At 44.4% G+C, this 144,179-nt stretch overlaps 1 protein-coding gene across 3 annotated transcripts; it reads right to left on the bottom strand.

Moving 5' to 3' along the window:
• Positions 1 to 59,399: 59,399 nt before the first annotated feature.
• On the bottom strand, positions 59,400 to 129,781 carry LAYN (layilin). Of its 3 annotated transcripts, XM_088481421.1 has the most exons (8): positions 129,355 to 129,781; positions 102,578 to 102,598; positions 97,959 to 98,256; positions 91,322 to 91,479; positions 71,118 to 71,162; positions 63,956 to 64,030; positions 63,325 to 63,421; positions 59,400 to 60,810 (listed from the first exon to the last, which is right to left on the bottom strand). In XM_088481421.1, exons 1-8 carry the CDS (start codon positions 129,428 to 129,430, stop codon positions 60,447 to 60,449), a joined length of 1,134 nt encoding a protein of 377 aa, XP_088337547.1. In that variant the 5' UTR covers positions 129,431 to 129,781; the 3' UTR covers positions 59,400 to 60,446. The 3 variants fall into 3 exon arrangements, with proteins under 3 accessions (XP_088337547.1, XP_088337548.1, XP_088337549.1); XM_088481422.1 differs by lacking the exon at positions 102,578 to 102,598; XM_088481423.1 differs by lacking the exons at positions 102,578 to 102,598; positions 129,355 to 129,781 and adding an exon at positions 100,232 to 100,415.
• Positions 129,782 to 144,179: the final 14,398 nt, after the last annotated feature.

Raw genomic sequence — 144,179 nt, 5'->3', positions numbered from 1 at the left:
GTCACTGCATATGATACTGTCCTCAAAGCAGCAGCGACAAGCGTGCGTCTGTCTGTTAAAGGGTGGTGACACCCTCAAAGTGTGCTACACAAACAATAAAAATATTGTTCTTTTTTTTTCTGTCTTTGTGAATTGTGTGGGCTGTAGCCGCACTTGCATCCTCAAAGCAGCAGCGACAAGCGTGCGTCTGTCTGTTAAAGGATTACATCGGTGACAGCATCCAAGTAGGCATGTCAGACAGTCCGTACCTGTACTGGCAGGAAAAAGAAGCAATTTGGAGGTCCCTGTACAAACTGGCTCTATTTTACCTGAGTTGCCCCCCCTCCAGTGTGTACTCCGAAAGAGTGTTTAGTGCAGCCGGGAACCTTGTCAGTGAAAGGCGTAGGAGGTTCCTGCCACAAAATGTGGAGAGGATGATGTTCATAAAATGAATTATCAACTCTTCCAGGGAGACCAGCTTCCAGAACGTACAGAGGGACCTGTGGTTGTGGATTCCAGCGGGGACGAATTAATACTCTGGGAGGATGAGGATGTACACAACATTGAAGAGGGTGAGGAATCGGTGGATGAGGAGGATGAGGACGACATCTTGCCTCCGTAGAGCCAGTTTGTGCAGGGACAGATTAATTACCAGCTTGTTTTGTGGGGGCCCAAACGAACCAATCATTTCAGCCACAGTCATGTGGCAGACCCTGGCGCTGAAATGTTTGGTTTGTTAAAGTGTGCATGTCCTGTTTATACAACATAAGGGTGGGTGGGAGGGCCCAAGGACAATTCCATCTTGCACCTCTTTTTTTTCTTTGAATTATGTATAGTTTGGGGCCTAGTTTTTCAAACTGCCATCCTTTCTGCCACTGCAGTGCCACTCCTAGATGGACCACGTGTTTGTGCCGCCCACTCGTATCTCTTAGCATAGTCATCCAGCTACCTCGGTGCAACCTTTTGGACATAAAAACACTATTGTGAGGTGTGAGGTGTTAAGAATAGACTGGAAATGAGTGGAAATTAAGGTTATTGAGGTTAATAATAGCATAGGAGCAGAAAAACCCACAAATTCTGTGATTTTAGCTGTTTTTATGCTTTTTTTAAAAAAAAATACAGATCCAAAACACAAAACCCAGAACCCAAAACACGGAAGGGTGGTTTTGGCAAAACCAATCCAGATCCAAAACACGAAGAAAGATCCAGATCCAAAACCAAAACACAAAACACGAAAAGTGGCCGGTGCACACCCCTAATGTTAACACATACATTTTGTAAAAATTACTGTTTCTCTTTAAAAGGAAACACAGGAATGTATAACAAAACATTATTATGGCCAAAATTATTACACTAAACTGACATGTGAACTGTAATAGTGTAGAGTACATATGCAGAATATTAAGAGTAGGGGTGAGCGGGTTCGGATTTCTGAAATCCGAACCACCCCGAGCCCCCCCGATCCGAGGCCGATCCGAGTCAGGCTCGACTTTTCCCGCCTGACTCGGATCTGAAATCGAGGCAAAACGTCATCATCCCGCCTTCCGAGTCTCGCGGGTTTTGGATCCTATATAAGGTACCCGCGTCGGCGCCATTTTCTCACTCGGCTGTGGACAGTGAAGAGGGAGGGTGGGAGTTAGGGCTGGCTGGGCTGTGTAGTGTAGTGTAGTGTAGTGCAGAGTAGTGTTGTGCTGTGCTGTGCTGCGCTGTGCTGCTGTTGTCCACTACTTCAAAGTCCATAGGGGCTGGCTGTGTTGTGCTGTGCTGCTGTTGTTAATAGGGGCTGTGTCCACTACTTCAAAGTCCATAGGGGCTGGCTGGACTGTGTTGTGCAGTCAGTTCTCCATAGGGGCTGTGTCCACTCCAATGTCCTGTGCAGTGTCCCAGTCCTAAAGGGGTGCTTTAGAGTTGTCCAGGGGGTGCTCTGTCCATCAGGGGTGCTCCCCCCAAGTGCTAAAAAAATAATATTTTTTGTGTGTTTGTGAATTGTGTGCGCAGTAGCCGCACGTGCATCAACAAAGTAGTGCCAAGCGTGCGCCTGTGTCATAAGTAAAGGGCCAGCTGGCTTGACCGTTAAAGGGTGCTGTAACCCCCAAAGTACACTCCAGTCCAAACCCAAAAAAATTTTTTTTGCGTGTTTGTGAATTATATGCGCAGTAGCCGCACGTGCATCAACAAAGTAGTGCCAAGCGTGCGCCTGTGTCATAAGTAAAGGGCCGGCTGGCTTGACTGTTAAAGGGTGCTGTAACCCCCAAAGTACACTCCAGTCCAAACCAAAAAAAAAATAATTTTCTGTGTTTGTGAATTGTGTGCGCAGTAGCCGCACGTGCATCAACAAAGTAGTGCCAAGCGTGCGCCTGTGTCATAAGTAAAGGGTCGGCTGGTTTGATCGTTAAAGGGTGCTGTAACCCCCAAAGTACACTCCAGTCCAAACCAAAAAAAAAATTATTTTCTGTGTTTGTGAATTGTGTGCGCAGTAGCCGCACGTGCATCAACAAAGTAGTGCCAAGCGTGCGCCTGTGTCATAAGTAAAGGGCCGGCTGGCTTGACCGTTAAAAGGTGCTGTAACCCCCAAAGTACACTCCAGTCCAAACCAAAAATAAAATTATTTTCTGTGTTTGTGAATTGTGTGCGCAGTAGCCGCACGTGCATCAACAAAATAGTGCCAAGCGTGCGCCTGTGTCATAAGTAAAGGGCCGGCTGGCTTGACCGTTAAAGGGTGCTGTAACCCCCAAAGTACACTCCAAACCAAAAAAATATATATTTTCTGTGTTTGTGACTTGTGTGCACTGTGGCTGCACGTGCATCAACAAAGGAGCAGCGCCAAGCGTGCGCCTGTGTCCCATAAGTAAAGAGCCGGCTGGCTCATTTCTTAAAGGGTGGTGTAACCCACAAAGTGCAGTACTCTCCAGCAAAAATAAAAAAATATTTTCTGTGTTTGTGTGCGCTTTAGCCGCACGTATATATCAATATAACATAAATGGAGGACCAAACTTTCTCCGATAAAAATAAAATAGGGAAAGATCAAGAACCACTTCCTCCTAGTGCTATTGCTGCTGCTGAGAGTTGTTCATCATCCCAGAGAGGAAGTAGGAACATCACTACTTTTACTAAACAATTGACCCTCCTACAGTCCCTAGCGATGAGGATGAAGTACGACAGCAGTCATCCTGAAGCAAAACGTATAACTGAGGCCTTGACTGCTATGTTGGTGTTAGACGAGCGTCCGCTATCCGCCATTAGTGCAGTGGGATTTAGACAATTGATGGAGGTAGTGTGTCCCCGGTTCCAAATCCCGTTTAGATTCCACCTGCATCCTCAAAGCAGCAGCGACAAGCGTGCGTCTGTCTGTTAAAGGGTGGTGACACCCACAAAGTGTGCTACACAAACAATAAAAATATTCTTCTTTTTTCTGTCTTTGTGAATTGTGTGGGCTGTAGCCGCACTTGCATCCTCAAAGCAGCAGCGACAAGCGTGCGTCTGTCTGTTAAAGGGTGGTGACACCCTCAAAGTGTGCTACACAAACAATAAAAATATTCTTCTTTTTTCTGTCTTTGTGAATTGTGTGGGCTGTAGCCGCACTTGCATCCTCAAAGCAGCAGCGACAAGCGTGCGTCTGTCTGTTAAAGGGTGGTGACACCTTCAAAGTGTGCTACACAAACAATAAAAATATTCTTCTTTTTTCTGTCTTTGTGAATTGTGTGGGCTGTAGCCGCACTTGCATCCTCAAAGCAGCAGCGACAAGCGTGCGTCTGTCTGTTAAAGGGTGGTGACACCCTCAAAGTGTGCTACACAAACAATAAAAATATTCTTCTTTTTTCTGTCTTTGTGAATTGTGTGGGGTGTAGCCGCACTTGCATCCTCAAAGCAGCAGCGACAAGCGTGCGTCTGTCTGTGAAAGGGTGGTGACACCCTCAAAGTGTGCTACACAAACAATAAAAATATTCTTCTTTTTTCTGTCTTTGTGAATTGTGTGGGCTGTAGCCGCACTTGCATCCTCAAAGCAGCAGCGACAAGCGTGCGTCTGTCTGTTAAAGGGTGGTGACACCCTCAAAGTGTGCTACACAAACAATAAAAATATTCTTCTTTTTTCTGTCTTTGTGAATTGTGTGGGCTGTAGCCGCACTTGCATCCTCAAAGCAGCAGCGACAAGCGTGCGTCTGTCTGTTAAAGGGTGGTGACACCCTCAAAGTGTGCTACACAAACAATAAAAATATTCTTCTTTTTTCTGTCTTTGTGAATTGTGTGGGCTGTAGCCGCACTTGCATCCTCAAAGCAGCAGCGACAAGCGTGCGTCTGTCTGTTAAAGGGTGGTGTAACCCTCAAAGTGCTCCAAAAAATAAAAAACTATTTTTTTAATGTGTTTGTGACTTGTGTGCGATGTAGCCGCATGTGCATCAACATAGTAGCAGCGCCAAGTGTGCGCCTGTGTCATAAGTCAAGGGCTGGTTTGGACATCTGGTCCAGACTGAAGGACGTGCCAACAATTCCTGACAAGTCTACTGTCACTGCATGTGATACTGTCCTCAATGCAGCAGCGACAAGCGTGCATCTGTCTGTTAAAGGGTGGTGACACCCTCAAAGTGTGCTACACAAACAATAAAAATATTCTTCTTTTTTCTGTCTTTGTGAATTGTGTGGGCTGTAGCCGCACTTGCATCCTCAAAGCAGCAGCGACAAGCGTGCGTCTGTCTGTTAAAGGGTGGTGTAACCCTCAAAGTGCTCCAAAAAATAAAAAACAATTTTTTTAATGTGTTTGTGACTTGTGTGCGATGTAGCCGCACGTGCATCAACATAGTAGCAGCGCCAAGCGTGCGCCTGTGTCATAAGTCAAGGGCTGGTTTGGACATCTGGTCCGGACTGAAGGACGTGCCAACAATTTCTGACAAGTCTACTGTCACTGCATATGATACTGTCCTCAAAGCAGCAGCGACAAGCGTGCGTCTGTCTGTTAAAGGGTGGTGACACCCTCAAAGTGTGCTACACAAACAATAAAAATATTGTTCTTTTTTTTTCTGTCTTTGTGAATTGTGTGGGCTGTAGCCGCACTTGCATCCTCAAAGCAGCAGCGACAAGCGTGCGTCTGTCTGTTAAAGGATTACATCGGTGACAGCATCCAAGTAGGCATGTCAGACAGTCCGTACCTGTACTGGCAGGAAAAAGAAGCAATTTGGAGGTCCCTGTACAAACTGGCTCTATTTTACCTGAGTTGCCCCCCCTCCAGTGTGTACTCCGAAAGAGTGTTTAGTGCAGCCGGGATCCTTGTCAGCGAAAGGCGTAGGAGGTTGCTGCCACAAAATGTGGAGAAGATGATGTTCATAAAATGAATTATCAACTCTTCCAGGGAGACCAGCCTCCAGAACGTACAGAGGGACCTGTGGTTGTGGATTCCAGCGGGGACGAATTAATACTCTGTGAGGATGAGGATGTACACAACACTGAAGAGGGTGAGGAATCGGTGGATGAGGAGGATGAGGACGACATCTTGCCTCCGTAGAGCCAGTTTGTGCAGGGACAGATTAATTGCCAGCTTGTTTTGTGGGGGCCCAAACGAACCAATCATTTCAGCCACAGTCGTGTGGCAGACCCTGGCGCTGAAATGTTTGGTTTGTTAAAGTGTGCATGTCCTGTTTATACAACATAAGGGTGGGTGGGAGGGCCCAAGGACAATTCCATCTTGCACCTCTTTTTTTTCTTTGAATTATGTATAGTTTGGGGCCTAGTTTTTCAAACTGCCATCCTGTCTGCCACTGCAGTGCCACTCCTAGATGGACCACGTGTTTGTGCCGCCCACTCGTATCTCTTAGCATAGTCATCCAGCTACCTCGGTGCAACCTTTTGGACATAAAAACACTATTGTGAGGTGTGAGGTGTTCAGAATAGACTGGAAATGAGTGGAAATTAAGGTTATTGAGGTTAATAATAGCATAGGAGCAGAAAAACCCACAAATTCTGTGATTTTAGCTGTTTTTATGCTTTTTTAAAAAAAAATACAGATCCAAAACACAAAACCCAGAACCCAAAACACGGAAGGGTTGTTTTGGCAAAACCAATCCAGATCCAAAACACGAAGAAAGATCCAGATCCAAAACCAAAACACAAAACACGAAAAGTGGCCGGTGCACACCCCTAATTAAGAGACTTCTTTATTCAGAGAGTGATGAGAATATAACTTTGTCTGATTTTAAAGGAAATTTGGGATTATAAAATAATCTGAGGGCGAGAGTTGCTATATATATCACTTAGTTGGCAGCCATGTTATGTATGTAATTAAATTTGAAACTGAAATCTATAATGGGGGAGACACTAAAGAATTATTGCTCTTCTTTTAGCAGGCAATAATGCTTATTGGGCCTAATGCAGCACTGCACTGCTGACCGCAGAATCTCAATGGTCGGGAATCTGCGCATGCGCCAGACCCGTAATGCTCATGTGCAGTACAAGTCTGCCATAACGCATGGAGTTCAGCAGCAGACTGTCAGTGATTGACAGTCTGTTGCAGTTTCGGGGTGGGGAGGAGGCGGCGATGGCATTCGTTTCCAACTGGGGGAGTGGAGAGTACATGCTCTCCATCAACTGATGGAGATTTCCTGGCCTCTTTGAGCATCTGCGATCGCCAGCTTGAGTGACCCCATGGTCAATAAACTAGCCGATGGACGCGCAGATAATCCGATGCTGCATCCAAGGGTGCAGCTGGGATCAGTAATGTATGCAGGAAGCGTGACGCCTCCTGATGCATTATCATATTACAGCTACTCTGTCTGAGGCTGAATCACCCCCATTGTTTCTGCACTGTCAGGGCCTTAAGCCCATACTGACCAAACCACTAATGAAGTGCAAATATGTGATATAACTATAAATGTTGATGTTGTTAAATCTATGTGACTGAGTTGGAATAAACCTATGGCAAACATTTAAATAAATGAATTGTTAAGAGTTGCTTGAATTTATATCTAGGTGAAAGGCTTTAAGTGAAAATGATATTCATTTTTTTTTTGCTTTGCTTAATGAGGAGTTAAAAATGTTTTAAATATATATTTTATATCCTAACATGTAGTTCTAAGTTGTTACTTTCCTTCAAATTCGAAAATTTAAATGTTGAAGGTTTTCAGATGATTAATGACATTTCTATCCCAGAATTTAAAAATAGTAACAACTCAATGTAATATATTTCTATATGAAAAAAGTTAAATTCTTGCTTGTTAAAATAGACTACAAAAATGGGATCAGCACCTGTTCCCAGCATTTAGTGAGTAAAGAAGTCAAGATAAAACCTTACCAGGTCAAGAGGTTGAGGTTAGTGTCTGAAATCCAAATAGTCAAATATGGCTTAGAGTCAAAATGGCTGCATCCAGTATTACTTTCACTTTTACTGTCATTGTTCAAGTTATCAAGATTATATGTAACCACTCATCTGGATCTATAAATATCAATGATGATGTATTAGTTTTGTCCTACCTCATTCCCCTCCTATTTTGTATAACGAGTAGAAACTTATAAAACACTGTGTTGCAACAGTATAATCTAGTCTGGAGTAGTTAACTGATGTTAAAAATGAATAGAACTCTAGTTAATTAATTCTAATATTAATACAGTTCTAAAATTAGCAGAAAAAAACAATAGTAGACTGTTATTAAAACTACGATTTGTCTACTTTAGGAATGAAAATGACACTTAATAAAAACAAACTGGGTAAAGGTTTGCAAATGATCAATATTACACAGGAGCAAGCTAAGGATTAGCAAATGCTAAAACTGTTGCAAGGCATGCTGGGATATGTAGTTCAACAACAGCTGCAGGGCTGCTTATTGCCCACCCCTGCACTAGGCAATGTGCAACTGACACAATGGTCGCTGTGATTTCCTTTCATCCCCAGAACAAACGATACAGTGTGTAAACACTATGCAATCCTCCAAACGAACAATATATCTTGCATCGTTTGGTCCTTAGAGTATATGGGAGTGGCTTGAGGTGACGTCTTCAGAGGCCAGATCGGAACAACATACCGCGTGATTTGCTCAAAATTGTTAAAGATATCGTCTCATCTGCCATGCAGTACAGCAGATGAGAAGAAGCGAGGAACAACGCATGGGAGTGCACAAAAGATGTGGACGATATGTTGTGCCAATTCGGCTCAAAATGCCAATTCATCCAATATATCGTCTAGTGTGTACCCAGCTTTAGAAATATTGAATTTAGTTTTATTTTCAATTACTTGGTCAGTTTGTCAGAACTTAATAACCAACATCTAGATTTTCCGAGGCTCTGAAGCACAGTAAAACACCAGTTTGACACTACACAGATGCACATACACATTAATTACAATAATGACATCAGACCTGTACTGCTATTTACCTCTGAAGTCTTAGCCAGACAGATATTGGCAGTGTCTCTGTGTTCCAGGTACAGGGGATTAGGACAACACTTTGAAGTGTTGTGTTATTAAAAAATATATACAGGACGTTAAGGATTATCTGCAATTTGCGCAGGAAATGTCCCCAAATGCGGTTCTTTGATTTTCCCTTCTGGAATTCACCTTAACAAAATTATAAACTTGTTTTGCTAAAACTGACCTAAGTACACATTTTCAGTAACAGTCCCAATTTACAAAGATGTATATATATTATACATTATTTAAACATTTCTCATCAGCACATTACTATTTTCGGGGTCAAAACTAGGATTTTTGTCAACCGGGGCAAGGCAGTAGTTTGGCATCCCCCCCCCCAAAACAAGAACAACAAACAAAGAGGGCGTTCTACTGTACATGCGCTCCCAAAAAGGGGGTTCTGTTTCGTGACACAGTAATGCCCCTAACACATTTTGCCACACACAGTGATGTTCCTTATAACATTATGCCACACAGTAATGCCCCTTACACATATTTTTTCCCCCGTGTCCTCCCTCTGCCATGGCATGCACCTTTTATCCCCCTAGGTCTTTTCGCAGCCATAGCACCTGCCTTAGCAAATGACTCCACCACAGCAACCCGGGCATACCGTTGTAAAGGAGATGAAGATGTGAAGGAAGCAGCTCTGCTGTTTTCAAGCGGCGATGTCAGCCTCCCTGCCCTGCTTCCTCTTGCACTCAATCATCTTCCTACAGCTGCAGAACCTGTATATAATATAGGCATACCTGACAAGAACACCGCTTCCAGCTTACCTCAACACTTCACACAGGCTCACCATGTCAGCTCCATTGGGGAAGGTCAGCAGCAAGCGATGGAGGGATGTGCAGGGCTCTTTCCATAATCTCTACCTGGCCCTACTCACTGGTCTGCACCAACACATAAGGCATAGCTCACACCCATTGCCTGGGGGCTCACCCCGCATCACTGTTGGAGACATTTGATGGAGCTGCCCATTAACCTCTAGCAGCTGCACATTACTGGGTAGGGCGAGTTTGGGGAAGGGGAGGAACGGTCATGGTGGTCGGCTGATCTGCACGGCTCAGGAAGATGACGGAGCAGCCGGACGGCCACTAATAGACTACATCCAGGGCTGGTGAGCGTCTAGGCACTCACCATTGAATTTTGGACCAGCCCAGCCCTCCCCTGGTCAGTGCCCCCCTCAAATCCGGCACCCGGTGCAAGTGCTCCCCTAGACCCCCCTAGTTGCGGCACTGTTATTTCTATATGATGGGTGTAATTCTCTGGTTCTCTGGTCTCGAATTTCATTGAAGTTTTTATGGCCAATGACCTAGGAACATATTTACCACAATCCGCATTTAAAATTTAAAATGTGGTGTTGTTGTGATATTTTTGCCCAAATTCGCATTGCGCATTGAAATATCACTTGGATGTACTAAAATACACATGCGGAGACAGAGCTTGCGAGAAAGCTCTGTCCCGGCAAATCATCTCTGCACAGTTCAAAATTCCTGAAAATGTGACCACAGATGCGCCGTTGCTGGCCACCACTATACCCTTCCCACCCCTCCTCCTGCACTTACATTGGTGATTGGTGATCCCGTGAGCTCCTCTTTGACTGGTCATCTGAATGCCGGGCTCCTGCTCTGTGACCCTGGTCATCTAATGTGTGATGTAAACTGAGAACCTGGTTTACAGTACACATGAAATGAACAGGGTCACAGAGCAAGAGCCCGGCGATCAGCTGACCGGAGTCACAGGGGAACTCACTGATCACTGGTCCCTGGGTGCAGGCAAGTGTTGTTTTTTCTTTATTTTTTATTTTTTACTGTGATCAGCCTCTGGTCTATTTAGACACACAAGGCTGATCACAGGTGCCAGCTTCCAGCTCTACTGTGCCTGTCAGAGCAGAGCTGGAGTACATGAAACAGGGGAAAGCCCTAATAATGCCATCTACCAGTGGCATTATATCGCAAGGCTTCCCCCGTTATATTATCACAATTAGATTTTAGTACATTTGAGCACGTATGGGAAATTCAATCTGCTTACTAAAAAAATGGGCACATACAGTACATGCTATTAATGCACACCATGTACAGTATTTTTCTTTAAATGTGTATGTGAAATGTGCGAATTCTCCTCTAATTTCCCATTTATACATTATAAATATTTTTAGTACAAAATTTTTTTTTTCCTAGCATCTCTCTGCAATATGAATTATGAGTGCCTTTATGAGAGTCTGACTCCCTGATGAAGGCCCGGACGGGTCGATACGCGTAGGAGCACTTACATTCATAATTGCAGAGTGATGATCCATTCAGCCTAGCTCTGGAGGACTCAGCCAGTGGTATTTTACCCCAGCCCCGCAGTGCTAGCACACCCGCCATCACATGACCGCCATCATGGGACTCGGAAGGAACCGAAGAGAGACCTCAGAGACAACAAGTGGCAGACGGCGCTTGTTATGTAGACGGACGCAGATAGATGTAGGACGCCTGAAGGAGAACCAGAAGGTAAGACTCAGTAAGAAGAAGGTGGCAAGTGCTTATTGGGCTTAAAGGTGCCCACACACATACCGTTGTGCTCACGATCCGATTTCTTATCCAATTTTCTCATGAAGTTTCACGGGAGCTCCCTTGCCGTCGTGATCACGATTTTGGAAAAAAGACACCCAGTCTGTTTTACAATCTCACGATCTGTCGGATCGTACACATCGTGAGATTGGCCTTAACAAATCGTGAGTTTAACAAAAAAAAAACACAGGTTCTTGACTATTGGTGGGAAATTTAAATAGCCATAACAATGGGAGGGGCTATCTAGGGAGTATAAAAAGCAGGCACCCTTTAAAATCTGTGTACATTCTGCTCTGCTACTAGATGAGGCTAGGTGTATTCCTGTTGAATCCTGTACATTGCTACTGTGCTCTTTGCATTTGGCTTGCCTTTTACAAAGTTTATTCTACCTGCAAGTGAGTGCTACCTACCTGCATTCTAGCCTGTTCCTGAATTCTGTACTGATGCAACCCTATCGGTATAGAGTGTTGGTCGCTGAAGCCGGGGTCCGGGAGATTAGGAAGAGGGCCCAGTGAAGAAGGACGAGAGCATGCTGGACCAAGGAGTGGCTTCTACAAAGGGATACCCACTCTCACATGTCCCTGCTGATGGAGATCAAGGAGAACAACCCGGACGACTATCGGAACTACCTGCACATAGATGACGCCATCTTCCAGGAATTGCTGCATCTGGTGACCCCCCACATCCAGAGACAGGACACAAGGTGGCGGAGGGCAATCCCTGCTGAAGACAGACTGGTGGCTACCCTGAGGTACCTGGGTACAGGAAGGTCATTTGAAGACCTGAAGTTTGGGACACTCATCTCACCTCAGTCCTTGGGCGTCATCATTCCGGAGACCTGCAAAGCCATTGTTAAAGTGCTACAGTACCACTATTGCAAGGTAAGTAAAAAAAAACACACCACACATTGGTTTCTTGTGTAAAGAAATTTTTTTTTTATTATTTTTTACTCAATATAAAGCAAAAAATAGCCTTCATTTAGTACAATGTGCACTGACCTGCAGGCAACTGAAAGTGTGCACTAAACTGTGTGCAATATACTTTTTTTGTAACAATTTCACAAAAGAACATTATCACCAAAATGTATGAATCCCAATATGTAGCCGGCTGTACGTGATAGGGTGGGTCAGACGCCAGTTTGAACAGGCTAATACACACATGGCACAAGTACACATTGTGGCCCCGGCTTCCAGCAATGTGTACTTGTGCCGTGTGCGTAGTGACCTTGTCCAAATGGCGTCATCACCACCCTATCCCATGCAGCAAGCACCTATTAGAAATCATAAAATTTGGTGATATGAAAAGCAAGACACAAATTACATCTCTGTATATTGGGGCGACTCATCCGCTGCATCCAGCAGAGGATTATACAAGGTTGTGCTGGTGCTTGGGGTGCTTGATGGGGGAGTAATATCTAACTGGGCAGGGGGGGGTGGACATACCTATTTGGGGCAGGGGAAAATAGCATTGGATCTGCAATGTATGTAGAATTTGAGATATTTTTGCTCATACAGCGACTCAACAGGTCATAGTTTAACCTTAGAAAATTTCTTTGGATATCTGTATCCATATTTCTCAATGTGCTGTTCACATGAGCTGTGAAATCATCTATTGCATCTGGGGGTTTCTGCAGCAGCCGTTCTGCGTTTTGGAAAAAATTGTCCTCACGTTCAGTAAGATTCTCCTTTCTCCCTTGTTTTATTTTCTTTTTTTGGGGTTTTTGAGAAGATGAGGGTCCAGGTGGAAGTGGAGTTTCCACTTGTGTGGTAAACTCACCGGCTCACTGTCACCACCGAGCAGACTGAGGTCCGGTGTGGATGCTAAATCAGGGTCTTGGGTGGGAGTCTATATAGGGAAAAAAGATATAAAACATATTATAGTCATGTTTTAACCCCTTTTTTACTATTTTTACAGTTTCCTAACACCGTGGAGGAGTGGACCAGCATCACGGAAGATTTTGAACAACGTTGGAATTTCCCTAACTGCGGAGGAGCCATTGATGGGAAACACATCTGCATCAACCCACCTGCCAACAGCGGATCATATTACTACAACTACAAAGGATTCTTCAGCATCGTTCTAATGGCAGTGGTGAATGGCAACTACGAATTTCTGTTTGTGGATGTCAGCAAGAATGGCCGTGCTTCGGATGGTTGGTCCTTCAAAAAGACGGCTTTCTACCAGAGACTCACCAACAAAACCCTCAATTTGCCCTCACTGGACCAGACAAAGCACGGCCTAAATTATGTTTTCGTTGCAGACGAGGCTTTTGCATTACATGAACATGTGATGAAGCCATTTGCACAGAGGGGCCTGACCAGAGAGAAAAGGATCTACAACTACCGTCTATCCCGGGCACGGCGCATTGCGGAAAATGTGTTTGGAATAATGAGCAACCGCTTCCGCATTTTCCACACCACCATCAATCTACGTGTGGAGAAGATAGACTGGGTCGTGATGGCATGCTGTGTGCTGCACAACTTTCTGCGAAGAAAATCTACTCAACGAGAACCAGTCCCAGCTAGACCGGTAGATGTAGGACCCCTGGAGGACGTTGAACATCTGACATCTGTGTCTGCACCACCAACTACAACAACATCCACCACTCGTGCCAAAGAAGTGAGGGAGGAGTACATGACCTATTTTAATGGACCAGGTGCTGTACCATGGCAGGAGGACTGTCTGTGAACTACTGACTAAATTGGACATTTGGGATTTAACAACAAAAACATTAAGGATTTTGGTTTAAACTGTGTCACTACTTACCAAGACTTCTGCAACCTCCTCTTCTCCCTCACGCTCAGCCATCAAGACGATAGATTCCCTTTGAGGCTCTTGTTCACTGATGAATGACATCATATGGTAGTACCACAGCGCAGGACTATATATTTCATCTGTGCCCTCTCCTGATTTTTTGGAGTCATCCACCTTCTTTTTTTCTTTGATGTACACTGTCCTGAGATTTTGAATCTTTTTCTGTACAGTTTTCAGGTCTGCATCAGATATGTATTTTTTCATATACACCAAAAGTTCCTCTAGTGTGGCCAACTTGTGCGACTTGTTGTGGTACTTCCGAGAACTGATCTTCCACAGACACTCTTTCAAGTGCAGGATTTCAATGAATCCTGTAACTAATTCACGTTCAGAATCCATGGACATTATCTATGAAGAAGAAAAAAAAGGACATTTAAATATTTGTGTATATAGTTTTGTTAAATGTAATGTTATAGTTCACATTTTTAATGTTTTCATATTTTCTTTTTTACAGGTTTTAAAATTTAATGTTGTTATAGTTCACATTTTTAATGTTTAAATATTTTATTTTTTACAGGTTTTTAAAGGTTTGTTAAGGTATTCTAATCGTGTTTTCTTTTACGGGAATGTCATGTGTTCATTGCTTGGTAATATAATGTTTTTCTTTGTTTGACAGCATGGGTCTTCCACCTCTGGGCCTGTCACTGTTGTAGAACTACAGATCCCAGGATGCCCTAAAAACAGTTTTAACATGCTGTTATTTCCCAAAGGTGGGTGGCAGGTCATCCTTGGATCTGTAGTTCCACAACAGCTGGAGACCGAAAGGTAGAACACCCCCAGCTTTAAATAATGTGTGTTTTTAAATGTAATGTATGGTGATTATTTTGTAAAATACGTGTTTATTTATTTATTTTTTTGTTATATTACTTAAAATTTATTTTTATTTTATCTGTATTGAATTGATTTTTAAACATGTTTATTATTAATATAATATGTTATTTCAACATGAATAATCTTCCTGGAATGTATTTGTTTATCTTGATTAAATATTTTTGTCTATTAATTAAAAAAAAAATTGATTGGTTTTCTAATTAATTATTAGGTGGCCCCATGATGTGGTTAGGTAAGGGGGCACACATTGGTGGGCAGTGGGAGCTTAAATGCATGACCTAGCCACAGCCCACCTCATTCCAGTGGGTGGTGGCTGGGTCATGCATTTATTACCTGGGGGCGCACATTGGTGGACAGTGGGAGCTTAAATGCATGACCCAGCCACTGCCCGCCTCAATACGATGGGCGGTGGCTGGGTCATGCATTTATTACCTGGGGGCACACATTGGTGGGCAGTAGGAGCTTAATGCATGACCAAGCCACCGCCCACCTCATTCCAGCGGGCGGTGGCTGGGTCATGCATTTATTACCTGGGGGCACACATTGATGGACAGTGGGAGCTTAAATGCATGACCCAGCCACTGCCCGCCTCAATACGGCGGGCTGTGGCTGGGTCATACATTTATTACCTGGGGGCACGCATTGGTGGGCAGTGGGGGGGCACACATTGATTGTTGATTTACAGCTCACCCCGTTTTGTAGGCATGGCAGGGGGGTGGCTTCACAAACGGAGGCGTTCCCATGCGAATGCCTGCCATTTGTGGGCGGCCCCACTGACATCACCAGTGATGTCAGTGGGAGAGCTTCCGGCTCTATTAGAGCCAGAAGCTCTCTGGGGCTTGCGGCCACAAGACCCTACCACAAGGGTCTCGTCGCAAGCCCCGATGGTCGCGATGGTCTTGACCATCGCGACCATCATCCTGGCCGCTCGCAATAGTTGTGGGTGGTCACCCACAGCTATGCGAGTGACCAGGAGGCCGCACAAAAAAAAAAAAAAAAACACCCTGATTCAGAGCGAGTCTCTGAATCAGGCCCTCTATCCCTTGACTTTTATAGCCGCATTTGGGACACACCTCTTATTATAAGACATCCAAATTTTTGTATTTTATTTATATCAGTAAAGTGTTTGTTTCAACTTAGAGGGTCAGGTGTTTTTGTGTCCTACCTAGATTTCATTACCTACCTATATACATCCAGAAGAACATATAGATGCAGCAAAGGAATGGGGCCAATTAGCGGCCCCATCATTAATAGCCCATGCACCGTAGGCAGGGGCGCCGAGAGGGGTGGGGACCTCCGACCGGGTACAAATTACCCGGGCTTGCTGGAGGGGCCTGGCACTGCTCCCCCTCCCTCTTAAATTACAGCAACCCAGGCTGCTATGTGCTGGTCTGCACTGGGAGACTGCTAGCGGCTGCTAAGAGGCGGCCAGAGCAGTCTCCTATGCCTGTGGGAGGAGCGATCAAGCTGATCGCACCCCCCACTGGTTATACGCCGGGCTGAGGGGGCTCACTGCGCCCCCCTCACCAGCGCGCAGCGCCGCAAAATGTTTTTTTTTAACCTAAGGGGGCCTCCCTCGATTAGGTCATGCCCCCTTTTTACCGGGGTCCGGCGCGGCTCTTGACGGGCCTGACCGTAGGAGCACGCAGGTGGAAAGGGGGAGTGGTCACACAATTTTTGGGAGTGGCTATGCATAATTGGGGATATGGCCAAATTTATTTTGCTCCGGGTTTACATACAGTCAGACCTCTCTCCCAGTGTTATATACCTCTCAGGGGAGCGATTGCGCCCCCACCCCCTCACACATGCGCCCCCTATGCTGTGCGCGGCCATTTTTTTTTTCTGGAAGTAGGGGGTCTGGCCAAACCTCCCCAATTGACCACGCCCCCTCCCTTTACCTGGGCCCGGCAGAGCTGTCGGTGTGGTGTATCAGATTGACATCTAGATATGTTTTTGCACCATGCATATTAGCCTGCATGCAACTTTTTTTTCTAAGTCTACTGTGTATAAAGAAAGGTGTTTGCAGGAATGGACAATTAATGCTGTCTGGTCTCTTCACCATCGCCTGCTATAACTTTGGAAATCCTGCAATCACTATAGTTCCACCGCTGGTCTTATCTTTCTTTGACACAAGGGCTGGGAAAAAAAAGTTAAATTAGGACCTGGATTAGAAATCCATTGCAGTGTCTAATATTGAGGATCAAAGAAAATAAACCTTGTATCACATCATGCTGGGCCGAGATGGAAACAGGTTTTTCTTATGGACAATAATACACTTTAAACAAAAACAAGTAGAGATCAAATAATTTTTTTTCAAGATGGAGATGAATTGTATCCTATTCCTTACGTATTACAGAGAGGTACAGAATGTTTCATCCTAAAACGTAAATCTTTATATTTTGGACCACTAATTAGAATTTATTATTTGGACATGTCAGAGTTAGAATTTGTTAATATGTTTGTACAGATATGTCAGGGAGTATACCAGGAATGTGAATCACTAGCACACAGTTTGTATACTTGGTGATAACACTGAATGAACATTCTTTTGTTATCTGATTATCTTTGCTTGAGATGTCTGCATTGATTCCTTTGCTACTGATGACAGGCAGGAAGTTCTAATAAGAGGTCACTTTTTCTTCATTTGAAATATCCAAGGACACAGGGTGCTTTAGTCATAGATTGTTGGTTTTATTTCTTAATGATATTTAACCATACTTGCCTACTTTTGAAAACTAGTTTCAGAGAGATAGTTGGTAGTAGGATGCACCTCATGCCATTGAGGGGGCGTGTAATGCACCACCCAAAGGGTGTGTCTCTATCTCCACATATGGGCGTACATTTGTTTAAATACTTGTTGCAAGAGTTTTCTATATAACAATAGTAGCAATATATTTGCAAGTATTAATACTAACATTGCTGCCTGCAAAACTGGATTTCTTATTTGCAACAATTCGCTGTGATATTTCTCCTCACTTAGCTCAATATATTGTACATGATAAATGTGATGCCTATGCAACTAGTTTTGCACCTAAAAAACGTTGGTTTACCACATATGATAAAAAATTACAGATTTACTTTAATGATCGTCTCTTCGTAAAATACAGGTTTTTAAAACATTTTGCTGTATTGTCCTGTTTGTATGTTTACCTAAAGATTACTAATAAAACAGCCTCACACACACTAGTGATAGCAGCAGACACTGAGATAAGAAGACACTGATCACAGGGGTCAGACAATCTGTGTTCCATTCTGCTTGGGGTCCAACAGGGATTTGCTGAGAGTCAACAGCAGAGGCTGATGAGCCCTGACAGCAGTCATAGTGTCTACAGCAAATCACTGTCCTTGCCCAGAAATTCCTTGGTGGTCCCCTGATTGTAGTGAAAAATCCAAAGAATCCAGGGGATTTGATTTACAATGCAGGGTAGAGGGAGATCTCAGACAGGATTCTCCTGGAGGAACCAGGAGGGCAGGCAACTATGTATTATACATAGAAACCAATACACTGGTGGCATCAATAATTTCACATAGCACAGGAGTTCCTCTTTTATATAGTTAGTGTCCCTTATAACACTAGCAGCAGCACCATTGTATGGAGTTCTATGAGCCAAATAAACCAGGTACATACGTCCAAGGAAGAAACAAGTATGAGCACTCATTTTGCAATTATGCTATACCTGCAGAGATGGCAGCTTGTTAGGACCTGATTCTGAGTCACCCAATATGTCAATGCATGCAGGGCCGATGAGAGGGGGGGCGGGCCGCCCCCCCCTCCCTCACAGCAGCCACAGCAGTCTTCTATGCCTGTAGGGGGAGCGATCACACTGATCGTGTTCCCCTGGCTTTGCGCCGGGCTGAGGGGCTCACAGCGCCCCCCCTCCATGGCGCTGCAAAAGTGTGGGATTTTTTTGCTCAAGGGGGCGTGGCCACACCGGGCGTGATTAGGCCATGCCCCCTCTTCACCTGGGCCTGGCAGGACTCTCTATGCCCCTGAATGCATGCTCTCCAATTGTGTTCGAACAGAGGTGCAACAGTGGTTTCAGACACACAATCAGAAGTGTATTCAAAATATCGGTCTTTTCTTCACAAGATTATATATGGGGCACCATCCACTCAAAACCAGATAAGTGGAATTTTATCAGACCCGGTGAAAATGGAACTTGTCAGGGCTGTCATCTCTCGCCGCTAGTCTTTGTCCTTTTCATGAAGGCCCTGGCGAGGGAACTCTGAGCCAATCCAAATGTTACTGGCCTTAGAGTGGGCCTGCAGAAATACTGTCTTGCCCTTTTTTGCGGATGACTTGCTTGCGGTGGTCACAAACCCTGTCTCTTCTCTCACTAACTTACTACAGGAATTCTCAGATTTCATAATGAACTATAGTAAGTGTGTTGCCCTTAGTGTGACCTCCTCGGTAGAGACTATTTCTGCTCTCAGTTCCTCATTTCCATTTCAATGGCACACGTCTCATATAAAATATTTAGGTATCCTTCTCCCTAGGCGTTTGAGTGACTTATTCTCTCTCAACCATGCTACTATGCTTCGTACACTTCATAAGCAATTAGATCAGTGGCTCTTGCAGCATTTATCCTGGTTAGAATATAATTGAAATTAATGTCATACCTACGTAGGCTTTTGTATCTACACAAACGGCCCCGATAGGACTTCCTCCTCACTTTCTCTCTGAAGTACACACTCTTCCCCGTATGTTAGGATCTGGGTTTGTTGTGGACCCGGGGTGGTAATAGGAGCAGACACCTGAACAGAACTGAAACTGAAAAGTGGGTTTTTTAATGAGTGAACTTGCAGACATGTACACGGATAATATGAAGTCCAAAATATAGAGAGGGAAGTGATGACTAGAACTGTAGTGAAGTATGGGTGGGTACTGTGCAAGTAGTGGCAGAACTAAAAAGTCTTTGTAATACAAATTGTATCTGCAAGGCTGCAGACTGGATGACAGTTTACTGATTGACACTGGTGAGATGAAATCCAGAGAGGTTATGGAGTAATTTGATTAGCAATAGCAGATGAGTTAAGTGGAGAGATGTACTGAGTGTAGAAACTGGATCAGCTGTGATATGAGCCAACAGAGAGCCAGGTAAATGGAGGCAGTGTAGGTACAGGATTAACTGCACACTCAGGTCTTTTGGCAGGGAGAGGGTTAATAGAAGGTGCAGGGTGGTTCCAGCAGGAGGTTGGGAGCAGGAATAGCTATACAGGTTGCTTGGAAGCTGGTATCCAGCAAGAGCACAGGCGAGCATGGGAACAGACAGGTCTCAGAAGCACAGGAACTCTCTCACAGCATGCGCTGTGAAACACGTTCCACTGGCAACTATGGAGAGCTCTGAACTCCCTTAAGTACTCAGTGCAAGATTGTGAATGGTCCAAGAGAGCAGGTGACATGCCAGGATAGGAGCAACTAAGTCACATAACCAGAAGCAAGATGGCGGCGCCTATACCAGAATGGAATGGAAACACCACCAGGCTTACCCCAGCCAGAATGACACATTGCCTGCAGAATACCTCACACAGCCAATGCCTACCGCCAGACACCAGCCCCTCCGCCAGAAGGACCATGCCACAGCGCCCTTCCAGGTAATACCCGTCGTCCCCTATGCCGGGAAACCCTGGTCGTGACACTGTAATTGTAAATGGGAGGTAGGAAGCCTGTTTAAATATGTTGTGGAGGCCAACAAGTTATAATGATCTTGATGTAATACCAAGATATTGTTTTAAATATGGTTTTTGGACTTGACCTGTGATTTTGGACATGGAGAAGGATACTGTACATAGTAAAAGCAGGATTTCATCTATGCTATCCCCTCTCACACCCATTGTACATAATCCCTTCTTTCCTCCTGGAGTCTCAGAGAGGGTGGATGCCACTTGGTCCGCGGCAGGGACTAGGAGGGTGTACCATGTACTGTCAGAGTGTCGGTTTCTATCCATCCAAGACCTCTGCATCACTACTTTCCTACTAGAAGCCGCTCTCTGCTAATTGCAGCCCAGACTGGCAGTCCCAGGGGGAGTAGACACCTCCCCCCTGGGGCTGCCAGTTGTATATGTGACTGGCAGGTGGCACTTCCAATAGGAAGTCACTGCCAGTCACAGTGTAGCCAGTGCAGTCACAGACTGTCACTAACTACACTAGGTTGGTGGATTTTGCTGGGGGGGGGCTGCCACTGCTCATACACCTGCTTTGTAGAGGTATGGGATTGGGATTTAGTGCCCAGGGTTATACAGGTTAACTGGGAAAAAGTCTTTAAAGTTTCTGGTGTTTGCTCCTCCAGTTTGGAGGTGTTAGATTCAATATAAGGTGTTAACTAGATGGTATTGGTGCCGAGTAGTTCTCCACAAATTCTTCCCCACAGTCTCCGCTCTCCACTGGAGATGCCATAGAGTCGGGAACCAGGTACGCTGATCCATATGTTGTGGAATTGCTCCCCAATAGTTCCATTTTGGCATAAAAGCCTTAGCTTCAGAAATGTTGGGAAATCCGGGGCCCCAGGGCCCCAACTTTTAGACTTGGCATCAGCATGCTTTTTTTTCCCTCTGTTTACTTTCCTTTCTTTCATAAGTTCCTTTCTCTTTCCTTCTTTTCCTTTCCTTTTCTTTTTCACCTTCTCTTTCAGGTTTTATTGTTCTGCAATTTGATGTACCTGCATCGGGACATATGTATGTCTATTTATATTATTTAGGTACGTGTTGTTGTCCGGATAAGACTTAGGGGCATATGTACTAAGCTCTGGAAAGTGATAAATATGAAAGTGATAAACTGCCAACCAATCAGCTCCTAACTGCCATTTTTCAAACACAGCCTGTAACATGACAGTTAGGAGCTGATTGGTTGGTAATTTATCACTTTCCAATGTATCACTTTCCAGAGCTTAGTACATCTACTCCTTATTCTTTTATCTGATGAGCTGCTGGGCAGTTTGCTACCTAATTTACATGCAATCTGATTATTGAAACATGGTTTAAAAATGTTCTTCTTGAAAATAAAAAATGTATAAAAACAAAAATTGTGATTTTGGTGGTAATAGAAAATGGAATCTAAATTCAATTCAGCAGCACATGAAAGTATAATGGGGGTCATGGTCCACTGACCGAGGTTTTACACACAGCAAACATCAATTACGTAAGCTAATTTAGATAGACAGTTGTTGGTTTAAGACAGGACATAATGACGATTAATCTAGTGCTCCTTTTTTTTTCAGTATACCACAAAAGTATAATAGGCGTCGGAACGGCTCTAAAGTAATTTACCCAGGGACACTGCAGATCTAAGCACTTAGCACTTTATATATATATTATATATATATATATATATATATATATAAATATACATATATTTCTGCAGATCATATTGAGTTTTAATCACCTAATTCAGCTCTAGCCTGTGTCATACAGAATTTCTGCTCGTCACTGTGTTCCCTTAAGGACCCCATACACAGTGCGTTTGTATAAGATCCGATCTCGCATACAATTTCCCTTGAAAATTCTTCCCTTGACATTCTGTACGATTTGTGCAAATAAAAGGAACGATTGTACAAACTACCATACGATTAGATGTATCTTAAACAGTAGCAAATTGTTTAAGATATATCGTATGCAGCAGATAACCACACGATGCATCCCCTCCTCCAATGGAGGAGGGGAGTGGCCATGGACATCGTACATCAGCAAAAGTGCGAACGATGCGTGTTACATCGTACACGATCGGTCAAAATCTTTCTGCAAAACCATTTATTTATTTATTAACAGTTTCTTATATAGCGCAGCATATTCCGTTGCGCTTTACAATTGGAACCATTTGATCTATGATGACGATACACGATGCCGGGGACACGCATTGGCATCGTAATCGTGTATGAAAACACCACTTTTAATACAATTGGTCGTTACGATCATCGAAAATGGCCATATCGTGTAAAAAAACGTGCCGTCTATGGGGGCCTTTACTTGTACCACTGGTCTTCATAAATGGATTGAAAGAAGACTCTGGATCTTTTCTCCATCGCTTGTCTCTGTCACCCTACATTGCTATGGTTCAGTATCTTGATGTCTGGCCAGTCCATCTGATTTTACACCCAAACATATGAAGTTGTCACAAGAAACTTACTTTTGGCTAGATAGCAGAAAGCAGACATGAAGTCATTGTCAGTGCCATAAATATGCAATATCAGGGTGTAATCAGGGCCGACTCTTGGGGTGTTCGACCAGTGCGGTGGAACAGGGGTGGCACCCAGAGCCGGCAACAGAAAACACAGGGCCCAGTACACACAGTTTTTAAGGCCCCCCCTTTCCCGGTGAGAGGCAGTGGGTGAAGAGTAGGGGGTAAGAGAGGCCCCTGTAGGAGAGAGAGAGAGAAAAACTCACCTGTCACCCGATCACTAGCGCTATCTACGGCAAGCATCTGGTAGTGACGGCGGAGACCAGGACAGCACATAGATAGCCCACACTCTACTTCTTGCGCCGACTCAGTCACTAGAGTGTGACGTTAGGCACCCGGCACAACAGCAATGTCTCAGACACAAAGGTGACGGGAGGGGTGGAAGAGGAGTGACAGATCACCTCCTCCATTGCTACGGCCTGCAGCAATGTACTGTGTGAGTCACTGACTCATTACAGTACTGCAGTACATGCGGGCACTCTCATTACCGCTGCATTTATCTCTGGGGCCCCTGGAACCTCGGGGCCCGGTATGACTGTGCCCCTAGTCCCTTCTTGTCGCCGGGCCTGGCGCCACCTCACAGAGGGTGCACCCCTCCCAACATCCCGATTTCAGCGTTGCCTGAAGTGTCCAGCGGGTGGTCTGGTTGGGAGGTTGGGTTTCAGGTAAGTAGTTTTTTAAAAATTTTTATTACGTCTCTACTGCGGGGGGGGAGGGGATTACTAATGGCGGCACTACAAGGGGGGATTACTACTGGGAGCACTACAAGGGGGAGACTACTACTGGGGGCAATACAAGGGGGCTACTACTGGGGGCACTACAAGGGGGGGCTACTACTGGGAGCACTACAAAGGGGGCTACTACTGGGGGCACTACAAGGAAGGATTACTACTGGGAGCACTACAAGGGGGGACTACTACTGGGGGCACTACAAGGGGGGATTACTACTGGGAGCACTACAAGGGGGGACTACTACTGGGGGCACTACAAGGGGGAGACTACTACTGGGGGCACTACAAGGGGGGACTACTACTGGGGGCACTGCATGGGGGGGAACCTCCACTGAGGAAGCTACTACTAGGGGCACTACAAGAGGGGGGACTACTACTAGGGGCACTACTAGGGGGGGACCACTACTGGGGGCACTATATAAAGGGCAATACTGGGGGTACTGCATGGGGGGGACTACAACTGGGGCCACTGTTTAAAGGGCACTGCATGGGGGGACACTACTGGGGGCACTATATAAGGGGCTTACTACTGTGGGAACAAGGGGCACTGCACCGGGGGGACCAATACTGGGGGCACTATATAAGGGGCACTGCATAGGGGGTACCACTACTGGGGGCAATGCATAGGGGGACTACTACTGGGGGCACTATATAAGGGGCTTACTACTGGGGGCACAAGGAGCACTGCACAGGGGGGACCACCACTACCGGGGGCACTGTAAAAGGGGCACTGCATAGGGGGGCACCAAAAAATATGCTCGCTTACCAAAAAATTTGGGCTAGGGCCAGCCCTGGGTGTAATGCAGCCTGCTCTTCTAGGCAGAGTGATTGGTTTATTTTTCCTTCAATGCACTGAAGCTATAATGTCATGAGTGCGTACAAGCTCAGCCAAGTGCAACATGACATCACTAACACTGACACGGTGAGACATGACTGAGCTGTTCCACAATGTACATGTACTAGAGCAAAGGGCCTGGCTGCTGGCTGATATTTACCTTCAGGTTCAGACAATAGACATCACACATTCCAGTCTAATGATTACAGATAAGTCTGTGGCTGTGTCTCATAGTAATGATAGTGATTTAGAACCGAGCAACTGGATCCTTCTGTGTAAATAAGTCATACTTGCCGGCACTTCACTCCCTCTTTCCGGGAGGGAGCTGTTGGGCTTACTTTGGCGGGGGACGGGTCGCGGTAAAAAGGGGGTGTGACCTGGCGATGACACGTATGTGGAGGCAGAGCATGGGGGTGTGACATCGCGATTGCGTCATTGTAGCTCCGCCCCATCTTCACAATGCTGTTATTAATGGCATTGTGAGGAAGGGGGCTGGGCCACGATGATGCAAATTGCGTCACCGGCCCCTCCGCTGCCGGCATTTATACTGTAAGTGCAGGGGGGGACGGGTCGCTGGGGCCGGGAGCAGCACACGAGTTTTGGGAGGCTCCCGGCTGAATCGGGAGGGTAGGCAGGTATGAAATAAGTGACTCTTAGCACCATGAGAAGCACCTTTAAACTATACCTTTCTTATATATCTCATGTAAAGCCATCTTGTAACTATCTCGGGTGGATGGGGTTCCGTAAAAGCATAAAGGAAATTTTGTAATTACATTTTACTTGATCAGTTTAAAGCAAAGGCAGATCTTTCCTTGTCTGCTACCAGAATACCCAGTGAATGTGCCCTTTACTCTACTGTACACTGAAGAAGATAACATAAAGAAAAAAAAATCATGATTGCTTTAATAACCTGCCATAATTATCAATGGGTAGCTTGTAATTGGTTATTGAATTAGGAACTGTTACTGCATGGTGCAGCTCACTTATACCGCTTTTATACCGAAATTCCAGGTCTGACCCAAAGGTTGGAACAGGATATTCCCGAGTCGGCGCCGTTCACACCGAAGCCGGCTCTGCAGAGACCTGGCTTTTCTGGCACTGAAGTGGTCGCTTGGAGATGATGTCATCTCCAAGTGCCACTGAAGCCAGCCAATCGGCAGGCATGCGGCATGATCTAGGTCACCGTGACCCGGATCGCGCCGATTACACTGCAGAGTGTCACGGGTTATTCTCATGTTAAACCCTGCTAGTTACCTGGGTTGGATTGTCGGGTCAATCGACCCGGCAATCCGACCCTTTCCCTTTTTACACCAAGGAACTACCCGGGTTGACCCTTCAATAACCTGGGTTTTAGCTCTGGTGTAAATGGGGTATAACATTAATACATTTACCCCCTCACTATAAAAAAGGTTATCAAATGTTCTCTCTGTATTGCGTACAGTATTGCACAAGTACATTTATATTGTAAATAATATAGTAAATATAAATATATAACAGGGAAAAATAATCTACTTTACCTATGTCCACAACAGTAAGTAACAAAAATTAAACATATTTACATGATCCCCCTGCTCTTCCCCATTATTATTCTCTAAAGGTAAAACTATTAGTGGGAAGGTAAAACGATAATCAGATCTTGGATGGATAAATGGTTGGATGTAAGATAAATATATTTATATACTGTAAGAATGTGACAGGCAGAATAACACATATATATATATATATATATATATACATATATATATATACATACACACACACACAATGGTTTGTTTGTGGTGGTAGTCAGCAGTGCGCACTACTGAATTTTTTTTTTATACAATTTTTAGTTTTTAGAACTAGTTCCAGAAACTGGAAGAAATAAGTAAAATATTTTCAGAAATTAATAAAATAAGCATCTGCAGAAGTGTCACAGCCACTATAAATCTTGTATAATTTCTAGCCTTGGGTGAGCACTTGTACCTTCTTTCCTGAGTACCTGAAATTTTCTTCTGAGTACTAGAGTACTTTTATTCATAGAAAAAAAAACAACTCCTGCATAAAACTATGACATACAGGCAGTTGTGAATTTCACATTTTAGGCTTTATTTAACCTTCTACTTGTAGAGACCAAAGATCAAATTATTGTCTGGCTGAAACTTTGTATTTTTTGCAAGTTTATTCTACTTGGAAGCCCAGAAATGTTTCCTTACAAAGAGCTTTATTTGACAAGTAATCACATGTGTTACACAGTCTTTTGGCAACGTCAGATGTGAAGCTGTTTCTGGCCTTTACGTTTTGTTCTACCACTGGTAAATACTGTAACAGACTGTAGAACAAAAGAGCAAATTGTCAATACTGATCACTAAAGCATTTTATGCACTTTGTTGAGTCACCGCTGGCATCCAGTACTGACCGACTGAAGAAGCCGCCTCATTAATAAAATGAAAAAGGCTAGGAAAGCTTTCAATCAAATCCTTGGTGACCATGTGCTATTGCATTATATGAGTGGTCGCTTCTGGAAACAATATTTACATGACCCCCCCTTTAAGCAGGGATGGTTTTAGACAAATTTTGGGAATACCCATGTAGCCTAAATGGAGCCAGTATAGCAGAAGTATAGGCATCGCCTGGCCAACCCATAGTCGGTGCACTGTATGTGTGCGTTGGATAAAAGTAGATACTGAGAATTAATCCTAGCATGCCAGAGAAGTGCTACTGTGCACTTGGTCAGTATAAGCAAAAACAGGAACCTTTGGCTGGCTAGTATTCACAGTAACACATGGGCCAATCTCGTGTTTAGTATACAATTAAAACCCTAGCATTTGTTACTAGTAAACAATGCAGGCAATCATTCTGATGACTAGTATACAAAGCAAAACCCAATTCTATTTGTTAGTATACAGTATATATATATATATATATATATATATATATACCATTGATATATATAAGACAGGATGTAGTCAGGATGCCGGAAGTCGAAATGCCGACCACCAAAATCCCGACACTCAACCCCCAAAAACATACTGCAGTTCTCATGACTAGTATACCAAGCAGACACCAATTAACATAGCTAATACACAATACAAGTACGGTATGTAATGAACAGAATAACAGAAATAGGGATGGCCATCTGATAATAATGGTTAACATCCATCATTGGATAACCAATGAAGGCAGAGATCCAGTGATTCTCTGCCATCAATGGCACAAAGCCCTACAATGTTTTATTGTTTACCTCCCTGTCGCCGGGACACGGAGCATATCTCCTCCCCTGATCTGACCTGCGAAGTCATGCTCCCACCTTTGACTCCCCCGCAGCCCTGTGAGTAATAGAGCAGGGATGACCATCGGTGGTTGAAACCATTGATGGTTATATATCATCAAGATTAACCAACTATGGTGAACATCGATGTTAACCCACCAATGGCCATTCCAAAACAGAAGGCTGCCATAAGCCTGGAGTGGCTTAAACCACAAAGCTAGGGGCGGTCTTGAGTGGTGGTCACCTGTTATGCTTTTACCAATAGCTAGCATTAGGGGTGTGGTTTGTTATGATTTTTAAAAGTATGGCTTCTAGGCTCAGGCTTCTTTCACTGAAGAAACTTAGCCACTCACCCTCCCTATGTGTGTAAAAATCGTCCTTAAATGTATAGGACAAAACCCAGATGTGAGCTGGTACAATGGCCATGCACCTCTTAGCAGGTCAAAAACTATCCGCCCTTAGTCAATAATTTTACTCTGTAAAATGTAATCTTCATAACACTGTACAGAGTAAGCTGCAGTAATACACGTACTTCGTATTTCACTAGGAAGCTTCACTATAGCTAACTCTCTCCTTGTCCTGCGTAAACTACTACTCCTATGCAACAGCCACAATTTGACCATGGGGTAGGGATGCTATTATATATGTTTCCCAGGATTGTACCGGAATTGAGGTCTATGTCCCAGCGTCCTGAAGACAATCTTCGGGTCACCCGAATGTCCTGGTTTCATGGGAATGGTTGTTGGGGTGGCGGTTGATGTCACACTTTACGTTACTTGTAAACAGAAAGCGCCATTGGTCTGCACTGCAGAGCAAGTCACTGTACACACCCACCCGCCGTCCTCTGGTCCATATGGACAAACACCCCCACATGACGGTTTCCCCAGGTGCCGCTCCCATTGGCTGCGGCACCACCACATGACACTGCATCACACCTGGAAGACCTACTAATACTGGGCACTGGGAGTTTTACACTTTTCACCTCTTTGGAAAAGGTTCTACATGTTAGCCACACCGCCCACCAAACATCACAGCCCCAAAGGCACACCACCATTCTGGACAGCCACTGTCCCCAATAGGAGAATGTGTGCACATCGCATTGCTACAGTATTTGACCATCCTTAAACACAGATTGCCACCGGCAGCACCACTAGCTACCAGATGAGCTAGACCCCACCAGGCCAAGGGGTCCACATGTTGTCGAAAGCCTCAATCTGTCTAATATAGAAGTAAGGACTTCTCCCAGGAAAAAAAAGAGGCATCGGGAGCTCAGTGGGACCATAACAGCAGGCACAGCTTTCAACTGCCCACCTACTGGTAGGTTACCCCTATATCTGAGTATCCCTACCAGGGCGGGACGCAGCCACTGTTTTTCTGTACTGCACACAGCTGCATACACCCTGAAGCACCCTAGACAAAACATTGAGCCCGACTGACCACAGGTCTACTACGTGCTGGTCAAGAACTGGTAACGGTGCTCCCTAAAAGATTTTCCTTACCTCCTCCCACAGTGCACACCCTCTCCAATCTATATCTATATGACAAGGGTGCTCCCCTAAAAAAGCCAACCCGATTACGCTGCCAGCACCGTCTACTGAGAAGCAATGCGACTACTCTTGATATCCCACCTATATCTGGCTCCTCCTGATTTCACACCACACTATAGTCACTACATACCCCCTGACATACACACACGCACACTACAAGCACAACCACAAACACAGAATATCACATATATAATCAAACTACTTACACACAACACAGACCACACCCCAAGCTGTTAACTGATAGATTGTGATAAATTGCGTACTGACTTTCCTTTTAGCAAGAAATGTAAAGAGAACGACAATGAGACTGTGTTATGCTCAATGTGCTGTTTTCAATTGGCCATGGTTTTGGGACTGACATTATGGTCTATATTAAATCAAAGAAACACAAACTTGCATTTCAGGCTTTTTTAACTTACGAGAAGGTGACCATTTATTTTACAATTGTCAAAGCAGATAATGAGGCTCCTGCTCTCATCACCAAGATTAAAGTAAGGGGAGATCATCATCTACATCATAATGTGAGGGTTTTTTTACAAATATTTCTTCATTTGTTTAGTAGACACTTTTTTAAAGGAAAATACAGATAGGATAAACTGTGAACTTTAAATGTGCTTTAAATGTCCAAACACAACCAAATTCTATGTACACCCTGTATTTTGTCTTCACGGAAATATAATTCCCATATTATGGGGTTTATGTAATAGGGTAGGGTGCAGGATCCCCGCAAATGTGTTCCGTTATGTTATTTTTGAAATAGCAACCCCCTACCATGGGGCAGAAATCTAACCACCCTCTAGCTTCTTAGCAAATTGCATGGTGGCAATTTTATCCCTAATCCCCTCGCCAAGTGCAGTGTTGGGGCTCGGTGTGCCAACTAAGGCCCTCATTCAGACCCACTCGCAAGCGGGCGCACGTACGTTAGGCGTACGTACAAAAATATTTAAATTCAAGGGCTCGCTCGTATTTTCGATCGCATCTAAAAATCCTCCCCAAACTCAGACGACCCCTCCTCTAACTAACGAGCGTGCGAAATAGCGAGCGTACATCCCCGAAATGGCTTGAAGGGAACGCACGCACAAGTATAAACCGGAAGTGGCCATGTCAGATGTCGATTACCTGCTCCTTTATTCTGCCTACCTCCATCAATCGTATCATGCCAATTAATGTATCAATTAGCTTAATTGTTTTTTTTTTTCAACACAATGCAAGAAACTTTACTCTTGTCCGTGTTTGTGTTTACCCGCAGAATACGTACGGCTTAAACATTCGCTTTTATTGCTCAAAAAACATGTTAGCCACAATGAAACAATTGTTCTATTGCTGTGGATCCCCGCATATTTCCCGGGGTTCATTTCTTTATTTAAATTTGCTTACGCATGTCACTGCATCAAGCCTATCATAACTCTCCAGAGATTTCTGGCCCTGTCGAACACATGACTCATACACTAACCAATAAAATTGCTCCTGTTAATTTCCAAGATACATTAGCCAATCAGAAATTTTTGGCACACTTTATCAAAAATGAATTTTAAGAAAAACACCATTGCCATCATGAGAGCCTCCGCATTCACCAGGCGCGAGCTGCTGGTGCTAACGGAGGTGATGGATCGGCGTATCACCAGCCAGCCTCCACCCATCACCAACCGGCAGAAGCGTTCCGCGTATGCGGAGGCACGGGCCCGCCTGCGCTCCTTCGGCTCACGCCGCAACATCGGCCAGCTGGAGCGCAGGTGGTCAGACCTGCAACGGCGAACGCCCCGCTTGCTGGCATGCTTTCGCATGCAGATAGTGGAAAGTAAGTGTTATGTATTGTGGTTTTCATGTTTGTCTTTGTGGGGCAAACTGCGTGTGCATGTTTTCATGTCTGTCCTATTTTTTCATTCTCATCATATCTGCGTGTGCATGTTTTTATGTCTGTCCTATTTATTCATTCTCCTCATATCTGCATGGCCATGTTTTCCCTCTATTTCTGATATATTCATTCTACTCATATTTGCATGTTTTTTGTTGGTGGTGGGTGATTTTAAAATGTTATTTGGCCAGGATTTGGCCAGAAACTAACCACAATTTGTTTGACATCTTTTAGGGGGACAGGCAAGACTACGCCGTCACCGTCCGGCCAGACGGCGGTCCCGCCCACTCTCACCCACCCCCAGCCAACACTCCACCCCAAATAATTCCCCTATTCCCCCCTCCTCCCAAGCCTTCCAAGACCCTCTCCCGGAACTGTCGGGCCTCCTTCCCCTCCGTCCCCCTTCCCCCTCTCCTCCAACCACCCCTCTTCCAATTACCCCCTCCCCGGAGTCCGTGATAACCCCGCCCCGTTCTTTGGGGAATGAAGGCTCCTCCGAGGATGAAGATGGAGGGACTTCGGGATCTGCCGTTTTGGCTACCGGTATGTTTTTCTTTCGCGTTTTTTTTAACCACAAACTGTTTGTATGTAATCATGTGTCGTTCCTTTATTCGTGATTTTTGGGTTGTTTTTTGGTGATTTAGCAGTTTGCCTTTACCTCTTCCTGCTGATTTCAACATACACATATCACACCTGTCGGTATTTCTACATAGGCCTTGTAATTTTTGCAGCACCCCTTTTTTTTTAATTTTGGTTTTGGAGTGATTTCGTTGTGTTTTTGTTTTTTTAATGTGGATTCCCTATTGTTTGATTAATCCACACACTTTTCTCACCCACAGAGGAACAGAGGCGTCGGCAAGAGGTCGAAGATTGTGTGGCACACATGCGCCAAAATGTAATTGGGGTGCTTGTGGCCCTTGACCGGCTGTCTGGCATCCTTCGACAGTAGTTTTTTTTGTTTTTATCTTTTTCAAAATAAATTGTTTATTTCTAATATACGTTCTGCCTCATTCGTTTTTTCAAAACCAAAGATAGTTAACCCTGACATAAGTAGACTGTTCCTGCAAGGTTTTGCATTTTTGAAAAATTAGATTGGGTTTTGTATTTGTATGTAAAACACCCTCAAGAAACACATAACAGTAACAATGTCATTTCCCTTTTTGTGTGTAGTGTCAATTAGATATTTCTACATTTTACAGGTTCCTAGTTGGTGGGCAAGCTGCTTAGGCGAATCTTACAAAGCCAAATGATTGGACAGGCTTCCTTTTGGTGTGGGTTGGGAACCTGAAAACATATTTCATTTTTGCTCAACTGGCGTCAGTACTGGATTACCCCTTAGTCAAATGTAAGGTGTGTTAACCTGGTTAAACTTGCTGGTAACGTCCAAAAAAAGGAAGAACATTTAACTCTCCAAACATTTATTCACAACATAACTGAGAAATCAAAGTGGTCACTCACAAAAAAAACACACAGTGATAATCTCAAATACAACACATACCAATAAAAAAACAAAACAAATCAAGAACTGGTTGAGGAAGGACCATGCCAAAATGATTCCACAAACATGGCGTTGCGATATGGGTTCCAGAATATATTCCCAAAATGACCAGATCCAGGTTTGGTAAGGGTAGCATGAAGTAGTGAGCGTTGTAGTGCCAAAGATTATGTGAACAAACCGAAGATGGTGAAAAAAAGAAAACAAAATTAGATGTTCGCAAACAAACACAAACACATTAGGTTTAAACACTGTTTTGTTAAAACTTACCTAAAAAATCTGGCCACCACATCATCGCGTATGGCCCCCCCACATACTGACCTCCGACCAACCTCGGGGGGGCCATCCTCAGGTAAGGCATCCTCTGGCTGCATTGGGACACCACTCCTTATGGCGATGTTGTGAAATATCCCACACAGGACCACAATTTTCGACACCATATCCGGCAAATACATGAGCTCGCCATCTGAGCGGAGGAGGCATCTGAATCGGCCTTTTAAAAGGCCGATACAGCGCTCCACCACTTGCCTGGTGGCTGTAAGTGCGGAATTAAATGCACTTTGTGGGCCTGGTGTGGGAGCCAAATAAGGAGTGAGCAGCCAGGACATGCAAGGATATCCATTGTCTCCTATGGAAAAGAATTGACAACATCAGGAACACTGTGTATCAAGCTTAACATTGTTATGTACTAAAGCTCTCCACTTACCCAGAAGCCACGCATCACCAGCTTGTAGGTTGGTTAATTTGTGCCATATCCCTGATTGCCGGATGACGAAGGAGTCATGTGCACTTCCGGGTAATTTAGCATTCAGGGACAGGATCTGGAGGGAGGCATCACATACCACCATTACATTCAGGGAGTGATAGTGTTTCCTGTTTCGAAATATGGCCTCCAGCCGTGCTGGAGGCTGAAGTGGTATGTGAGTACCATCCACAACCCCTATGATGTGTGGGAAGGCAGCTATTTGGTAAAAATTGGCCTTGGCCACACTAAGGGCACCCATATCCAAAGGCATTTGAATAAAATGATGGAGGTGCTTGAAAAGTGCCTCCATCACTGCCCTCAGGATCCGGGAAAAGGAGGATTGGGAGATGCCCGCCACTATTCCCACCGTTGTTTGAAACGGTCCTGAGGCACAGAAATGTAACACCGCCATAAATTGCGTAAGTGGTGGTATTGCTGTTGGACTGTCAATTTGCCGCTCAAGATCACTTTCTATTAATGAGAGAGTGTCTATGATGATTTTGGGAGGTAGACGGTAGTGTCTTAAAACCTCATCATCGGGCATTCCAAAAAGGGTGACACGTGTTAGAAATATCTGGGGCCTTGCATGCCTACGATGCCTACGCCTGGGACGAGATTGAGGTTGGTCGGCTTCCGGGAGCATGGCCAGAACAATCCGCCCCAGATCAACCTGAAATTCAAAGATTTCAAAGTAAGGCTTTTGACCCACCCCAAAACTATATTAAAACAACTTAGCTTGATGATACCATCCATTGCTGCTTACATGCCGGGGTATTGTCATGATACGTCCAAACTGAAAATAAACACCAAAATTACTTGACACATTTCACTCTGTGCATTTTTGTTTAAAAATTTTGTGCTAGACCAAAGTTAAAATATGCCAAACACCCATTTAGCAAAACAGCAAAGCGACATTTAACACAGTACATCAAAATGGGTCGAAATGTTGGCACAAAAAGCGAAAGAGAAACCACCAAAAAGTTAGAATGATTATTAAGCTGTTAAAAATGCGCTAATTAGTTCGCTAATACAAGTCACAAGAGTAACTACTAAAAATGCGCTAATTAGTTCGCTAATACAAGTCACAAGAGTAACTACCAAAAATGCGCTAATTAGTTCGCTAATAAAAGTCACAAGAGTAACTACTAAAAATGCGCTAATTAGTTCGCTAATACAAGTCACAAGAGTAACTACTAAAAATGCGCTAATTAGTTCGCTAATACAAGTCACAAGAGTAACTACTAAAAATTAGGGATGTGCAGGCTCGGATAGGTTCGAGTTTGCACGTGGAGTTCGGATTTTTCCCTCCAAAAAAACGGAACTCAGAACGAGGCAAAACGTCATCTTACATGGACGAACATCATCATTCCTGGACAAAAGACCACGAACTCCACGTACAAACTCGAACCTATCCGAGCCTGCACATCCCTACTAAAAATGCGCTAATTAGTTTGCAAATACAAGATAAAAAATGGACTTACCAAGAGCAAATATATAAGAGTCAAAATCAAAAGGTCTTTTGGGTCGAAAATAAACAAAATCTAAAATAGAAGAAATTATGGATCCAAAAATTACAAAAAATAAGAAACACAATGAAACAACAATTGAACAAAAGTTAGACTTCACAAAACTTACCAAATCAAGAAACGAGGTCCCAAAAATATAAACCAACAAAGATAACGGAAAAAAAAACGCAAATCTAACCAACAAACGAATCTCCAACCGCCAACTCCTTTCTACGCAATCAATAAACTCCAGCCAAGATAACCTCCAACAATCCAAAAACGCCACCTCGACTTGAGACACACCAAGCCATAAATAGTGTTTCGTTTCCCGCACAAATTAAGGAGGGATCATAGGGCCGCACAATCAATGATGCGGCCGCAAAATAAGGACGCATGTATAAATACGTCACGAAAACACATTCAAATTCTGGTGTATTTCTTGTTTGGACCTCAGACATGGCGACAGACCAGGGAAAAAATGCCCAAGAGTCAGGCGGTAAGTCTTTCATGCATTTTGTATCAATGATTAATTTGAAACATAAGATTAGGCAAGTTGTGATTTTGTGAATTCTGTAAATTTACATAAATAGGTGAGGAGGATGACATGGAAGAGGCTGCTGGGCCCAGTATTCCGGCCAAAGCGGCCAAAAAAAAAAGGCAGCCACATTTCACAAGAAAGGAGATGGAGGTTTTGATCCAGAAGTGTGTGGACATCCTGCCACAGGCAGACAGGAATATGAGTCTAAGCCAGAAGTGGAGAATGTGGGAAGAGGTAGCCGTTGCTGTCAATAGGGTGGGTGATTATGTCCGTCTAGCCCGGGATGTCAAACGGCGGTAAGTAAACCCTTGCCCCCCCTAAAAACAAACCCCATTTTAAACCAAAGGATAATGGCTTCCATTTTTCCCCACAGATGGGGCGACTTCAAATATCGCCTAAAGCAAAAACTCGCGGACAGGGCTAGGCATGCAAGGGGGACAGGTGGGGGTCCCACCCCTGTGTCATTGGAGTTGACGGATTTAGAAGAGCTGGCACAGGGGTGTGTGCAGCCTGTGGAGGTGTTTGGCGTGTCCAACATGGATACGGACATGCCAGACTTTGCGGCTCCTCATGTTGTCCCAGGTAAATCTTTGGATGTCATCAACTCTGAAATGTTATTGTGCCAATATGTAGATTGTAATGTGAGGCTTTTCTCTTTTTTCCTAACAGAGACACAGGCGGATGAGTCTGCTCCAGAGGGGAGCCTTGGCCGCCGAATTTCTGCTGGCTCTGCAGGGGAGGAACCAGTACATTCGGCTGAGGACCCTGCAGAAGCCAGTCCAGGACAATCCCCCTCGCAGGCAGTGGCCCTCCTCACAGAACTCAATTTCAAATCGGATTCCCATACGGAGATTCTGCAGAGGATGGACGCCAGTCTGCTACGGGTGGCTGAGGCCCTGGAGCAAAATGCTGCGGCCAACGTGACCATTGGTCAGGCCCTGGCGGAAAATACCAGGGCCAACATCCGCATCGCCAATGCCCTGGAGCAGCTCGTTCGCCAGCACATGGTGGAGCCGACCTCCCTTCCTGCCGGAACATCAGGATCCTCCAACTCTGGCACAATATCAGCCAATCCTCCAAATGTGCCTAGCCCTGTGCCTAGTCCAGAGGCCACAACATCTGCCTCTGGACAGGCCAGCCCGATGACATCCTGGACCCGGTTTGGCGCCCTCCCTCCCCCATCCAAACGGGTGAAAAAACGGTGACAGCAATGGTGACTTTTCCCACAATCCTTCTGTGCTTGGCTCATATTCCTTTCTGGTCAAAACTTCCCTCTCCTTTCTTGTGAAATGTTTTTATTTTTTTGTTGTATGTTTATGTCAACAGTTATGTTGGGCCAATTTGTTTGATTTGGGAACATATCTTTGGGCAAAAAAGATGTCCCCAAAATCTTAAAAATAAGTTTTTTTGTTTGAGCAATAAATTGGAAATTAAACAATGACATTGGATTGTGAAATTATTGTACAAATGGGTTACATTTAATCCTGGGCCAAAAGGCAAAAACTCGGCCAAAACAAAACAAAAAAAAAAAGGGCTCTTTAAGGAACGTTTAAAAATTCATATAATTCGGCAAATTCAAGAGGCACAAATAAAATGGTGCGAAACTGAAAACATGATGACATTATTGTTACAGTAGGCCCTAACCACCAAATTGCTGCCCAAATAAACCCCCCCAAATGTACGCAAATTGATTGTGTCATCCTGACATTAGCAGCTCTGAGTTCCACCTGCGTACGGTTTTGTGCTATCCCAAAAAACTGATTTCAAAACACATACCAAGCCGGTTCTCAATCCAACACTAATTGCTTTTCTGCCCTCCCGCGATTAATCGCAACAACATCGTGGAGTCCCGGGACGGAGGAGAAGGCCATCGCCAATGTGGTCGAGTAATCCAGACCCTAAGCTGTGCGAGCATTTGGAAGGGAAAGAGGATCATCCAGTGACGTAGTAGTCGGTCCGTACACATTTTACGCTCGCATCTGCTAATGTATGTACGCCCCAAAACGCCTCGCCACGCCTGCGTTTTTCCATCTCCACCCTCGTCAACACCCTAAAACGCCATGTTCTGTCAATCACATTTGACATGTCACTTCCTGTACGCTATTTTAGGAACGAGTCCAAAAAAACTCGCAATCTGCAGTACGCACATGCGCAGTGTTACACCGACGCATGCGCGGTTATTCAACATCGGAACGCAACGAGCGTACTGCTGTTAACGAGCGGCTCTGAATGAGGGCCTAAAGCTGCGTTCACATTATGGGTAAAGTCTGGTGTGCTTATAAAAGCTGCAGCTTTGTATAATGTAGCCCCTAGTGTTTTGTGCTGACGCCTGGTTGCTTATGCTCTCTACAGCTGCCTTTCAGCAGCACCGCTCTCCTCACAGTGCACCTGTGTAAGCTATGGCCTCTGTATAACTGAGTACTACCTGCTAGGGTATCAAGCAGAGCTTCTTCAGTACCTGCTGACATTTGTGTATTTCCCCTACTAAATCCACTCGTCTTGCCAGTGACTGTGATTGTACAGCTGCCTTTGGCTAACCCAGTTTACTTTCTGTCCTAAGCTTTATTTCTTCTGGCTAGTCCAGCATAGGTGTTTGGTTTTTGAATACTTACCTGTTTCCAGCATACACGTGGTAGAAAAGCACAATTGTCCTATTCTCAGTTCATCAGCTGCAGCTTGGGATATCTCATTGTAAAGTTCTGCTGACACCTTGTGACGGGTTCAGGCAAACATACACTACAACAGGATCTCAGCTCAGGAATATTCACTTAACTACATCTAACACTGGCACTGCTAATAACAACTTTCAAATCAGCTATTCCATAACTACCATCAGGCTTATTCTAAGCTGGAACTTCTCAACATCGCCTGCACATTGTTGAAGAATTACCCATCAGCTTGCAACTTTATCAGTTTTTTTCTACTTTGCAGAGGGACCAAAAAAATGGAAATAGATAACATTTGCACCACAGGACAGTGGCGTAGGCAGGGGGCAGAGTTGACGATGCACCTGGTGCTGCTCACTTTAGCATTTAATTGCACCATCCTAACTCCACTGTAAAATGCCACATATCTCGGCTTAAACAGTGGGTGGTGAGGTCACAATGAAGAGAATGTGACGTTCTGCTCCGCAAACGGATAGGGTTGCCCCCTTTCTGGACTCTCCCAGTAGGGGGTTGCAGAAAGTCATTAATGTGAGAAGGAGTGCGTTCCTGCATTGCTGGATGTAAAAATATGAGGAAAAATGGTGCGGGGTCCTCCATATTTTTACAACCAGCACCAGACTCCAGCATCCTGTAGGTGGAGCTGAGCCAGCGGTCACTAGGACCCACTATAGTTCAGTCAGGATGACTCCGACCTCTGACTTACGCTACTGCACATGCGCATCTTTATTCCCCAGTGTCCATGAGGACAGGACAAACTCCAGAGGTTCCCACCAGAATACATGCCAGTACAGCCAGTACTGGCATGTATTCTCTCAGCAGTTAATTTCAGTTCGAATTGCTATTAACTATGCAGAGATAGCTATGGCGATGCTGCAAAATCTTACGCAGGAGTATGACTTCTTGGTAGTTGCATTAGAGTCTAGTACTTCAAAGCTAACTACTGTGCAAAGAGAGTACGTGCAAAATGTTTGCAGTTCCAGGAGTGCATGTTGAACATTATTCGGGCACTAGTGGATCCCTTGGGGCTATCTGCTTCAGGCAGGTGAAACAAAATCCCCGAAAACAGCTAGTTTTCATGTCAGTGATCGTGAAAAACACACAGGTTTCACGGACCCTGTGTGTTTTCTAATGAAAACTAGACATTTTTCTTATGAAAATAAGGGGCTCTAACTGGATAGCCCGATAATGAAATTGCGAAACTGCCCGTTATTTTCGTTAGAAAAATGATCGGGGCTAATTAGATACCGACCTGATTTCAAAGTACAAAAAGTTTAAGATCAGATGTTTCAAATGTCACAAGTTGGGACTGATTGTATCAAGTGGCACCTCATCACTTAAATGTGACAGTGGGAATGATTAAGCTTTGAATGTAGCAGACAGCCACCATAGAGACTGCTTGTCACAGGCTGGGAAATTGGAAGGGGTGGACCCAAGCTGGGTTGAGTGACAGAGACACCTGGACCAGAAGGGAGTTTGAATTTAGATGGTTTAATGTAATTCTTTAACATACAGATGAAAGACGAATAACTGAGTGATGGTAAATAAAGTCCTTGGTGCAGAGATGCACAACTGCAGATACTTAAAACAAACACAAGAGTCTCTGATGTTCTCTGTGTAGGAGAATTGCAGGGTTTAGTACTGTAGAACTTGTAGATGAGTTGAATACTGAGTTGAATACTGTAGCAGAGTAGAATATATCTCCTGGATGGAGTATGCAGGATTGGGAAAGCACTTTGAATAGAACTCCGGGATGGAGTGTGCTGGATTGGGTGAGCACTTGGAATAGAACTCCGGAATGGAGTGTGCTGGATTGGGTGAGCACTTGGAATAGAACTCCGGGATGGAGTGTGGTGGATTGGGTGAGTACTTGGAATAGAACTCCGGGATGGAGTGTGCTGGATTGGGCAGGAGTACTCCCGGCTGGAGTACACAGGAACTGAGTCACAGGTGAAATGGAACTGGAACTGGAAACAGCAGGGCTCAGAAGCATAGGTCTGGCTAGGGCAAGAGCACTATTGTACTGGCAATGAGACAGAGTCAGGGAAGGGCTTTTATACCCCTGGCCGGATGGTGATTGGCTGGAGTCACTGGAGAGCACTGCTGACTGGATGGGGTTGGATCACCTGACCTGATCCAAGATGGCCGCGCCCATGATCCGGATGTCTGGCATTCAGAAGCACAGGAAGTGCATGGAGTGGCAGCAGGAACAGCTAGGCAACAGCGGGGATGCAAGAAACCACCTTCTGGCATAGACCCCACGCTGGATTCCCCTGAAAGCAGCGGCCGGTGACTCAGAAAGTCGTGATGACACCAGCGCATGGGAAGATGCAGGGGTCTCTGACGGAGGTATCTAGTATGGTTTGTGACAGTACCCCCCCTTTTAGAAGTGGACTCCGGACACTTTCTAGGCTTGTGAGGAAACTTAACATGGAAGACTTTTAGAAGAGCAGGAGCATGAACATCAGTAGCAAAGATCCAAGTTCTCACTTTTGGACCATAGCCCTTCCAGTCTATAAGGTAGTGAAGTCGCCCATAGCGGCAGCAGAAATCCAGGACCTTCTGGATCTTGAATTCTTGTTCACGCTGAGTGTGGACATTGGATGTCATAGGGAGAGTTCTTTGAAATTGATTCAAGACCAGAGGTTTTAGGAGTGATACATGGAATGAGTTAGGGATTCGTAAAACAGGAGGTAATTTTAGCTTAACAGCCACTGGGTTAATGACCTTTTCCACAGAGAATGGACCGATGAATCGTGGAGCAAACTTCATGGATGGAATACAGTCTAAGGTTTTGGGTAGATAACCATACCTTGTCTCCAGGTTGGAACTTTGGAGCAGCTCGTCTCTTACGATCAGCAATTTTTTTGTAGCATATGGAGGCTTTCAACAATGAGGAATGGACCTTCTCCCAGATAGCCGTCAGATGCTGAAGAGTATCTTTAGCAGCTGGTACATCAATAGTCGGAACCAATGGGAACTCGGGTATGTGAGGATGTTGACCATACACAGTATAAATGGGTGTATTCTCCGTGGAGGTATCATAGCGATCATTGTGAGCAAACTCGGCCCAAGGAAGCAGCTCCAACCAGTCATCTTGAGAATATGAGATGAACAAATGAAGGAACTGCTCTAGGTCTTGGTTTACCCTCTCCGTTTGCCCGTTGGTCTGAGGGTGCTAGGCTCATGGAATATTTAAGTTTTACCTGCAAAGCTGAGCACAAGGATCTCCAAAACTTGGCCACAAATTGGACTCCTCTGTCGGAGATGATATCTTGAGGAAGGCCATGTAAACAGAAGATCTCCTTAATGAAGAGTTGTGCAAGCTGGGACACAGAAGGCAGACCTGTTAACGGCACAAAATGAGCCATCTTGGAGAATCTTTCAACAACTACCCATATTGTGTTATGGCCTTGAGATGGAGGCAAGTCCGTAATAAAGTCCATGGATAAATGGGACCAGGGCTGTCGGGGAACAGTCAACGGATGCAGTAGACCAGAAGATGTTTTCCTACAAATTTTATGTTGAGCACATTTGATGCAGGAAGCAACAAAGTCTTTGACATCGGTTCTCAACATAGGCCACCAATAAGAGCGTTTAATGAATTTGACAGTCTTCTCAACTCCAGTATGTCCAGAAAATCGGGAAGTGTGGGCCCAATGTAACAGCTTCTTACGAAGATCCGGGGCCACGAAGGTCTTTCCCCGAGGAGGATCTGGCGTGAGCCTGGCAGAGGCAAAGGATGTGGGATGCAGAATTGGAGGAGGAGGATCCTGCTTGACCTTTTGTTCAGAATCCAGGGAGCGGGACAAGGCATCAGCCTTTGTATTCTGAGGACCTGGACAATAGGAGAGTTTAAAATCAAATCGGGAGAAAAACAGAGCCCATCTGGCCTGTCTGGAATATAGATATCTGGCAGTCTGTAAATAGAGCAAATTCTTATGGTCAGTAAAAACTGAAATGGGAAATGAGGCTCCTTCTAGCAAGTAACGCCACTCTTCCAGTGCTTGCTTAATTGCCAGGAGTTCTTGGTCTCTGATGGGATAATTCCTTTCTGCCGGTAGGAATCTTCGAGAGAAGAAACAGCAGAGGTGTAGCTTGCCATCATCAGATCGTTGAGAGAGAACAGCTCCCATCCCTTCCATAGATTCATCTACTTCGAGGACGAAAGGACGGGTTACGTCAGGCTGTCTTAAAACTGGCGCGGAGATGAAGGCTTGTTTCAGCTGGTGGAAAGCCGAAGTAGCCTCAGGAGACCAAACACTGGGGTTAGCACCTTTATGAGTGAGAACTGTAATGGGAGCAACAAGCGAAGAGAATCCCTTGATGAACTTGCGGTAGTAGTAGTAAAAGTAGTAAAATGTCATCCAAGTATACTATGACTGACTTATATAAAAGATCTCGGAAAATCTTGTTTACAAAGTGTTGGAAGACTGCCGGGCAATACTGAGGCCGAAGGGCATCACTAGATATTCATAGTGCCCGTCCCTGGTGTTAAAAGCAGTCTTCCATTAATCTCCTTCACGTATACGGATCAGATTATACGCACCCCTTAGGTCAAGCTTGATGAACAGGATGGGATCGCCTGAGGGCGGTACTAGCCATACCTGTAGTCAGCTGCGGCCCGCACCTCTGACTCACGGTTTCTGTACAGTGTGTGAAAAGGGAGGGGGCCCTGCCTATTTACTCAGTCCCGGGCCCCACAATTCCTGATGGCAGCCCTGTTGGTGAAAACAGAAGCACATTTCACTCTGTCGAAAAGTTCTGTAATGAGTGGAAGTGGATAACGGTTCTTGATGGTAATATCGTTAAGTCCACGATAGTCGATGCAGGGACGGAGGCCACCTTCTTTTTTCTTCACGAAAAAGAAACCTGCTCCTGCGGCAAGCTGGAGGGGCGAATAAACCCTTTCTCCAAGTTTTCTGTTATATTCTCAGACATAGACTGGGTCTCAGGTAACGAGAGGGGATAAACTCGTCCACACGGTGGAGTTTTCCCTGGAATTAAGTCTATAGGACAGTCCCATTCACGATGAGGAGGAAGGGTGTCAGCTCCTTGTTTACTGAAGACGTCAGAGAAGTCTTGATAAATCTCAGGAAGGCCTTCTAGAGTTTTCACACAGGAGTTTTGTATAGGAACTATTTTAGGAAGATCGTTCTGAAAACAAAATGGACTCCAGGAGACATTCTGCAAGGATGTCCAATCGATACGGGGATTATGTCTTTGAAGCCATGAGAGGCCCAGGATCATTTCATGAGAGGCTTTAGGAATGACAAGGAAAGATAAGGTTTTCACGTGAAGCGCCCCAACTTTGAGCTTCAAAGGTTGGGTGCGATGTGCAATTCTCCCACCGATGATTCGACTACCGTCTATAGCAGTTAAGGACACTGGTTGAGGTAGCCACTCAGTGGATATGCGATGTCTGTGAATGAAGTTTGAAGTAAGGAAATTCCCAGCTGCTCCTGAGTCAAGCAATGCGAGAACACTTAGGTAGACTTGGTTCACTTCCAACAAGGCAATGAGAGTAGGATCGGTTTCCTTGTGTGATTCCATAGATACTCCTAACCTAACCCCTCTGTCATAGGTTAGGAGGGGGCATTTCCCGGACGGGACGGACAAGACTTAAGGTAGTGGTGCGAGGAAGCAAAGTACAGGCAAAGATTTTCCAGTCGTCTCCTTTGACGTTCTTCAGCAGAGAGTCGGGAACGATTTACTTGCATAGGCTCATCAGGAGGAGTAGAGAGTGAAGTAACTTGAGGAACAGAATGACCTTAGTGTGGTCAAACCGATTTCTTTCCATGGCTCGCTCTCTATGACGCAGGTCAACTTTATTACATAAAGAAATCAAGGCGTCCAATGATGAAGGCAATTCACGGGAGGCTTGGTCATCCTTAATCCTTTCTGATAATCCGTTCCAAAAGGCTGCGACTAAGGCATCCTCATTCCAGGTTAACTCGGAAGCTATTGTGCGAAATAGAATCACCTACTGGCTGACCATCCTGCTTCCTTGACAGAGACGTAAAACATCGTTAGAGGCAGAAGTCGTTCTTCCCGGTTCGTCAAAGATTCTTCAAAAGGTGGTCACAAACACAGTATAGTTGGAAAGAATTGGGTCAGCTTTCTCCCAGAGGAGAGAGACCCAGTCCAGAGCTTGACCAGTCAGGAGTGATATGATGTATGCTACTCGAGTTCTGGAAGTAGGGAAGCTAGTAGCCTGTAGCTCGAAATGAATCTTGCATTGATTTAAAAAGCCTCAACAGAGCTTTGGGTTCCTATCGAATTTATTAGGAAGAGGTAGCTGAAGATGAGACACTGGTGGAGAGACCACTGTGGGAGTGGTTGCAGGAGTAGAATTACTGGACTGGAGATCCGCTCTAGAAATTCCTGAAAGGAGAGCTTGAACATTATCCAGACGAGTAGATATATCTTAAATATATTGCATCAGCTGCACTTGTGCAGACTCCTGTCTACCCAGGTGATTTAGTAGATCCTGGATAGATCCCGTCCCAGGGCTCTGAGTACCAGACGGATCCATGTGGCCAGTACAAACTGTCACAGGCTGGGAAATTGGAAGGGGTGGACCCGAGCTGGGTTGAGTGCCAGAGAAACCTGGACCAGAAGGGAGTTTGAATTTAGATGGTTTAATGTAATTCTTTAACATACAGATGAAAGACGACTAATTGAGTGATGATAAATAAAGTCCTTGGTGCAGAGATGCACAACTGCAGATACTTTAAACAAATACAAAAGTCTCTGAGGTTCAGGGGGTACTGTGGAGGAGAATTGCAGGGTTAAATACTGTAGAACTTGTAGATGAGTTGAATACTGAGTTAAATACTGTAGCAGAGTAGAATATATCTCCTGGATGGAGTATGCAGGATTGGGAAAGCACTTTGAATAGAACTCCGGGATGGAGTGTGCTGGATTGGGTGAGCACTTGGAATAGAAATCCGGGATGGAGTGTGCTGGATTGGGTGAGCACTTGCAATAGAACTCCAGGATGGAGTGTGGTGGATTGGGTGAGCACTTGGAATAGAACTCCGGGATGGAGTATGCTGGATTGGGTGAGCACTTGGAATAGAACTCCGGGATGGAGTTTGCTGGATTGGGCAGGAGTACTCCCGGCTGGAGTACACAGGAACTGAGTCACAGGTGAACTGGAACTGGAAACAGCAGGGCTCAGAAGCATAGGTCTGGCTAGAGCAAAAGCACTATTGTACTGGCAATGAAACAGAGTCAGGGAAGGGCTTTTATACCCCTGGCCGGATGGTGATTGGCTGGAATCACTGGAGAGCGCTGCTGACTGGATGAGGTTGGATCACCTGACCTGATCCAAGATGGCCGCGCCCATGATCCGGATGTCTGGCATGCAGAAGCACAGGAAGTGCATGAAGAGGCAGCAGGAACAGCTAGGCAACAGTGGGGATGCAAGGAACCACCTTCTGGCATAGGCCCCACTCTGGATTCCCCTGAAAGCAGCGGCCGGCGACTCAGCAAGCCGCGATAAGACCAGCGCATGGGAAGAGCAGGGGTCTCTGACGGAGGTCTCTAGCACGGTTTGTGACACTGCTGATACATGGAGGTATATTTACTAGGAATAGTGTCTGGTCCCAGAGTGCCTGAGTTCAAACACGCACAGCATCGCAGCAACACAGGAGACTTGTCAGCTGAAACAAAAGAATCGTGTTTTGCTGAATCAGGTTTTTTGATGGTGTATGTGATTGTGTTTCCTGTTCGTGTTCCCTGTATTCCCCACAGCCAAATACACTGAACATACAGCCTGCACACAGGGGCGCCGAGAGGGGTGGGGAGCAGGTACAATGTACCCGGGCCCGGGCTTCCTGAGGGGCCTGGCACCGCCCCCCATCCTTCCTCGATGCAGCCCAACACACAGCGTGTGCTGGGATGCAGTGGGAGATTGCTCGTGGCTGCTAAGCAGCAACAATCTCCCATGCCTGAGGGGGGGAGCGATCACACTGATCGCGCCCCCCCTGGCTTTGCGCCGGGCTGAGGGGCTCACAGCGCCCCATCCCCTGCACGCTGCTGTGTTTTTTTTCAAGGCATAGGCCATGCCCCCTCTTTATCGGGGCCTGGCGGCGCTCTCTACGGCCCTGCCTGCACATATCAATGAGATACGTGCAGGCTGCATGTTTGTATATTGTTTGACAACTAAATGGTTAAAATGTAAAAAAAAAAAATACAGGTGACAAAAAAAAAAGTTTAGGAGTCCCCGTTCATAATGAACCAGCATCGGGCTCTTGGCCCTGACACTGGATGTAAAAATATGGAGAAAAAATGGTGTGGGATCCAACCAGCACCAGGCTCCACTAGCTGGTGTGTATTGCCACAGCCACAGGACCCGCTTCACGGGGTCCCCTGGGCCAACGCATTCTCACCCCACACTAATCAGCCCAGGCTGGTTATCCAGGGGAAGTGGGAACCCCCAAATAGAGTGGTCCCTACTCTCCTGGGACCTTAGGCCTGGGGTGGAGCCTTGGGCTATCCTCTGCACCACTAGCTGGGGGTTTGTTAAACTAATATTGTCTTTTACAGGGGGGGTAGTGGTCTCAGCAAGCTGAAACTTATGGAACTACAAGTACCAGCATGCGGGGCATTAAGGGCCCACTGGTGCCGCTACACCACCTGTGAAAGAGATATTTAAAAAAGACAGTAAACACACAGACACACACCGTTTTAATCTTTTATTACACATACACTCACTGAATCACTCACTTTCATTTCCCCACTCTCACTGCCATCTCCTGGCTTCTCTCTCTTTTTCCTACTCCTTCCATACTAGCTTTTCCCTATCTACTCCCTTCCTCTTGCATGTCCCATCCCCACACTTTCTCCTCCTAGAGCCCCTTACTACCAATCTAGTCCACCCAAAGTACCATTGACTCTTCTAACCTCATCCACGTCCCCTCTTCAGTCCCTTCCTTTCTCCTGTGCCCTCTGGAATGCTAAGTTTGTCTGTAATAAACTGACCCACAACCATGACCACTTTATCTTTAACTCTTTCAATCTTTCAATGAGACCCGGTTTACGACATCAGACATCACATATCCGACTGCTTCTTTCTCTTTTGGGGGTCTATCATTCTGGTGACCAGCAAGTTGGTAGTGTGGGAAACCTTCTCTCCCCTGCTGCTCCTTATCCCTGGAACTCTCTCTCCTTCTAATCCTTTGAGGTGCACTCTATCTACATCTTCCACTCTTTCCACATTTGTGTGGTGGTGATCTTCTGTCTACCTGCCCACACCTCCAACTTCCTAGAAACATTTTGCCCTTGCTCCTCCACTCTCTCTTCATTCTGGGTTACATCCCTATTGACAATACCACAACTGCCACTGTTTCCAAACTCCTATCCCTCTCTTCCTGTTTTGATCTCACCTAATGCTCCTCTTTCCTTTCTCACTCCAGCAGTCACTCTCTTGATCTTCAGCCACCGCTGTGACATCACTATTTGCACCAACACTATAACCATCATCTCATCTTCATTGGCCTTTCCCTTCCCTGGTGACCCTCTCTAACTAGCAAGACCTCTCTCACCAAAGCAACCTTAACTCCATGGGGCCAGCTCCGGTTCTCCACCTCATGATTCAAACTTCCCACCTCCCTCTTGACCCTTCTCTCTCTCTCTGACCATCATCTCATATAGATTGGTTAGAGAGAGAGGCGCACAAGTAGAGTTTTTGAAATGTGGGAAACCTTTATAGATACTGCGCCACTCTGGCTAGAATATAATGGTGACTAATTATGGTTCTCTAGTATACAGTGCAAGACATAATTCTGGTATGTAGTATATAATGGGATGAGGCTTATACAACCTGTGGCTCACCAGGTATTGTGTAACTATAACTGTCAGCATACTATGGCAGAATACTGAGCTTTGGTCTCAGAACAATGGCAGAGCTCAATATCCTTTAACTTTCTTCTACTCACTGCTGCTGTCTCAGTCTGCACTAATTTCTAGGTGTAGTGCTAGGTGCTTTCATTAAAATGAGTTACTGGCTTGTGATATTCTAATTCTTGAATATGGGCAGATAAGAGGCTGGCAATGGTTGTTGGCATTGACACCTCCCAGCGTTAACCTTAGACTTGAGCACCAAGCAAATGGGTTGGTGTTGGGTGAGATAAAATAGGGAAAAGTATTAAGATATCCTCCTAGGGGATGGAGATAAAAATGCAGATAATTGGTACATGAGTGAACCTACTATTAACTGCAGAGCTGAACATATTATTGCAGGACATGATTATTTAAATGATACATTGGTGGTGGAGGCGCATTTATTTTGTATATGTATCATTATTTACTGTGTATCATTCTCTCTATACGATGCTGCTGAACTTTGTGGTGAATGTCAGTGAAGCCGGCTGTATTTCCGGCAGTGCAGTGCATAACATCTCATACCTTGCAGCAAACTTTTCTTTAGAAACTCATAGGGGGCGATTAAATTGTTACTAGCGCCGAGTTCTCAGAGCTATTCAATTCAGGGCGCTGTTTAGTTCGACTAAAGCCACTTAAGTCGGAGAATGACGGTAAGCGTGACTAAATCTGGGTGTTTAGTCGCGCTAACTGACATTCCCTGATTAAAGTGCCGACCGCGGGGCTGTTAGTGCTGCGCTAAGGTGGAAAACAGCATCGTCGCGGCTGGCACCTTAGTCGGATTTCTGCTGACACCCTCAGGAGGGTGCAAGAAGAAATCCTTTAGTCGGGCTAATATTACGCTGGATTGAATCGCCTCCGCTGCCAGAAGCCATCCATGATAGACGGAAAAGGTATTAATTTACTGAGGATGCTCAGCCTTTTACTGCAGCACATGTGCATTGGAGTTGTTAACAGTTATCTACATATTGCATCAAAGCAGACGGAGCTTCGCGCATGCGCACAGTAGTTGAGCTGAGGGCACCACTGCCGGGTGTTTGCAGGTCAGTACTAACAGTCAGTCATCGGATGTGCATCGGAAGCGGCAACCGAGAGCTTGCAACCATAGCAAACCCGATATTCAAAGGAAAATGTATTTCCATTGAATCTGGAGCATCAATGATGGCTAGCATCAATTTCCGTATCCATCCCTACATCACATGCGATACAGGAAGAGCAGAGATCGCCAGAATGGTATTTTTATGCACAACTGATCCAGACACTTTTATTTTGATACATTTCAGCTTTAAGCCATCCGACTTTGCTACGATAAGTGGACTATTTCACATTGTATATATAGTACATTTTATGGCTTTCAGTTTGGATCCTGGATCCAGAAGAACAGTGACTATGCTTTTTTTATAATAGTAATGGTTCTTTTAGGATTTGATGATTGGTTGGTAGGCTGTACTGTGAACTTCCATGGAACTTGTTCCTTAAAGAGCTGTAATTAGGAGTGTATATTTTATACTATAAGGCATATTTGTGCAGTTTATTACCTGTTTGCTTAAGTGATTTCTTATGCACTAGGAGTACCAGTTGTGCAAGGCTGATGCATAAGACTGCCTCTGGTCATATTATCCAGCTGCAGGTACAGTAAGGGGTATATTTTCTATAGTGCTGGTTTTTAGAAGTGGATTTGTTGCCCATAACAACCAATCAGATTCTAGTTATCTTCTAGAAGCGCTAGATAAATAATAAGTAGAATCTGATTGGTTGCTATGGTCAACAGCTCCAATTCTAAAAATCTGCTCTTCAGTAAATATACCCCCAATAGTACAACATTAACTAGATATCGACACAGCACATTTTTAGGTACACATTGACCTATGTAATAAATTTCAAACAACACACGTAAAGCCAAACATGATATTTCCTCTCTCTTGCTGTAAACTGATAGTCCAGGGGAGTCCTTGAAAAAGTTTCTCATTGTAACGAAACATGTTGGTGAAGGACGGCACCCAGCAACAGTGATTTTACTCTCTCGTGTAGACTCCCCTGGACTATCAGCTTACAGCGCTCAGGACAGAGCAGAGTGATCGTGCAGCCGCTTGCCAAAAACTGGACAGAGTGGACACTGCTGACAGCACGTCTGCTAGCTGCACTGACTGTGAACAGAATATCACAGTAGGGTAAGACAGGGAAAGTTTTTCAGTACTGATTGTGCCGGACCCTGCGAGGTTAATCACCACGTTCATACAAAAGGGCCTATAAACATCTTGCAAGTGTGCGTTTCATGTGAGTCCTATTAACTGATTACACCCTGCAGATCCTTTTTATTATACATTTATTTTATTTATATATATTTTCTTGTGTATATATGTCACTGTCATCGTCGTAGCTGTCCAGGGGTGCTGTGCTCCTGTCTGTCGAGGGGCTGCTGCCCAAAATAATAAATAAAAATTTTTTTGTGTGCGTGTCAGCCACACCTAGCTGTCACTGTCATCGGCGTAGCTACGCAGGGGTGCTGTGCTCCTGTCTGTCAAGGGGCTGCTACCCAAAATAATAAAAATAAAAACTACAAAAAATTTTGTGTGTGGTTGTGGGCATAGTGAGTATGGAGCACAGTCACATGACCGGAGAGCAGGATCCACATACCAGTCTTGTAGCTGCCGGCAGCAGTCATGATGACGATGCAAGGCCATCAACGTCATCTATGAAGGCCGATGTACCAGGGCTTAAGTCAGGCCAAAAAGTCAGGCTAAAAAAAAATCAACTTTTACCCTGTTAAAACAAAAAAAATTTAAAGCTAAGTCAGCTTTAGAGAAACAGAAAATTGGCATTGGTCTATATTTATGACTGATGGTTCTAGTGATAATTTAAGCCCCTCTGCTTGTAGGAGAGGTACAAAAAAAATGACAATTGTTAAGATGAGTAAGACACCGGAATCAACTGTGTGCTCGGAAAAATCAGAAATCCCAGAGGAGAGTCCGCGGTTGCCATGTGTGAGCCTGACCTTTCTAATACTGTAGTTGAAGAGGATCCTCCTTCCACCATTTGTGTGCCTTCTGACGTAGAAATTGAGGATGCTTCTATGGAATTGCACGAGGAGGACGAGGAGGATATTTCAGTAGTTGGCAACAACAACAAGGATGATGAGGATGTTGATGATGATGAGGATGTTGATGGCAAGGATGTTTGTGTAAAAACTGTAAATCAGGCAACAGTTGTTGCCCATGGTGGGAAAAATCCCATTGTTGCCATGCCTGGGCAAAGGACCAAAAAATCCACTTCTCATGTGTGGAATTATTTCCACCCAAATCCCTTTGCCAAGCCATTTGTAACTGTTGCCAAGTAACAGTGAGTAGAGGTTAGGACCATAACCATCTTGGAACCTCCTCCCTGTTATGTCACTTGAAGTGCATTCATCAAATCAGAAATGGTACAGAAACTTTGGTTACAAAAAAACCAACAACAATTAATCCAGTGTCACCAAGCTGCTCCCTTCCATCTGGATCCAAGCGCCTGCAATATCCACCACCAACACCTGCCTCATCATAGACATCCTCATTCGTGATCGGAAGTAGTCCTGCATCCAATACCATAAGGACTGACTCCTCTCCTATCCAGTCAGTGGCTGCACAAATTATCAATTCTTCAGCCAGGGGCTGCACCAATTATCAAATCAGCCAGGGGCTGCACCAATTACCAATTCTTCAGCCAGCCAGGGGCTGCACCAATTATCAATTCAGCCAGGGGCTGCACCAATTATCAATTCTTCAGTCAGGGACTGCACCAATTATCAATTATTCAGCCAGGGGCTGCACCAATTATCAATTATTCAGCCAGGGGCTGCACCAATTATCAATTCTTCAGCCAGCCAGGGGCTTCACCAATTATCAATTCAGCCAGGGGCTGCACCAATTATCAATTCAGCCAGGGGCTGCACCAATTACCAATTCTTCAGCCAGCCAGGGGCTGCACCAATTATCAATTCAGCCAGGGGCTGCACCAATTATCAATTCTTCAGTCAGGGACTGCACCAATTATCAATTATTCAGCCAGGGGCTGCACCAATTATCAATTATTCAGCCAGGGGCTGCACCAATTATCAATTCTTCAGCCAGCCAGGCGCTGCACCAATTATCAATTCAGCCAGGGGCTGCACCAATTATCAATTCTTCAGCCAGCCAGGGGCTGCACCATCAGATCCCTCCTAGCAGTGCGAGGAGGGATCTGTGGTGTTCGTCTTCACACCCCAATGGCTCTTTCCTTATGAAAGAGTGTGCTGACGTTATCTGAAGATGGCGTTACCTATCACGCAGTATGATGCAATTTTATATATAATGCAAGCAGGGATGGACTGGGGCTGCTCAGCAGCTCTAGCAGTCCCCCGCAAAAGAGGCATGGCGTCACCATATAAGGGGTGTGGCCACACCTCACAGAGGCATACCGCCAGTCACGCCCCCGTCTTTTTTGCCAAGAAGTCGGGAAATATTTTCTGTTTCACACACTTTATAAATAGGCACTAAATCATATGGAAACATTATTTTCTGTTGATTTACGGGGTCAAAAAACATGATAATTAGACGTATACCTATATACTGTATAAATGGTATAAAGATTGGTGAAATATAATTGTTTAGCACAGCCTGAGGCCAGTATTGTGCAAACACCAAACATGCACCTAGAGAATGTAACTAGCTGTTTGCCATTATTCCTGCATTACTTGTATTCTGATACATCTATGCACTAGTTATGTGTTATATAAATCACCCTGCATTATATCTAAAAGCCAGTGTAATTGAGGATATGTATACCAATCAATATCACCTACACCTAATACAGTAACGCAACTTTTTGCAAAGCAAATGTGCCTACTATGCCTGTAACAACAACCAATGTTAGTTTCCCTGCAGAGGTGGCAGTAATATTTATTGGAGAACATTTACTAAGAAACTGTAACTGGGAATAAGTAAAAGTACTTCTTGCAATCCATGTGCTGTGTAAATGAAAATCTAGTTATAAACTGATACGCTGCAGAAATATATATATATATATATAAAATTTCGTGGATCGGCACTCGCATATACAGTGTTTCATCAACTCCGGTGCCCTCCGCATAAATCCATACAGCAGAAACAGCAAACAAACGGCGGCACTCGGAGACTTTCATGAAAAGTAAGTGTATTTAAATATCCATAGCAGGCGCCAACGTTCCGGGATTACCTTGACAAAGGGACGCAGCGGTCCCGAAACGTTGGTGCCTGCTATGGATATTTAAATACACTTACTTTTTCATGAAAGTCTCAGAGTGCCGCCGTTTGTTTGCTGTTTCTGCTATATATATATAAATATATATATATATATATTGTGATAGGATCATTGGTAAAGTGGTCTTTGGCAGGTACATTTGTCCCAGATTCCTGTCTTATGTGTTTTAAACCCCAGGAGAAAGTCTGCAGTGTAGCAGGCTTGAGTTTCGGCTTTTTGAAAAGCCGGTTTGGGAGCTGGGGGTTGTGGGTGAGAGGAGAGGGAGGGCTCCACCCACGGCCACTCCAGGTTTTGGTTCTCGCAGCCTGGTAACAGGCTTGTTAGGGTTTCCACCTGAGAGTGGCCAATATAAGCCTAGTTTGGATAAGGCTGAGTGTCTCACCTGGGAGAGCAGGCAGGGAGTTTGCTCAGAGACACTTGGAAACCTAACTGTGAGTGTTGTGCTGTGCCTTTGTTGCTGGCGAGGGCATTAGGCCCTGCCAGGTTCTGGTAGTGAGGGAACTACCTGTGAAGTTAGTGCCCCGACAGGGCTAGGATTTATATTTATGTTTTCTTTATATTTCTGACATTGTACAATAAAGACTGGCGCCGACCAGCTTGTACTTGCATCCAGACTGGTGTGCTGCTTCCCTGCCGCTGTGTGTGTGTGTAAGGAAGGAGTCCTCTACCCAGGAGAGGGACCCCCTAACCTAACTGTGTCACAATATGGTGGAGAATGCGGGCAACCACACACACTGAAGTTGCAGCAAGAGGAAAACTTTCCATTTAAAAATTAAAGGGACAGACACCCAATTTGTGAGTGTGGAAATAACACTGTGTCCTTGAAGTCCCATAGAGGAGGCGTCAGCCAATGCTCAGAGAGGCAAGGTTCAGCTTCCAACCTACACCCCAGGACAAAATGGAGGACATTATTAAGGCCTTGCTCCAAGCTACAGCAGCTCAGGAGGAATCTACCAGGGCTCAGCAGGAAGCTACAGCAGCTCAGCAGGAGACTAACAGACTTCAACAGGTCGCCATTGAGGAAAACAGCCAGGCAGGCCATAAGAGAGGTTGTACAGCACCTGGTCGCCCGGCCCAGAGAGGTTACTACTGGTCCTCCCACCCCCACTCACTCCGTATGAGCCAGTCACTTCCTCCAAAAGATGACTTCGGGCGATGATGTGGAGGCCTATCTCACCGCGTTTGAAAGAACGGCCGAAAGGGAGAGTTGGCCCAAGGAGCAGTGGGCAAGTCTGGTGGCACCTTTTTTGTCTGGGGAGCCACAAAAGGCCTATTTCGACTTATGCTTGGCTGACGCCAAAGACTATAAAAAACTAAAACAGGAGATCCTAACTCGTTTGGGAGTCACCACCTTTGTTCGTGCCCAACGGGTCCACCGCTGGGAGTTCCATAGGGACAAGCCTCCACGTTCACAGATGCATGACCTCGTCCATCTGTCCTCAAAATGGCTGCAGCCCGAGACGCTGACGGGACCACAGATCGTGGAAAGGGTCGTGATGGACCGGTACCTGCGATCATTACCTGTGACTCTGCGCAAGTGGGTGAGCCATGCAGACCCTAAGTCCACGGAACAGTTGGTCGAGCTGGTGGAGAGGTACGTGGCGGCTGAGGAGCTGATGAGTATGCCCCACCGAGCCCCGATGGCGCACCGGCGAACTCCCACAGACACTGGTAAGACTGTTCCAGGGGAGAAGGGTGCTGGGCGGTGGAATATACCCAAGACTGAGGGTGTAGAACCTGGAGACAGGCTTGCCAGGTTCTTGCCCCGTAAACGACTAGATATTAATATGACTCAGTGTTTCCGATGTGGTGGCTTCGGCCATATTGCCGCTAATTGTTCACTTACAACTGAACCTATGCAATGTGATACTGCTCATGTCTACTGCAGGGGGTCTTTCTTTGCACAGACAGCCTGTACGGCTGAGACTGATAAGCACATGTGTGTACTCACTGTAGATGGCAACCGAGTAGAGGCACTGTTAGACTCTGGTAGCTTGGTGACACTTATAAAAGCTGAGCTGGTGAACCCCTTGAGGCATACAGGGAAAACTGTTGGTGTGACCTGCATACATGGGGATACTCATATTATATTACGGCCGAGGTGAACATCGAGACACCATGTGGCTCTGCTATAGTTTCTGTGGGTTTGGTGCATGGTCTGGTGTACGATGCAATATTGGGGAGAGACTTTGCTCACTTCTGGAAGTTGTGGGAAAGCCGTTTTGTTCCAGAGGTGAACAACCCCAATCCATTTGAGAAGGTTGTCGATGTAGTGGAGGAGGGAGTTTCTTCTAAGTCAGAGTTATTCCCTTTTTCTACTATGGTTGGCGAACTAGAGAATGCGGAACGTGACGGTGGCCCGCCAACTGATGTGCCTCCCATTGAGGTGGGAAGTGTTGTTGGGCCAGGTGATCGTCTGCCTGATTTAGAGGTCAGAAGAGAGGTCTTTGCCGTGGAGCAGTTGAATGACCCTACTTTGGTAAAAGCCAGGGAGAATGTAAAAGTAGTTGATGGTAAACCCGTAGACCCTGATAGTCCTTTGTCCTATCCCCACATGGCAATGTGTCAGGATTTGTTATATCAGGTGACTAAGAAGGGGGAAGATATTGTGGAACAACTAATAGTTCCCAAAGCCTACAGAAGAACAGTGTTGGATCTGGCCCATGATCATATAACGGCAGGCCATCTAGGGGTAGAGAAAACCACTGAGCGAATAATGCAGAGGTTTTTCTGGCCCGGGCTTCATAAAGAGGTGTCTGACTTTTGCGCATCCTGCCCTGAGTGTCAGTATCATGCTCCCAGGCCACATTTTAAGGGTCCACTAGTTCCATTGCCTATTATAGAGGTGCCGTTTGAAAGAATAGCGATGGATTTGGTTGGACCCTTAATGAAGTCTGCCAGGGGACACCAGTATATTCTGGTCATAATGGATTACGCTACCAGGTACCCGGAAGCGATCCCGTTGCGCAATACGTCAACCAAGACCATTGCCAGAGAGCTAGTTCATGTCTTTAGCAGGCTGGGTATACCCAAGGAGATACTAACTGACCAGGGTACACAGTTTATGTCAAAAGTCATGAAAGAGTTATGCCGCCTGTTCAAAATTGAACAGTTAAGAACTTCGGTTTATCACCCCCAAACCGATGGGCTGGTCGAGAGGTTTAACAAGACGTTAAAACACATGCTTAGGAAAGTGGTCGACAAGGATGGTAGGGATTGGGATTACTTATTGCCGTATTTATTGTTGGCCATAAGAGAGGTTCCCCAGTCCTCCACCGGGTTTTCACCCTTCGACTTGTTGTATGGGAGACACCCAAGGGGGTTACTAGACATTCCCAAAGAGACATGGGAGGGGCAGTCTAGTCCTTACAAAACGCTGATTGAGTATGTTTCTCAAATGCAGGAGAGAATTGCAACAGGCACAGCAGAGGGTATACAACCGCAATGCCCGGTTACGCAGCTTTGCTCCTGGGGACAGAGTGTTAGTGTTGGTTCCCACTGTGGAAAATAAACTTTTGGCTAAATGGCAAGGGCCTTTTGAAATCTTAGAAAGAGTGGGACAGGTCAATTACAAAGTTTACCAGCCGGGGAAAAGAAAGCCGGAACAGATATACCATATAAATCTATTAAAGCCCTGGAAAGATAGAACGGTACTGTCGGCCGTCCGAGCCCCTCCAGTAAATCCAGGGCCCTTAGTTCCCGAAGTGACAGTGGCAAAAACCCTGTCGGCAATTCAACAACAAGAGGTCAAGGAGTTTCTGATCAGAAATAGGGTGCTGTTCTCTGACGTACCTGGGAAAACCTCGGTCATTAAACATGACATAATCACTGACCCATGGGTTAAAGTTAATCTAAAGCCCTATAGGTTACCAGAAGCACAAAGAGAATCGGTGTCGAAAGAAATTAAAAATATGCTAGAGTTAGGGGTTATTAAAGAATCACATAGTGAATGGTCAAGTCCCATTGTGTTGATCCCAAAGCCCGACGGGAGTGTGCGTTTCTTCAATGACTTCCGAAAGTTGAACAGTCTTTCAAAATTCGATGCCTACCCGATGCCGAGAGTGGATGAACTGATTGAGAGACTAGGGACGGCAAGGTATTTAACCACTCTTGACCTAACCAAAGGGTATTGGCAAGTACCGTTAACCGAGAGCGCCAAACAAAAGACAGCTTTTTCAGCGCCAGAGGGCTTGTTTCAGTACAAGATGTTGCCCTTCGGGCTACATGGGGCACCTGCTACCTTCCAAAGAATGATGGACAGGATTCTAAGGCCCCATAGACGGTATGCGGCTGCTTATCTGGATGACGTGGTCATTCATAGTCCTGATTGGCAGTCTCACTTACCCAGGGTACAAGCAGTGTTGGACTCCATCTATAAGGCAGGTTTGACAGCCAACCCAAAAAAGTGTTGTCTAGGCATGGAGGAAGTAAAATATCTGGGATACACCATTGGCAGAGGCCTGAAAGCCTCAGCTCAATAAAGTTGATGCCATACAAAACTGGCCAAGGCCTCTGAATAAGAAGCAGGTGAGAGCCTTCTTGGGAATTACGGGGTACTACAGGAGGTTTATACCCAACTTTGCCACCAGGGCAGTCCCACTGACTGACCTGACCAAAGGCAAACAAAAAGTCATGGTAGAATGGAGTCCTGAGGCAGAGAAAGCTTTTCAGGAGTTGAAAGTAGCGTTGTGTTCCCAACCAGTCCTGATGACTCCTAATTTTAAAAGGGAATTCATAGTACAAACCGATGCATCAGAAGTAGGTATAGGAGCGGTCCTGTCCCAGAACAAGGAGGGTGAGGAACACCCTATTTTCTATCTAAGTAGAAAGTTGAATGTACATGAGAGAAACTATGCCACAGTGGAGAAGGAGGCGTTGGCCATAAAGTGGGCATTAGAGGCTCTCAGGTACTACTTGGTTGGAAGAAAGTTCAAATTGATCACTGACCATGCCCCTTTGAAGTGGATGTCCGAAAATAAGGACAGTAATGCGAGAATTACGAGATGGTTCTTGGCGTTACAAACTTTTACATTTTCAGTGGAACACAGGCCAGGAAGCCAGCTGGCCAATGCTGACGCGTTGTCACGCGTTCATTGTTTGGGGGCTTCAGTTGTTCCGCCCCACAGGTCGAAACAAAGGGGGGGGATATGTGATAGGATCATTGGTAAAGTGGTCTTTGGCAGGTACATTTGTCCCAGATTCCTGTCTTATGTGTTTTAAACCCCAGGAGAAAGTCTGCAGTGTAGCAGGCTTGAGTTTCGGCTTTTTGAAAAGCCGGTTTGGGACCTGGGGGTTGTGGGTGAGAGGAGAGGGAGGGCTCCACCCACGGCCACTCCAGGTTTTGGTTCTCGCAGCCTGGTAACAGGCTTGTTAGGGTTTCCACCTGAGAGTGGCCAATATAAGCCTCGTTTGGATAAGGCTGAGTGTCTCACCTGGGAGAGCAGGCAGGGAGTTTGCTCAGAGACACTTGGAAACCTAACTGTGAGTGTTGTGCTGTGCCTTTGTTGCTGGCGAGGGCATTAGGCCCTGCCAGGTTCTGGTAGTGAGGGAACTACCTGTGAAGTTAGTGCCCCGACAGGGCTAGGATTTATATTTATGTTTTCTTTATATTTCTGACACTGTACAATAAAGACTGGCGCCGACCAGCTTGTACTTGCATCCAGACTGGTGTGCTGCTTCCCTGCTGCTGTGTGTGTGTGTAAGGAAGGAGTCTTCTACCCAGGAGAGGGACCCCCTAACCTAACTGTCACAATATATACACATATATATATATATATATATTTATTATATACACATATATATATATAGACATAACTACATCTGCAAATGGCCAGTAACTCTCTTTATAGTGACACTAAGACAATTATTACTTATCTTAATGTAAATATAGTGTAAGATGCAAAGTTGGAAGTAAATTGAGAGAACTTGGTGAAATGCACATGAACAAAAATAATGTGTTATCCATATGCGATATGACCGTAGTTTGCTGCTAATTATCATCATAACTGTACACTTGCATGTACACTATACTAAGTGTAAATGATACGCCTCAAAACAGGGGCATTTATGCTTTTTAGCCCACAGTTAGTTTGACCCACCCTTACAGAATGTGAGAATGCTCCATTACAGCACAGTTATGCTTCTTTGGTCATAAATGTAGATGCGATTGAAATGAATATGACACTGCAACACCTGCACTCAGATCTTAGCATGTGCAGTGTGAAAATACTCCACAAATAGGTATATGTTCAGCTCAGCATGAGCCCCAATAACTCATCCTATTAATACAATAGGGTATTATTTAACGTATTACAATAATAATAATGATAATAATAATAATATTTTTATGTTGTGTAATATATAATTACATTAATAATAATGTAAACATAAACGTAATGGATTCATCATACATTTTAACATGTAGATAATTGTTTGATATCATCAAGATGCATTGAAATAAGGCGGCATGAGAAGCTATTTTGCATGTCTGGAGACTTCATTCGAGGTAGCGTGTTCATTTGGTTCAGTTCACCAAGGGAAGGACGTGCAAAACAAAGCACAAGAACAGTGCTGTTAGCAGATCTTGAAAACAGTGGGCCTGATTGAGTAAGGATCGCAGTTGCTAATACGCACACGGAATCGGCTGATTGTTGCATACTGTGCATGCGCGAACCAGCCAATGCGATCAGGACTGCGATCACAGTGACTATGCAGACCCATCGCAGAGTGGTTGACAGGAGGTGCCGTTTGTGGGTGGTGATGGGGGGGGTGATCGGCGAAACGCAGGCGTGCCAGTGCGTTTGAACGCCGTTGCATGGGCGTGCATAAATTATCAACTGCAATGCCATACGCAGCCTGAGGTCTCATAGCGTGTGATGAAGTTAGCAATTCCTGGGTAAGGTCAGACCTTGTGCAAGTGTGCGTGAGGCTGCGATGGTACCGATGGTTATGCAGTCTTGCTAAACATTACGGATGTGTGTAAGGTAAAGCGGGCGTCCTTATTTTGTGCTGCGACGGCATAGCAATCGCAATGGATTAGCATACTGCGTGCATAATCGCTATTGCATTCGGTAGGGAATAAGGCCCAGCGTTTGGAAAAGAGAAAGTCTTCCAGGTCTGCAGTGGCATCTAGTGGTGAAATGTCTAATTGCAGTTTGACAAATCCAGTTACAAATAACAATAACATTTTACGAATTTAAATAAAAAAAAAAAACCTTTTTTTTTTTGCAAATCCATTTTAGGAGGGAGGGAGAGGGTTGTGATGCATATTTCACTGATGTTTTTTATGACATGTAAAAACGGCAGAGCCATTGGCAGGCAGTAATTATACTGTTATGGAAGAACATTGTCTACATTTATTACATCTTCTATCTTCACATATTTGTCCCATTATTTTTTTCATTTAGTTAATAGCCATAGATTTCATTCTCTACCCATCCTGACTCTGTGCTTCTGCCATACCGGTCGTTACACAGCTCATATAGTTCATTAGTCACAAATCCACTTTCTGTGCTGGCAAGTGTAACAAAGCCACTCTCCGAATGGGTTCCTCCCATATTATCATACTCTCCTGAGAGGTTGTCAGGAGGTGAAGTCTCCCCTGAAGTGATTCGAAAGGAGGTATTGCGAATATTTGGTCTTGTTCCTGCTAAATCAGCATCTGTCTGCCTCTTGATGACATTGTAAATCTCCAGATTTGGGCTGTTCCGTCGATTTGGGGCCATCCAGAAACTGGGTTCCTTAACGGAGGCTTCACTTCTATCTTGTCTCCTTAAGGAAAATTAAAAATTCCTGATTAAAAATTGAGTTAATACAATTCCATAGTGCATGTGCAAACAGACAGCCCTGCAATGCATTGTTACAACTGTGTAAATAGGCCGGGCAAAAGGGTATCCTAACTCATATTGCTCCAGGCCGGTATTGTTGGGAAAGCTGAGTATCATTCAGTGGCCTTTGTGATATCTTTATTATAAATATGGCTATAACTCATTTTATTTTTTTATCACTCTAATAAAAAAAAAGTATAAATTTCAGGGCGGGATGTATCAAAATCTTTTTGCGGTTTAAAAACGATGTAGTTGCCCAGGTTGGGTACGGGATCCCGGCGGTCAGAATACTAACAGCATAATCCTGGCATTCAGAATCCTGACAGCCTAACCCTAACTGTTCCCCTAGTGCAGTGGTTCCCAAACTTTCTCAGCTCGAGGAACCATTATGGTCTCCATAATATTTCAAGGCTCCCCTAAGCCAAAATAATAAATATTTATCACCATAACCCTTTGCCCCCTTCATGTCTCTCCATTTGCCCCCCTCCATGTTTCTCCTTTTGCCCTACTTCATGTCTCTTCTGTTGCCCCCTTCACCGTGGCACCCAGATGACAGTGCAGGAGCACGCCAGGGAGCCGCGGCACACAGTTTGGGAACCACTACCCTAGTGTCTAACCCTAACCCTCCCCTAATCCTAATTCTTATTGTTGGGATGCTGGTGGTCGGAATTCTGGCGTCGGGATTCTGAGCGTTGGTATTCTGAGCATTGGTACCCGAACACCGGGATAATTACTTCCCATTTGCCCATATGTAAGAAAAAGGTCCCTAGCAGATATCTCCGATATCTGCTGTAGTCCCACTGCACAGAAGTCCCCATAGGATTCTATATGCCTGCATGCATCAAGCTCTGGTAAGCGTAACTTTCCAGAGCTTGTGCCTGCTAGTCAATGACATCAATAGATGGCACTGGCAATAGTAGCCTATGGGCTTCTTTTGCAACTATCCATTGAGAAGGAGCCTTAAGATCCCTCTCTGTTACATGTCCCTAGCGCATGCACAGGTCAATGGTTGTGCATTTCCACTCCCCTCAGGAGCCCGGAAATCTATGCCATGCCAAGGAAAACTGTGTATCATGGAGCTGTCCCAGCATAAAGGAGACACTGCATATCGATAGAAAACCCCACAGGTAAGTATGTGATGATGATCATTATATATGTGATCATTAATACATTTCTCCCCAAATATGCTACCAAAAGCTGAACTCTTTGCCACTTGCCAAGTAACACATAACACCATCCAAGGTTGGCATTATGAGTACTTACATTCCCAATGTCGCCTCCAGATGCTCTTCCCATGGTGTACGCACGTGCACCATTCCTTTACAGTCACTTCTCTTGTGCATTGCTGAAATCTTGCGCATGTGGGTTAGGGCCGTCCAGGAGTTATAATGCATCACATCAGCATTATACGATACAGAGGAACAGAGAACGCAGGAGGGTTGAGAAACCGAACAACCTCTATGGCGACTATCTTTTACATACATTGCAGCGCTAAGACATTGAGGGGCCTATTCATCAACACTAAAATAACGTTTTTAAGGACATTTTCCTTAATTAATGTTATTTTAGTATTCATGAACACACTTAGCACATGAGATATCACTGATATCTCCTTGCTAAATCCCCCTGTGTTAATTTCCACACTCCCCATACATTAGTGTGGGGATCTGGAACTTATGGTATTCATCAAAATCCAAAAATTATGTATTTTCAGAATTTGATGGAGTTACTATACGCTGTGAGGTGGCGAATAGCAGGTGAAACTTACCTGCTTCCAGCTGGAAAGGTCCTCCGCAGCTCCCTCTGGTCCCTCCTCTGGCTCCGGTGGTTTCTCGGTCAACTGTGTTCTCCCAGCCGAACACAATAAAGTTTAGAAAAAAAAAAACACTTTTTTTTTTTTCTGTACTGTGCTGTGGTGTGCTGGGAGACCATGTGACAGACCAGCAGGACGGAGCCGGAGGCTGCTGCACGGGCAGGTAAGTGCGGGATAGGGGGAGGTGAACGAGGGGGGAGGAAGGACTGGGGGTTGGGGGGTACACAAAATTACCGCAGCTGTAAGCAGTGCTGCGCATGCGCTGGGTTTACGAATGTAACAACGCATGCGCAGCACTGTTTCCAGCTGCGGTAAGTTAGTGTAGAGGGTTCTAAACCTAATTACCTCCATCGAATTTTAAGGTATGATGAATAGTCCCCTAAGGACCTCTTACTAGCACTCCCCCATAGACTGTTATTTGTGTTCAGTACAGGACCATAGCAAATAACATGGAGCATTAGATTAATGAAGCTATCAGTCAGCAAAAACTGCAGTACTAATGTAAGTCAACAAAGGCCCAATTATCACTATTACATGAATCCATGCAATAAGTCTGAAAATAATAATGTGGCATCTCTTAGGCTTAGTTCATAGGCTTGTGCATGAAACGTTATATACAGTACACATCATGTCAGTAACACTTGCCTTCTCTCAATGATACAGCAGCACAAGACTCCGATAAAAATCAACAAGAGCGTCAGCAACGGGATAGTTGCAATAAGAATAAAATGTAGATAGGTGTCTGAAATGACAAAGACAAATTCAGCCATGTAAGTGTATCTGTCAGGTGCACACAATGTTGGAAAACACTTCTGGCCCCTGGTGAGAATGCAGCCTGTTTATTTAGTCAGCCCCTGCTCTACTAGCCTTTGTCTCCCCCATGCTCCTAGTGTTACAGCCAGCCCCTGATTTCCAACACGTTATAGGGCCACAGAGGAACACAGGCTTGGTGACACAATGATGTGATACTATTACAGTGCAGGCATACAACTAGTATCATGTGTCTTGTTTCAGATTACTTTGGCCTTAACCTGTACGGATACATCAGGCTGATAAAAGGTATAAGAGGGGCAGATGGAGCTGTACAAGAATAAGGACTGTCTCACAAGCAATGTAGTCATAGCTCCCACATGTATGTCATCATAAAGCACTGGACTGTACACAACCATATATAGTGACAGGGAGAAGTTATGTATTTCAGCATCATTAACTCTTATCACAGCCGGAGGATATTGCCACCATAGACATAGCTCTCAGTCAGGGCTATCATACATACCTTCTGCTTCTCTGGCTGTCTCATTTGTGTTCTTTATAGACACTTCTGGTTCCCTGGTGGCAACTGGTCCAACAGCTTAAAAATAGAGAGAGAGAAATAGAGACAGATGTATAAGTCATTTTATTAGCTTAAGCTTTGTGCCTGTAAGTGTGCTCTTAAAGAAAGTCTCAACTATGTAATATTTCCCAAATAACCCCCAACCGGTATGCAGTTAGGTGACTGCCGCACGGGATGCTGGCGGTTGAAATGCCGGCGCCGGTATCCCAACCGGTGGCAAGAACACCAGCGCCGGAATCCCACATCAGTTGAGATACCGACGCCGGAGTCTTGACAGTCAGCATCCCGAACGTAAGTTTAGCGGGCTGGGTTAGCGTTCAACCGAGCCGGGGGGGAGGGTTAGGTCTAGGCACCGTGTGGGGGGGGGGTTTAGGCTGCAGGAGGGGGGAGGGTAGGGTTAGGCTGCGGACAGGGGGTTAGGTTTAGGCACCACCAGGGGGGAGGGGGTTAGGGTTAGGCAGTAAAGGGGGAGAGTTGGGTTTAGGAACTAAGGAGGGATGGTTAGATTTAAGGTGCATACACACGGTACTATTAAAATGGACGATAACGATATCGATCATATCGTTAATATCTTGCATTTTCCGGTGCCCAACCACCTGCGATGCGCGGACACGTATGGTCGATATCGTCCATCGCCCGTGCATGCAAGCCAACCTGGTCGATATTGACCAGGTTACTATAGGGACCCACGATTGTATATTTCTTGTACTATGTTTTCATGCATATATATCACACTAAACATAAGCAATGTCTCTCTCATTCAGTTGCATTCCTCCTGACATTCCAGAGCCGCTACACAATATTGTCCCTGTACCCAATTTGCCTGACCAAGCCCACATTTCCAAGTGTCACCCCCAAGTCACCAATGCCTACAAGAATGCCAGAGAAAACCATTATCTTTTTGTAATAGGTGTACAAAAATCCAATTATTGTGGCAACATAAGTCATGGTGGTGGTGTCCTAACATTTACCAACATACGATGAGTTTCTAGTAGGGCGAAGTGATGGTTTCTCTAATTGTAATGCGATATTCCCCAAAGTAGCAGAACTGTGAGACCTCATGCCCCAATCTCCTGCCCCTGCTCCAGTATCCCAGCTTCAGCAAATATGAGACCAAATCCAAACAGCACTGTGGGGGAGATGTATTATTGGGATGTAGTCATATTACCGGCAGCCGGGACAGTGGAAGCCTGACCCGGGACTAAAGATAGGCGTACAAATCCCGATGCCTATCTTTAGCCACATGCCGAAATCCCCATAGCCGGCATCCCGAACGAAGGTAAGGGGGGACAGGTTAGGTGATAGCTGCAGAGGGGAGGGTTAGGTTTAGACACCCCTGGGGGGACTTAGGGCTAGGCACCCCCCGGGGAGGTTTAGGGTTAGGATACAGGGAGAGGGGGTTAGAGTTAGGCACCACCGGGGGAGGGGAGGTAAGGATTAGGCTTAGGGTGCAGGAAGGGGGGGTTAGGCATCATCGGGGGAAGGTTAGGGTTAGGTACTAGGGGGAGGTTAGGATTAGGCACCAATAAGGGAGGGTTAGGGAGGGAAAGGGGAAGGGATGGTATACAGTGCATCCGGAAAGTATTCATAGCGCTTCACTTTGTCCACATTTTGTTATGTTACAGCCTTATTCCAAAATGGAATAAATTAATTTTTGTCCTCAAAATTCTACACACAATACCCCATAATGATAACGTGTAAAAAGTTTTTTTGAGATTTATGCAAATTTTTTTAAAAAAAGAAAAACTAAGAAATCACATGTACATAAGTATTCACAGCCTTTGCTCAATACTTTGTTGATGCACCTTTGGCAGCAATTACTTCCTCAAGTCTTTTTGAATATGATGCCACAAGCTTGACACACCTATCTTTGTGCAGTTTCGCCCATTCCTCTTTGCAGCACCTCTCAAGCTCCCTCAGGTTGGATGGGAGGTGCCGGTGCACAGCCATTTTCAATCTCTTCAGGGATGTTCAATCTGATTCAAGTCTGGGCTCTGGCTGGGCCACTCAAGGACATTCACAGAGTTGTCTTGAAGCCACTCCTTTGATATCTTGGCTGTGTGCTTAGGGTCGTTGTCCTGCTGAAAGATGAACCGTCGCCCCAGTCTGAGGTCAAGAGCGCACTGGAGCAGGTTTTCATCCAGGATGTCTCTCTACATTGCTGCATTCATCTTTCCCTCTATCCTAACTAGTCTCCCAGTTCCTGCCGCTGAAAAACATCCCAACAGCATGATGCTGCCACCACCATGCTTCACTGTAGGGATGGTATTGGCCTGGTGATGAGCGGTGCCTGGTTTCCTCCAAACATAACGCCTGGTATTCACACCAAAGAGTTCAATCTTTGTCTCATCAGACCAGAGAATTTTGTTTCTCATGGTCTGAGAGTCCTTCAGGTGCATTTTGGCAAACTCCAGGCGGGCTGCCATGTGCTTTTTACTAAGGAGTAGCTTCCGTCTGGCCACTCTACCATAAAGACCTGATTGGTGGATTGCTGCAGAGATAGTTGTCCTTCTGGAAGGTACTCCTCTCTCCACAGAGGAATTCTGTAGCTCTGACAGAGTGACCATCGGGTTCTTGGTCACCTCCCTGACTAGTGCTCTTCTCCCCTGATCGCTCAGTTTAGACAGCCGACCAACTCTAGGAAGAGTCCTAGTGGTTCCGAACTTCTTCCATTTATGGATAATGGAGGCCACTGTGCTCATTGTGACCTTCAAAGCAGCAGATATTTTTCTGTACCATTCCCCAGATTTGTACCTCGAGACAATCCTGTCTCAGAGGTCTACAGACAATTCCTTAGACTTCGTGCTTGGCTTTTGTGCTGACATGCACTGTCAAGTGTGGGACCTTATATAGACAGGTGTATGCCTTTCAAAATCATGTCCAATCAACTGAGTTTACCACAGGTGGACTCCAATTAAGCTCTAGGAACATCTCAAGGATGATCAGTGAAAACAGGATGCACCTGAGCTCAATTTTGAGCTTCATGGCAAAGGCTGTGAATACTTATGTACATGTGATTTCGTAGTGGTTTTTTTTTATTAAATTTGCAAAAATCCCCAAAAAACTTTTTACACGTTGTCATTATAGGGTTTGTGTGTACAAATTTGAGGACAAAAATTAATTTATTCCATTTTGGAATAAGGCTGTAACATAACAAAATGTGGAAAAAGTGAAGCGCTGTGAATACTTTCCGGATGCACTGTACTTACCACCAGTGGTGGCTCCAGGGGTGGGGCTGCAGCGCAGTTCAAAATTCAAATAGGGGAGCCACATCAACTGCCGGTGAGTCCCAGAAGGCGATGTTTAGAAGGGCAGTTGGTGTGGCTCCCCTATTTGAATTTTGGACAGCGCTGCAGTCCCACCTCTGGAGCCGCCACTGCTCACCACCCTGTCGGGATCTTCAGTTATCAGGATGCTGCTGTCGGTGTTTGAACCAGCTATTGAGCTGCCAGTATTTCATACCGATTCCATATTATTGCTCCCGTTATTTGGCAGGACCTGGTTCACCCATTTAGCAAATGCATAATGTATTTGTTTAAGAGGGAGAGTGTTAAATTAAATGGCTAATGATATATCTCCCCCAATGTTTTGATATAGTTTAAGTGACATAGGGGGAGATATATCAAACTTTCTAAAGAGTAGAGAAGTTTCCCATAGCAACCAATTAGTGTCTTCCTATTATTTTATAGAATGTATTTGATAAATGCTAGCTAGAAGTTGATTGGTTGCTATGGCTAATTTCTACACTTGTGCACTCTTTAAAAGGCTTAGGACCTCATTCAGAGCCGCTCGCAAAATGCGAGCGCTCGCTTTGAATGAGGGCGGCCACTTTTCTTACCACCCACAGCTTTAACGAGTGACTTGGTTGATGGTCGCAATGGTGGAGACCATTGCCACCATCGGGCTTGCGACGAGACCCTTGCGGTAAGGTCTCATCTACCGCAAGCCCCAGGTAGCTTCCTGCTCTAACAGAGCAGGAAGCTCCCTTCTGACATCACTGGTGATGTCAGTAAGTACACCTACAAACGGCAGGCGTTCCTTCAGGAACGCCTCCGTTTGTCCGGCCACCCCCCCACCCCGCCTACAAAACGGGGCGAGCTGTCAATCAACATCGACAGCCACCCCTTTTGTAGCGAGCCTCGGAGCGAGAGCATATGTCACTCGCTCCGGGGCTTGCGCACACGCAGTGCGAGCGCTGCGTGTGCGCAGGCCCTCACCATCGACGACCCGCTTGCGAGCGGGTCTGAATGAGGTCCTTAATACATAACCCCCATTGTCCTGTGGCTATTACATCTGCCTATTGCCTTAATATATCAATAAACTATCACCAGGTCTGGCAGTGGTAAAAGTAAACTTACTGCTTCACCAGCTCTGAAACATGGAAAATGATTATTTACAAATAAAAAAAAATATATTTTAATTATATTACCATATGAAAAAATGCTTTCTTGAAATAATTTGAATATCCTCTGCTATTGCCATGCTGAGGTGGCAATAACAGAGGAAGATTGCAGGGCTACGTCTGTGGCCATGACCTTTGTTAATGCTGTACATGGCAAAGTTTTCACTGGAAAATCTTTTTGCCCGTGATGATATGTAGATAGGGAGAGGCCCTATCTCTGGAAAAAATATATGTTTACTCAGTATGATAAATAGACCAGCGTGTCTTAAGGTGGGTACACACCTGACAGATATATCTGCAGATGATGGTCGTTCATACACACAGAACGACCATCGTGATCGCTCCCCCCTTTGGCATAGGAGACTGTGCTGGGCTGCTGTGGATGGGGAGCTGTGCCAGACCAGGGCATACATGCCTACCCTCCCGGTTTACGCGGGAGGCTCCCGATTTTTCGGGTAACCCCCCGCACCCCTGGAAGGGTAGGCATTTCTCCCGCTTTCTTCCTAGTGAAGTGGGCAGAATGGGGAGAACTTCCGCAGCAATCGCGGGTCTCTGTGTAGGGGGCGTGGCTTAATTACGCAATTATGCACGAATCGCGTCATTTAGCCCCGCCCCTTATGCAAATATACGCCAGTCGTGGCAATTTACCATAAAGGGGGCGGGGCCTAATGACGCAAGATGTCAGGCCCCGCCCCCATCACGACCCGATCTTTCTACTCTCCCCAAGTCTCCTGCAAAAGGGAAATACAATGTAGGCAAGTATGGACCAGGGTAAGTAGTACCCACTCGCGGCTCCCACTCCTCTCTGCACCCCTGTGTACGAGCGATTGGTTGATCACCCATACACACTTGCCGATGGACAGATATGGCTGCAGCACAGCCAATGCGATATGTCTGTGAATGTCGTTGTTCACAGACATATCGTCTGTACACACTGGCCGACGGGGGCACGATATATTTGCCAATCAATTGATTGGCCAATATATCGGCCAGTGTGTACCCAGCATTACAGGTTGATGCAGAGGATAGTTGTTTACCACCTATCTGAGATAAAGAGTAAAGGTGCGTACACATCATACTTGCCGACTTTCTTGCTGCTCCTTCTGGGAGGGAGCAGGCAGAACGGCAGGATGGGGGGGGGCATGGCCGGTACAAGGGGGAGTGGCCAGGCAGGTGACGGACATTTGTGGGCTAGGCGGGGGCAGGGCCACATGATCGTGTCAATTTGGCCCCACCCCGCTACACAATGCCGATAATACAGACATTGTGTAGCAGGGGGCGGGGCCAAAATGACACGATTCGGTGTGAATTGCGTCACCGGCCCCCTCCGCTGCGGGGATTTAACTATCAATCGCGGGAGGGGGGGGTAGGTGGGATCGGCGGCTGCCGGGAGGCTTGCCTGCCTTTCCGGGGGGCCAGGAGCTGCACCCGATTTTCGTGAGGCTCCCGGCCAAATTTGGAGGGAAGACAAGCCTGGTACACACGGTACGATAAAAATGCATGATATGAACGATAACGATATCGATCATATCGTTATCATTCATATCGTGCATTTTTTGGTGCCTCCAACTTACCAACGACCTGCGATGCGCGGGCACGTATGGACAATAAAGATATCGTCCATCGACCATGCATTCAGGCCAACCTGGTCGATATCGACCATCGTTGGTGGGTTGGTGGTGTGCTGGATGATCGATATCGATCATCCAGCACACCGGGAAGGTGCAAGGAGATCGTTCAGCGATATTGTTATGGTGTGTATGCTCCATAATTCACCTATTACATGTACAAAAATAGTATATTATGATCAGCAGGACCATACTATAGGGCGTCAGAAATGTACGTTGTAACACAGCCGGTGCATCTTTGTACGCAGCGGCTGTGCTACACTATGCAAAAGTTGCAGGAGGTGTCTTCTCTGATCCGATGCTGTGTTTGGAGACACAGCCATCAAATCAACTGATTGACCATGAGTCATTTGTGTAACCCTCAGGTTACTCAGGATGGGCATGTATATCACGCTGCCACGGCCAGTGAAACTGCGTCCAAGAAAACGGGGCTGATACACCTCTGGTTTCTGGGATGCTGGCCATCGCTGCCCCTTTCTGCCTCAAACAAGATCTGCACATGAGCAGTTCGAACCATTGGGTTTGCGTTCATCTCTAAATCAGGCCCTGGGGTGCAGAGAGACCAAACACGCACACTAATTACCCGAGCCCGGGCTTGCTTGAGTGGCCAAGGTCAGCTGACTAAGGGGTACTTTGTCCCTCTTTGCAGTGCTGCAAATGTCCACCTGTGCTGCCAAAGCGACCCCTGTGCAGCTTTGCGGTGCCGGAAAAACTACGTCCAGCTCAGTACCCAGGCCTGTGGGCGCTATTGGCAGGTCTGATAAGGCCCATAGTTAGTTACATACTGTAGTTGTATTTAATTTGAAAAAACATCCAAACAAACCATGAAGTATTTCCAAGTTTGACCCTTCATGCTCACAATTCAGTTGCATTCCGCCTGACATTCCAGAGCCGCAAAGCTACACAATATTGTCTCTGTCCCCAATTTGCCTGACCAAGCCCACATTTCCATGTGTCACCCCCAAGTCACCAATACCTACCAGAATGCCAGAGAAACCATTATCTTTTTGTAATAGGCATACAAATAGCCAATTAATGTGGCTACATAAGTCATAAGTCATGTCCTAACACTTACCAACATACGATGAGTTTCTAGTAGGGCGAAGTGATGGTTTCTCTACTAAAAAGAAATGACAAAGACATTTTATGGCCAATTGCAGATATCTCTAATTGTAATACGATATTCCTCAAAGTAGCAGAACTGTGAGACTTCATGCCCCAATTTCCTGCCCCTGAACCTGATTCAGAGCTGTCTGCTAATGCCGCCACTGCTGTGTGTACGAAGATGCTATGCAAAAATATGCGGCAGCCGCCGGGTGATGTATGGAGACGCTTACTGGCGGCTTTGCAAATCCAAACATCATCTGCATACAAAGACCCAGCATCGGTCACAGATCATTAGATGTTAGCAGTCCTTAGTAAGCCTATCGTCCCCCAGAATGGCCGTGGGAACTGGGGCAAACTCTGGATTTCTAGAGGGAGGCTTCCAAATGCTTGATTTTAGGCCAAGTGTGGCCAGTCCATAAAGAGGGCATAATTAGCACTTAACAAGCTGCCTCCTACAAAGTGAGGTTTATGTAACACTTCATAAATAATATAACTCCAATAGGAGACAGAACTAAGCTTTCTAAGCACATCATACATACCATACTTACCTACTATTATTCCTCCTCTCCAGGAGAAGCCAGTAGAGGTGATGCAGGTAATCACTCCAGTTCAGGGCCAGGCTTTTCCCGTCATATTGGCCATGCCCCCTCCCTATGAACCTGCGATTTCCTGTATAAAAATCAGGAGTTTCCCGCACCATCTGAGAGAGTAGGTAAGTATGAAGCACACTTTCTCCCATCTCATGGTAAGATGCCTGTCTCTTCTTGCTGACAGCTGCTCTCTAGTCCAGTGCGCTAATTGAGAGCTCAGATTCATGCACACAGCAGACTTGTTAGAAGAGGCTGCTGCCATTGGACATGCACAGCTGCTCTGTTCCACCCATTTACCTGCAAGTTGCGGTGCAGCTGTAATAAATTGTATTATATAACACTGATAGTGTGGTTATGGGACCTCATTCAGACCCGCTCGCTAGCACTGTGCGCTCGCAAGTGGGCCGATGGTTTGCAAAAGCACATGCGCACGCTTCGTTCTGTGCGTGCATGAACTACTCTGCGCAATCGCAGTCCGCTCGCTCGCCCAGCAAAGACAGCCCAGTTAAATGAGTGACAGGAGAGGCCGTTTGTGGGTGGTAACGGGCAGTGCAGTAAAAACAGGGGTGTGGAGGTGCAAACACAGGTGTGCCTCGGTGTTTCAACACCGTTTTTGAGGCGTGCATAATTAACAGGTGGTGTCATAGTACACGTCACATGCCTGATTTTTACACTGAAGTCCTCGCAGTGCTTGCGGTAGGGTAAGGCAACCACAAGCGCTGCGATCGCTACAGATGGTGCTCGATGTACCAATGTTTTAATACACTTCCTGGAGATGACGTGCGGTAGTGAGTGTCTCTACATACGCTAATGAGTGTCTGCATACACAGAGTGATCGCTCGCACAGCCAAAGTGGGTGTGCTTATGCCTTGGCAAGCGATCGTTTCCCATGCTGTCACTTTGACAAATTTGCATACGCTGGATGCGAGCGATCACATCTAGCGAGCGGGCCTGAATGAGGTCCATGATTCGAGCCTCTGGCCAGGTCAGTAAAGGGGAGGGAGGGAGTGGGTTCTGTTCAACTGGAAAACCCCCTTGTGTTTGCCTGTGACGGAGCCATATTTATTTGCATACGGGTTCTTGTAAGAGTTTTGGATAAGTTCCGCACAAATTCTCTTGAACATCAAGATTAATTGTTATACCCCTTCTCCAAAAATTATTTAGTCCATGCTGTGTTTACTTGTGAGTAGGGAGTGGTGCTACCTCACTCACTAAATACAACTTGGATCAAAACTAGAAAAGAGCTCAGTGTGAGACTTTCAGGGTGCACTCCAGGGCCTTCTTGGAGGAAATAGTTTCTACTTAAAACATAACCTTTATTATTAATTATATCTAAGATCACTTGTAATACAATTAAAATATAGAATAAGATATGTGCTTAGAGAGAAGAAATAATGTTATTTGTTTAAAAATAAAATAGGTTGAATCGTTTCGCTGGATCACAGTAGTGTGTATATATATATATATTAGGGGTGAGCGGGTTCGGATTTCTGAAATCCGAACCCCCCCGAGCCCCACCGATCCGAGGCCGATCCGAGTCAGGCTCGACTTTTCCCGCCTGACTCGGATCTGAAATCGAGGCAAAACATCATCATCCCGCCTTCCGGGTCTCGCGGGTTTTGGATTCTATATAAGGTACCCGCGTCAGTGCCATTTTCTCACTCGGCTGTGGACAGTGAATTGTGTGCGCAGTAGCCGCACGTGCATCAACAAAGTAGCGCCAAGCGTGCGTCTGTGACATAAGTAAAGGGCCGGCTGGCTTGACCGTTAAAGGGTGCTGTAACCCCAAAAGTACACTCCAGTCCAAACCCCCAAAAAAAATATTTTCTGTGTTTGTGAATTGTGTGCGCAGTAGCCGCACGTGCATCAACAAAGTAGTGCCAAGCGTGCGCCTGTGTCATAAGTAAAGGGCCGGCTGGCTTGACCGTTAAGGGTGCTGTAACCCCCGAAAGTACACTCCAGTCCAAACCAAAAAAAAAATTATTTTCTGTGTTTGTGAATTGTGTGCGCAGTAGCCGCACGTGCATCAACAAAGTAGTGCCAAGCGTGCGCCTGTGTCATAAGTAAAGGGCCGGCTGGCTTGACCGTTAAAGGGTGCTGTAACCCCCAAAGTACACTCCAGTCCAAACCAAAAAAAAAATTATTTTCTGTGTTTGTGAATTGTGTGCGCAGTAGCCGCACGTGCATCAACAAAGTAGTGCCAAGCGTGCGCCTGTGTCATAAGTAAAGGGCCGGCTGGCTTGACCGTTAAAGGGTGCTGTAACCCCCAAAGTACACTCCAGTCCAAACCCAAAAAAATATTATTTTCTATGTTTGTGAATTGTGTGCGCAGTAGCCGCACGTGCATCAACAAAGTAGTGCCAAGCGTGCGCCTGTGTCATAAGTAAAGGGCCGGCTGGCTTGACCGTTAAAGGGTGCTGTAACCCCCAAAGTACACTCCAGTCCAAACCCAAAAAAATATTATTTTCTATGTTTGTGAATTGTGTGCGCAGTAGCCGCACGTACATCAACAAAGTAGTGCCAAGCGTGCGCCTGTGTCATAAGTAAAGGGCCGGCTGGCTTGACCGTTAAAGGGTGCTGTAACCCCCAAAGTACACTCCAGTCCAAACCAAAAAAAAAAATATTTTCTGTGTTTGTGAATTGTGTGCGCAGTAGCCGCACGTGCATCAACAAAGTAGTGCCAAGCGTGCGCCTGTGTCATAAGTAAAGGGCCGGCTGGCTTGATCGTTAAAGGGTGCTGTAACCCCCAAAGTACACTCCAGTCCAAACCAAAAAAAAAATTATTTTCTGTGTTTGTGAATTGTGTGCGCAGTAGCCGCACGTGCATCAACAAAGTAGTGCCAAGCGTGCGCCTGTGTCATAAGTAAAGGGCCGGCTGTCTTGACCGTTAAAGGGTGCTGTAACCCACAAAGTACACTCCAGTCCAAACCAAAAAAAAAAATATTTTCTGTGTTTGTGAATTGTGTGCGCAGTAGCCGCACGTGCATCAACAAAGTAGTGCCAAGCGTGCGCCTGTGTCATAAGTAAAGGGCCGGCTGGCTTGACCGTTAAAGGGTGCTGTAACCCCCAAAGTACACTCCAGTCCAAACCAAAAAAAAAAATATTTTCTGTGTTTGTGAATTGTGTGCGCAGTAGCCGCACGTGCATCAACAAAGTAGTGCCAAGCGTGCGCCTGTGTCATAAGTAAAGGGCCGGCTGGCTTGACCGTTAAAGGGTGCTGTAACCCCCAAAGTACACTCCAGTCCAAACCCAAAAAAATATTATTTTCTATGTTTGTGAATTGTGTGCGCAGTAGCCGCACGTGCATCAACAAAGTAGTGCCAAGCGTGCGCCTGTGTCATAAGTAAAGGGCCGGCTGGCTTGACCGTTAAAGGGTGCTGTAACCCCCAAAGTACACTCCAGTCCAAACCAAAAAAAAAAATATTTTCTGTGTTTGTGAATTGTGTGCGCAGTAGCCGCACGTGCATCAACAAAGTAGTGCCAAGCGTGCGCCTGTGTCATAAGTAAAGGGCCGGCTGGCTTGACCGTTAAAGGGTGCTGTAACCCCCAAAGTACACTCCAGTCCAAACCCCCAAAAATATTATTTTCTATGTTTGTGAATTGTGTGTGCAGTAGCCGCACGTGCATCAACAAAGTAGTGCCAAGCGTGCGCCTGTGTCATAAGTAAAGGGCCGGCTGGCTTGACCGTTAAAGGGTGCTGTAACCCCCAAAGTACACTCCAGTCCAAACCAAAAAAAAAAATATTTTCTGTGTTTGTGAATTGTGTGCGCAGTAGCCGCACGTGCATCAACAAAGTAGTGCCAAGCGTGCGCCTGTGTCATAAGTAAAGGGCCGGCTGGCTTGACCGTTAAAGGGTGCTGTAACCCCCGAAAGTACACTCCAGTCCAAACCAAATAAAAAAATATTTTCTGTGTTTGTGAATTGTGTGCACTGTGGCTGCACGTGCATCAACAAAGGAGCAGCGCCAAGCGTGCGCCTGTGTCCCATAAGTAAAGAGCCGGCTGGCTCATTTCTTAAAGGGTGGTGTAACCCACAAAGTGCACTACTCTCCAGCAAAAATAAAAAAATATTTTCTGTGTTTGTGTGCGCCTTAGCAGCACGTATATATCAATATAACATAAATGGAGGACCAAACTTTCTCCGATAAAAATAAAATAGGGAAAGATCAAGAACCACTTCCTCCTAGTGCTGTTGCTGCTGCTGGGAGTTGTTCATCATCCCAGAGAGGATGTAGGAACATCACTACTTTTACTAAACAATTGACCCTCCAACAGTCCCTAGCGATGAGGATGAAGTACGACAGCAGTCATCCTGAAGCAAAACGTATAACTGAGGCCTTGACTGCTATATTGGTGTTAGACGTGCATCCGGTATCCGCCATTAGTGCAGTGGGATTTAGACAATTGATGGAGGTAGTGTGTCCCCGGTTCCAAATCCCGTCTAGATTCCACCTGCATCCTCAAAGCAGCAGCGACAAGCGTGCGTCTGTCTGTTAAAGGGTGGTGACACCCTCAAAGTGTGCTACACAAACAATAAAAATATTGTTCTTTTTTTTTCGGTCTTTGTGAAATGTGTGGGCTGTAGCCGCACTTGCATCCTTAAAACAGCAGCGACAAGCGTGCGTCTGTCTGTTAAAGGGTGGTGACACCCTCAAAGTGTGCTACACAAACAATAAAAAAAATCTTTTTTTCTCTTTGTGAAATGTGTGGGCTGTAGCCGCACTTGCATCCTTAAAACAGCAGCGACAAGCGTGCGTCTGTCTGTTAAAGGGTGGGTAACCCTCAAAGTGTGCTACACAAACAATAAAAAAAATCTTTTTTTTCTCTTTGTGAAATGTGTGGGCTGTAGCCGCACTTGCATCCTTAAAACAGCAGCGACAAGCGTGCGTCTGTCTGTTAAAGGGTGGGTAACCCTCAAAGTGTGCTACACAAACAATAAAAAAATTCTTTTTTTTCTCTTTGTGAAATGTGTGGGCTGTAGCCGCACTTGCATCCTTAAAACAGCAGCGACAAGCGTGCGTCTGTCTGTTAAAGGGTGGGTAACCCTCAAAGTGTGCTACACAAACAATAAAAAAAATTATTTTTATTCTCTTTGTGAAATGTGTGGGCTGTAGCCGCACCTGCATCCTCAAAGCAGCAGCGACAAGCGTGCGTCTGTCTGTTAAAGGATTACATCGGTGACAGCATCCAAGTAGGCATGTCAGACAGTCCGTACCTGTACTGGCAGGAAAAAGAAGCAATTTGGAGGTCCCTGTACAAACTGGCTCTATTTTACCTGAGTTGCCCCCCCTCCAGTGTGTACTCCGAAAGAGTGTTTAGTGCAGCCGGGAACCTTGTCAGCGAAAGGCGTAGGAGGTTGCTTCCACAAAATGTGGAGAAGATGATGTTCATAAAATGAATTATCAACTCTTCCAGGGAGACCTGCCTACAGAACGTACAGAGGGACCTGTGGTTGTGGATTCCAGCGGGGACGAATTAATACTCTGTGAGGATGAGGATGTACACAACACTGAAGAGGGTGAGGAATTGGTGGATGAGGAGGATGAGGACGACATCTTGCCTCCGTAGAGCCAGTTTGTGCAGGGACAGATTAATTGCCAACTTGTTTTGTGGGGGCCCAAACGAACCAATCATTTCAGCCACAGTCGTGTGGCAGACCCTGGCGCTGAAATGTTTGGTTTGTTAAAGTGTGCATGTCCTGTTTATACAACATAAGGGTGGGTGGGAGGGCCCAAGGACAATTCCATCTTGCACCTCTTTTTTTTCTTTGCATTATGAATAGTTTGGGGCATAGTTTTTCAAACTACCATCCTGTCTGCCACTGCAGTGTCACTCCTAGATGGACCACGTGTTTGTGCCGCCCACTCGTATCTCTTAGCATAATCATCCAGCTACCTCGGTGCAACCTTTTGGACATAAAAACACTATTGTGAGGTGTGAGGTGTTCAGAATAGACTGGAAATGAGTGGAAATTAAGGTTATTGAGGTTAATAATAGCATAGGAGCAGAAAAACCCACAAATTCTGTGATTTTAGCTGTTTTTATGCTTTTTTAAAAAAAAATACAGATCCAAAACACAAAACCCAGAACCCAAAACACGGAAGGGTGGTTTTGGCAAAACCAATCCAGATCCAAAACACGAAGAAAGATCCAGATCCAAACCAAAACACAAAAAGTGGCCGGTGCACACCCCTAATTATGTATATAAATATATATATATATATATATATATATATATATATTGCAGGCTGAACCCCGGCACTCACCAGTCCTTTAGATGGTAAACTCGCTCTGGTGCCCTCCAATAGGGTGATAATTCCCCTTAAATAGTCCAATGTATCCAAAAAGCGGCACTCAGAGACTTGGAAGTAGCAAAAGAAGGACCCCCTCCGGGGTAACTTTATTCAGTCATGGTCGACGTTTCGGGGAGCTTGTCCCCTTTCTCAAGACAACAATAAAGTGAACAAGACAAACATCAAATATAAATATGCAAAACACTCACCGCCAGAAACACGCGTCACAACCCGGAAGAGCAGAATAGCACAAACCGGATATGACGTCGCGCCTCCCGGCGTCTGGAGCCATAACGACCAGATCACCATAGTAACATTGCTAAATAAAAAAGCGTGGAGCTCGCTGAACATGCGGCAAAAAACATAGTGTACATTTGAACACATGACATACAAATGTCTGCCTTATAAGTGACACTAAAATTTAAAACTATAAGCGGCCAGCATGACCAGCCACAAAACATGTACTACATATTATAATAATGTATTTAAATTACTGTGCACCAATATCTATATAAAACATACAACTAAAGCATCATATAAAAATAGAGAATATAAATAAAAATAAAGCATATGGCAAAATATTTCATGAACAACACATAAAGCAATGAATCAAATAATTAATGAAAAAATAATTAATGAAAAGAAATCTTTTAAATATACAACATATTCAATAGTGAAAAAAATGTATTCAAGTGAATATAAACTAGATTATACATAAAAAGCATTAAACCATGGCTCTAACAACATTGCCAATGCTGACATCTAGTGGCAGCATACCACATTGTATCAAAAAGTAAGGTCATGAATATTGGCTATAAACATGCTAACTAGAAAACCAGTGCTTGTAGGGGATATAAAGAAATAGCAATTTAATTATGCATAACACCTTTCTAATGCAATATGACAAGATGAGTGTACACATCTAGGAATCCATCTAAATATAAACAAACTCAGATCCTTGTCAAACAATAATCAAAAAACCAAGAACATAAGGATGATGTTTTTAAAGTATTATAATAAATAGAACATTTTCTTACAAAAAATTGATGAGACCCAGGTTCTCATTGAGACCTCTAGGGGATAAAGTGTCAAGGCGATAAATCCACTGGGATTCCAATTGCAAAAGTCGTCTACCTCTATCACCCCCTCTTGCAGAAAGTGGAACAAAATCAATGATTTTATAACGTAATGTGGCCAAATTGTGTCTTAACAGGCTAAAATGTCGTGCGACCGGCTGCTCACTAGAGCCTGTTGTTAATGCCGATCTAATAGCCGATCGATGCTGAGCCATGCGAATTTTAAAGGTACATTCCGTTTTGCCTATGTAACTGCACTAGTCCAAGCACTTTCTTCTACCATGGCTACAAGCGACATTGAAGGGGATTTTTCATCCTTTTTATTGCAGTGTGATAATTACGAGACTTTCAGTTTTTCTGATCAGGACACTGAGTTAATCCTACATAAAGAATCTACTACAAATGATGAAATTGTTGAATCTAATTTTGAAAATTACCGAGATCTTTTTAAATTAAAGAAAAGGGAACTAGATTTTCTTTTGCACGCTAGAACCCTATCGGATTATCATCGTTCCAAACAAATACCACGGGGATTCCGTATCCACAATACACCCACCATTGGGCGCTACAATATGGCTTTTTGTAAACGATGGGTGTCCATATTAAATAAATGTTCTATGGACCTCATCCTCCTTGTAGTAGAGGAGTCTACCCGGGAACTAAACAACTCGAGGGATAAAATCATTGCATTAGAAAAGGAAGTTTTACCCAAATTATTAGCGGATAAAGAGACTGATTGGCTCACTAAACTTACTGAACAGATCGAACAATACAAGACTGACCTTTTGAAATATAAAAAGGATAAATTAAAAAGAGTACAAACAGATTATGCACAGCACAGAGTGTACACGTGGTTGGGTGGTAATAACAATGTACAAAGAGGAGGCCCCTCTAATTTCATAAAAAAACGTCCATACAGAGTACGGTTCACTAGCACATCTGCTAGTGAATCTGAAGATAATCAATTTGGTGCAGTCTCCTCAATTGGCTCAATAGACGCACGCCCTAAACGACCGATTATCCTTTTAGGGGTCAGTACTCGGACTGGAGGAGCAGCCCGAGGCGCCATTACACCAGGAGAGGAGGGCAGAATAAAAGGAAAAAGTGTAAAACAAACTTTGAAGTACAGGAGAACATAATTTTTAATTTGTCTTCTAAGACTCTTTCTGCAGCGGAACAAAATGTGTTAAGTAGGGGTCTATCGTTCGTCCCCACCAATAAAGTGAATCCCTTCAGATGGAAGGTCGATATGTACAAATTGCATCGTTCCCTTAAACTTAAGGAACATTTTGCCAAAAATCCATCTACAGAAATTATTGATCCCCTACCGGTTAAATTACAGAAATTGGGCAGTAAATCCCGTTTTGATCCCTTATCGAATAACGCATCTTTAAAAACTTTTCATCGATTGATGGAGGACTCTGGTAAATCTCATCACAATGTTTATCATCATAATCTTCCTTTGGAAGAGCGAGAGGCTCTTTAATCATTAAGCAAACGACAGGACATCATTATACGTGCAGCTGATAAAGGGGGCTCCATTATAATACAGGACACTGATAAATATATAGCAGAATGTGTCAGATTACTCAATGACTCACATACGTATAAATTGCTAGATCATGATCCCTCTATTGATTATAAAAATGATTTAAACCTGATTTTGCAACAAGCAGTTGTAGATGGCTTTATAACAGCAGAATTGTCGTCTAAACTATTGGTGAAATACCCTATTGTACCATTATTTTACATCTTGCCTAAGGTGCATCAAGACCCACAGAACCCACCGGGTAGACCCATTATTTCTGCCCGTGGGTCTCTGTGTGAGTCAGTATCAATCTATTTGGATACATGTCTCCAACCTTGTGTGCCGAACACGTTTACTTATTTAAAGGATTCCAATATGCTTTTGTCTAAATTAAATGAATTAGAAAGGTTATCGGCAGATACTACATTGGTGACATTAGATGTCACAAGTTTATATACCTGCATTCCCCACCAAGCAGGCCTGCTGGCCGTTAATGACCTTATAACAGCCAACAATAATGTTTATTTTTTGCAGATTCTAACATAGCTAGTCACATTACTCTTTATTTTCGATACATTGACGATATTTTATTATTTTGGCAGGGTGATCTTGATATTTTATTGGAGGTTATTTCAAGACAGAATTTATCATCTAATCCCATTAAACTATCAATCACGACAGACAAACAAAAAATCTGTTTCCTTGATATTCTTATTACGGTTAATGAGGGTATGATTCAAACAGCGTTATATACCAAGCCCACTGACCGTAATACTCTTTTACATTTTGACAGTTTCCATCCGAAGTCGTCTGTTTATGGCTTACCATACTCCCAGTTTTTGAGAGTGGTTAAATGTAATAGTAACAATGATACAACATTGAAACAACTTGATGTCATGTTTAATAAATTTTTGGCACGCGGGTACCCCCGTGACATTCTGTTGAAGTCTAAAGATAAGGCGTTGGCCAAAAATAGGTTATCTTTATTAAAATCAAGCACTAAAAAGAAAAATGATAAGTTGGTCATTCCGTGGGTCAATGAATACAATACCAGCAGCAATCACACCCGTAAGGAGGCAAAAAAATTGTGGCCTATAGTCAGCACTGATCCGGAGTTAAAATGCCTTTCCAAGGCACGGCTGATGCCATGCTATACTAGAAGCAAAAACATCAGAGACATGGTTGTGAAAACGGATATTACAGGGTTTTCTAAAGTTACTACCAAACATTTTTTAAGCCGTAAAAATGGGTGTTTTCGTTGCTTGGGGTGTACGACCTGTTCCTACTTGTTAGTAGGTGATTCCATTAAACATCCACATTCGGGCAAACAGTTTAAAATTGCTTGGCCTCTTTCTTGTAATTCTAGCTTTGTTGTCTATGTCATAATATGTCCTTGTGGGCTTTATTACATAGGCAAAACGGAATGTACCTTTAAAATTCGCATTGGCTCAGCATCGATCGGCTATTAGATCGGCATTAACAACAGGCTCTAGTGAGCAGCCGGTCGCACGACATTTTAGCCTGTTAAGACACAATTTGGCCACATTACGTTATAAAATCATTGATTTTGTTCCACTTTCTGCAAGAGGGGGTGATAGAGGTAGACGACTTTTGCAATTGGAATCCCAGTGGATTTATCGCCTTGACACTTTATCCCCTAGAGGTCTCAATGAGAACCTGGGTCTCATCAATTTTTTGTAAGAAAATGTTCTATTTATTATAATACTTTGAAAACATCATCCTTATGTTCTTGGTTTTTTGATTATTGTTTGACAAGGATCTGAGTTTGTTTATATTTAGATGCATTCCTAGATGTGTACACTCATCTTGTCATATTGCATTAGAAAGGTGTTATGCATAATTAAATTGCTATTTCTTTATATCCCCTACAAGCACTGGTTTTCTAGTTAGCATGTTTATAGCCAATATTCATGACCTTACTTTTTGATACAATGTGGTATGCTGCCACTAGATGTCAGCATTGGCAATGTTGTTAGAGCCATGGTTTAATGCTTTTTATGTATAATCTAGTTTATATTCACTTGAATAAATTTTTTTCACTATTGAATATGTTGTATATTTAAAAGATTTCTTTTCATTAATTATTTTTTCATTAATTATTTGATTCATTGCTTTATGTGTTGTTCATGAAATATTTTGCCATATGCTTTATTTTTATTTATATTCTCTATTTTTATATGATGTTTTAGTTGTATGTTTTATATAGATATTGGTGCACAGTAATTTAAATACATTATTATAATATGTAGTACATGTTTTGTGGCTGGTCATGCTGGCCGCTTATAGTTTTAAATTTTAGTGTCACTTATAAGGCAGACATTTGTATGTCATGTGTTCAAATGTACACTATGTTTTTTGCCGCATGTTCAGCGAGCTCCACGCTTTGTTATTTAGCAATGTTACTATGGTGATCTGGTCGTTATGGCTCCAGACGCCGGGAGGCGCGACGTCATATCCGGTTTGTGCTATTCTGCTCTTCCGGGTTGTGACGCGTGTTTCTGGTGGTGGATGGAGCTCTGCACACCTGATTAGAGGTATCGGTGAGTGTTTTGCATATTTATATTTGATGTTTGTCTTGTTCACTTTATTGTTGTCTTGAGAAAGGGGACAAGCTCCCCGAAACGTCGACCATGACTGAATAAAGTTACCCCGGAGGGGGTCCTTCTTTTGCTACTTCCAAGTCTCTGAGTGCCGCTTTTTGGATACATTGGACTATATATATATAATTTAGGGATGTGCAGGCTCGGTTATACTCGGTTCCGTTCGGTTCTTTTTACCGGATCTTATTGGGTTTCAGCTGTCACGAGTTTTGGATAGCCAATAAGATTCGGTAAAAAGAACCGAACGGAACCGAGTAGAACCGAGCCTGCACATCCCTAATATATATATATATATATGTCCCACAGCCAAAAAGAGGGGGTGATAGAAACCGTTTGCTATTACAGTGTGAGGCGAGATGGATTCATCGATTGGATGTAGTTGCACCGCGTGGTTTAAATGAGGCTCTCACATTATCATGTTTCTAATAACTAATTACTGGAATTTAATAACATAACTATCTCTATGTATGTGAATGTTAGTCATTGCTGCAATGTGTGTTGACATGCATAGGTCTTTTTGTATAGCATTGCATGCCTGTAATATTCCCTTATTATATCCGTGTATTATTGAGGCTATTATGTAACCTGGGTATAGTATGGGCATGTGATAGACATTTTTATATATAATGACTATTATTGTGATCATTGTGAATGTGTTTTGATATCCACACATGTAACATTGTTGGTATCTGTAATGCTGTATATCCATTCCGCTCGTTTGACAATCATTTCATGGACATTATTGAGGTAATTGTGGTTGCTAGGCAACCAGGCACAGTGCTATTGCATTATATGTCCTGGCTCTGTTTGTGTTTATATGTTTCTATGGTGATGTGGTCCTGTAGTGATGACAGCTTAGTTGCTGATGTCATCAGGAGGCGCTGTCAGTCTTGTCATGTGATCTGACTGGCTTGTGTTTAGCACATTGGGCAGAGGGGTGTATTTAAGGTGAGCCATTTGTTTGTATCTGTATATGGTTGTAGATAGTACTAAAAGTACTGAAACGTTCTATTGATCCTTTGGTCTCTGCTTGATTTATTGAGAGGGGAGTGCTGCACCTTCATGCTTCTATTTATCCCTATGTGAGGGCACCCCTGCAGGATTTGATTTATTAGCTGGAGTGCCGGACCTGGAGACTTATATATATATATATATATATATAGCCCTTAAATATTTTCTGATGCTTCATGTGTCTCCTTATTTGGAACAATATGCAAGATCAATTAATATTCTGTATACATATGTATTCATATAGAGCTTATTAGTATGTTGCTGATATAATTAATCAGTATGATTATGCAGTTTTTATATCTTCAGAACATGGAGCCATCTGTTCTTATGTAGTTAGAGAGCATTTGTAACATTGTAAACTTATTATTGTTTCAATGTTACTCTAGTCCACTATTAAAGTTATTGTTACTTTTTTCTTTCTGGCTGTTTTATAATGGGTAGAGATTTATAAGGGGCAGGAGACGTTTTAAATAATAGTTGTTGTTTCCCTTATTTGTAATTTATACTATTGGATTTATTTTATAGAATCTCCACTCCGTATATTACTATCCCCGTCTCAATCTCTGACAGCTCCATTTATTCACATGGATGCGGTTATTAGAGTATAGATTCTCTCCACTCCGTAGCTGTCCCCCATCTCCTATTTTCAATAGCCTTTATAGTGTAAGTATGTATAGTGGTCTCATGGGACTTAAATTGCCCACTGCAGGTCTGGCTGCCCATTACTATTTATCCAAGGTCCTGTATGATTAGGACTCACGCGCTGTTATGTGCGCTGGCGTGCGTAGGTTCAAGTGGATCCTAGCTTGTCCAATACGGGTCTGACTGCCCTTTACTGTTTAAACTGAAGTTCCGTTTAGTTAGAACCGCATGACATTCTGTAAATTATTCATTAATCTAAATATATATGATTTGTGGGAAGTATTTAAATTCTTAATTATAATGTTTGTAGTTCACTCAAAGTATTGATTCATTTATTATATTTCTAATTGGGATATAATATATAAAGTATCCTAGATATTAATACAATCATGTCAAATAATTTAAAATTAAATATTAATTTTATAAAGATCATAAATGGAATCAATATAATTATTATAATATAATTATAATACTGTACAAATATCAACAAATAAAGTGTAATATGGATGAATAAATAATATAATAACCTATAAATTATTTCATTATCATAATGTATACATTTTAGTGGGTGTTAATAGATAAGTTATGTGATAATGTTAATACATTTTAATAAATAAATTAGTGAAAAATAAAAATGCTAAAATATAAAAAATATATAAAGGTGAATATATATATTTAAATAATATAAAATTTAGGAGTATAGGATTCATGGTCCAACACATTAATATGATGTTAAACTCAATATAATGAAAGTAAGATACCTATTTGTCACCTCCATATACGTGTATAATAAAATAATACTAGTGTGACTCTGAGAAGAAATATTTCTCCATTATAGTGATGTGTAAAATCAATTAAAGGTGTTGATTAAATAATAAAAAATTATATATCAATATGGTAATTAATGTGTGTTAAGGACATGAAATATATGATTCTTAGTATATACCATTTGTATTAGGTCTAGAATTGTAAATTCCATATATGAAAGTGAGAATGTTGTTATATCGCTACATCTGTGTGATACTGTGATGATTATGCTCTTATTCCATTGAGATATTATAATGTCATTAATAATCCCTCTGAATTGATTTTGAGCAAGATAAATGATAAGTACTTGTATAGGTGTGTGATAAATAGTATAGTATTCCATTATTGTGTCGGTACTAACTGGGTGGGAATAATATGTATTCTTGTATTAAATGTTTGCGTGCCCAGATGTTTTGAGGTCATGGAATGGTCCTCAGGTCCCCTCATTAAGGGAACATTCATCATATTTTCTGTTTAATCCAGAAAGACTGTATAATTATTGTTTTCATTCAGTCCCATAGGAATAATTGTATTCATCATGTAAATCATCCTTGTTTCTCTTTGTGCTAGTTCTTTTTTCAGGTCTCCTCCTCTGATTCTCTCCATTCCAAAGGCCATCAGATGTTTAGGATTGCCTTTGTGTTTCATCAGAAAATGTTGAGCTATACTGGTAAATTGATTCTTTTTTATCTTGTCCTTCTCTGCATTTCAGATGCTCCCTACATGTTCCAGAATTCTTTGTTTCAGTTTTCTACTGGTCATTCCTATATATATTTTTTGGCATTCACATTCCAAACAATATATTACTCCTTGAGTGTCACAGTTGATATATCCCTTTATTTTGTTAATATGTTCATATCTATCTGGGAAATTTTTGGCATTTTTCATATAACTGCAGGCTTTGCAATGACCACAAGGATAACTCCCTTCAAACTTTTCTTTTTTCCTGGGCGTGGAGAGATGGCTGTGTACCAGCCTGTCACCAATTTTTGTGACTTCCTCCAGCTTATATTTGCTTGATTTCCTATTTGTTTGGCTAATTCTGCATCATTGAGTAGTATATGCCAATGTCTTTGGAGTGTGTCACGGATCTCTTTCCACTGGTTGCAGTATGTTTCTATGAACCTAGTTTTTTTATTTTTAGGCTCCTCACTTTTTATCTTTGGTACCAACAAATCCTTTCTGTTCTTTTGCTTCCCCTCTGTAAGTGCTTTTTTGATGCTTCGTTTGCTATATGCCCTATTTATTAAGCATTCGTCCAGTTCTTTTGTTCTTATTTCAAATGTTTCCATAGCTGAACAATTCCTTCGTATTCTCAGCATCTCTCCTTTGGGGATGCCATTCCTGGTTGCTAAATAGTGGGAACTCTCAAAGTATATATTTCCTGATTCCGTGAGTTTGATGGTGAAGCCTAAGAATGTGATTTGTTCTTGACTTATCTCCATTGTAAGTATAAAATTGAAGGGATTATCATTTAATTCTTCTATGAATTCTTTGAATAATTCTTGTGGTCCCTCCCAAATTATTAGGGGGTCATCAATGTAACGATGCCAGTAATTTATGTGCTTTGTGAATTTCTCCAATTGCTCATTGAAGACATATTCTTTCTCCCACCATCCAAGGTACAGGTGGGCGCACACGTAGTTCCCATCATTGTACCTCGGAGTCTGCAGGTAGAATTTTTTGTTGAAAACGAAAAAGTTTTTGGTTAAGATGAATTCCAGTAGTTCACACAAGAAATAATTGTGATCATTTTCTTTTTCCATTCTCAGGAAATATTCAGTGGCTCGTATTCCAATGTCATGGTTGATACTGTGTATAGAGACTCTATGTCACATGTACATATCCAGGTGTCCTTTGTGATATGTAGATCTTGCAATTTATTGAGTATATCATAGTATCTCTTGTATATGATGGCAATTCTGTTACAAGTTTCCGTAGATATGTATCCATATAGATACTTGCTGTTTCTGTTAAACTTCCTATGCCAGATTTTATCAGTCTCCCTGGTGATCTTTTTGCATTTTTGTGTACTTTTGGGAGAATATATAATGTAGGGATTTTTGGATTCTCCACCCATAGGAAGTTAAATTCGTCCTTATTGATGATGTTTCTTTCCAGGGCTCCCTTAATCCTTTGGAAGTGTTCTTGATAATTCAGAATAGGGTTAGAGAAAAGACATTTATAACATTTGTTGTCATTCAGTTGTCTCTGAGCCTCTTGTAGATATTCCTTTCTGGGCCAAAGAACAACATACCCTCCCTTATCTGACAGTTTGATTATGATTTCTTCCCAACTTTCTAGTTCTTTAAGAGCCTTTTGTTCTTCTCTGGTCATATTACTCTTTTTTTTTTGTAATATCCTTTGTTTGCGAGGATCTTATCTAGGTCTTTTGATACCAGGTTTTGATAGACTTGTATTTGTGAACAAATATTAGGAGGCGACATGAATTTAGATTTGTTCTTCAACTTTTTAGGAGAGTTATTGATCATTCTAGCTGAATTATTAGATTCTTCTTCTAATTCTTTCAGAGCTTGTAAGGCTTTCTGTTCTTGTTCACTTAGATTTTGTAAACTGGGGTCACAGTTTACTTCTTCATCCTTATATTTGTTATAGAAGATTTTTTTAAATAGAAGTTTCCTTAATTGTAAATCTTTCTTGTCTTAACATCTATTTATATCCCTTGATGGAGAAAATGTGAGTCCTTTTGATAGTATCTGGGTCTCATTCAAAATTCTTTCTGATAAATGTATTACTTGTAATTTGTTCTCTTCTGCTATTTTCTGTATGACTTGTATTTCCTCTTCGTTTGCTCCTCCGATTCTCTTCTGTCCCTTTTTCTTAGGTTTCTTGGGCCCCTGTTTTGTTTTCCGCTCGGTCCGTCTGTATATTTTTTATATTTTAGTATTTTTATTTTTCACTAATTTATTTATTCAAATTTATTAACATTTTCACATAACTTATCTATTAACACCCACTAAAATTTACACATTATGATAATGAAATAATTTACAGGTTATTATATTATTTATTCATCCATAGTACACTTTATTTTGTTGATATTGGTATCATAATTATAAACTATATTGATTCCATTTGTGATCTTTATAAAATTTATATTTAATTTTAAATTATTTGACATGATTGTATTAATATCTAGGATACTTTATATATTATATCCCAATTGGAAATATAATAAATTATACAATACTTTAGGGAACAACAAACATAATAATTAAGAATTTAAATACTTCCCACAAATCATATACATTTAGATTAATGAATAATTTACAGAATGTCTAGGAAATAAAAGAACATGACATCAATGAAAAATAAAAAGGAAAACACTCCCTAACACACCCAAACGGTCACTAAGGATGAGGTATTTAATCAAGCTAGGACAATCACTTGGCTTGCCCTGAGGAGGCCGGATATCGGCAAAATACATTTCGGCACTAATTGAATCATACCACTGGATCACACTGTAGGTGGTCCACAAGTACAGTGCGGTTCTAACTAAACATAACTTCAGTTTAAACAGTAAAGGGCAGTCAGACCAGTAGTGGAAAAGCTAAGATCCACTTGAACCTACACACGCCAGCGCGCATAAGTGTGTGAGTCCTAATCATACAGGACCTTGGATAAATAGTAACGGGCAACCAGACCTGCAGTGGACAATTTAAGTCCCGCGATACCACTATACATACTTACACTATAAAGGCTATTGAAAATAGGAGACGGGGGACAGCTACTGAGCGGAGAGAATCTATACTCTAATAACCGCATCCATGTGAATAAATGGAGCTGTCAGAGATTGAGACGGAGATAGTAATATACGGAGTGGAGATTCTATATAATAAAAACAATAGTAGAAATTACAAATAAGGGAAACAACAACCTCCCCCCCTCTCATAAATCTCTACCCATCATAAAACAGCCAGAAAGAAAAGTAACAAGAACTTTAATAGTGGACTAGAGTAACATTGAAACAATAATAAGTTTACAATGTTACAAATACTCTCTAACTACACAAGAACAGATGGCTCCATGTTCTGAAGAAATAAAAACTGCATAATCATACAGATAAACTCTATATGAATACATAAGTTTACAGAATATTAATTGATCTTGCATATTGTTCCAAATAAGATACATGGAGCATCCAAAAATATCTAAGAGCAATATATAACAATATATATATAGAAAACGATTGTCATAGACAAGGGCACTCTCCATACAAAAAACACTGTTTATTTAGGCTATATATAGCTGTCCTTGATACAAAAAATTTCAATCTTTCAGATATAAGTCTAGATAAATGTCGTCAACGTTTCGGTCCCTGACGGACCTTCCTCAGGACATTACATCATACATGAATAGAGAAATAATTGAGTCATCTATCACAATAATATCTGTGGAAAAAAAAAAAAAAACAGAAACACACAGGCTTAGTCTCTCAGGCTTCAAAACTCCGTGGCAAAAAATAAAAAAATAATAACAAACAAAGTTGCCCAACAGATGTGAGATATACCATGACACAAAATTTCTAAAGACTTAAAAATAACTCAAATCAGAAAACACAAGTATGCTAAGTAATATAGAAAATACACTAAACTGTGTCATAATCTCCATAAGATAAGTGTACCACACAGAACACTATTTTAGTATATATGCATATACCTTCATCTCATCACATGCACATCATATGAACACAAAGAAAGGGGCACTGAGTGCAAGTCCTTTGAAAATATATATATATATATACACACTACTGTGATCCAGCGAAACGATTCAACCTATTTTATTTTTTAAACAAATCACATCATTTCTTCTCTCTAAGCACATATCTTATTCTATATTTTAATTGTATTATATGTGATCTTAGATATAATTAATAATAAAGGTTATGTTTTAAGTAGAAACTATTTCCAAGAAGGCCCTGGAGTGCACCCTGAAAGTCTCACACTGAGCTCTTTTCTAGTTTTGATCCAAGTTGCATACGGGCTCGCAGTTGCAGGCTGTGACACACCCTCAAAATGTTTGCAACATGCATCTGCTGCACTGCCCTCCTTATGGCCCTGCGAGTGACTTAAGTAATGTATCTTGGCGCATGCGCTGAGTGACTTAGACACATGCGCAGATGGGACGTAGTTAGTATCCCGGCGGTTGGGAAGCCGACCGTCTGCATCCCGATAGGAAGTATTAGGCTTCTGGGGAAGGTTAGGTTTAGGGGTTAAGGTTAGGCACCAGGGGCAAGGTTAGGTGTTGGCTGCGGGAGGGAGTGTTAGAGTTAGGCTGCAAGGGGGTAGGGCTAGGGTTAGGCTGTGGGGGGGGGAAGGGTAGGCGGAGTGTTAGGGGTTAGGGTACTTACCTAGTTGGGATTCTGACTGTCAGGATGCCGCTGTTGGTATTGTGACCACCTACATCCTGACTATGGGGATCCTGTACCCAACCCGTGCAGATTGGCAATTATCACTCCATAGCAAAAACATCAGCATAGCGTACAACTCGCCATAGCGTACAACTCTGAATCATGCCCAATGTACATACTTTGCCTGTGTCTTATTTCACAATAGCTGGAACATACAGAGAGGAAAGCACTTACCTTCTGAATATTTGCATATGAAATTGTTTTTCATGTTGCATCTGTCATCATTCCATTGAAACAAGTACCGTCCACCAACACCAGGGGGCGCATGAGGCTGGTAGTACATGACCACACACACCTCACTCCCACATGACGGCTCATCCACATACCAGTTCCTAAAAATTTAAATATGCAATGCAGGTTCTTTAGTCTAACAAAGAGAGACAATTAAAAAAGGATCAGACAATCGTCAATATCATTCTAATATCTGCCAACTGTTTGTGTTTAGTCTTCATAGAATGTGAGATGCGAAAACACTCTGGAAATTACAGTATTGTTATTAAATTAAATTACTATGACTTGTACTTTGTATTCAATCTACAGGTGAACAACAATATCACTGCATTAACATGCACAACTACATGTATCTTACAGGCAAATATTTTCCTACATGATTTATTTGATTTAAAGATATAAGGAAAATAGCACCAAGCACCATAGAGTGATTTATCATTCCAAAATTAGGAATCTATATAATAATGTGCTCCTGTCTGTGCTGAGACAGACATGTGCAGTTGGTGCACGCGGTGCAGGCCCGCTCCCACTACCATGAAGGATGGGATAAACCATAATGGAACACACAGGGTAAGTAACAGCAGTCCAGGGATGGGATGGGATTGTATGGGAGAAGGAGGGGGTGGGATATGGACCCGTCATATAGGGATGTAGTTGGCATCCCGACGGACAGGATTCCCAGCCTGGAATCCCGAATGCAGTCAGAATCCCGGCTCCAGGATCCCGACCTCTGACATCCCCATGGTAAGTATTAGGGTTAGGCATTAGGGTTAGGCTACAGGGCGAGGGTTAGGTTTAGGCTATGGGAGGGAAGGGTTAAACTTAGGGGGTGGGTTAGGTTTAGGGATAGGGTTAGAGTACTTACCTACAGGTGTTAAAACCAGTCGGGATTCCAGTGTTGGGATTCTGAGCACCGGGATCCCGTTCCCAACATGATGGGTCCAAAAATGACTATTATATTTATAACAGAATGCTACCATGGACAAAGAGGCTTTTTTATTTATTGATCTTTGTGTTAATGGTTTGAAATCACTGTGTGTAGATCCATTGTATCTCTACAAGGACCTTGCACAGCAGTCATGCCTGACATGGTGATATCACATGATCTATGTCTGCCACAAGCTTGAGAGAATCTTTATCCAATGGAAAATGTTACATCTGCCTTTCATGTCACAAGTGCTTGATGAACAAAGGAGCTGATGGTGCAGACAGATCCTACTAAATACGCCTCTGTGTGAACTTTTATATTTATTTTTCCGCATATTGTGTCACATTTATAGTCTTTTCTAATATTCATCTTTTATTTTTATGATTTTATTGAAAGCAAAACGTGGATTGCAAATACAAATGAAATTCAAACAAAGCATAGGATCAATCCAACTAGGTCGAAAGGGGTGATTTGCCTTTGGAAGGGCTTAGAAACACCGGCAACGGCACGGCAATTTGCCCCCTCATGGCCTGATCTCACCATGGACTAGCACATTTTAGCCCTGCAGTGCTGTAAGTACAGCATACAGCAGCACTTACTCATGGGTGCGAGGAACTCAGACCTAATTGGATTTAACCCATAGAGTGTAAACACAATGAAAACCAAAGCAAATGGCATAATGGCATACAAATACAGAATCAAATAGTAGAAAAATAGAAAGTGTTAAAGGTATGTTTGATAGGCTGTAGTTACAGTAGGAGAGAGGCTTCATTAGTTTGAAACCGGGAAGGGAGGGGTATAGCCAGAACATTATGGACCCCATAGCAACATTCTGAAGGGGCTCCAGGACACCTCTCTATGCTGTTCATTTTATGCCCTATAGTAGTGCTTTGGTTAATGTAAGGCCCTTTTTTTTTAAGGCCGGGCTACAGACCGGACACAATTGCTTAGCAGCTAAGCCCAGGAACTTGATAGACAACTATATGACCTGGATCAGGGGCCCCCTAAACCTCTGGGCCCTATAGCAATGGCACCCTCTGCCCCCACTATAGCTACGCCCATGCAGGAGGGTTTAATTATGGGGCCTCCATGCAGACCCCTTTCGATAATTATTGACAGGAAGTGTCGTTGTATGGGTGGTGATGGGGGGTGGGTGGGCGAATGCAGGCTTGCCTGTGCTTTGGGACGCCGTTTTAGAGGCATCCATAATTAAGCCAGCGCGGCGATGGACGCAGTGATGAGACTCCGTGCAGACAGGAAGTTGCCAAGAATCTGCGCAAGGTCTGGTGAACCACTATTATGCAAATGTGGTCAATGGTTCTCGATGTTACCGATGTTTACGCTATTTTACGTACTGATCAGGCTTTGAATAAAGAGAGATGGGAGGCTTGATATAGGGCTGGGCGTCTGTATCTTGTGCTGCTGTCTCCGTGCGTATGCATTCATTAGCGTATTCTCGCAGTGGCCGGGTGCGTGCATTCTCTCCTTTGCATTGCTTGCTGAATCAGGCCCTATGTACTAAGCCTTGGAGAGAAATAAAGTGCAAACCTATCAGCTCCTGACTGCTAGTATACAGGCTGTGCTTGCAAAAATGGCAGTCAGAAGCTAATTGGTTGGTACTTCATCTCTCTCTACTTTTTCTCTCTGCAGTACTTAGTACCCCTTAGAGGCTAAATCAAAGGTGGACACTAATGCAGTCAAGTATGCATCTTACACAGTCAGGGGCGTTTCTAGTGAGGAGGGGGCCCGTGTGCGGTCTCCGTCATGGGACCCTTCCTCTACGTTCGGCAGCCGGGAACGCTCTGAGCTGTGTGCGGCCAGCACTGTGGTTATAGACTCTGGGCACTAGAGTGTGCCCAGAGTCTATAGCACATGCACAGGTCACTGGGAAAATGGCAGCGACGGCCATTTCTCTGCACTGCACATGTGCTAACGATGGGAAAACGTCCGCTGCACCCATGTTCCAGACATTTATACAGCGCCGGACCCCCGTTCTGATGTGGGTGGGACTCTGGAGAGGTAAGTATATTCTGGGTGCAGGGTGTGCGGTGAGGGCCCTTTACAGATACGCCCCTGTACACAGTACACCTACGTCTTTATGCTAATGCTGCAGCCGATGGGATTCATACAGAGACGCCCACCAGCTGCATCGCTAATCAGCCGCTTTGTGTAACAAGTCGCACCATTGGCCGCACATTGTTTGTACCATTGCACATTAGCACAGCTAATGTGCCCTATGGTTGCTCTGGAGGTCCGTTGGAACATGGTCACTAGTGCCAGTCATACTGTGAAAAAAGACATAGTAGCTGGCAGCGACATGCCCGCACAAATATAGCTTTCTCCATATCCAATATTTGTAGTTTGTAATGTTTTTATTATATAACTAGAAATGCTCGTGCCTACAAAAACTGAGCTGGGAGGTGCGAATGGCGGCACATGAAAAGTACAGTACAGATCAATTCATTTATAGTGGGAAAAGAGCCCTTTGGCAACCACAGACCATGGAACACCACCTAATATATGCAGTCGCCACCATTTATTGTAATTATCTAGTGAAGCAACATGAAATGTAGTTTTTGTATCTGGACATAATAAGTTGAGATGAGCGGCTCGGTTATTGGCATACATGCCGAGTTTTAATCTGCCCTCCCCGGGAGAAGCCTGGGGAGAAGCAGCAGTGGGGCAGTGATGGGGGCGGGGCCGGACCATTTGCGTCATTAGGCCCCACCCCTCATGCAAAAACTCTCGCATATTGTGCATATTTAAATAGGTGGTGGGGCCAAATGTCTCAATTATAATAGGTTTCCATCATTAAGCCCCGCCCTCTAATGATGGACCGCAGATTTCAGGTAAGTTTCTCCCCATTTTGTCCACTTCACTAGGAAGTGGGCGGGATGCGGGAGAAGTGCCTACACTGCCGGGAGTGCGGGTGGTTACCCGAAAATAAGAGACCTTTCGGGAGTGTAGGCATGTATGATCATTGGCTATCCAGTTCTCACATGTTTTGGATAGCCAATAAGATAACTCTAAACCTACCGCCGTTGGAAGGCCGACCCGGGACTAAAGATAGGCCTCAAAATGCAGGCGCCTATCTTTAGCCCCACACCGAAATGCCAACGTCTGGAATACCGAATGAGGTAAGCGGGGGATATTTAGGTTGTAGCAGTGAGGGGGGGACAGGGTTCAGTTTAGAAACCCCTGGGGGGACAGGGATAGGCAGTAGGAGTTTTAGGGTTAGACACCACCAAGGGAGGGTTAGGGGGGGGACAGGGAAGGGTTAGAGTACTTACGAGCCGCTGTCGGGATGTCCTCCCTTCGGGCTTCCAGCGTCGGTATGAGAACCGGCGGCTATGCACCTCGTCAGTATTTCATACTGATTTTGGCAATTTAGTTATAAATTCTGTCCCAACGTAAAATGTACATGATTGCATTGCTCAGCTGATATGGCGATGGCATAATTAAAAAGCGTAGTGATAATTTTATTTATTGCCACTATAAGTGTTAACCTAATACTGTATAGGCCCCTATATTTACAGTTCTATAACAGTCTGACACTGTACTGACATGGGGTGCTGTCAGATTTCAGCCTCACATCTATAGAAATGACTTACCAGGCCTCCTTATCTTGTAAGCTCTCCTTTATCCATGGCAGGCCCGTGCATATTCTATCTCAAGAAGCTCTTTAATGGGCAGGGCTTTAGGTAGCATCACTAGTAATTCAGCGTCTCCTGTCTCTGACAAACATCATGCTGCAAACCGCAATTTTCTATCTGACAGTCCAGATGAAGAGTCTCATGTGTACAATGGTGCATAAGACTGATCAGTAAGTGTCACTGTGATCCCTGCGTGTACCCGTATAAATAGGCCACCTTTGTGAGGAAACAGGCTTAAAAGGTCATAAAATGCCACCTGTGCTGCAGGCCCATGTTTGCAGGCTTTTTGAATGACTATTTTATTTCTCTTTCTTTGTCCATCCTCAGTAATGGACTCAGGGCTTACTATGAAATCTATGATGGGCTACTACTGACCGTTGCATTTGCACCAACCTCCTCCAAGGCCTCTGTATAATTAACAACAGAGAAATTCCCCCAAGATCTGACACTTCACACTTCACCAAGTGATAAATGATAGACGGCAGCACAGATATATTTTCATAGCGTTCACTCCAACTTATCCCATTAATAGTAATAGTAATGCCTCTGTGTCTTGGCACAAGTCCTAGTAAAATACATACTTGTGTTAAATGAAAACTGTTACTGCTACCTTGTGCCGTAGCTTGTGCAGAAACAGCATTGGAAATGGTGGAACAGGTTTATAAGAATAGTTACATTTACACAGGCTCAGGTCCTTAATCACGATTGTCTCGAGGCCTGATTCAGAAATGGACGGAATGCCGATTGTTACTCAATTAAACATGCGCTTAAATCAAACTGCGCATGCGTCAAGGTTACACTACCGTTGTCGCTTGCATCGACTATTTACTAGAATGTGACTGACAGTTAGGAAGCGTTTGGAGGAGGTAACGGGGGAGTGTTGTCAAAAAACGCAGACGTGTCAAAACTGCCTGCGTCTGCGATCCTGTGCGCAATCAAAATGGCTACTGCGTCTCAGCGCACATGACCATTCGGCGAGACTATAGGGTTACTGAGATGGCAGATTATCGAAAGAATTGCGAAGGTGCTGGTGGGCGTCTCAAAACAAATCTAGGTGTCGGCGACATTTGCATAATTTTTTGTACATCCGCTGAGTACAAATCAGGGCTGCGGTGGCATTAACGTACATCTGTAACTCAGGCCCTCAGATTGCACCTTGTATCGGGGACTCTAGTGGTTATGATGGGAGATCCTCAGTGCTAGTACTTCTCTATTCCATTGTAGCACAGAACACCAGAGTGAGTACAAATAGGGAGTTTAATTTCCTAGAGACTTAAATTCTATGTATTTTCTCTACCTGAGTTTTAGCACTTTATCCGAACTCCTCATTGACTGTGAGATGTCATTACAGCCAATCAGAAGTCACCTACTAACCCAGCTCACTAGAGAAGAGATGCATCAATCCTTCAAGAGAGATAAAGTGGAGAAGTTGCCTATAGCAACCAAACAGATTCTGATGGTCATTTATCTAGCACAGTCTATAAAAAGACAGTAAGAGATACATTTACTAAGATGGGAGTTCTATTTAAGAAGTGATGTTGCCCATAGCAACCAATCAGATTCTACTTCTCATTTATCTAGCACCTTCTAGAAGATAATACCTGGAATCTGATTGGTTGCTATGGGCAACATCACTTCTTAATAGAACTCCCATCTTAGTAAATTTACCCCTTACTGTAATTTACCCCTAAGAAGCTGTTTGGTTGCTAAGGACAACGTCTCCACTTTCTCTCTCTCTCGAAGGTTTGATACATCTCTCCCTAGGGGGTAAATTTACTAAAGTGAGAGTTTTTGGAATTGAGTTTTAGAAGAGATGTTGCCCATAGCAACCAATCAAATTCTAGCTATTATCTTCTAGAATCTAGAAGGTGCTAGTTAAATGTTAAGCAGAATAACTCGCTTCTAAAAACTCTCACTTTAGTAAATTTACCCCTAGGGCCTAGATAAAAGGGAAAGAATTGGAGACAGGATGAAAAAACAAAAATTGTTATCGAATTACCAAAATGTCGGTTTACTGCCATCAATCCAAGTGTACAGGCTCTGGCAGTCACTGGAGCTTGGAGAGTCATCTTCAGTCCTCCGGAGTCCAAGCCAGAAGTCCCCGTCAGAAGCTGTGAGACTCTGAATCAGGTTCTGTATGAACTTTTGCTCAGCTTCAGACGCAATAGTCATCAGGTAACCACCATCCCGCTTACATTCCTCCTGAGATTCCTCAAATGATAACCTTCTTGAAGTATCATGGAAATAAATGATTTTGTAACATGGTTTCTGTGTCCCGTGTTTGCAAACAATTTGTCCTATAACACAGAGAAAATCATTTATGTTAAGAAAAGTTATATCGTATATGCTGTTATTCTTTAAGAGCTTCAAATAGGACTTTTGCATTACTGTATCAAGGGAAATAGTGAGTTCTTTTCACAGATGGCTGAATGAGTCTGATAATCTCCTTGAAGCCAGTTTAATAGAAATATAGAACACCGCACAGACTCTACTCGATAACCACCTTGGAAGTACAAAATGGATAGATATTCTATCTTAATAATTCATGTGTCAAGGAGGTATGCTACCCACTACCATTGATTATGGATACAAGAAAAATGGAATAGGGGTAGTGTATAGGTGCACTGGTCGAGTAATTTATGATAAATTATTAAAAATTAACTTTTATTAATTATATATTAAAATTATTATGTAGTCCCTCTAAAGATTCGTGGATTGCGAAGTATTAAAAATAAAGATTAAAGAAAGGATCTGCTCATGGACGCCACAATTCATATAAGTGCTTGTAATTGTGTTTAAACATAAGACAATATAACACTTAAGCCTCGGAGTTTGCTGCCCAACATGCATAAATTATTTAAGCCGTAATCGGCATGATATCTTTACATGTAGTGAACGGGGCCCTTAGCATAGACCCGATGCGCATTTCTCCTGCGGCTTCATCAAGAAAATTTTGATACAATTAGATACTAGCAAAGTTGCCATTATCTATCCAGCAGAAATGTGCTAGTAACTGCAAATGACACTCACTGGTAGCACAGAGTTATCACTGCACATGTTGTCTATAAGATATAAATAAATGAGACAACAAAGAAGTTTGGACAGTACAATATTTATTTATATGAGCCACATGTATATTAAAAAGAGACCTTCGATTCTGAACAACACAAACACACAAATTTTGTCTACAGACGTAATAACTGATCTGTAGATAGGAGAGTCTGCCCAATTTAGTGACATAACCCATGGCATATTATTTTACTTCTCATTTCTTTCTTTAATCTTTATTTTTAATACTTCGCCATCCACGAATCTTTAGAGGGACTACATAATAATTTTAATATATAATTAATAAATGTTAATTTTTAATAATTTATCATAAATTACTCGACCAGTGCACCTATACATTACCCCTTTTCCATTTTTGTTGTATCCATAATCTCCTTGATGCCTCAGTTATTTTGGTTAAACTATATGTGCTCAAGCAAGGATATAGCTAAAACCTGGACTGTTAGGGGTATATTTACTAAAGTGAGAGTTTTTAAAAGTGGTGATGTTGCCCATAGCAACCAATCAGATTCTAGTTATTATCTTCTAGAAGGTGCTAGTTAAATGTGAAGTAGAATCCGATTAGTTGCTATGGGTAACATCTCCATTTCTAAACACTCTCACTTTAGTAAATATACCCCTTGGTGTCCCTTGATGACCGAGGTTGGGAAACACTGGTCTACACCTCTGCACTGGACAGTGGCGGACATTTTCTTGTAGCTCAGTTTCTCCAGTTACATAAAGTTTATTTCCTAGGAGGCATGCTGGGACGTGTGCAAAATACAGACCCAATACTATTAATGGAATATGCTAGCGTAAACTGTATGAAAATAATTATTCTGCTGCCTAGTGTGAGATAGAATAATGCAGGAGATGGACTGGGAGATAGGATTGGGAGAGAAAAAGTAGTGGGTAAGGATAGGGAGAAAAGAATTAGAGACAGAGGGGCCTATTCATCAACACTAAAGTAACGGTTTTAATGACATTTTCCTTAATTACCGTTATTTAGTATTCATTAACAAACTGATATTCCTTGCTTAAGTCTGTCTGCGTAAATTTCCACACTGATATATCTTGCTTAAGTCTGTCTGCGTTAATTTCTTACATTAGTATGGGGGATGTAGAAATTAGGCTATTCATCAAATTCCGAAATTTATGTATTTTCGGAATTTGATGGTGTTACTATATGCCACTCTCAGGTGGTGTATATTGGGTAATACTTACCTGCTTTCGTTGTGGGCAGGTCCTCCTCTGGCTCCCTCTATCGCTCCCTGGTCCCTCCTCTGATTCCGGCTGCTGCTCTGACACAGGCTGTGTTCTCCCAGCAGAACACAGTTCAGTTAAAAGAAAATAAAAAAATGTTCAGCCAGGCGGGCAGGTGGGTGTGGGAGGGGAGAGGAGGGAGGGGATTGGGTTTGGTGCGGTGATTAACGGTGCATGCGTAGCACTGATTACAGCTGCGGTAAGTTATTATTATTATTATTATTATTATTATCCTTTATTTATATGGCGCCACAAGGGTTCCGCAGCGCCTGACAAAGTACAGAAACAAATGAGCACACAAGACAACAGCTATTAACAGTACAGACAATGCAGTGCAAGTACATGATTTATATACATTGCTGCATAACACCTAAATAAGCAGCAGGGTGTCAGTAATCAGTTTTAGGTGCCATTGTGAATGAAAGTAAAAGTAAGGCAAGAAGAAGCACGTGAGGAAAGAGGGCCCTGCTCGCGAGAGCTTACATTCTGAGGGGAGGGTCAGACAAACAGGGGTGACACAGATGGGCTAGATAGTGAGGAAGGAGCATAGAGTAGTGGGTTAGGATGAGCGCTGGAAAGCATTGAGGAAGAAATGGGTCTTGATGGCCCATTTGAAGATTAAGAGCCAGGAAGCCAAGTGATGAAGGAATTTTGCAGGAGCAGTGGTGTCAGAGGGGTAAATCCAGGGTTTGGTGATGGCTAGGAGAATCCAGGCATTGCAGATGAAGTGCTCATGAACGGAGACCAGTTTATTATAGACAAAACTGGCTTTCCAGAGGGAACAGGAGAGAGGGACAGAGTTAAGAGGTGAGAGGAGAATGAGATTATTAGGGTTGATGCAGTGTGGAGGTGATACTGATCTAGAGAAGGGGAATAAGGAGTGTGGGGTTATGTGGCTGGCTTCTGAATGAGGAAGGGTGACAGCAGGTGGTGGGTCAGGTGGAGGTTTAGTGTGGTGTGGGGGGGGGGAGAGGATAGGTAACTTGGAGAAAAGAGAGGGTGCAGGGTTTAGTGGTGGTGCAGCAGGACCATGGTGGAAGAGAAGTGAATAATACTGGAGTTGTGGGAGATGCAGTTGAGAGACTTATATGTGATGAAGAGAGACAGAGGAGGGGGAGAACGTAGAGGGGACTATGGATGGAGAAAAGAGGTGAAAACTGGTGGTAGAGGAGAAAATAATGTAGCGGCTGAGTGAGGGTGGAGTAGAATAAAAGAGACATCGTGTAGATGAGGCGGTTGGGGGTGAAAAAGTCAGTAGTAGTAATGAGTTTGAGATGAGGGAGCAGTACAGGTCAAAGGTCAAAATCAGATAAAAGAAAGAACAGTGCTGGAAGATGTAAGTTAGAGTAGAGAGGGAAAAGTATCTATTTTCTGAAAAGCTGTCATTGCAAAAATGACAGCTTTTCGGGAATAGGTAGTTATGGGGAGGAGAAATGATGAATTCCTCCGGTAATTAGGTAGAACTCCATGCAAGTTCTAAACCTAATTACCTCCATCGATTTTTTTTAGAAATGACGAATAGGCATCTATGAAAGAGAAGGGAGGGGGGTGAAGGCAGAGAAAGAGGGGAGGGGTGACATGGTCTGTGGGTAAGGGGGAAAGAGAGAGAATGTGGGGTCTAGGTGGTGGGATGGGTGGGGCTTGATTGGAACTTTGCGATGGACCTATGTAAGCTCTTGCGAGCAGGGCCCTCTTCCCTCACGTGCTTCTTCTTGCCTTACTTTTACTTTAATTTACAATGGCACCTAAAACTTGGTTACTGACACTCTGCTGCTTATTATGGTGTTATGCAGCATTGTTTATACATCATGTACTTGTCCTGCATTGTCTGTACTGTTCATAACTGTTGTCTTGTGTCCTCATTTGTTTCTGTACTTTCCAAGGCGCTGCAGAACCCTTGTGGTGCCATATAAATAAAGGATCATAATAATAAATAATAATCTCCTATCTATCTGTCTGTCTGTCTATCTGTTTGCCTGTCTATTTTTCTCACGGTTTTACTGGACCCAACAATGGGTGGAGCTGGACATGGTCATTGGTGTTACAGTACATACACAATATCCCTGAAATTGTTTTTTCAAAAGTAGAGAAATATGTAGTAGTGAGATTAGGCTGCCAGAGATTGATGCAACATGTAACTGAGCGTGTGCTGGGCTGCTGTGAGGTAAGAGGGAGGGGGGGCGGCATCTGACCCAGGCCCCCGCTGGGCTCCTCTAGTAAGCCCCTGCACCCACTCTCCCCCTCCTCTATATATATATTTAATTACACAGGTACACAGGCATAGGTAAAGCATAGAGTAGCACATACCTGGCTTGTGCGTCAGATCCACTAGCAGAAAGCAATAGGATAGAAAACAAACACATGATGATTAGTACACAATATTTTATATCTTACTGCCGAGCCGCTGTGTCTGATGGGTTCTATATAGAATTGTTGGGTACAAGTTTGTATTTAGGCACATGTGTATTTAGTTTGTATTTAAGCACATGTGTATATATGTTACTGGCAGAGATAGAGGAGCCACAAACATGTTATACCTCCAAACCCCTAGAAAATGTTTATTTTTAGTCTAAAGCCTAATATATTTTTATTTACATCCACTAATGTAACATATGTCAGGGCCATGATCAGGAGGAGTAGTCAGTAGAATTGACAAGTCTGGGGATTGGCTAGAAGTTCTCACATCTCCTTATCTCACCCACAGATTTTTTCTTAATAGTAAACAATGACTAAAGGGGATATTTTTAAAGTTTTTTAAATAAGTATTAAACAAAAATTAGAAAAATAATGTATACATACTATATATAGCATGACAAGTAAATAATAAGTAAATAGTAAAGGAAATAAATTGCAATAAAGTGTTGTCCCTTACTACATTGCTCAGCTTACTTGAGTAACAGTAGAATATGTACAATTCCATAATTGTTTACTGGATTTTTTCATCCTGTGTCCTCGCTCTGGGAGTTGTCTCTTTTACGTTCAACAGTTGAAGTTTGGAAAATGCGAGGCTAGCCAAACCCTGAGCCTACACTAGCCCTCCACCCCAAGCAAGATCTCCGCTTAAATAAAGAGCCCGACCCAAACCTCAACTGAAACCCAGAACTAAAATAAATCATTTCTGTCAAAATAATGGGCAGTAACAATAGCATAACCTCAATATTATGCCTCAGGCAGAGGAATGCAGCCACCCTCTATAGACACACTAATTCTACAATACAACCGCTGTTGAGTATTTAACACTAGAAAAATTGGGTGTGGATCATTAGGTCTACAATAAAAAAGGTAGACAATGTTTAGGTAGACAATACAAGGTAGACAAGCAATAGGTTGACAGGGTCATTAGGTCGACACACAAATGGTCGACACAGAAATGGTTGACACATTTTTTGATTGTTTTCTAGCCCTAATCTAAACCCTAAAGGGGGATATCCACTTAGCGATTTAACCAAGCGATTGCACGATAACGACGCCATTATCGTGCAATCGCTTGCAAATCGCGCATGCATCGGGCATGTTTTGGTTGGAAGCGACCAGCGATGCGCGTGCCCGCTGGTCGCTACCGACACCGCCCGTACATGCTGGGCAACCTGACGATCTCGTCAGGTTCAGCATGTGTGGGGATGAGGGATGTACCGGGACTGAACGAGTGAACGTTCAGTCTAGGCAAATCACTAGATATACAAACGATAGCGATGTAGTAATCATGCTCTCGTTTGTATATCTATAAGTGGATACCCGCCTTAACCCTCCCTTCCTGGTGCCTAACCATCGGGGTAGGTGCCTGACCCTAACCGTCCCTTCTAGTGCCTAACCCTAACCCTCCAGTAAGTGCCTAACCCTCCCTCCTAGTGCCTAACTGTAATTGTCTGGGTAAGTACCTAACAGTCGAAGTAAGTGACTAACCCTAACCCCCCCAAAAAATATTGTGGACAATTTCTGTGTCGACCTAATGACCATGTTGACCTTCTGTCCCTGTCAACCTTCTTACTAGTCGACCTTTAGTGTGTCGACCTTCAGACCCTGTCAACCTTCAGATCCTATCGACCTATTGCCTGTCTAACTTGTATTGTCTACCTTTTTACTGTAGACCTAATGACCGGATACCAGAAAGGTTACCATTAGTGTCTATTAAATGTACTGCCTGCTAGTGAGGAATAATGGCTATGATTCAGATGCTGACGCAATGCCGACATTTAAGCAGATTGAGCGTTTGCTAGCCATTACGCATGCATGCAAGGCCTCCCATCCGCGCATTGGGTCTAATTCAGATGTGGGCATAAATGCCATCGCAGCTGTGATCTCTCAAGGATCGCAAATTGCGTAAATATGCTAATGACTCACTCGCCATCTCCACATACTTACTGGTTGATGGCTGGAAATAATCAGAGGGCCTGATTTAGAGATGGATACAATGGCAAGTAGGGACGCAGATCGAGCAATTATTTGCCATTGTGCATGCGTATAAGCCGCACTGTGCGTGTGCAGCGATCGCATTGTGATTATGGACGCACAGAGAAATTCATTGCAAAGTGAGTGACAGGTTAACAGCATATGGGGGCGGTAACGAGAGTTGCCGAGTCTGCGGCTAGTCAGACCTGCCACCAAGGCAAGATGGCCGCTCGATGTACATACTGTAGATGTTACAGATATTTACGCAGGTAAGCGACGTTGTACGCATAGGAGAAGGCAGCAGTGGGCGTCCTCATGCTCGGGTAAGCTTTGCAACCATTAGCATATTTTCACAGCTGCGTTGCGTACAAAATCGCATTAGCGTACAACTCTGAATCAGGCCCAGAGTGTAGGAAGTTTTCTAGTGGGTATGACAGCATTTTAACACAGCCAGAATTGTTCTGCAGCTCACCAGGAGGCAGCATGGGACTACAGAAGGGGCAAGTTATTAATTTTGGTCACCAACACAAATCTGAGGTCTTATATTGTTGGTGTATATCCACATTTTAAAGTCACAATAGTTCTGGAGTCTTTATAGTACAGCCACGAGACATTAGCCGGGGTAGAACTGTATTATAAAACCCCTCAGATCTGGGGTCAGTGTATTAATGCCACCAATGGTCTGGAATCTATTATAAATCCACCAGAGATTAGCAAGTGTAGGTCTGTGTTATAAATCGGCTATATACAATACAGTAGACTTGAGCTTAATGCATACTTGCGGACTATCTGGCTGCTCCTTCCAGGAGGGAGCAGCCAGATCGGCAGAGCAGGGGGCATGGCCGGCAAAAAGGGGGCGTGGCCAAGCGGGCTGATGACATTTGTGCCTGTAATGGGGGCGGGGCTACGCAATCGCGTCATATTGGCCCCGCCCCCGCTACACAATGCCGATAATACAGGCATTGTGAAGCAGGGGGTGGAGCCAACATGACGCGATTCAGCGTGAATTGCGTCATCAGCCCTCCCGCTGCGGGGATTTAACAGCTACTTGAGGGGGGGCCGGGGGGGATCAGCGGCCTTTCTGGGTGGCTGGGAGCTGCACCTGTTTATCAGGAGGCTCCAGGCCGAATCGGAAGGGTAGGCAACCCTGGTTTAATGCATACTTGCCTACTCTCCTGGAACGGCCGGGAGGCTACCGAAAATTTGGTGGCGCTCCTGGCTGCCCGGGAAAGTGGGCAAGTCTCCTGGATGGATCTGGGGTCTTAAAAGTAAAGCTACAATAAGTTTCGGATGTATATAGTAAACCTAGCAGATATTTAAGGGGGTCTGCACCATAATGCCACCAAAGGTTTTGGGGGTCTGTACTGTACCCATAGATCTAGGGAGCCTGTGCATTGTACATAAAGAAATTTCATGATTTGATTTTATAGTTGCCTCCAGAACAGGATTGTATTATGTTTCTAGTGCTCACTAGAATGCTCTCTGCATTGTATAGATCTCTGTATTGTTTAGATGTACCTAGAAGGTTCACTGTAGTGCATACTACTGATTAGTATGCTCTATATGCTGTATGTCATTCATTAAAATGTTACCTGCTTTGTATTGAGGTTATTAGAATGTTCTCTCTATTGCATATTGTGTATTGAAGTAATCACTAGTATGCTCTCTGTTTTGTATATTGATTATTATGATACTCTATGTATTGTATATTAGTGACAAGGATACTCTCTGTTTTGTATTTAGGGCCTAATTCAGTTGTATACAAATGTCCCTGCTGCTGCTAATGTGTACCAGAGCCGGAGTTAGACCTCATGGGGCCCTAGGCAAAATACCAGTTTGGGGCCCCCTTCCCTTAAGCAACACTACATTTTTGTTCCTGATTCAGGTCCCTTAGATTATTTATTTTTCCTCCTTACTTTTAAAGCTTTAAACGTTACAAACATGGTGTAATGGTTAGCATTACTGCCTCACAGCACTGAGGTCATGGGTTTGATTTCCACCACAGTCCTGTGTGGAGTTTGTATATTCTCCCCGTACTTGCATAGCTTTCCTCCCACGCTCCAAAAAATATACTGGTAGGTTAACTGGCTCCCAACAAATACATGAACATGTGTTTAGGGCAGACTAGATGGGCCAAGTGGCTCTTAACTGCCGTCAAATTCTATGTTTAAATATTAGAGACAAACATAAAATGACCATAACACAGAAAACATTCTAGGGACTTACTGTATATACAATACAGGAACAGCTTTAGTGATCAATGTACAATACACTCATAATATTTTACCACACGGATCTGAATCCTGCCATGTTAAACCCATGGTCTAAGCCAGGGATGGGGAACCTCAGGCCCGGGGGCCGTATAAGGCCCCCGGAATCATTTGGTCTGGCCCTTGGAGCTTTTTTCTGCTAGCCTCATCTGGCTAGCAGGGTGCCTATAATGGCACCCTGCAGCCAGAATCTATGCAGCAGTGCTGCCTGGAGCGTCCTTTGGACGCTTCAGACGGTCACACCGCTGCCCTTACAGCTCCCCGAGCATTCTCAGGATGCTCTCGGCATTGCTGTAATCACTGGTGATTGTGGCCCCATCCCTGTGTGACATCACACGGAGGGGGTGTGGCCTGCACCGTGCCCGCGAATAATGTTATATATATCAAAATGGCCCTCGGCAGAAAAAAGGTTCCCTACCCCTGGTCTAAGCGGTTGAAGCACATGATGAGCTGGGCGCACAAAGACTCAGGTGCATAAGATACTGCTAGGGAACCAGGTGACAAGAAGGGTGTTCATGGTCACACTATTGCTACTACTAGACATTGGCCACAATGTCCCTGTTTATGAGGTAAAAGATCAAACATCACCACCACAAACACTATCACTGACATTACACTACCAGCACACACCACATCATTATAAAACCCACTCAGCACACACCGCACCACTATCACTCACTCAGCACACACCGCACCACTATCACTCACTCAGCACACACCGCACCACTATCACTCACTCAGCACACACCGCACCACTATCACTCACTCAGCACACACCGCACCACTATCACTCACTCAGCACACACCGCACCACTATCACTCACTCAGCACACACCGCACCACTATCACTCACTCAGCACACACCGCGCCACTATCACTCACTCAGCACACACCGCTTCACTATCACTCACTCAGCACACACAGCATCCGTCACTCACTCAGCACACACCGCACCACTATAAAACCCACTCAGCACACACCACACCACTACCACTCACTCAAACACTGCATCACTATCACTCACTCAGCACACACCGCATCCATCACTCACTCAGCACACACCGCATCCATCACTCACTCAGCACACACCGCATCCATCACTCACTCAGCACACACCGCATCCATCACTCACTCAGCACACACAGCATCCATCACTCACTCAGCACACACCGCATCCATCACTCACTCAGCACACACCGCATCCGTCACTCACTCAGCACACACCGCATCCGTCACTCAATCAGCACACACCTCACCACTACCACTAACTCAGCACACACCGCACCACTATCACTCACTCAGCACACACCGCACCACTATCACTCACTCAGCACACACCGCACCACTACCACTAACTCAGCACACACCGCATCACTATCACTCACTCAGCACACACCGCATCACTATCACTCACTCAGCACACACCGCATCCATCACTCACTCAGCACACACCGCATCCGTCACTCACTCAGCACACACCGCATCCGTCACTCAATCAGCACACACCTCACCACTACCACTAACTCAGCACACACCGCATCACTATCACTCACTCAGCACACACCGCATCACTATCACTCACTCAGCACACACCGCATCCATCACTCACTCAGCACACACCGCATCCATCACTCACTCAGCACACACCGCATCCATCACTCACTCAGCACACACCGCATCCATCACTCACTCAGCACACACCGCATCCATCACTCACTCAGCACACACCGCATCCATCACTCACTCAGCACACACCGCATCCATCACTCACTCAGCACACACCGCATCCGTCACTCACTCAGCACACACCGCATCCGTCACTCAATCAGCACACACCTCACCACTACCACTCACTCAGCACACACCGCATCACTATCACTCACTCAGCACACACCGCATCACTATCACTCACTCAGCACACACCGCATCCATCACTCACTCAGCACACACCGCATCCATCACTCACTCAGCACACACAGCATCCATCACTCACTCAGCACACACCGCATCCATCACTCACTCAGCACACACCGCATCCGTCACTCACTCAGCACACACCGCACCACTATCACTCACTCAGCACACACCGCATCCATCACTCACTCAGCACACACCGCATCCATCACTCACTCAGCACACACAGCATCCGTCACTCACTCAGCACACACCGCATCCGTCACTCACTCAGCACACACCGCATCCGTCACTCACTCAGCACACACCGCATCCGTCACTCACTCAGCACACACCGCATCCGTCACTCACTCAGCACACACCGCATCCGTCACTCACTCAGCACACACCGCATCCGTCACTCACTCAGCACACACCGCATCCGTCACTCACTCAGCACACACAGCATCCGTCACTCACTCAGCACACACCGCATCCGTCACTCACTCAGCACACACCGCATCCGTCACTCACTCAGCACACACCGCACCACTATCACTCACTCAGCACACACTGCATCCGTCACTCACTCAGCACACACCGCACCACTATCACTCACTCAGCACACACTGCATCACTATCACTCACTCAGCACACACCGCATCCGTCACTCACTCAGCACACACCGCATCCGTCACTCACTCAGCACACACCGCATCCGTCACTCACTCAGCACACACAGCATCCGTCACTCACTCAGCATCCATCACTCACTCAGCATCCATCCGTCACTCACTCAGCACACACCGCATCCATCACTCACTCAGCACACACCGCATCCATCACTCACTCAGCACACCGCATCCATCACTCACTCAGCACACACCGCATCCATCACTCACTCAGCACACACAGCATCCATCACTCACTCAGCGCACACAGCATCCATCACTCACTCAGCACACACAACACCGCATCACTCACTCAGCACACACCCATCACTCAGCACACACTGCATCACTCACTCACTCAGCACACACTGCATAACTAGCAGCACACAATGCATCACTCACAGCACACACTGCATCGCTCACTCACAGCGCACACCCATCACTCAGCAGAGCCTTTCAAACTCCACTTGGCAGCTTGCACAGGATCCCTCCTCTTTCTCATCCTATACAAAACTCAAGTGACTCACCTGTCTCCCTGTCACAGTTCACTGTGGCAGAGAGCAGTAGAATGTCATTTGGAACTTCAGAGGGCAGGAACACAGTATAGTAAAGCCTCCCATGCTGCCTGTGTACTGCATTATTAGAGGAGAGCTGCCCAGGAGTCCGGACTGCACTCAGTATAGGATAGGTAGCTGAAAATCCTCTCAGCACCCCCTGCTGGCACCCGGAGGCAAGTGCTTCTCAGGGAAAAGTAGGAGAAGATGCCGACGATGACTTCCAGCTCAACATACGGACCTAGCTGTTGTAAGTGACTGCGGCTGATCCACAGGGCCGGATTTCGGGGGGCCCGACCACGGGCCCCTTGGCACCCACCGGGCCCTAGGCAGGCGCCTAGGTTGCCTAGTGGTAAATCCGGCCCTGATGTGTACACAGCTATGATGCAAAAATATACAAATGTTGCAGACGCCGGGAGAAGTATTGAGCCGTCCACTGGCGGCCTTGCAAAGGCAAGCATCTGCATACAAAGACATTGCATCAGTCGCAGATCATTTGATTATCATAGTCCTTAGTGAGCCTATGGGCATGCAGAATGCCCGTCGGATCTGAGACGCCGGATTCATATGTCTTGGCAATGGGATCGCAGATGCAGGGTGTGACATGCCTTCAAAACGGCCAGGACATGTCTGCATTGTTTGCCACCACTCCCTGTTACCTCCCCCAAATGTTCCCTGTCTGTCAATCACACTGTAAATAAAAAGTCGCTGCATATGACTACGGTAATATACCTTTATGTATGCACAGTGCGGTTTACTGATAATCACTCATATCTGTAAACTTCAGCATTGCGTAAAACTCTCATAGTTCCCTCAGATGGTCTCTGTATTGTATATCAGTCACAAGGATGGACTCTGTATTGTAAATTGGTCATTAGGATGTTGCCTGCATTGTATATTAGTCAAAAGGATACTCTCTGTTTTGTATGTTGTTCACTAGGATGGTCTCCACTGTATATCGGTCACTGCAATAGACTGTATTGTATATTACTCACGAGGATACTCTCTGTAATGTATAGTAATCAAAATAATAGACTCTGTATTGTATATTGGTCACATTCATACTCTCTGCATTGTATATTGATCACTAGGATGTTTTCTATACAGTATATCGGTCATTAGGATGGTCTCTCTATTTCATCAGTCACTAGTATACTCTCTGAATACTAATTTGGCTACTTGAATAGTCTCTGCATTGAATAGTATACAGATGGGGCCGGCCGATAGGTGTTGTATTTGACTATAGCTCTTTGACATAATCTGTACTGTAAAGAAATGTAGCTAAGTTATATCACCATGAGAAATTGGATATGGTAACTATATCTATCTCCTCCCCTCCCCCCCAACTCAAAGTCACAAAGAATTCACTTTATTAACTATTTTTTTTACGGGGTGGATGAGCAGTGCTACTACCCAGGGTCTATGCGACAGCACTGTCATTGCCCCATTGAATCTGTATTTGGCATTAAGCGTATCTGAAATGGCACTCTGAAGCCTATAGAGAAGCCCCCCCCCCCAAAAAAAAAAAAAAAATGATAGTGTGATACAGCCCTTCTACAATTAGGTTCAGAGTCCAATTCCAACGAAGTGTAAGGACGATGGTATTTTGACCTTGGAAAAGAACTTAGTGATTGAAACGCGTTGGTGGAGAGCTTGGGGGGGAAACTGGACTGTGGAGAAGAGCAGGATGACACCTACACTCCTTATTTTATTCCCAGAGAAGGAGCGAATATTACCATCAATGGTATATAGGCTGTTTATACCTCCTACAGTTCATATTGCCACCACCAACTGGTGGATTCTACTTATATTTCCATTTTTATTATTTTTTTTAAATAATATTAATTTATAGTCTGAATAAATGGTATTACACTATGAGGAGCTGCTCGTTGTGTTCTGTTTGAGGTACTTAAAAGGTCCAGCGAACCAAGGAAAATGTGGCCTCAGACAGATTGTTTATATTCCTTCTTTATAAGATAATAACTTTGTGTAATATAAGTAAGATACCATCGTCCTTACACTTTGCTGGAATTGAACTCTCTGAACCTAGCGCTGTATCACACTATAATTATTTGGACTGTTATAGGGTGGATGTAGCCATTCTATTGATATTAGCTGCATCAGATTGATAGCGCAGGAAAATCACCAATTTTTACCTAAAAGCAGCCACCTGGAGGGTCCTTAGGAAGCTCCAGGCACCCAGCTTTGAGCTTCCAGAGCAATCCAGGCAGCAATATTCTTGGCTGCGCGGCTCCACCATCTCATTTTGATGTCACATGTTTGAGTTTGGGTGACTGAGCTGGCGTAGGGTGCATTTTCACCCTGCTATTGCCTTGCCTGTGATGTCTCTGGAATATCCTCCAGCTGAAAGTCATGCATTGGAAACCTATAGCAGGTTCTAAATATATCACATGAAATATGGTGCTACCAGCAAAAAGTAAGGGGTTGACCTGCTGTAGGCATACCATCCAGGACATGTGGTGTGTTTTCCCACAGGAAACCGTGTGCACCGCACTCATTACACTGGGGAACAAAAAATTTTTTTCTATTCTTGCCAAGGATTTAAGATCGGCTTGAGAATACTCGCAGGTCCTATTTTTGCATTAGATCTTCGCTATAGCTAAATTGGCTCCAGTTTTCAAATTACTGAAAAATGATAAAATTCTATTATTTTCTCCATTGGAAGTACCTTACTAGTCTAGGCCTGCTTTACTTAACAATATCGACTTAAGCTGCCCACACACATAGCGATTTTTTACCCGATTTGGCTGATTTCGACGAATCGGGAGGTCAAATTGTGTAAAATATGGCCAAATCATGAGATTCTACTCATGACCACGATGCCAATGCGCGTCCCTGCTCGTCATACCTCGCATCTTCTGATCTGCCGTTCTGTAGGGCAGATTTGCCAATCTGGGAGACAATGCACTGGATGCACGATAGATCTTAAGTCAGATTGGAAATTTTTTAACTCCAAATTGTGAGTAGGATTGCTGGGGCGCTGCCGGGGGAGAGTTCAGGGGAAATCATGTACATCGGCTGATCGGGAACAAATCGCTATGTGTGTGGCCAGCTTAAGTTTTGCTTTTTTAGCAACTACCCTCTTTCAACAATAACAAGAATTTGTTTTATTTGTGATAACTAGCTGGTAGTCACGTTTGAGACACATAACACATTCATATCTCCTCACTAATGCTGGGAGGAGGCGTGGCCGTGCACTGCTGAGCCTGCTGGGACATCCTCACACCACAGCCACGCCTCCTCCCAGCATACAGAGAGGAGCAATGAAGAGGACTGAGTGACGCAGTTAGCACACCTCCTGTTCCTTTTTTCGTCCCTCTCTCTGTCCCACCACAACCAATTTCCCTTCTTTTGAACTTGTTTTGTTCAGTTTGTCCTCGGCTTTTGTTGGAAGTTAGCACTGAATGTGTGAAACAAAATGTTTTCGCCATAAAAATTAGTTCTTCTCGGAGACGGTGTACTAACAACCCTGATGTTTTTTGTTATATTTGTGGCAAATATAATGTTGCAAAAGAAAGAAAAAATATAACTGCATTCGTAAAACAAGCGTATCAAGCTTATTTTGGACGTCACATAAGCCAGCAAGACAAGATTTGGGTGCCTCACACAGTTTGTAAAACCTGCGTGAAATTACTCAGCAAAAGGTGATCGAAAAGGACTTAATTTTGGCATACCTATGATGTGGTGTCAGACAAAAGATCACTTGAGTGACTGCTATTTTGTGCTGTAAATGTGAAGGGTATGAATCTATTTAAGAAATGCAAATGTGAATACACAAGTATGAATTCTGCAAAACAACCGATACCACACAGCGAAGATTTACCTGAACCATCATTCAGTTCTTTGTGCGAAGTTGAATGTGATGATGTGGAAATGTTCATTTCATCCAGTGCAAGTGACAACACAGATGAAAGTGAGTTTGAATAAAGGCCCTGATTCCGAGCCAGACGCTATTTGCGCTCGCTCGTTCAGAAAAAAGGGGTGGCTATTCAAATGAACCGTTCGCTCTTTGCGGTCTGTTCACGCCTCTAGGTCTGAACGAGCGAACAAAACTTGCGGTCGTTTTTTGGGAAACTACGCCCCCTGGCCGCTCGCATCCTATGTCATGTCCGCTATTTATTAGATTAATCGAGTACATCGACCAGCGTATGAACTGCTCGCTATTCTTGTGGTTGGTTTTTCCTACCACAATCTTGCAAGCAGTTCTGACTATAAAATAACCCAGTGACGTGGTCAATGACGCTGCTGTGTTAATTATGCACACCCATAAAACGCCCGTTTTGACCTTTAAGCACGCCTGCGTTCTGATCTCCACTCCCCGTTTTCAAGCACCTTCCCCTGTTACCACCCACATACGCCTCATCCTGTCACTCAAAATAGCAGGCATTCGCTATTTAGCGAACAAACGATTTTCGGCCGTACTGACTGGTTCGCACATGCGTATTACGATCCGTACGCATGCGCAGTTGTGCAAACATCGCTCGGAACGAACGAGCGGCCGCTTACGAGCGGCTCTGAATCAGGCCCAAAGTTCCTCTACTCCAAATTTTCTCAAAAGGAACTAAACAATTTAATTTGTGACTTGAATTTATTGATAAAAGCAGCTGGGCTTTTAGCATCCAGACTTCAAGAAAAGCACTGTTACTATAACGTTGTATCGAAATAGAGAGCAAGCCATAATGCCGTTCTTTAGCCAAGATAACAATCTTATGTATTGCAACAATATTCCGGACTTCTCCAGATGATGGGCTTACCAGAATATTGAGCAGAAGACTGCTGGATAGTTCTAAAAGGAGCTTAAAATACGTATTACTGCACAGTGGGAATAAATTTGCGTCGATTTCTATCGGTCATTCAACAAAACTTAAAGAACAGTATGAAAATATCAAGTTATGGAGCGTACACACGGTCAGATTTGTCAGACTTGTCAGATTTGTCAGATGAACGATTGAACGATTTGAACGATTTGAATGATTTTACCAAAGTTTTGAACGATGTGAACGATTTGAACGATTGAACGATTTTTGACTGCATTAAAATGAATGGAATCGTCCAAGTCTGACTGCAAACCCATCAGATGTCAGATATCGTTATCTGACAAACGGGAACGCGCATCGTTGATCGTCCATCGTTCAGGCATGTCAGATATGAACGATTTTCCTTCAGATATGAACGACTGAACGATTTTTAAATCGTTATCGTCCATATCTGAAGAAAAAATCTGATCGTGTGTATGCACCATTAGTCTTAGAAAAAATTGCTTATTCTCAGCATCGGTGGTCTGTTTGTGTCGATTTAAAAATGGTAAACTTTCTTCTTGGGCAGCAGAGTGGATATACTAAGTATCCTTGTCACATATACTTATGGCATAGTCGTGCAAAACAAAAGCACTGGCAGCAAACCATATGGCCTCCAAGGGAAGTTATAACTGTAGGAGAAGCCAACATCATTCATGAGCCCTTAATTGAGAGGAAAATAATCATACTGTCGCCTCTCCATATCAAACTGGGTTTAATTAAACAATTTGTAAAAGCATTGGACAAGTCAGGCGATTGTTTCACGTATATATGTCGTACATTTCCATCTCTTAGAATTGAAAAATTAAAGGCAGGAATTTTTGACGGCCCATACATACGGAAACTGGTGAAGGATCCAAATTTTACCACATCTATGACTGAAACCTAATTTGAAGCATGGCTGAGTTATGTGTCTGTCATTCAAAAATTTTTAGGCAATCACAAGGCAGACAACTATCATGAATTAGTCCACAACATGCTAAAATGTTTCCAGAAAGTAGGTGCCAACATGAGTATTAAAGTCCATTTTTTGTACAGCCATTTAGATCACTTCCCGTCCTAACACTTATGTATGTAATTATCCTGTGTCTTTTTATAACATTTTACAAATCAATTAAATCAGTACAAAAAAAATATCTTTTTAACTATTTTTAACATTGTTTATTTGAATTTTTCATAAATATTAAAGACATATGCCTATCTCAAAAACTAGAGCCAATTGAAAAATAAGCATGGCATATTCATGATCAGGAGCACAAAATAAATCGAAATCGACTCTTAAATCCCTGGAAACAGATTGACTGTTCCCCAGTGTTATAGATAGGCCAGTGTCCATTTGTATTTCTAGCCAGGACCGTAGCTAGGTTGGTGCAGTCGGTGCAGCTGCACAGAGTGCAACAGCCCTGAGGGCGGAACCGGCCGCCCACTGCAATCACTATACGCCGGGCAACTGCTTTATATTAATAAAGGTGCGTTGCACAGTGACAGGTCCCCCGGCAGCACGGGAGGGCGGGTCCTTGCAGTTATCTAGCAGGGGGCTGCTGCTTTGCAAAGAGCAGTCATGTGAACTGCCAGCATCCTTTACACCAAAGGACGTTTCGCAGGGGCTGCTGGGAAATGGAGTCCCTTCCACCTCTGTGACCAGTGTTACAGAGGTGGAAGGGACTACGTTTCCCAGCAGCCCCTGTGGAACGTCCTTTGGCTGATGCAAAGGATGTTGGGTGGCTGGTGTAGTCAGGGGCATGGACTGATGGTTGCTGCTATTTCCTATGTGGCTAAAGGACCTCTGTGACGTATCCACCACGTGACCGCTGCAGGAGGCTGGACCGCTCCTGCGTTACCATCCACTAGGGCATAGAGGGGGAATAAATATTTGTGGCGAGCGCAGCGAGCCACCGTGCCCAAAGCGTGGCGAGCGTAGCAAGCCTGCGAGGGGACACTTTTGGTCCCCCGTTAGCATTGTCGCCCCTCCCCCTTTCAGGCCGGGTCACGTGGGTGTGACTTCACAGGTCTATAGTCTAGACCTAACCATGGACTGATGCATACAAGGGCAGCAGGTCTCTCTTCAGTGGGGCTCCCGTCTGGCCACCTCTCTCTTCTCCTGCATGCAGAGACTCGGCAGTGCTAATGGTAAGTACTGACAACAGTAACTCCACAGCAGTGCTGCTGTTTACCGCTGCTGATAATTCTGTCATGTGTATATGCATATGCTGAGGCTACATGTGTGTTATGTATGTGTGCTGAATCTACCTATGTATCTATGTTTGTTTACTGAGATTGCATGATGTGTGCATGTGTGCTGAGACTGCATGGTATGTGCATTTGTGCTGAGACTGCATGGTGTGTGCATGTGTGCTGAGACTGCATGGTGTGTGTGCTGAGACTGCATGGTGTGTGCATGTGTGCTGAGACTGCATGGTGTGTGCATGTGTGCTGAGAGTGTATGTTGTGTCAGTCTGCTGAGAGTTCATGGTGTGTGCATGTGTGCTGAGACTACATGATGTGTGCTGAGACTGCATGGTGTGTACATGTGTGCTGAGACTGCAGGGTGTGTGCAGGAGTGCTGAGACTGCAGGGTGTGCAGGTGTGCTGAGACTGCAGGGTGTGTGCATGTGTGCTGAGACTGCAGGGTGTGTGCAGGTGTGCTGAGACTGAAGGGTGTGTGCTGAGACTGTAGGGTGTGTGCAGGTGTGCTGAGACTGTAGGGTGTGTGCAGGTGTGCTGAGACTGTAGGGTGTACAGGTGTGCTGAGACTGTAGGGTGTGTGCAGGTGTGCTGAGACTGCAGGATGTGTGCTGAGACTGTATGGTGTGTGCAGGTGTGCTGAGACTACAGGGTGTGTGCATGTGTGCTGAGACTGCAGGGTGTGCATGTGTGCTGAAACTACAGGGTGTGTGCATGTGTGCTGAGATTGCAGGGTGTGTGCATGTGTGCTGAGACTGCAGGGTGTGCATGTGTGCTGAAACTACAGGGTGTGTGCATGTGTGCTGAGACTGCAGGGTGTGTGCATGTGTGCTGAGACTGCAGGGTGTGCATGTGTGCTGAGACTGCAGATTGTGCATGTGTGCTGAGACTGCAGGGTGTGTGCATGTGTGCTGAGACTGCAGGGTGTGCATGTGTGCTGAGACTGCAGGGTGTGCATGTGTGCTGAGACTGCAGGGTGTGTTCATGTGTGCTGAGACTGCAGGGTGTGTGCTTGTCTGCTGAGAGTGTATGTTGTGTGCATGTCAGTCTGCTGAGAATGCATGGTGTGTGCATGTCAGTCTGCTGAGAGTGCATGGTATGTGCATGTTTGCTGAGACTATATGGTGTGTGCATGTGTGCTGAGAGTGTATGTTGTGTGCATGTCAGTCTGCTGAGAGTTCATGGTGTGTGCATGTGTGCTGAGACTGCAGGATGTGTGCATGTGTGCTGAGACTGCAGGGTGTGTGCAGGTGTGCTGAGAGTGTATGTTGTGTCAGTCTGCTGAGAGTTCATGGTGTGTGCATGTGTGCTGAGACTGCAGGGTGTGTGCAGGGGTGCTGAGACTGCAGGGTGTGTGCATGTGTGCTGAGACTGCAGGGTGTGCATGTGTGCTGAAACTACAGGGTGTGTGCATGTGTGCTGAGATTGCAGGGTGTGTGCATGTGTGCTGAGACTGCAGGGTGTGTGCATGTGTGCTGAGACTGCAGGGTGTGCATGTGTGTTGAGACTGCAGGTTGTGCATGTGTGCTGAGACTGCAGGGTGTGTGCTTGTCTGCTGAGAGTGTATGGTGTGTGCATGTCAGTCTGCTGAGAGTGCATGGTATGTGCATGTTTGCTGAGACTATATGGTGTGTGCATGTGTGCTGAGAGTGTATGTTGTGTCAGTCTGCTGAGAGTGCATGGTATGTGCATGTTTGCTGAGACTATATGGTGTGTGCATGTGTGCTGAGAGTGTATGTTGTGTCAGTCTGCTGAGAGTTCATGGTGTGTGCATGTGTGCTGAGACTGCAGGATGTGTGCAGGTGTGCTGAGACTGCAGGGTGTGTGCAGGTGTGCTGAGAGTGTATGTTGTGTCAGTCTGCTGAGAGTTCATGATGTGTGCTGAGACTGCAGGGTGTGTGCAGGGGTGCTGAGACTGCAGGGTGTGTGCATGTGTGCTGAGACTGCAGGGTGTGCATGTGTGCTGAAACTACAGGGTGTGTGCATGTGTGCTGAGATTGCAGGGTGTGTGCATGTGTGCTGAGACTGCAGGGTGTGTGCATGTGTGCTGAGACTGCAGGGTGTGCATGTGTGCTAAGACTGCAGGTTGTGCATGTGTGCTGAGACTGCAGGGTGTGTGCTTGTCTGCTGAGAGTGTATGGTGTGTGCATGTCAGTCTGCTGAGAGTGCATGGTATGTGCATGTGTGCTGAGACTGCAGGGTGTGTGCAGGTGTGCTGAGACTGTAGTGTGTGTGCAGGGGTGCTGAGACTGCATGGTGTGTGTGCTGAGACTGCAGGGTGTGTGCATGTGTGCTGAGACTGCAAGGTGTGTGTGCTGAGAAAGCAGGATGTGTACATGTGTGCTGAGACTGCAGGGTGTGTGTGCTGAGACTGCAGGATGTGTACATGTGTGCTGAGACTGCAGGGTGTGTGCATGTGTGCTGAGACTGCAGGATGTGTACATGTGTGCTGAGACTGCAGGGTGTGTGCATGTGTGCTGAGACTGCAGGGTGTGTGCATGTGTGCTGAGTCTGCAGGGTGTGTGCTTGTCTGCTGAGAGTGTATGGTGTGTGCATGTCAGTCTGCTGAGAGTGCAGGGTGTGTGCATGTGTGCTGAGAGTGCAGGGTGTGTGCATGTGTGCTGAGACTGCAAGGTGTGTGCATGTGTGCTGAGACTGCAGGGTGTGTGCATGTGTGATGAGACTGCAGGGTGTGTGCATGTGTGCTGAGACTGCAGGGTGTGTGCATGTGTGATGAGACTGCAGGGTGTGTGCATGTGTGCTGAGACTGCATGGTAGTTGCATGTGTGCTGAGACTGCATGGTGTGTGTGCTGAGTGCATGGTGTGTGTATGTGTGCTGAGACTGCATGGTGTGTGCATGTGTGCTGAGACTGCAGGGTGTTTGCATGTGTGCTGAGAGTGCATGGTGTGTGCATGTGTGCTGAGACTACATGGGTGTGTGTATGCATATGTGCTGAGATTACAGAGACTACATATGTGTGTGTGTGTGCCATGACAAAGTCAGTCCATAAGTCTGTGCCTTCTGGTTGGAGCAGTCATTCCATGCACACAGTAAACCCAGCATAACAGATATTGAATAAGTAAAAATATAAGTGATGTCCCATTTATTTTTATTTTATTTTATTTTTTAATTTTTATTTTTTTTTGGGGGGGGGGGGCACCGATGCTCTTTTTCGCACAGGGCACCAAAATGACTAGTTACGGCTCAGTCTCCAGCTAAAGTATTTCTTTGTACTAGGCACAATTACAAAAATGTTAAAGGTCATAGCAGCGGTGGCAAGGGGTAGGGTGCAGGAGCTCGGCGCTCGGTATCCCGGTCAGAGTCTAGACACTACCATCTCCACAGGGTTAGGATACTGACACCTGTCGATAAGTATCCTAACCCTACCTCTAAATCTAACTCTCCCTCCCTGCAGCCTAAATCTACCCCTCCCCCCGCAGCCTAAACCTAACCCTCCCCCCGCAGCCTATCCCTAACCCTCCTCCTAGTGCCTTACCTCTACCCATCCCCCTAACCCCAATACTTTCCATAGGGATGACGGCAGTTGGGATGCTGGTGCCGGGATTCTGACTGGCATCAGGCTTACGTTGCCAGCATTCTGAGCACCGATCCTTGTAGTCTGTATATAGACTACATATATATAGACTCTATACATATATAGACTACATCCCGTGGCAAGATCTCCCTCCCTCTATCTACCCCACTGCTGACGTGAAGCCTGTGTAAATGGCCACATGCTGCGTCACTTATACAACAGACAGTATGTGGCCCAGACTACAAAGATGTCGAACTAATACCCTAGACTAGACTGGGTATTCTTACACCACTGGTTTACAGTTGATAACAGGGACTCCTATCAAGCTCTAAATATATATTAATGCACTGAGGACCAATACCAGTAGAAAGATTTTTTGGCCCTAATTGAGGAAAGTATTGCTAGAAATAGTTGGTCCGTGGCCATAGCAACAATGCTGTAGGAGGTGCCATTGCAATGGGGCCCATTAGCTTCGGGGGCTCTGGACCCAGACCGTATAGTTGTCTACCAAGTTCCTGGAATTGTCCGCTAAGCAATTGGGTCCAGCCCATTGCCTGACCTGAAAAGGGGGACTAGTCAGAGCTAATAAACTGTAGGCGGAGGGGTATGCAATCCCGACAGGGTACAAATGATAGGCGTCGAAATCCCACCGCCTATCATTATCCCTATGCCAGGAGCCCGACGCCTGGCATAACGAACGAAGGCAAGCCGGGCGGTGGGCACGGACAGCCGCGAGGGGGGGGGCTCCCAGGGGGACTTAGGGTTAGGCAGCCCCCTGGGAGGGTTAGGGTTAGGCACCCCCGGGGGAGGTTAGTGTTATGCACCCCCTGGGAGGGTTAGGTTTAGGCTGCAGGGACGGGTGAGTTAGGTTTAGGCACTTATGGGGGGTTAGGTTTAGGCACTAGGGGGGGAGGTTAGGGATAGGCACCCCTAAGGGAGGGTTAGGGTTAAGAGGGGGAAAGGGTTAGGTATAGTTAGTGTACTTACCGATCAGGATTTTCATTGGTGCCGGTCTTCCAGCATTGGGATTTGAACCGCCGGCAGTCAGTCATACCGATCCCGGCGGAGGTCGCTCCCTCTCAGTAAAGCCCCACTCTAATATGATCAATCTCCCACACTGTAATTTCCCTCTCACAGGGACAGCTGAGCAAACCAGTAAGCCCGGCATTTGTCAGAGAGTAGGCTTCTCCTGGATAACCGCCTTGTGTAGTGAGGTGAGGGGAGGGCAGGGATTGAGCTCTGAGAATAAGACCATTCCAGGAAGAGGACAACAAAGTTCTGGCTATGTCCTGAGTTGGTCTTTGTGATTTTTTTTAGCTTAGAGGACAACATGGTGGAACTGGAAATTCCAATGGGTAGCATTAGTTATGCTCATTTGGGTGGGACTATACAAGCCCCTTAGGCAGAGCAGGATACAGCCCCTTGGAAGCGTACATTTGATTATGGCAATCTCCCGGAATTTTTTTTTTCAAATGTTGGCAAGTATGCTCTAAGAGTTTTGTTAGTCATAGATTAAGACTGTGAAGTCGGCATTTGACAGACAACCAGTTATATTAACGTGTCATGTGGAATCTTCACTTGTTACTGGATTTAACCTTTTGTGACCTTGTCAACCCAGGGCTAATGAAGTGTGACTCAATGTAGTGTGTATGTTGCTGTGTGCCAATCATCTGTCTTGGGACACACTAACCCTGCTATCCCGCCCTGTTACAGTAAACTAAGTCTTCAGTTTCATTTGTAGAAATGTCCAATAAGATACACAGATTGAGCAGCTGGGTTTTTCCAAAATGATGGGCGCACCCTTGAAAATGATGTGGCATCGTTCCACGTAATGTGACCATGTCTGCTCTTTGGTGCCCCTTCTTTGCCCCACTTCTAGAATATAAAATGCAAGAAGAAATGTAAAATTATTTTTAGGGACACTCTTCTTCTAATTAGATGCCTCGCTGCACAACACTCTGTACTGTCTGGGTATGTTGTACAATCCCAAATACATACCTCCCAACATTGGAGATGAGATGATCGGGACATAGGGCTCAGCCACACCATGGATGCTCTGCTATACCGGTACAAACATACTGTACCTCCCAACTGACAGCTGTATAGAGCCCACAAATAAAGGGGTCTATTTACTAAGCTTTGGTTGGAGGTTAAGTGAATAGAGATAAAGTACCAGCCAATCAGCTCCTGTCATGTCACAGGCTGTGTTTGAAAAATGAGTTAGGAGCTGGCTGATACAGTACTTTATCTCCGTCTACTTTATCTCCATCCAAGGCTTAATACATAAACCCACTTAGACCCCATGTGCTCTACTCAGCAGCCCGTCGCGTTAGCTGCTGGCAATCAGAGACCATAAAGCTTCTTAAGGGCTATATTTGTGTATCAATTGTATATTACATATATTGTATTGGTTTGTTGAATTTTTGTCTTTCCTAATGATGGTACTTGGATTTATAACATATATATTACTGTCCAATAAAAGTTAGATTACTACATTTTTGTACAAAGAGTACCTGACAAAGAAGTTATTTTTCTCATCTGTTCTTGCTATATGTAAGATAGTAATAATTCTTTGCTTAGATCAGATTAGATTAGAGATGTGCACAGACCCCCCAGTGCCGGTGCAAGGTTTCTCGGCAGCCTAGGCAAAACTTCAGCCTACTACCCCCCAGAAAAAAAAATACACACATCATCATTATTACCCACTTCCAAGCCCCTCAAGTGGAAGTGTGGAGACTTCCTTCATTTTGCAATAGGCAGTCTCAGTGGCAAAGACAAGAACATTTGCTTCCTGATGTGCCATGTTGGAAGTTGAACTGCCACGTGTTTGTGCTGCCCACTGCTGCCACTTAGCTTAGTCAGCTGGCTAGCTTGGTGCAAATTTTGGGCCTAAACTGGATGAAAACAATATAGTGAGCTGTGAGGTGGTCAAAATTGAATGGAAACGAGTGGAAATAAATGTGATTGAGGTTATTAATACTGTAGGAACAAAAACAGCCCCATTTTATGTGATTTTAGCTGTTTTTATGATTTTTTAAAGAAAAAATCCAGATCCAAAAACAAAAAGGAGGGACGGTTTTGGCAAAACCAATCCAGATCCAAAAACGGGAGATACAGATCCAAAACCAAAACACTGGGGTCGGCGCACATCTCTACCCAAAATTGATAATTTCATTAGCAGGACCGTTTAGAAGGCTGTTTCTGGGCATTAGGAAAGTACTGAAGGTTTTTAAATGGTGTCAAATGGCTGATTTGTGCTTTTTTAAAAATCTTTAATTTGTTTAATCTCAAACGAATAAATGAACAATGCAAAAAAAAGTAGGATAAAAGGTGATTTTTGAGGTACTTTGAGGGCACTTTGAAAAGTTGTAAAAAAAAAAAATATATAAAAAAAAAACAATTATTTTTCAATTAAAAAAATGCTGTAAATAATTTTGGTGTGCCTAAACTAACGGAAAAGTTGATTTTGGAGTAACTTGAGCCATTTTTTTTACCCCCAAAAAATTACATGTAATTATTGGACTAATTAAGCTAATTGTAAATTTCCAATTGCCTAATTAGTCATTAGGGAGGGTGTCCAAGGGGTTCAGCCCAATGTCCTGACATTTTAACCTTAAAATAAAGATTTTCCTTTCCATCTCTCACCCTCAGGGAGGTGCAAATGGAAAAATGCAAATTCACTCTTGTCTCCCATAGTTCTGCCCCTGGTTCAATGCAAGTTGGTAATTGGATTGCAAAATGTGCGAATTCGAAGAGAAAATAGCAACTTGCACCTCGCACCTAATTGGATTGACCCTCATGACTGCATCCAGTTATGCATGTAACACTTCTTGGTCCCCTTAACCACATATAAATCTTTTTGCGTACTTCACCCCTTTATATATAAAATATAAATTAATCCACAATATATCTCAAACTATTGTTTTCAGTTGTATTAAAGATGCCATTTAGATATATAAAGATTCATGTAGACCAGTGGTGTCAGACTCGGGCCCTTCAGCTTTTGTGGGACTACATATCCCAGCATGCCCTGCCACAGTTTTAACATGCCCTAATAGCAAAACTGTGGCACTGCATGCTGGGATGTGTAGTTCCACTGCAGCTGGAGGACCCGAGTTTGACACCACTGATGTAGACAATAAACACCTTTTCCAACCCGTTCAAGTCTAATACAGTTTTTGAGACTTGTGTATAACAGTTTCCATAACAGTTGGATTTCAGATAATTACAGTATACATTTACACCAAACTATTCTAGTTTACTTCGTTTTATATTTGGACGTATGAAACACTTCTGCCTGAAATATTCATACACACAGCTTCATTGTTGCCAACACTGAGTCAGGAGAATCCACAGAAATGGAACACTACAATCACAATCAATTCAGGTTACTTGCATTTAATAAGTGCTGTTTTACATTTTAAATATTGACTTTCAATCTGTATTACCATTCAAAGCCTAATGAATAAGAACAGGTGGCAAAACTTCATCTAAGATACAGTATTTTCTGCTTGGTCATTTTAGAAAATAGGGACACTTTCGTGGACACATATTTAAAACATGGGACATTCCCTGAAAATTATAGACAGTTGGCAGATAGAGGGGGATATGTATTATAGCGGCACGGATCATGTCTCCATAACTCTTTCTGCTTCGCCTCTTTACTGAGGTCAAGCAGGAAGCAGTACCGACGAGATGTATAAACGTCTCCCACCTCCGGCAATCCCGGTATACATTTGGCATCCCGGCAGTCTGGATGCCGACGCTTACCTTACTGGCTCCAGAAAACCGACGACGGTCAGAATCCCGGCGCTGGCATCCCAACCGCTGGGATGCCAAAGGTAAGTAGCGAGGTGGGGGGTAGGGTTAGGTTTAAAGGTTTGGCACTAAGGGGGGTGGGTTAGTCACTATGGGGGGAGGTTAGATTTAGGCAGTAGGGGAGAGGTTAGGTTCAGGCACCAGGAAGGGAGGGTTAGGGTAAGTGTTGGTATGTTAACCCTGTCGGGATCCAGGCATCAGGATTCTGACCGCTTGGATCCCGTATGTCGGTATTATATACCGATTCCGGCGATCCCTTCCAGAGCCCATAGCACATCAGCCTAGTGCTGATGCGCTTTGTTTCACCTCCCGGCCGGATCCACTGGGCATGCGTGAGATCTCACAAGCATTGCAAGATCTCACATGCAGCCCAGAGACCAGCAGTCACTGCAGCCAGGGAAAGTGCGGTCCCTGCTGTGGTGTTAGGCCAACAACAGCTGTGGCTGTCGAAATCGATAGCTGCAGCTGTCGGAATGGTCAGTTCCACCCACTGTTCATACATTGCCTGGCACATTGGCGCGCTATTTTATAGATAGCAGCGTTGATAGTGCCCCGTCATCAAGGACATTAGATAAGACTTAAACCTAGGATCAAGCATGGTTGCCAAAATGTAGTGTTCCAACTGCACGATGTTGCAAACCCTTAGGTCCTGGCGAAGTGAATAAAGAACTTGATCTGCAAGTCCAACATACCTAGCAGAATCGCTTAGTTTCATCTGCTCCTTCAGCTTCTCTAGCTGCTTTTCCATTAGTTTAATTAAGGGTATGGCCTGACTCAAGCTGGCAATGTCTGAACTCACTTCATAGGTTACAATTTCAAATGGTTTCAGTAGCTTGCATAAACCGAGATATTCTCCAGTGTTCTGTAGTATGTTGGTAATAAGTCCCCCATCTCCCTATCTCATGGCTTGATGGGTACGTTATGATGAATTGTTGTTGTTCCTCCAGTCGCTAAAGCATATAAAGGGTGGAGTTCTACCTTGCTTCAGTTGGTGGCATGGCAATTCAAACTTTTTTCGCAGTTGATGCAATGTTCTAAATGTGGTTGCTGAATACGGAAATACCCAGAAATTTTACCACAGTCAGTATCTCCTTTCCGGACATATAATTTTTAAGAAATTCTGAACCACCATGTTTACTGTGCAAAAAACATGGTTTGTGTTGCAATTCACTCAGTTGTAATGCTTGTACAATGTTACTTGCATTATGAGGAATTACAAATCTTGAGAAGAGTTTTTGCATGGTAAGCCATTTTGCTATCACATCCCTGAGTTTTTTCAACACATTGACACTGGCATGCTTCTTAGTAAAGCCAGTGATACAGGGAGTAGCCTGCCTGTGAATACCCACCCAGTGGGCTGTCACAGTTATGTAATCTTTAGTAGTTTGACCCATACCGCCTGTCCTCATATCTGTAGTTAAGCTCATACAATGGCATTTTCTAGGCAAAGAATAACTTTTTGTTTATTGTCCCAATACTGGTGAAATTGCTGTTCTGGTTAAATAGAATCAAGATGGAAATGTGGCAGCGTGGACACATGATCTCAACTACAGCAATCTGCTAAAACCAGATGCACTGATGGCGGATATTGGACGCAGCTCTAATGCTAACATAGCCGGCATGGCTTCAATGATCTATGTGCAACAGGATGGCAGCTGTCATACTGTACTTGCTTTTTCTTGCAAATGCTTATTTCACAGACAATGGTGTAAAAGTACTAGTATTCTTGGTCCCCTTCTGTGTTGAAGATTCACCCATAGCAGTAGCAACACTAGCTTGCAAGGAGCTTTCTTAGGAATCATGCATTGCATTAGTGGAGTTAGCTTGCCTTTGCAAATTGAATGCAGGAAGACTATCTCTGAACTCTAATGAGGAGGTTGATGATGAAGGTGTTGGTGGTGGAAATTGCATGTGCTGGTATCTGATGCTGGATCTCTACATACTTCATCATCATTTAGTGACCTATTCTTGGGAGGACCAGCCTAGGGGATAGTCACTAGTCACAGCCACCAGCACCTCTGTTCTCCACCCCCGCAGAGGCCAGCCACCGTCACTCTCCACAGCAACTCCCATCACCCGGCGGCAGCAGCAGATCCCCGCTGGCAACGTCACATCCTGGGGCAGCACTATAGCCCCATCTAGCGGGGCCCCACTAAACCTTCAGGTCCAGGACAGGAGTACCCACTGCACCCCCCTGTCGCCGAGCCTGGGGGGGGCAACAACAATCTGGTGCTTCACTCACCCAAACCACAGCAGCTTCTCCACATCTATAATGTGTACATGACAGCTGGGAGCCAGTGAGCAAAGAACACAGCAGCTAGAGTAGTGGAGGGAGAGGAGGATGCAGCCCCCACAGCCAGCATACCATTACCCGGCCGCCACATCTCTCCCTACCTGTAGCCTGCCACAGACTACTCTGTGACCTGCTGTCTGATATACAGCAAAGTTACAGATAATATTTATATATTGAACATACAGACAGTATGAAGGAGAGAAAGCAGGAAGATAGACATCACTGCTTATCCCTGCAGAGACACCTCTGATTGGCCAGGTATCAGTGAAAGGGGGTGGAGAAGACAGGGAGGAAGCAGGAAGAACTGCTTTTCTCCTGTCAGAGACTCATTATGCTATCCTGAGCTAGTCCCACCAACACTGGCTGCTAAAGCTTAATGCTGGTAGTGGAAATAACAGGGGTACTCCACACTCTTGGGCCACCCCCCACCGGCAATGTGTAGATTATAAAATCAACACACATCGCCAGCAGTTTAGATTTTCATAATATAATAGCCCGCGACTTGGAGGACATAACCACCTAAAACTTTATGCAATTTGCAGCGATTTATAGGTGAATGTCAAAAATATAATCTAGTACTGTATGCTCTCATCCCCCACGAAACGCATCTTAAAATGATGATATGAAATGCATGTTTTATGAAAACCCCTTGGACAGAGATTATTGTTCTAGTCATTGTTAGTACAAGATCTTTCTGGCGGTGAACTGTTTATACCATTACACAATCCCATGCTTTCCATGACTTTTCACTACTGCTATTTGAGCTTCCCTCTATTGCATTCTGCATGGAGAATACACAGAAGGGAAGAAGTCAAATACTAAAGAGAGCAATGATCCATATACTATAATTTATTGGCTATTATTCACATGGGCCATACATTACATAGGCGGTGCACAGACTACACCAGCATGCATCGTTTTCTTCTGTACTATAAACTGTTTTGTGTCTCATGCACTGACTGGTCGTCAGCATCATTTTCCCCTTATGTAGGAAGAGCACGCCAGTTTTTTCCTGAACACATATTCACTTATTCTCAGCCTATGAAACAGGAAACACATTTTATTAATACATTTCTTTCAAGGGCAAGAGTTCAGCAGACTAATGAAAGATCCTTTCAGCTTTGGAAATGTCAGTGACAATGAAAATAATATGCTATAACATAAGTATTTTAATTAAATACATATAAAAGAGCAGAATGCATTTAACTCATTGTTTCAATGAAAACCACTGTCTGTGCAATTATCTAATCAGTAGTAAGCACAACCTCAGGTATTACACTTGTTACATGCAGACATGCATACAAATACAGTATCTATCTACATATGTATATATACTGTGTGCATGTATGTATAATGATAAATAATACAGTTACATATTATAAATGTATACGGTGTAGGGTAGTCAGGCATTGAAAATACTGCAGGTTCTTGTGTAAGACACTTTGCAAAATCAGGGGTTCAGCTGGTAACTGCTTTAGGTTGCTGTGCAAAAAAAATCAGTGCAATATGTATCTTTCAAAGGTATAAAGTATAAAAGGAAATTACCCCTAAGAGCCACTATAAGTTTCTGCAAAGAAAAGCAAGGCAATTTGATTAGCACCTGCAATTATAACACATGTTCCTCTTCTATCCTGTAACTGCATACATTTCGTACTCACCACTTTGCAGGCTTGTCCCTTTACAGAAATGGAAATAGAAAACCATAATACTGAAAGCAGCCTTGATAAGATCCATCCTTGGAATGTCACTTAGGTTTCCTTCTTGCAGTGCTGTATGCAGTTGAGGTGCAAAGAGAACAGAAGGTGTATACTGATGGTTACAGTCCTGATGTGCAGGGGAGGGAATGCATCCTCCAGGATTCCCCTCATTGAACAAGGGATCTTATAGCTGGAGAGAGCCCGCAAGTCCCACTGCTCAGCCCTAAATGAATATTCCACACTGTGATGATCAATACACTCCTATCAGATATAGTTGAAGAGGGGCAGGATTTAGCCTCAGTCAAACCAATAGAGGCAGCTGCTTGATTTCTGTTTCATTAAAGTAAGAACATGACGGGAGTCCCAAAGCTGGGCACTGTCAGTTTAATTACTTGAAAGCAATGACTTCTTAAAACCTCCTGATTGATTGTTACCGCTGTTAGGGCAGCTCCCAGGAGTAGCTGACATACTGTATACTTTATATCCAGTTCTCCAATGCTCCTTCCATAACCAGTGATTTCTGGTTACTGCCTATGGGATGATCCTCATTGATGTATGGTATGTAAGAAATGGTTCTATGCATCCAAAGGAAAATCTATTTTCATGTTCTTTATTCCCAGATCAGGGTGGCTTTTATTAAACCTCTTGTCCTATTGCAGAATGGAAAGGTATAGACTATAGATCAAATTGTCTTTATCAATAATCCGAACGATAGACCCTAAACTCTGCGGCCTTTACTGGAACTTTAGCCAAGCAATAGTGGCCAAAAACATTAGTTTGCGGGTAAATAAATGTGGAAAATGAAGCTGCAATTGATTCGTTTGGTTTGTAATCTAGAAATGCAAAAAGCAATCATTAACAAATGCAAAGACAGCTCTGGACACATACTGTACAAGGGGCTGATACAGAGATGTACGTAATGCCGCTTGTTACGCCGATCGAGCGATTGTTTGACATTGCGCATGTGTGTAGGCGCAACTATTTTGCCTTTACGCCTGCACACAGAAATATCACTCGCAAAGTGAGTGACAGATAGTCAGTGTTTGGGGGTAGGTAATCGGGGGTGTTGATTTATATGCTGCGGGACTGCTCAATGTGCATTAATGTTACCGATGCTTACACTCTTGTACGTTGTTAGACGGCTGTGAGGAGGCAGCAGTGGGCGTCCCTATGCTCAACTAGGCTTTGGAAGGCATTAGCATATTTTGGCAACTGCGGTCTGTGGGCGGAATTCAATTGTTTTCGCGGCCCGCATCTCCCGTCTAAAGTGACAGGAGATCGCGGGCCGCTATACAATTGTCCAAAATTTTCGTGCTGATCGCGCCCATAGAGGTGAAGTTTAGCCGCGTAAAGCAGCTAAACCCGACCAAAGTGCTGGGCGCGATCGCGAAAACTGATGTTTGGGCGCCCAAACATGTCACTTTTCGCACATTTTAGCTCTCATCCCCCAGGGGCCGCGAGCTGAAATGTAGCGCTGGCAGCTCATCGTGCCCGACAGGAGCAAGAATTGAATAGCTCCGTCGGGCGCGATAGGGGCTGGAAAAAATTGAATTCCGCCTTGTGAGAGAATGCTTTAGCGTCCTCCCCTGAAGCAGGCTCCATGGTCCCTAAAAAAGACAGCTTTACCCTAAAGATGTGTCTCTCTGTAATTGTACTACTGCTATAAAACGGGCTTTTGAGATGCTGCTGATACAAAATGATGTGGTCAGAGAAAAAAAATAAAATAAATCCCTAAGACACATCTCCTATTTTAAGACAGCTATTGATTCTTTAGACTTTAGAGCCTCCTTTGCATTTAGAAAGAAAAAGACCATTTTTCTTACTCAGTACTAGGCTGTCTCAGCAGAATGCACTACACACAGGGATACTCAACTTTTGCAGTAGTTCTTTTAAATAAAAACTTACTCAGCAGAAAATGTCCATGAGCCTGAAGCTTCCCAGGGTGCTTGGAATCCACGCTGCAATCCAAAGCAGGGGAGCAATATTCTTGGTCCACTGACGTTCGTCACAAGGACCCGTCTTGTGGTGTGTGAGGCGGTGAGGATGACATGCAAAATGTTTCTGTTCCCTGCAACTCTCTGTTTTTCTGTGTGAGGCCGAGTGTATTTAACAGCTGAGTATTATTTCCCTTTTCCCCTCGCTGCAGGGAGCTGGCTGCAAAGCGGTGCCAGAAAGTACTGTGATCTTAATGATCCTGCTGTGTATAAACTGGGGAGATGGAATGTGTAAAAGGAGTTATTCATAGAACCAATGCGAGTATACTTTAATGTCTCACGTTCCAGTTTACAACCATTGAAGCATCATAAATCAGCAGCAGCCCGTGTTGAGATCCTAGGGATATAATTTGGAATAAACTCGTATCACTAATATATCTTTGTGCTAGTGGATTTGACACACCGCAAGCCAGACAGACCATCTGTTAGAGCTCTGTTTTAAAGCTACTACTGATGTCAAGGGCCTAGTAATAGTGTTGTCTCTAATATGCTGATAGTGATGAGCAGGTGATTGAACATACACCATAAAGAAAACATTATGATAAAAAAAAGTTTTAATATTCTAGCCCTCAAGTATTACATATTGGGCTAGTTGCTGTTGCTTTAGTTACCTTAGCATTGCTGCATCTCGCAATGATACTTTTATACCGCCGATATTTACCATCAGCGAGGTCCGGCGTTGTCTTCCGCCTCGGCGGCGTCCTCTGCTGTGTTGATGGCAGCCTAACGCTGCTAGTGAGGGGTTGCTATCAAATGTGCATGTGCAGGGCCGGCTCTTGGGGTGTTCGACCAGTGCGGTCGAATAGGGACGCCGCCCCGTAGAGGGCGCACCCCCTCCCAACATCCCGATTTCAGTGGGACAGCACTGTCCCGCTATTCCATCATGGGCCGAAGCGTCCCGCGGGTGGTCAAATCGGGAAGTTGGGCACTCCCACCGCCGCAGTTGTGCGGTGGTGCCGGACCCCGGAGTAGCTGAATGGATGTTGCGCGCAAGTGCATGGTATCCATTCAGTGCCAGGAGAGGCCTGGGGGAAGCCCAGCTAGTGACTGAGTGCTGGGCTCTCCCCCAGCCTGACGTTACACGGGAGGCGTGCCATGCGGGCACGCCCCAAATAACTGCAGTTAGGGGCGTGGCCGATGGTGATTAGGTCACGCCCCCATTTTTGGTCACGCGTGACTAGAGCCGCTTTACACCGAGCCGGCACAGGGCGAGGGTACCCCTGGAGCCGGCACTGTGCATGCGTATAGTGCTTTAACCTGGCGGGGATTCAGCAAAGCCTGTCATGTATAGATGGTGCAATAATTTCTAAATGAACAGCAGTAAGTTAAGTTTTCAGCTATGTGCTAAATGTAGGATTGCTGTCATAACCCATTTTAGCATCTGAAACTAGTGCTAAAGGGGTCATGACTCATTAAATGGAACCCATTGTGTTGTTATAAATGTTACAGAAATGCTGGCATGACTGTGGTGTGGTGGTGCAGCCATAAGATGAGTCCTCCTGTGGGGGAGATTTGTCAAACTTTCTAATAGAACAAGTGATGGCCATAGGAACCAATCAGATGGTAGCTATCATTTTATAAACTGTACTAGGTAAATGACAGCTAGGATATGATTGGTTGCTTTGGGCAGCACCTCCCCTTGTCTTCTTTAGATGGTTTGATAAATCTCAGCTGATAGCAGCAACCTCATTGGTAGACCTCATTGGTAGATCCTGTTGTCTTAAGCAGGGGCGGATTTAGTGGGCAGGCCGCCCCCAGGCATAACATTATTGGCAGCGCCCCAATAGTATAATGTACTGTGGGCCTGATTCAGACCCGCTCACAAGCGCTATGCGCTCGCAAGCGGGTCGATGGTTGAAAAATCACTTGCTCCGGCGCTTGCATCCAAAAGGGGCGGTTGTTAATGTTGATCGACAGCTCGCCCTGTTTGGTATGCGGTTCGGGGGGGGGGGGGGGGGGAGGTGGCTGCCCAAACGGTGGTGTTCCCGAAGGAACGGCTGCCGTTTGGGGGCGGCCCCACTGACATCACGGGTGATGTCAGTGGTGAGCTTCCGGCTCTATTGGAGCCAGAGGCTCTCTAGGGCTTGCGGGAATGAGACCCTACCACAAGGGTCTCGTCGCAAACACGATGGTCGCGACCATCACCTGGCCGCTCGCAAAAGCTGTGGGTGGTCACCCACAGCTATGCAAACGGCCAGGAGGCCGGTTTTAAAAAAAAAAAGGCGGCCGCCCTGATTCAGAGCGAGCGCTCGCTTTTTGCGAGCGGCTCTGAATCGGGCCCTGTGTTCTTAAAGAGTGCCTCATCAAATTATACTGAACTGGATGTTATATTATACTTGTACATGACAAGCCGATTATTATTATTATTATTATTATCATTATTATTATTATTATTATTATTATTATTATTATTATTATGTTGGAAAATACTCAATACATCTACAGGCAACAAATCTGTTCATCAAAATGGCAGCTAATTAGATGTTAATTAGATCTTTTAAATACTTTTAGTGAAAACAAATACAAAAGTAATTTGGAAATAAAAAGTTATTTATGAATTTATGAATGTAGAAACCTGGAAAACATGTGCAGAATATACTATATGCGTTCTGTTCACCTGTCTGGCATTGGCAGCTGGGTCATTCCGTTGGCCCTACATGCAGGCCGATGGAACGACCCTGATGGACGACCATAGTGGGTATACATTTGCGGAAGTGGACGATATGTCGGCCCCATCCGCCGGACCAGGTGACATATGGTCTAATGTGTACCCACCAGTTTTCAGTTGTAAAGGCCCCGTGGGCTGTTTGCCAGTATTAACAGGTAGCTGCAGGCTGTCTGTGAACTAGACATCACATGGCTAGCCTTTATGTCTGGGCCCGCCCCAATGCGTTTGGACAGCTAAGGTAGCCCTATCCCCGCACTTCTCACATTACAGTTCACCGTCTGCCAACAGAGCACATACATTCTGATGCACTTTTTCATATGTGTTTCGTTTCCTGTTCACGTTCAGGGCACAAATGCTTCCAACTATATATGAGCCCCAAGGTGTCAGACAAAAGGAGCAGGCGAAGCTAAGAGGATAATTGAGAGTTTGATGAACAAAAATCTGTCACAGTTTGAGTTGAGATCTATAGATTTGTTCTACCAGCAAAGAGTTGTGCTACCAGTAACAGAGGCATGGAATATTACATAACTGTGCTGTTCACCAGGACTCCTGCGTGGATGATTTGGCTTTGCTACACCCGGCACACTGGTCCTGATTCAGAGCCGGACGCTCTGAAAGAGCGCTCGCTCTGAATCAGGGTGTTTTTTTTTTTTTTTTGGAGCGGCCTCCCAGCTGCTTGCACAGCTGTGGGTGACCACCTACAGCTATTGCAAGCGGCCAGGAGGATGGTCGCGATGGTCAAGACCATCGTGACCATCGTGATTGCGATGAGACCCTTGTGTTAGTGTCTCGTGGCCGCAAGCCCCAGAGAGCTTCTAGCTCTAATAGAGCAGGAAGCTCCCCCACTGACATCACTGGTGATGTCAGTGGGGCCGCCCACAAACGGCAGGCGTTCACATGGGAACGCCTCCGTTTGTGAAGCCACCCCCACGCCACGCCTCCAAAACGGTGCGAGCTGTCGATCAAAATCGACAGCCGCCCCCCTTTTGGTGCGAGGCCCAGACTGACGGAGCCTCCATGGAGGGAGCCGGCTGGAGCTCACTCATGAGCTCCGCCTTCCGGCTCCTGCCACATGACGTCTCTCCCATGGTGCAGAGCAGATCTGGAGGAGCGGACAGGAGGAGCAGGGATTTAAGTAAATTGTAGGGTTTTCTTGTGTGTGTATGGGGCACGGGCACTGACACTGGTACTGCATAGGGGGTCGCTACTGGGGCACTGTATATGGGGGTGGCCACTACTAGGGGCACTGTATAGGGGGGGCGCTACTGGGGGCACTGTATAGGGGGGCCACTACTGGGGGAACTGTATAGAGGGCGTGGCCGCTACTGGGGGCACTTTATAGGGGGAGTCGCTACTGGGGGCACTGAATAGGGGGGTGGCCCATTCTGGGGGCACTGAATAGGGGGACTACTACTTGGGACACTATATAAGGGGTACTACTGGGGGGACTACTACTGGGGGCATTATATAAGGGGCACTACTGGGGGACTACTGGGGGGGCTACTACTGGGGGCACTATATAAGGAGCACTGCATAGGGGGACTACTACTGGGGTGACTACAACTGGGGGGCTACTACTGGGGGCACTATATAAGGGGCACTGCATAGGGGGGACTACTACTGGGGGCAATATATAAGGGGCACTACTGGGGGCACTGCATAGGGGGACTACTACTGGGGGAACTGCATAGGGGGGACTACTACTGGGGGCACTGCAAAGGGGGGACTACCACTGGGGGCAATATATAGGGGGCACTACTGGGGGCACTATATAAGGGGCACTACTGGGGGTACTGCATAGGACGGACTACAACTGACGACACTATATAAGGGGTACTACTGGGGCCACTGCATAAGGGGGACTACTATTGGGGGCATTGCAATGGGGGGACCACTACAGGGGGAATGGGGGTCTTTAATAAATCATGCTGGCTGTATTTATTTGTCTGATGCATTCATGTTATTTAGTGATAGAGGTGTGTGTGTCTGTCAGTGTGTCTGTGACAGTCAGTGTGTGTACCCTGTCATAGGCTGAGTGGTATATTTTACTGTAGTGGTCCTAAATCCTGTGTAAGCTGTATTGCTATCTATCTATCTATCTATCTATCTATCTATCTGTCTGTCTGTCTATTTATTTGTGGCTAGATGTCTTTTCATTGGTTTGGTAACCAAGGATTTGGAACCATCCCTTTCAAAATCCTGCGTTTGCCACTGGGCCGATGAGCAGAGAGAGTCAGCTGCCCAAAGGCACAAGAAACAGTAGCATTGGACTCAGCAAACACCCCTTAGGCTCTGGTGCTGCCTGATATAAAATATGTGGTGTAGGTAGAAAGAAGACAAGGGTAACACTTATAAGCTAGAGACAGGAGCAACAGACAAGGGGATTAAGAAAAGAGGACAGAGAGACAGTAGGGCACACAAGGGGACCAACAATAAGAATCCAAGCGATAAGGAGGCAATTTATTAAACATATATAACCAATTCCAAAATTCTGTGTAGTATAAGTGTATTTCCTTACACGGATTTGGCAATCAAAATGAATTTGCACTGTGCTATGCTATCTTTTTTTGTTTCTACTTGCACTATCGGGCAATGACATTTGCTGCAATACATGTTGGGCTTTTCCTTCTGTGTGGTGGAGAAAGACTGATGCTCAGAATTTCCTGACCACTGTCCAGTTGGTTTATGCTTCCAAGCTGCTTGACGTGACAGGAAATCCTGCTCCAGACCCTTCTTTTTGTGAAACTGACAATAGGAAACCAAATGAAAATAAACAATAAATACTGGTTAAACTATATAAACATATGTGTGCTCAATCTGACAGAGACAAAATGTGCCAGATGCATGTGCCAAAGTGGGAAATACTACTATTTATAATTTCTTTAATTCTCTTAATTTTTTTTTTTTATATTTACATAAAGTAGTGAGAGTTGTACATTTTGTATTCATGAAGGCGAAAATTCAGTAGCTCATGTAGTCATTCAATAATGTCACGCAATGGCACAATGAGACAGCTAAGATGCCGACACCTAATCATGTTGGAAGGGAACATGACATGCAGCAGTCACACTACTCATTGGTGTCTGCTACAAACCTACTATGAGCTCTCCATGGAAGTGGTGACCATATTTTCCCAATGTAGGGAGTGAGCAGCGGAGGTGGTAAAGTAGGGGCCTTCATAAAGTTTCCTATGAGACCCAGTTACTTCTAATTATGTACCTGCCACAGATGCTACTACCCTACAGGGTGCCTTCTTGAAGAAAAACTCAATAATGTGTATGCATGTATATGAGTGTTCTACCATTGTTTATGAAAGCTGGTTCATGCAGAAATCTTGTCTCCGATATGTCACACCTGTTCCTGTCTGTCCGTTTATTGGTAAGCCTCCCTCCATCAGCGAACAGACAGCACAAACTCTGGTATTTGATTTATCTCAGGTTATATACAAATATACTCAATAAATGTATTTATATTTAGTATTATTTTACATTATATACGCGACATCATGTTTCCCAAGTGCCAAGACAACTGCATTACACACAAAAATGAGAAATTCAGACCATTTAAATTCAAGATAGAGAAGAAAAGCAACAACAAAGATAAGTCAGCACTAAGTGTTAAAGGTAGCCACAGAAAGGATTACTGGTATATCGATTCAGGCACAACAAGGCAATTTAGTGTCAAGAGGAATGGTTCACCAAGTTTACCAAATGTAACCATATCACTATAAAAGGAATTGGAAATCAAGTCCTTCCAGCAACTAAAGTAGCAACAATTAAAACTTCTATTAAAAATTGAGACAAGAACAAAGGTCACAGAGATCCAAGATGTGCTTTATATACCAGATGGGAACAAATCTTATAGTCATCAGTATGCTTGAACAGAGTGGCCACAGAGTTCACTTCACCAAAAGAAAGTGCATTGTGAGAAATAGAAGAGGGAACATCATAGCTACAGGCACAAGGTGTCAGCAGTTGTACGTTCTTGACACGCAGCACTGTTATGCAATTATGACAACTGAGTCACAGTTACTGGAACTCTGGCATAGAAGATTGGGCAACCTTGCATATGACAGTGTTCAGAAGCTACAGAGTGGGATGGCCACAGGAATGTCAGTGACTAATGCAGAGAAACTTGTATGTAAGAGCTGTATGGTGGAGAAATAAATTCGGCAGCTGTTTCCACAATCAACAATCAGTGCTACAACACCACTTTAAATAGTACATTCAGATGTGTGTGTGTGGTCCAATGTAAGTACAATCTGTGAGTGGATACAGATATTTTGTGATGTTTATAGATGACTTCACAAAGATGAAATGTGTACTTCATCAGATAAAAATCTGGAGTGGTAAAAAAGATTGCAGATTACAAGAGACTTGTAGAAAATCTGACAGGTTACAGACTCAAGACCCTTTGACCTGATAACAGTGGAGAATATGTCACCAGGGAGGTGGAGAAATTCTAAAGAAAATATGGAATAGAGCTTCAATTTACCATTACCTATAATCCTGAGTAAAATGGTGTCAGTGAATAAGCAAACCATACACTAATAGAAAGAGCAAGATGCATGTTAAAGAAGCAGGCATAGGCCATCAGTTTTGGGCGGAAGCCATTTCCACAGCAGTTTATCTCAAACACCGTTCACCTACAGTTACCCTATAGGACATAACACCTGTTGAAATGTGGTCAAAGAGAAAACCACGTGTAAGATCTCAGAACCTTTGGAAGTATGGCCTGTGTGCATATTCCAAAGGAGAAAAGAGTCAGTAAAGTGCATCATGCTTGTCTATTGCCATAAGAGCAAAGGTTACAGATTGTGGAATCCAAATACCAAAAAGATTGTCAAGTCCAGAGATGTTATCTCTAAAGATCAATGCAAATTAAAGAAAGGCTGGAAGTTGATATTTAGAACAAGTAAGTGTCACTAGACATGCCATCAACTGAAAATATGTCTGAAACAGAGACTATTAGCGAGGAAGTTCAACCACAGAGGAGGTCTTCTGCAAAATCAAATATCGGCAAACCATCTAAGAGGTATGATGAGGAATTTTTCAAACTTTGCCTTCAGTGAGTGTCAAGGTATCCAGAAGCCAAAACTAAAGTCTGATTGGTGTAAATGTAAATAGGAGATAGGAAAAAAGACTTTACAAGATTTAAAAACCAAAAGTGTGAAAAGCATCAAGAATCATAATAGTTGCAACAGTCCCAAGTTTATTACTCGAGAGACTGATTTTAAGGGCCATTCTATCAGTGAAGGAACTTTTGTTAAAATATCTTATGAGAAGGCCAAGTTGAAGTCACATGATATGTTGATGTCTTTTCATGTGTTTAACCAAATTTATTTTACAGGTCACTACAAAAAAGTTGGAGCGCTGCATTTAGTATGTATGGATATGTGTTGGTAGATTGAATGCTTACTGAAGTATATTATAAAGTGATGTGATGGCTCAGTGGAGTTGGAGGTATATATGTGGGACGGTGTGTGGGTGTATAAATAATGGAGCAGGCAGTGGGCCTGATTCAGAGCCGGACGCTATTTGCGGACGGTCGTTCTGAAAAAAGTGGCCGGATATTTAAATAGAGCGCTCGCTCTTTGCGGTCTGTTGACGCCTCTACGGCTGAACGAGCGAACAAAACATGCGCTCGCTGTTTTGAAAAAACGCCCCCTGGCCGCTCGCATCATACGTCATCTCCGCTATTTATTAGATTAATCGAGTACATCGAACGGCGTATGAACTGCTCGCTATTCTTGTGGTAGCATTTTCCTACCGCAATCATGCGAGCAGTTCAGGCTAAAAGACAACCAAGTGACGTGGTCGATGACTCTGCTTTGTTAATTATGCACTCCCATTAAACACCCGTTTTGACCGTTTGGCACGCCTGCGTTCGGATCTCCACTCCCCGTTTTCAAGCACCTTCCCCTGTTACCACCCACAAACGCCTCATCCTGTCACTCAAATTAGCAGGCATTCGCTATTTTGCGAGCACACGATTTCCGACCGCACTGACTGGTTGGCACATGCGCATTACAACCCATACGCATGCGCAGATGTGTGAACATCACTCGGAGCGAACGAGCGGCCGCTTACGAGCGGCTCTGAATCAGGCCCAGAGTGCGGGTACAAAGTGTTTTTTATGGGTATTTCACAAGAGTCACAGTTCTCTCTCCAATGGAGTATTAAGAAAAACTGCTTTAGGTGGATATGGTGGGTGACAGAAGTCTCCTACTTATGGCCTGATTCAGCTTGGATTGCAACTGCTAATATGCATGCTTTGCCAATTGTCGCGATCTGCGCATGTGTATGCATCGCAGTGTGCGTGCGCGAGCTGACCACTGTGATCGGGACTGCAATAGCACTGACAATGCAGACCCATCTCAGAGTGATTGTCAGGAAGTGCCATTTGGGGGGGGGGTGGTCGGGGAAACGCAGGCGTGCCAGTGCATTTGAACAACATTGCATGGACGTTCATAAATTATCCACTGCGATGCCATACGCAGCTTGAGGACACATAGCGTGCACTGACGTTACCAATTTCTGAGTGAGATCTGACCTTGTGCAAGTGTGCGTGAAGCTGCGACGGTACTCGATGTTACCGATGGTTTCGTAGTCTTGATAAACATGTGTGTAAGGTAAAGTGGGCATCCTTATGTAGTGCTGCAAGGACATAGCAATCGCAATGGATTAGCATACTATCGTAGTTGAACTGGGTGCGTAATCGCTGTTGCAATCGCAGTTGCGATTGGTAGTGAATCAGACAGACAGAAGTCTTAGAGAAAACCTGCTTAATACCTGCTTCTAAAGCTGTTCCAGCATCTCTGCACCGCTACCTGTTTGCAGCATACACTCACTGCCTGGTAAGCTGTATAGAACCCCACTCAGCTCAAACTCTGCTCCATTACCAGTGTGCATATAACAGTGAGTACAGCTGTACCTACTATACTTCAATAAACCAACACCACTGGTTAAGTAATTGGGCTACTTATAGTTTGAGTCATTTGCTGATGTGTGCCTATATGACTCTGCAATTTCCATACCTGTGCACCCATCATTTCCAACAAAATGTGCTTTGCGGAAGTGTAATTGCACCTGTTTTCCAATGGATCTTTTGCACCTAGTACAGGGCTGGTACAAGTGCACACTGATGATGAAGATGGGTATCATACAAGGTTTACGGGATAGGGGCAGTCCACAAAGATGTATGCAACTGTGCATATGGTGAACATTCAGTAGCAAACACAAAATGCAGGAGCAATTACCAATGACTTGCCTTCAATTCTGCATTGGCTGCTAGGTGAGCTTATAAGCATTCAACTTACAGCGAAACTCTAAGGCGAGTTGTCATTGTGTAAAAATGGCGGAAACTGCGCTGCACCTCATCCCTCTAGCTGCCCGATCTCGCCCCGGGCTCGTAAGTTTTTTCTGTACTAACTCACACCACGAGGGGACTCAAGAACAGGAATTGGTCTTTTTAATGATTTCTGGCTCCATTGCTTGCACCAAACAAATTATTTTTTACAAATGTGTCCCATTAGCTTGACCGTCAATGAAATATTGTATATACAGTATCTTACATATGAATGAAATATTGTATATACAGTATCTTACATATGAATGAAATATTGTATATACAATATCTTACATATTAAATATTGTATATACAGTATCTTACATATTAATGAAATATTGTATATACAGTATCTTACATATTAATGAAATATTGTATATACAGTATTGAATATACTTATCTGCCTTTAAAAAAATAATAATTATAATATACTTACAAAACACAGATAATCCAATTTGATCGATTACAAAATTTGGTAATCCAGTTTGATCGATTAACTTGCAGATACAACATACTGTACTGTAAATGCTGAAGATTAAATTATCAGATGCGGTCCCTGGTGAGTGCTCAGCCTCCCTCTTTATGTTTTCTGGTAACTTATTTCATATATGTCCTTTTGTGACTTTCTCTCCTCTGTTGGTTCATTTCCGCACTATGATTTGTTTTCTCTTGTGTTTGACAACTTCCCCCGTCCCTCTCTCCTATCCTTCCCCATGATATTGATCTTCTCTACCTCTGATCTCTCCTGTGTCTTGTCAGCCAGTGTCACTGTCATTATAGCTACACATGATTACTACAGTGTGCTGTTTATTCTAGTTTTTTGAAAATTCATTATGTATTAAAATTCCAGTACAGCCTGTAGGTAGAAAGATTACTGCAGATGGGCATTTCTGCCTCTGATTGAGAAGCAGCATCTACTCCACCAGTGGTCGCAAACAGCAGTGAGTACAAGCCCTTGTTGCTGATTACAGCCAGCAGACACTGCACGAGGGGGTTGGGGCGGTGCGGAGATGGAGAACTTCAATGTCACCCTTGGCCTCAACAGTCCGGCGCTACCATTGATATTTGCAGGTGACACAGGGGCACTGGTGGACAGCCATGGCCCCACCCCGCATGGCCGGCGGTTAAAATCCCGACAGCGTCTGCCCGACACAGGAGGAAATCCTGATCGTCTAGAGAGGTAAGTATAAATCTTAATCTAATTCCCCCCCTAACCTTAACCCTCCTTTAGAGTGCCTAACCCTAACCTCCCCCCCAGTGCCAAGTGCCTAAACCTAACCCCCCCTTCCCTGCCGCCTAAAACTAAGTCCCCCGGGGAGTGCCTAACCCTAACCTCCCCCCGGGGGTGCCTAACCCTAATCCCCCCTTCCCCTAGCCTAACCTTAACCTCCTGGGGGGTGCCTAACCCTAAGTACCCCCCGGAAGCCCTAAACCTAATCCCCCCCTGCGGCGGCGCCCGGAATCCCTTCGATTGGGATGGTGGGCGCCGGTCTACAGGCATAGGTAAAAATTACATTTAATTTAACCCTTGCCGGGATTAAGCAGTTGGGAAGCCGGCGATCGGCATTGCCTCCGCCGGCTTCCCGACTGCTTCCCCCTTGGAGAGCCTTGCATCAGTTTGTACAACCCGAGTTATGGTTAGTGACCGTCTGGTATTGTGCCGTAATTTTGTTTTTATTTTACTAAGTATCTTGGATGCCTACTTTGGATCTGTGAGTAGTAAAGTAGTGATCGAGGAGTTTGTAGCATAATGCACTTTTGCCTAGTTTGATAAATTAGAACAGGCTCAACAAACCTACAGTATGACTTCATAACCATTGTGGAACTAAAGATCTCAGCATAGCCTGCCATCAATAGACTGGTATATGTTCCTTTTGGGCTTCATTTAGGGGTACACTGGGCTTCATTTAGGGAGGGGAAATGTATCAAACCTTCTAAACAGAAGAAGTGGAGTTGTTGACCGTAGCAACTAATCGTATTGTAGCTATTATTTATCTACCACAATTTATAAAACGATATCTAAAATCTGATTGGATGCCATGGCCAACACCACCACCTCTTTACAATTTTTGATACATCTCCCATCAAGAGTTAGCAGCAAATTCAGATAGATGGAGCATTTGCGCACCTTGTAAATCCATGTTGATGGGCAAATTCAAATTGTGTGGCCAGACTTAGAATTGGCTGGAGTGGTGGAGTATAAATAATTATATTTATTATCGTAGATTTGTAAGGGCATAGATAACATACATAACACAGCGACATACAAGACAGGCACATAAATACATACAAGAAAACAAAGGGTAGGGAGGGCTGCGTGCTCATGGGAGGTTACAGCGAAACAAGAACAAAAGAGCCACAATTGCTAGCAGGGGCTGGCTGGCAACTTTTAGCCTGGGAGGCAAATGCATGCAGGCGGCCCTGGCAGAGGAGTAGCGTGTAGCCAGGGTGCCCGAAGAACGTGCGTGCTACGGCGCCGCCCCCCTTCAAGTGTTTCAGGGAGGAGGAGGGTCCATATGGGATTAATGTAAGGTAAAAATAAAGATTAGGGGCAACCCCCTGTCGTAGTGCCCATATGCAGTGCCCACGTGTGCCACAGGAGAGAACACCCTTATACAGGCCTCCAGTAGTGCCCCCAGTAGTGATCCCCTCCTATGCAGTGCCCCTTGTGCCCCCAGTAGTAAGCCCCTTATATAGTGCCCCCAGTAGTGGTCCCCCCTGTGCAGTGCCCCTTGTGGCCCCAGTCGTAAGCCCCTTATATAGTGCCCCCAATAGTG

The sequence above is a fragment of the Taudactylus pleione genome, unplaced genomic scaffold (genome assembly GCF_031769625.1).
Source record: "Taudactylus pleione unplaced genomic scaffold, aTauple2 ptg000270l, whole genome shotgun sequence".
Classification (NCBI taxonomy): domain Eukaryota; kingdom Metazoa; phylum Chordata; class Amphibia; order Anura; family Myobatrachidae; genus Taudactylus; species Taudactylus pleione.
This window is presented reverse-complemented; position numbering and strand designations above follow the sequence as displayed.

Excerpts from the sequence above, each read along its gene's own strand:
- LAYN (XM_088481421.1), bottom strand. The coding sequence starts at position 129,430 with ATGGATCTTATCAAGGCTGCTTTCAGTATTATGGTTTTCTATTTCCAT. Across the intron at positions 71,163-91,321 it reads CATATGCAAATATTCAGAAG|TAGAGAAACCATCACTTCGC; the intron begins GTAAGTGCTTTC and ends ATTTCTTTTTAG. Across the intron at positions 60,811-63,324 it reads TGCTGTATCATTGAGAGAAG|GAGACAAGATAGAAGTGAAG; the intron begins GCAAGTGTTACT and ends ATTTTCCTTAAG.